This window comes from Pinus tabuliformis, chromosome 6 (assembly GCF_031772625.1).
Source record: "Pinus tabuliformis cultivar Carrire ecotype Pingquan chromosome 6, CPIR1, whole genome shotgun sequence".
Classification (NCBI taxonomy): Eukaryota; Viridiplantae; Streptophyta; class Pinopsida; order Pinales; family Pinaceae; genus Pinus; species Pinus tabuliformis.
In genome coordinates this window covers 419,661,155-419,805,333 of record NC_142292.1, presented here as the reverse complement: position 1 = coordinate 419,805,333, position 144,179 = coordinate 419,661,155, and the positions used below count along the sequence as shown (strand labels likewise).

Genomic DNA, 144,179 nt, shown 5'->3' with positions numbered 1-144,179 from the left:
CTATCTTGGATTCTGCCACATCCTAGACTCACCAAGAATCTCACCCATGCTCAAGTCCATGGAAACTCCATCCCATTTACAACATGTCATGATGCTTAATGCCGAACCATTCCTGTACCATCTGCCACACCTACTCAACCTATTTTAAGGACTCACTGCCATGAGCAGCTAACAATGAGCCCCATCTTCTATGTCATCTCAGAAGATGTAGAGGGCGTAGAGCCTGAAGGCTCACCCTAAGTAATAGGCTCAATCCATCTGTTATGATTGTCTATCTCCATCCTCTGTAGATATGCAACCCGATCCTCCTCTCGGATATTCGGTCTCACATAAACCTCCTTGTCATCATCATCATCCTCCACTTCTTCTAGTCTTCTTGACAAATCCAAGATACTATCGAATAGTGTCTTGATAACCAATGACTGCTCGGTAAGCTTTGCCTCAACAATAGACAACCACTTACTCATGTCTTCCATGCGCTTCTCATCCTCCATTTGCATCACTGCTAGTTTACAATCAATCTTTGTCACACAAATGGGTACATCTTCCCTTCCATCGTAAATGTACAGCTTCTTCAAATGAGGGACGATCATAGCATCATATTGTTTCAAGAATTCCATCCCCAGCACAGCCTCATAGTCATAAATCCGCACTATAGTGAAGTCGACTTTCTCGGTCCACTCACCTAGTATTGTGTTCACTCTTTCAGCTACACCAAGTACCGAATCAGAAGGAGAATTCATCGTCTTCATTTGTGCCTTCAATAGTACAAATTTCAGCCCAATTCTTCTTGCAACATCTTCACTCATGAAGTTATGAGTAGCTCCACTATCTAACATAGTGAGTACCTCCATGCCTCCAATCTTCATCCGAACATACTCCAAGATTTTCCTTTCAGGATCCCTCTGAGAGACCACTTTTGTAGCAGCAACAGCACCAAGAATCTGCATCATCCCCATAGAAGGTTCTTCTTTCTTTGCATTAGATTGTGCAATAGCAGCCACTTTCAGTCTAGAAGGACAATTCTTCACCATATGTGGTTCAGCACAAATCCAACACTTCAATGGCTTCTTCATCTTCTCATCTGACTTCGAAGCTTCATCTTTCTTTTTCTATTTCGGCTTATCAGACTTCTTCTTCCTCTCATCAAAAGTCTCATCATAATGCTCCACCAACCTGTCCACAACAGCAAAAGCTTCTTCAAGTTTTTTAACCTTCTGCCTCTTCACTTCATTTCATGCCTAAGGTTTCAATCCAATAATGAAGTTGAACACCTTGTCCCTCTCCACCATGTCAGGAAGTTCCAAAACCACACTTGCAAACTCCCGCTAATATGTCTGTAGGTTCCTTGTTTGCTTAATTAATTTAATCTTCATCCTTGCTTCCCACGTTTCATCCTAAGGATTGAAATGAACCTGCAAAGCTTTCTTCATATCATCCCAAGAAGTAATGTCATCAGCACTGCCATTGGCAATCTGATTCATCTATCTTCTCCACCACATCTTAGCATCTTTTGTCAGGAATTGACCAGCCACATTCACCTTTGTCTTATCATCGGATAGACCCAAGCGTTCCAAGTATTGCTCCATATCCCGAAGAAATTACCAAGAGTCTTCGCGCTTCTTGTACCATCATAAGATTTCGGTTCCTTGACTTTCACATGGGACACTCCTCCACCTAAGTTATGTCTGACGGCCTTCTTCAACACTGCGATCTCATCATTTGCACCATCAAGAGATTTCCGCAAGTTCACGATCTCTGCTGGACCCTTGTCCCTTGCTTCTCCAATCTCCTTGACTTCATTTTCAAGTTGTGTACACTTAAGCTCAGTGTACTCATGCCGAGTTCGGAGTTCATCAAACTCTTCCCTCAACTACACATGATCCTATAGGTCCTTCATGACTAGATCCATCTTTGTAGTCCAGTAAGATTCCAATGCCTCCACTCTCTCTAGTAGATTTTCAATAAATGCCTCGGTCGCATTGTGGCCAGATTCACTCGATCCCACACGAGATTCACCTACCATTTCTGATTCCTTCTTCCTTCTTTGTGATAGATTATTGACCATCCAACAGCTTCACCAAGTTGCCTGCAACCTGAACTAGCCCTTGTTCCACTTGTATGTGAAATATCTTCCTTCACCTCCAAGTACCTGCTTCATTGTCACCAACTTCCAAGTGTATATGCACTTGCTTCACCATCAACCAGGATATCAGCTCTAATACCACCTGTCATGAAGTGACAGTGGGATCATCTTCTTCTGCAAATCCCCTTTGCACTTCACCAGCTCTAATACCACCTGTCATACCCCCAGGCCTACGGTAGTCTTCCAACCATACTTGGCGAGGTGCGGCACCACCGAACACTTTCTTTTCACCAATACTTATGTTCATGGACTATGCCTAACCACTTGTCCTACTTAGTTTGTGTTTCTCAACCAAGTAATTATTATGTTTCCTTTATACCAATGAACACCCATACACATTCATTATCATCAGCAATTATACATGAAGAACACAATTGCACAGTATAAAGGTAGGGCAACTCCCTGAACAATGAGTTTGCCCGAATATATTATATTAATCAACTTTCAACTTTTACAAAGCTTTACAAGTATACTTGGGAAACACCAAGTTTCATACTTAGCCAAATTTACAACTTGTCACACCTTCGTGTGCCAACCAAAGTTCCTTACCCAAGTTGGGCCGGCGGACCCTCACACGAGCTGCCAACCACACTTCTCAATCGAACCTTGTTTCTTCGTGCACGACGAGCGGGCAACCTACCCGAGTCACCCGGGACACCCTCATTTACTCCTTCGCACAACGGGTGGGCAACTCACCCAAGTCCCGTTCACCACCACGTTATACTTCGCACACCGGGCAGGCGACTCACCTGAGTCTCCACCGGTGCCTTCACCCAAATGGTTGGCGCTCCTACCCGCACCCTCGCCTTTCCTTCCAAGTCCGCGTGCTTACCTTGTGGAGCTACCCAAGGTTGGGCGCATTAGAACTGTGCCTTTCTCTTGTTGTGGCTTTACTCCTCTTCGCACGTCGCACTTCCTCTAAAGACTTGCTCGAATTGTTGATGTCCAAATGCTTCATGCCTTTGTTGTATTTGTATGGATGGTTGGGTGAGTTGAGCTACCCAAGCCAACTTGTCCACCATGTAAGGAATGCCCCTAGGTATCGCAAACTTGCCATCTTCGCATGTCAACCTTTGCTAAAGTCGTAGGTTGGCCCGTGGGTTGAGCCAACACTCCCCACGCCATATAAACTCTTCGCTCCATCCTCTAATGTGCATTTTAACCTGTCCTTTGCACATTGTGGTCATGATCTGCTCGTACTTCGTTTGTCCAACTCGCTCATTTGCCAACATGCCGTCGCACTTCACACCAGTAGTTATGCCAAGAACCGTAGGTCCTTACACCGTGGGCCGGGGATAACATTTCCACCAAATTGAACATTCCCACCTCCCATTATTCTATATTATCCACCGAATCGAACATTTCCACCTCCCATTATTCCGTAGGTACGTTTATATAAGATTCATTAAGTTTTTTGAATCTAAAATAGACACACGTCTCTCTAAATAGATTTTAAGTGGTTTTGATATATATATATATATATATATATATATATATATATATATATATATATATATATATATATATATATATATATATATATAGATAGACACACACACACATGTTTTTTTGGGAGTATTATGGTGGGATTGTCGCAAATGTTTTTAGGTAGGACAAAAAACATTGAGGTGTCTCAATCTCTCGAGTGTTTTTGGGTAAGATCAATTCGGCAGAGGTGCTATTTTCTTCGTTTCAATTCATACTTCCTACTAGCAAAAATTTGCATATAAAGGTTTAAAAATATTGTTGAAGAGGTTATGGAGAATTACAAAGAATAAAAGATCTCATAGTAAATTCATAATTATTTTTATATGTATGTGAAGTTATTTTTAGAGATATATGTATTTTTCTTCCTCATTTTGTGGTATCTTGAATTTAAATGAAGTTTAGCGAAAAATATTGATTCATGAAATTCATCTAGGAGATCATCGAGATGGGGAATTTGTTTTTGATTATCAAAGTATTGACAACCCTAAAATCATGACAATTGCTCTAAGTATGTTCTTTTGTCAACACCATGGCTATTGTCAATGGGTAAGGGCTTATATTAGGACATATGGCCCCTACTTCCAATAGTTCCTCAAAGATCATTTTTATTTTATTATTTTATGAAAAAAGATGTCGATAAGGATACATTTGGTGGTTTACATCCCAGAATCAAGGGAATTCCATGATGATTCTCTCCTTGAAAAGGGGTTAAATCCTCTGGTATCTCAAACACCTAGTGATGTTTTCAAGGGCCAACAATGAATCTAGGTAGATTTCTTCTGTTGGATTATGGTATTAAATTGACTAATAATAAATTAATACTCAATAAATTTTCTTGAAAATAATACACATGCTTGAAAATAATAAATTTTCTTTCTTCTTTTGCTTGATACATAAGATATACAAATTGACAAGAGTACAATGAAAATTATGAAGACTGAAACAAGTTACATTTTCCAACACTTCGTTTTAACTAGGGAGGTATTAATATTTGTACAATCAATACGAGTATATTCTCAAACTGAAAAGTTCTCATAAAAGTTAGATTGGTAAGCCATCTTTAAGCATCAACATTGTCAACATAGTAAGACCTTAACATGAAAATCTCATACTTATACAAGAGCATAATATTGGGAGGATTTATGTGAGATACCACACTACTTCTTCAAGGTACATACCCCATCCAAATGTTCACTAGATATGTCCTTTTAGGACTATTCCTATCATGGATCCCCATTTCTCAAAGAATATTGGTCCTCTTCGACCACTCTTGTCTTGAATACCTCTCCAATCCTTAAAGAGCATCGATCCACTTCTTGTCTTGGATTTTCTATCCTCAAGGAAATCACAAATGCTTATCCAATCCTTCATTCATCATTTTCTCTCCATGGCCTTCACTTCGACGTACTACTGTTAGTCCTTGCCTAGTGCATAACACATGAATAAGAGAATACACATGTGATGTTTATCATCACTCCCTATCAACCAGAGAGGAGATCCCTTTTCCTACTTGATTTAGGAAATAGATCCTTCCTCCTTCAAAAATATTAAGGAGACTTCATACTCCCTCTAAATCATAGAGGCGATTCTTTCACTTCCTTTTAATTGGGAAGTCATAATCACAAGATCTCTAGCCTATTTCCTTAAGTGTATCAACTACCAGTTCTTCATGGATATAGTTGCATGGTTCCTTCTTTCTTTTGTATCTCATCATATTGAGGTTTCTTTTTTCCTGGATGTTGTAGAGCCATCTTCTTGTGACAATATTCAAGCCATCAATCGTTCATATCACTTTCCTCAATTCATCATCAATGAAGGCATTATATTGAGCCTTACCAAACTTCAAGGTAGTGATAGCTCTCTATAATCATGAAAGTGATCTTTGTTGAATTAGGAGCATGAGAATCAAGTTATCTTCTTACACTAATACCTTTCAATTCCAAAATGATGATGTAAACATATTTAGTTCACAATCCTTTAAGGACTATTAGAAACAATCACTCAATCCATATATTCTTTGAATCAAGTTTTAACACTAACAATTGAACTTTCCTCAACTATCATTATGTACTTTTGTAACATCCTTCCAAGTAGCCATACAATATGTCAATCAAATAACCAAAATATTATATATGCATGCTCTCCGAAAACCCTCTTCTAAGCTGGCATTGGGAGAGATGTTTTTTCATGGTTTCTCCGCTTCCCACGGCAGCTTTTTTCGCACCTCCAGATATATGGTGTGAAATCATCACTCATTTACCTATTTCTCTGATGATGGAGTTGACCATCTCTGTGGCATCAATTGTACGAGTTCATATAATTACCTTATCATGATGGCTCCTTTCATCAAAGTATTTTCTTATCTATACCCTTTAATATCAACATCCTTTAGCATGATTCTCCACATTGTACAAGAATCCTTCTCCATGCATCTATTTTAATTAGGGTGCCCATCGATCAAGCTAATTTGTTGATAGTTAACTCTCTTTCTTTCTTCCAAATACTATACTTGATATTGATCAACATTTTTATATTTATGCCATACAATATTATGAGAGAATATTTATCTCCATCCATTCCAAAGCATGTCAAATTTCTCTTTTTGAGCATCATGCATCCACATGGAAGACTTATCGTGTACACTTCTATATCCAACTCTTTCTACAAGATTCTTGTAGATTTGAACCTTACATTAGAGAAGTGTTACTTAAAATATGCATACCTATTCTTCCATATAATCATATAGCCATCCTTTCTTGAGCGGACTTGCTTCTTAAACCTATCAAAGGTAGGTTCATTTTCTGAGTAGTAGAAACTTCATTATGCCCTTCACATTGCAACTTGAACATCTGCATTCCTTCATCATTCAGATGTATTGTTTGCATACTAGATGGAATATATATTAGTCATGTCATAATTATTTTTCCAAGAACCTTCCAGAATTATAGTTCTTATAGGATCTTGATGATCCCTCTTTACAAAATAACTATCTCTAACAATATGTTAGAAAATTCTTAGATGAACTATAATATCCAATATGGTACAATCTTCTCATTCTTTGATTGCTATATGACTTTTCAAAGCAACTTGATTATGTAGATTTTAATTATACTATCATATACTTCTAACTATGATGCCATGCTTTTACAAAACCAAGACTCTTCTAGAGAATGCAATATTGCATGCTACTCTAATTTCTACTTAAGAAAAGAAAGAAAAATTCCATAAAAAACTTGGTAGGGATGGAGCTTCCTTCAATACTAGACATCCTTGGGATCTTCTCCTTTCAATTTATTCTCAGTTTCTCCCTTTTCTTAAGCTATGTGAGCTTCACTTATTTCCTTTCTTTCGTTGTTCATCATCTTCAGACAATCCCTCTTAAAGTGACCATACTCATTGCATCCAAAGCATGGATTTTGGACATATTTGAGTTTCTTTGAACTTTCTAAACTTCGCTTTCTTCATATTCCTTAACCTTGCAATAAAGGATTGATATTTTTCATTTCATTCAGTGTCATCCTTTACCTTGATCCTAGATTCTTCCAAGATAAATTGAGCCCATTACTAATCAAAAGGTGTAGTACCTTCTTTGAGTAGATACTAGTTGCGAAATTGCTCCAATCAACTTGCAAAGAATTTAATACATGAATATCTATTTCAGAGTCAGAAACAGTTTCCCCGAGAACCTGTATCTAGTCTCCTATTTGTGAGATCTTCATAAGATACGTGGGCATGTTTTCATCCTTTGAATTCCTTATTATATATAATTGATTCCTCAAGGAAATTTTTGACCTGATGTACTTATAAAGTTCAACTTGACCAACTTATCATATGTATCCTTGGATGTCTTCAAATCAACAACAAAGGGAGCAAGATGATCTTTTATCGATTCAACAATGATGTTTTGTGCCCTCACTTCTCCCTTGTATTTTTATAACTCTTGAGTCTTCTATCTGTTGGGTACAACTACTTCACCAAGGAAATATTCCATGACTTCATTTTCCATGAGTGCTAAGTCAATCTTGTTCTTCCATGTTAGGAAGTTTACTGATCCAATGATCATTTTGCTCTCCTTACAAACTATAGCTATATTATGTGTATATTGAGACATAGAAAACAATACGATACTTACTCGTCAACCAATAGTTCTCGTTCTTGATGATGTCTCCAACTATTACAAAGTAAAAACAATTACAATAAAACATAAATAAGAAGATATTATTAACTCACCTATGACCCTAATAAAATAATAATAATAATAATTCAAATAACTATATCATAATCAAAACACATAGAATAAGGGATAATTAACATAATTAGAATAGGGCATCTTATCCTAAACAAAAATTAAAAATTAAAATAAAACATAAGAGAATAATTAATGAAAACAAATAGAATAAGAAAAATGGATTAGCCATAATAAATATAATTAATAAATGAATTGAAATAATATAATTATAACAATTAAAATTAATAATTACTTAAAATAAATATAATTAAAATAAGTAGTTAATTAAAATTATAATAATTAAAACTAAAATAATTAAAATAAAAAATTAATTAAAATAATTATATAATTATAAAATTAATTAAAATAAATATAATTAAAATCAATTAAATTTACAAAACATAAGTGAATAATTAAATTAATTCTATCACAATTTTAAAACAAATAGAACAATTAAGAATAATTTAATAAATCCTAATATCCATCGGCTAAGCATCTCTTACATCTCTATATATATTTGGAAAAATCAGACCAGTCTTTCAATAATCTTTCACATCCTAAAGATGAACAACTGTTGTTGGTTCGAAATGTCGATAAAAAAGAAACCTAATGCGATGTATCCGGAAGATAATCTACATAATCATGAGACTTGCAGAAACCTGAAAGACAAAAAAGGTCTCCAACTATCTTGATGTTTTGAAGACCTACAAGGAAACTTCAAAAAATTCCCTAGAATGATAACTTCTAGGATGCCTTGCACAATGATGTCTTTGAACAACCTCAAAGAGTGAATGATGATCCCAAGACTCTTTGTTGCTTCCTTCTTCTTCATAATGATTAAGTACACTAGAGAGATTTCGATGAAAATTTGTTCTTCCTTCCTTTAATGAGAGCTTGATGATGAGGTCTTATTTAGTGAAAGTTTCATGCAGTAATCTTCCTTCTAGGTCAATAGGTTTTCTTCTTCTTTCCTTGTCTCCTTTTGAAAATCATTCCCCTTAACAAGAAAACCCTTCAAGGTTATCTTGGAGTTTCCTTCTCTTGTGCACCTTATCTATGAAACCATGTTGGGGAATGCAGTAGAGCAACTATTAATTCAAATTTTCCTTATCCTTAATAGTTTCTTGTAAAATTTAGTTATATTATTATGTTTCTTTATTAGATTTTTTCATCAAACAATTATCAAGAGGAAAAAAATAAAGGCAATGGACACAAGATATAGGATCCAAGCTAAGGAAAATCCCCTCCAAGGAGAAAACCTAGAAAGAATATCTTATCCTCTTATATAATCTTCTTCAAATGGGAACACCAAGAGCTAAACCTCAAGACCATGACACCCTCCAAGAACCAAGTCAACCCTCCAAAGAAAACATCCCAAGAAGTTAAAAGTCAACAAGAGTTAACCTTATTCAAGTCTGATCCAAATTTATATTTTAGCTTGTGATTCCAAGACTTTGGACCTATAGTGACTTTTGAATTTTGGCTTGCAACTTTAATCCTCCTATGATAGATATGAAGCCTCAATCCTCTCACACATGTGACTAGAAGATGCCAAAACTTTGTCTCTCTCTCTTTTATGTTAGGGTTTTCTCCTTTCTTTCTTCCTTCCCCACTCTTATTGTATTTCCTCTTCTTGCTTGAATGTGAATTACAAAAGTGTGTGTCATAGGAGGTCAAGTTCATCTTATATAGAGCCTTCTTATGAGGTCGAATTAGCCCTCTCTAGGTCGACTTATCCTTGACTATGGCTGACTTGTTCTTGGAGGCATATTTGTCTTTTGAGACTCAAAATAAATTATTTTACATGATACATCTTACTTGGATGGGTCTTATATACATGAAATTGAATCTCTTGACTCATGACAATAAATATGATGACATGAAAAAACCTAGAAGCCTGAAGAACATGCTTTAGCTAGAATACCAATCAAACAAAGAATGAAACCCATGCTTGAAAACAATAATTTTTCTTTTGACTTAGTTATCGGAGAACCCACAGTAAAAACTATTTTTGTCAACATTTCAAATCCCAACAGGGAAAACTACCTCCACGCTAATTCTCACCATCACCTAGCTCAGAAGTTTGGTGTTCTAAACACCCTGGCTATGAGAGCCCTTTGAATTTTTGACTCTGAGCATCTGGATGAAGAGAAAAAGCATTTAATGTCGACTCTTAAAGGTATAGGGTACAAAGGAAAAGGAATTAAAATAGCTATAGAAAGAGCTAAAATAAGGGTGTTATCTCAGGAACCTAAAGCTCAAGACCAACCTCAGTGTGGTAGGGTTTTTCTACCTTATATTCAAGGAGTGATAGATAAGATTGAAAAAATCATGAGAAAGAAAAACATAATCACACATTTCTCAGCACCTGGAACTATTAGGCAAGGTATGAGGTCCGTCAAAGATAACATTGATATACATCAACTTAAAGGAATCTATAAAATAGATTGTTCTTGTGGGAAAAGTTACATTGGTGAAACAGGTCGCTGCTTGCAAACAAGACTCAAGGAACATGGAGCTGATATTAAGAATGAAAGATCTCGTACTTCGGCCCTGGCAGAGCATTCCTAAAAAACTAAGCACGATAGTTGTTTGGAAAATGCCTCAATTGTCGCAAGAGAAGAACAACATCATATGCGAAAGATTAGAGAAGATCTTGAAATTATCAAACATCCACCTCATCTCAATAGGGACAATGGTGTTGAGATTAGTGGAAGTTGGCTTCCCTTAATTAGAGAAATTAAGATCACCAATACCTCTCAGATATAGCGCTCATTGGGTAGATTTCTCCCTCTCCTCTTCCATTAGGTAGTAATACTAATATCATTGTTGCTCTTAATAATAATTTTCAAAAACTATTAAGTATGATAATATTAATAATAATTATTATTTAATTATAACATTTACAATAACAATTAAGATAATAACTATTACTATTATCATCCATTATTATTATGAATTGTTATTATTAATTATTAATTAAAAATATATTAATAATTAATAATAAGTATTATTAAATAATAACTAGTATTTAATGAATAATAATTAGTAATGAGTATTTAATTATAATATTTACAATAATAATTACGATAATAACTATTATTATTATGAATCATTATTATTGATTATTAATTAAGATCTATTAATTAATTTAACTATTACTATTAATTATTATTAATAACAGTAACTATTATTAATCATCGTTAACCATTAACTATTATTAATTATTAGTAACCATTAACTATTAATTATTATTAACTATTATTAATTATTAATAACTATTGACTATTATTAATTAAGATCTACTAATAATTCATCTAACTAACTATGAATTAATATAGATTAAATAATTTTAACAACAATAGAAATTATCTAATCATTGATTTTTAATCAATAATTATAATGATTAGTATAATTCATTATAATAATTATAATAATAATTATGATTATTATTATTAAACAATTATTATTTATAAATAAGTAGGATCTATTATTAATAGCTATTAACTATTATTATTAATTATTAATTCAGATCTATTAATAATTCTTCTAACCAAATATGAATTAATATAGATTAAATATTTTAAAGAACAATAAAAATTATCTAATCATTGATATTTAATCAAATTATTATAATGATTATAATAATTTATTATAATAATAATTATGATTATTATTATTAAATAATAATTATTATTATTTAAATAACTAAGATCTATCAATTATTTAAACTATTAATAAAAATTTATAATAATAATTACTATTTTAAATTATTAATATTAACTATTAAGATTAATATTATTAATCATTATTAAGATATAGTTATATTAATATTAAGGTTAAGATTAAGGATTAAGTATTTATTTAATATTCCATTAATAATTGAATTTAATAAAAAATTTAAATACTTTAAATTTACTCATTATTCAAAAATTACTAAAAATTACAATAAAAACTTAGAAAAGATAATAATTAATATTATTAATCAAGCTGACCTTCATATCATCCTTAAATCAACTTACCTCATAACTATTTAAATATCACAGTTGAGCTCTTCTACTATCAATAATCAAGAAGTCCTGGTGATGGATCCCTGTTGGGATTTGAAACATTGACAAAAATGGTTTTTATTGTGGGTTCTCCAATAACTAAGTCAAAAGATATAAACCACAGATGTCTAAAATCTAGAATAATTTTTCTTTCCTATTTTGCTTGACACATAAGATATTAATATTGACATGAGTACAATGACAATTATGAAGACCGAAACTGGTTACATTTTCCAACAGTTTCAAGGATTCTAAAGTTGAAATAACCAAATGTATGTATGGAAATTAGAGAGTCATCATGAGGAAATGGAGGTTTGATATCTATCTAAGTTTGATTTTTGGTGTCTTAAACATATAACTCTTGTGTCTCTTTGGTAAATATGTCTTTGGTTAGTGTCAAAATGGTCATATCAATTTGGAATAATTTATGTACTTTACAACTATGATTTAGAGCATATTTTTCATCACATTATAGAAGATTCGATGTCTTTGATGGTCTACCATTTTTTTTGCAGGAAAAATTTTAACTTTTAAGGAAGAGTAGGATTTGAGCTTGGGGGATTTCCTTTGGGAGGATGAATGAGGAGAATAAATGTTGATTCTTTTAATTTTTTCCTTAGTCACCATCTCAACTTCTAGGGCCCTCTCAATTTCTTACACTAGTTGAGCATCATTGTTGTAATGACCTTTAAAGTCCTCTTGCACATAAGTTGTGTTGAAGGTTCAGTCATGGTACAATCATTTGATCACCTTCCATAGATAGAATCATTGTAATTATCTAGCTGTCAGTATCTCTCTCTCTCTCTCTCTCTCTCTCTCTCTCTCTCTCTCTATATATATATATATATATATATATATATATATATGGAAAAGTTAATAAACATTCCTATCCACATACGTGTGAATAAAATATTTTCAATGCATTGTTGTTAGTTGCAAATAATGTAAAGGAATGTATGTTATTCTTGAAAAAAAATACGCTATATGTCTTTTATTTTTGCTGAGAAATTAAATGCATTGGTCACTTAGGTTGTACATGGATAATATGAATCAATATGTATTTTACATGGTTAATATGAAAGTGTAAATACACTAGTATATGTGTGATCAATGTAAAAGCTTATAAACCTAATTTTGTATTAATCAGAGGATTGGAGACAACACATATGAGTCAAAACAAATATGTTATAACACATATAATTCAACAAGTGAGATTGGAATAACCCTAGATACGCTCACAAGCATGACAATCATTGTGCAGTTAAGGATCCTCCAAGCACCGATAGATATTTACAGGATTAGTAGCACATGGTGGAGGATGTTTTCTTTCACATCTTGTTAATTCTAGAAAAATTCAGAGGAAAAGGGAAAATGATAAGCAAGGAGAGAGAGGGAGGACAACTGGTACAAAATCTATTGGCCTACAAAACATAGTGATAGGTCCAAGGGGTGATAGGGGCACACCTTTGGTTGACCCAGATGGGTTGGGACCTAACACTAGGAGTAGAAGTTGAATATTAGAAAACGAGGGAGACAAGATGAGGAGGACACATAGAGAACTAGAATCTGAAGCGTATAGTGAAAGAAGAGGCAATATAGGAATTCAAAGGTCAATTTGGAAAGGTATTTATTGCAAGGAGGGGAGCACAATGAGAATCGTGAGGATCTGTACCACGAGGATAGAAGGTAAAGGTTTTTGTAGTATAGGTAAGTCCTTGTATTGTACCCTTAGCACCTAGGATTTCAATGTCTTTGCATCTAATGTGCATCCATATTTTTAGGGCATGGTCCAATGGTGAAAATTAATCTTCTAGAAATCAAACATAACTCAAACTCCTTTCTTTTGACTACCATTCTACTATATCTCATACATCTACAAAAAAATAGGTTGTGGGGTGACCTTTTATTAATATCGTCAACTTGATTAACCCCTTACCATTTAAGGGGGGCAAGGATGTTGCAATTTTGTCCTCCTGATACAAAAAATGGTTACGCATGGCCATTTCTTAGTTTTCTTTAAAACTAGAAGGCAAGAGACTTACTTTCATGACTATCGCTTAACCAACTTCCAACATGTGTATTGTGAATTCTTAGAGAAAGCTTTCATGCTTCATAACACTATACAATAAACTTGAACCCTTGGCTTCTAGGAAAAAAAGGAAAATAAGAGACTGCCTATCTCTCTAGTGTTCTTGGATTTACTGAAGGTGGAGGATTGTGCATCTGGAATCCCTCATCGAAGAATGGATGGCAGCCTCTGGTTTGCGTAAACTAACCTTAACTCACATTCACTTTAGTACACTATGGATTCCAAACTTATGGTGGATTTTTCTATCTTAGGATGGAGCAATACCTCTGGAATCCTTGAGTCATGTGAGGGTGGATATTTGTATCTATGCAATTGCTCAACGTTGCTGGGTGGAGGAATACTACCTCTAAAATCCTTGAATAAGCTTGGATTTTCTTAAACTACTAGGGTGGAAGTGTGAAGAACCTTTGGATTCCCTAGTATCTGGTGGAGTAGTCAATGAGATAGATGCCACATTCTAGGGGGTGATAACTACATCATTAGTAGTATGTCAATGTTTTGGAGGAGAATCTAGAACCCGATCCCAATGCCCAATATAAGACATACCTTGTTTAGTTTTTTATTAACCATGTGTACAAGTATACAAAGCTGCCACTAATTACATAAATGAACTAGTGGATGTCCAATATGTAGTTTCATGCCCTATATGGCCATTTTCAAGTTCATTGAGGGTGGATATTTTATCTATAGAGTCCCTTGATGGTCGATGGGTGGATATTTTATTTGGAAATCTTCTCGGGGTGGAGATAAATCTATGGAATCCCTAAAATAGGAAAGGATAGATATTTTCTCTTGAATCTCTCTCAGGGTGGAGATCAATCTTTGGAATACAGTTCTGAAATAAGGAAGGGTGGAGACCTTCTCTAGAAAAATCTGATTGACGAATGCATAAAATTGGATTGCCTTTGGAACCTAGTACAAGTGACATTTGAAATTCCATATGCATGGTGGAGGTAGAACATACGTCTGGAACTCCGTGGGTAGACTTAATAAGCTAGGGGGTGATAGTTGTATTGTTAACAGTCTACTGGTGGTTGTGAGGGGAATGATTGACCTTATCATAGTGACCATTCAGTAGCATTACTACCTTTGGATTCCCAAATATGTCTGGACTATCCAATTTCATATGCATGGTTTCCAAATTACAACACTAGGTATGTTTTCTCTATGCACACATGCCTAAGATTAGTGTTGTCTGTAGGGTTGTGGAATAATGAGTGTGATGCTAGAATCATGTATGAGGATTCAGAATGGAACATTGATGTTAAATAACTATATACCATAAGGAACCTTCCCAGTCAAATAGTGTATAAATCACCTTGCTACTATGCAAACCCTATGAGGGTATCATTACTCCTTGAGTTTTATTTCACATTATAGTGGTTAGTGTCATGATGGAAATTGATATTGTTTGTTCATGAAATTTTTTTATCATGCAATAAAATGAGTAGGTTGACTATGGTAATTCATTCTAGGTATTCCCTTGTTTAAGCTTTGTGCATATATACAACTGACTGTGGCATATTGTAAATTATACTCCTAGTGTTTCATTGCATGATCTTTGTGGAAGTTCCTAGAGTTTGCATGATATTTTCATTAAGGATTGTGCAAATGTTAGTGGTTTTGCTGCCACCAACAGCTATTTGTCCCAGTCTTTCGTACCTTCATTAAGGGTTGTGCAACTACTTGTTGATTGTTGTCATCAATACTCCTTTTTCCTAATTACGTATACCCTATTAAGGACTATGCATCTACCTGAGGGTAGAGAAGCTCATACTAAATTAATGATATCAATAACACTTCACTTTCTTACATGGATAGAAAGAGAAACTTGAGAATGTGTGTAAATTTTTTAGCTACATAATGTATTTCATATTGCATAGTCATAGGTTATTAATAACGTATGTATGATTAGCTAAATTTGACCACGTGTTGTGCCACCATGACATTTTGGATAAATATTTTTGTGTTATTGTTACAAACTAGTCGTATGTAAAGTCAATGTGCATTCATTTTGTATTCATGAATGGGCATGATGAAACATGACATAGAAGGTGCAACCCTTGTTTTATTGTTGGGAAGGGAACATTTACACTTTAGCATGATGTTCTAAGCCCTATGAAACCGTGTTTTGGAATAGGGTTACCAACCATCCTCACTAGTATATATTAGAAGTGTTTGTATAATGTGCAATGCAACTTCCATGAGCTATCTAACTAATTAAAAATAGATTGTTGTAGCATCTTTGTTAAATTCTATTATCATATGCTCTTAATTACATCCAAGTGTTGTTGTTTGCCTATTAGTGTGATGTATTATAGTTACATATTGATGAATGAATCTGAATATGAATAATCCCTCTGAAACTCTATGTTTGGGTATATAGATTCTAGACCTTATTACAATTAGAGGTATATCTGGCCCAACAAAGTATTATGAAACATATAAGCTATTATTTTCAGCAGTCATTATAGAGCCTACCTATAAAGATAATAGAATCTTGTGAATTTCAAATCTAGTTGCATGACATTGTGTATATATTTCATAAGAATGAGATCCCTTGAATGGGAAGGAGGTCGTTACAGTGGAATTGTTGCCGGACAGGATCCAAATGTTGGTGAAGGAAATCTAGGTCAATAGTTTTGGAATTATTCACTTGCTCAATATGTTTTACTCACCACTTACAACAAAGCTACATTTTTTCCTTACATCTACGATTTTCCTTCTTTCTAGTAGGGTTACAAACCCAATAGGTCGTGTTCCTTATGGTAGGAAAGCACACATGCAACAACCCATGCAACCTATTGATTTAGATGGTGCATATGCTAATTATTCCATTATATGGATTCAAATGCCAAGCATGTCACCACCTACCACCTAATAGGCCTGATTATTGCTCACCAATATGATCATATGGGGATTAATAACCTTAGTAAATCTGTGAATTTTGGAGATTTCCTTCTAGCAATTCATATTGTTGGGGCTTGTTAGAATGATTTTTTTGGTGTATCTAGATAATTTAGAGGTGTGGGTTTCGATTAATACCAAATGTACATTAGAATTCCATGTTCTTGATGCAGGTTTTATTTTTAAGAAATGACAAAATTCACTTTGACATTGTCATTACTTGGCTAATCATAATGACTGATTTTGTCTGTATTAATTAAATACATATGTCCAAAAATATAACTCGAAGGGATTCCCTATATATATATATATATATATATATATATATAGATAGATAGATATATATATATATAATTAATTATAACACCTCCTTATTCTATATGTGTGTATATATATATACACACATATATAATAAGGAGGTGTTATAATTCATATTAGAGCTCTTAGGTTCAACAATTCAACCTAATGGGATCTATTGCGAAAGGAATGAACAACTAAATATGTACACCTAGAATCAAGAGAGTGACCATATTTTGCCAACTCCCAGAGATGTAGGAACGTGAAATACAATTAGGTGAATGATCATCGTGGTCTATGATGAGCCTCATCATTGGGTAACTATGTGGACCATAATTCACCTCCTAGCTTAGTCAATCAACTCTTCTCACAATTTATTACATGTTTTGATTATCTTTTTTTTAATGAGATGAGTCAAAGTGAGATATTATGCCTAGTTGACTAATCTGCATTGAATGTAGGTTTGTGAGAGAAAATTAGGGAATTTTGGCAATATTAAAGGCTGAAACTCGAATGGGACAAGGAAGAGAGATTGTAGGAGGTAAATCCTCCTCATTTACTCCTCCCTGATTTGAATATTCCTCCATCAATCACACTAGTTTGGTGTACAAGCAGCCAAGTCATGAAGATGGAAAGGCAGCTAAGCAAGAGATAGTCAAAGAGTTAGTTCATCTCGAGTTTGGGAGCCGAGCCTCCCAAGATTTAATGAAATCTTTGGAGACTTCAGTTGTATAAATAAATAGGCCTAGAGCCTCATTAGTATTCAAATTTTTGTTATAAAAACACTAGTTATTTTTTAGCTCCAGACTTGTGGAAGACATTGCTATGTAATTTTCTGTTTTGATAATGAGAATGAGCTTCTTCTTGATCCAGTACTGAGTTAACTCAAAGGGCTGAAGCTCTTGGGTTAGGTCTGAACCCTAGAAACAAAGCCTCCTCTTCTTCTATATGTATGCTTAGATTATTTTTATAGGTTCATGGTTAAATTGTCCTTAGAAGTTTTTCATTGCAAGTAGTGTACATTTGATTAGTTCGTTTATTAGTTTGCTTCCATTTGTGCTTTACTTCAGTAGTAGATTAGAAGTGATAAGAGGAGCATTAGAAAAGCTTTCAGCAGGTGTCTTGGCCTCACCTCTTCCTTTAGGGATTGTGATTTGAGGAAAGGACCCCTATGCAGCCCCAAAAAGACAAAATTCTACTTTCTCATAGCATTTAGAGTTTACTATACTTCAAGAATCATTTGATCAATTTTCAAGTGTAGGATTTAATTATCATTTCTTCCATATTCAGTCTTACAATAGATCTCATCAATGATTTCATCTTATTCTACAAATTTTCCTCATGCATGAAGTAGACAACTAGCACATTAAACTCTGTTTTTCTAACTTACTGAAATTCTTCTTGTTTACATGATTTTTGGGCAAATATCATTGTTTGATGCAGTGCAGGTGTTTCAAAAGAAAATATATATCTCATAGTCAGCAACCTCCTCTCAACTTCATCCATCCATGATCATTCCTTGCTTTCACTAAGACCCTCACCAATTTCATCATTTTCCATGGAAACTCCTCCAAGCATGTTGAGCAAATCCAACCATCTCCAAACCTTGGTTTTGAGTTCTGAGTGATCCTAGGAATTTTCTCATTCCATTCCACCCACCAAACACCTTCCCTAAGCCTTCCATCACCTTCAAAACCCATCATTTTTCTCTCAGCTGTATCCTGTAGAAATACAAGGAATCCTGTAGGTGTTTAAGACATCCTCTAGGTTTTCCTGTAGTACCATGTTTTGAGGATGAATCGAGGGAAAACCTTTAGAAAGCCACACAGGGTCACCTAAGGGTCTCTCAAACCTTCCAACCATCCACCAGCATCCCTAAGCCACCTACCACATCACCGAAAGAGATTAACCTTCACACTTGTTTTTCCATAAAAAGAACAAAAAGAAAAAACAGATTTGTTGTAGCCATTTACATGCATAGTAGTAGAATGTTGATGCTTTGAATTTACATGCTTAAGATAGTTGAATTGCATACATGTTAATGTCAATCTAGCATTCTTTCTTAAACATAGTCTCTTAGCAGTTAGGTTGGAAATTGTGTGTTTTAGCATTGGATTCCAGTCTTTTTCCTTACTGCAGTAGACAAGCTTTCTCTTAGAGTAGATTTCTCTTTCCATCATCAGTAATCAAGCTTCTTCTAGGTCCATAGGATTCTTGCTTGAAAAGCACTAGTGGTCTCTCGCCAGTTGAACAGTGAAAAAGGCATAACCATCACTTTTACTTGTGTATACAACACTGTCACCTCCAAGTATGTATGAACCCTGAGTTGATAAAGTAACATTGGTAGCCCCAGGAGTTGCAACATTCTTACTGCAATACTAGTGCTCATTGCTTTTTGGCATCATTGTAGGGGAGGTGTCTGAGTAATATGTGATTATTGCTTTCTTTCTTCCATTTCTCATTTCTGATATTCTGCTAGTAGTTACATTTCTACAAGAGTAATTTGGTTGCTTTCTTTTCCATTATGCATTATTTGCTTTCCTTTCATTCTCCAAGTAAGATTTCATTCAATTAGTTAGTTTTCATTGAGTTAATTAATTTTCATACAGTCTACAATTTCAATTCTGCAATCACTTTCAAAGTTTGAAAAAAAACTCAAAACAAAACAAAAATATTTTTTTTGATGCCTCATAGGAATATGGATAACTTAGGGAAATTTTTGCCAAATACCCCCACTGCTTCAAACAGCCAACCTTCCCTCTTCTTTGGTGGCTGTAAATTGGAGGAACCCTTAGGTGAGCAACTTGAAATAGTTGAAGAACCTACAGGGGAAGAAGAAGAAGAAGAACCCATTCCTACTGATACAATGGCTAAAAACAAAAATGACAAAGGAAATAGAGAAAGAGTTGAGGGTGTCTTCTCCATCAGGGAAACCAATGGGGATACTAAGATGAAGAATATAAGCCCTTCTGCTTCCTCATCTCGACGACTTGACCTCAAAAGACTCAGACACTTTACTATTTGAATTTGTTCTCATATGCCAAATCTATGACTACACCAATGACGAGAAGAAGTTGAAACCATTGCCATCCACTCTCAAGTTTGCAGCTTTGTGCTGGTTCATGGGTTTACCTAGGGATAGCATCACCACTTGGGCTCAGATGCAGTAAGACTCCAACAACAAGTATCAAGACTATTGTAGGTCTAAAGACACTAAAGAGGAAAATTTCAGGATGACCTTAGGGCACGATGAATCCCTAGAAGATTATAAAGAAAGATTCCAGCTTAGCTACAAAACGGCCACATGCACACTTGACCCTAAGTCACTAAATCTAGTCCTTCTTAGAGGAGTAAGGGAAGATCTTCTAGATACCCCGAACTTGTTAGTAGGAGGGGACATCTACTAGCTACCCTATGAGGATATGAAGACTGTCTTTAGAAACCATTCTAGGGCAGCTAGGAAAAAGGGTAGGGGTAATCAACCAATGGTCAGTCCATCCTCTTCCAATTCATCCATCAAGGGTGAAATTGGAAACATGATGGAGGATTTCAAGAGTGAGATGCTGCAAACCCTTTCCCTACAGATGGGCATTATGCACATCAAGAGAAAACAGGAGGAAGCAGAGACAACCTTAGCCATTTTCTGCCCTAGATGCACTAGGAGGCGCCCTAGGAATGAATGTCCATTGAATTCTATTGAAATCTTCTTAGCTAGTGAAGAAAACTACTCCACATACAAGTGCCCTTCTCTCCTTGGACTAAAAGTTGTATATCAAGGAAATGAATGGGTAACTCAACAACTAGGCTACATAAACCAAAGGAGACCTCATGGGCCTAGGCCATACTAGTAGGTCATGAAAGGATCATCCCATGCATATTACAACCCCAACCAGACCACATCTATACCTTCTTGGCCCCCCCTGCTCATCCTTCCTAGTCTACACCTCCTCCTTGGTCCTTTGCACATCAATATCATTCCTAGCCAGCCAGCGAGTCATTTCAATCATATGCTTCACCACCACCACAGTGGAATGCACCGCCCCAACGGTGGAGGCCCCCATACAACAATGCTCCAACTTTATTTCCTTCACCACTTGCTCAACCACAACTTTTACACCCTACTCCACCTAAACAACACTAGATGCCTACCCAGCCAAATCCAAACCTGAACAACAGACAGGCACAAGAAGTATATAGTGGAGAGACATCATATCTTGCTTATGTTGTGGAGATTCAAGAAATCAACCTAAGGTTTGGGAGGGCACTCCCGGACAACTAACCTCTACCTCCACCTAGGGAGGTTGAGGAAGAAAGAGAAGAAAGCATGCCTAAAGTAAATCCACCACCATTTCCTAAGAGATTAATACAACCACTCCAGCCTACCGTAGAAGAGACTAAACTTCTGGGAGAATTGAAAAATCTATGTGTCAAAATTCCACTTCTCCAAGCTATAAAAGATGTGCCTATTTACAACAATTTGATCAAGGATAAGTTCTTCAAGCATCTAGGGAGGCGAAGATGAGATTCCCCTACCATTAATCTCATTGAACAACTATCCGACTTAATGTTGGGGCAGGTAATCCGTCCAAATTATTTGGACCCTGGAATCCCTGTAGTATATGTGCACACCAATGGCACCATTTTCCCACACACTTTGATTGATCTTGGGGCTACCATTAATGTGATGAACAAGGACACCATGCTCAAGCTCAACCTCTAGGGTTCATTGAGAAAGACCAAAATGATCCTGCAACTTGCAGACAACTCCATAATGACCTCAAAGGGGATTGTGGAGGATGTGATGGTCTCCATTGACTCTTGGGAATACCCTGTAGATTTCCTAGTTCTCTAGCTTAAGGTCAAGCTTACTGGTTACCCTCTCATCCTTGGGAGACCCTGGATAGCCACTCTCGAAGCCTGCATTAGCTGCAAGGCTGGGAATATGACTATCAAGAATGGGCATATGTCCAAGTAGTTGGTCCTATATCCTCCTACCCAGCCATCTCTAGAACATGACTTACCCTTATGACTAGAAGAGGAGGAAGAATATGAAGTTTATTCTTCCCAACTCTATACCTTAGAAACAACCATGAGAAGGGGACAACCGGATGAAGATGATTTGATTGAACACATACTCAAAAGTACAACTGCCAATACATTGTCCTTAGAAGAAATAGTAAAGGAAATCCAAAACAACCATTAGGTTTATCTATGCTTAGCCGATTCCAGCCCCATTCGTGTCAAAACCATAGAGTTTGGTCCTGAGAGAACTTTGAAAATCAACCCATCTCTTTCTGTTCACCAAGAAGAAAAGTTGTGCAACATGCTCAAGGAACATCTAGATACCTTTGCTTGGAGTTACAAAGAAATGAAGGGATTGCACCCCTCGATGTGTACTCACAACATTTATATCAAAGAAGGTTGCAAACTAGTCTGGAAACCCCAAAGGAGGATGAATCCAACTCTCAAAGATATAGTCAAAGAAGAACTACAAAAGCTGCTAGATGGAGGATTCATTTACCCTATCTCAAACAGTGAGTGGGTCTCTCCTCTAGTTTTGGTTCCAAAGAAAAATTGTAAGTGGAAGATTTGTGTCGATTACAGAGAATTAAACAAAGCCACAAAGAAGGACCATTTCCCTCTACCTTTCATCGACCAAGTGATAGATGCAGGGAATTTTTTTTTCCCTTTCCTAGATGGATTCAATGGGTACAATCAAATATAGGTCAACCCGGAAGATGAGGATAAAACCACATTCACTTGTCCTTGGGGTACTCTTTCCTATAGGGTCCTTCCTTTTGGCCTATGCAGTGATCTTGCCACTTTCCATATAGCAGTCCTGAGTATCTTTGTCGAGTTAGTCCATGATGCAATAGAGATTTATATGGATGATTTTACATGTTATGGATGTGATTTCTAGGAGGATTTTTCCAACTTAGGTAAGGTGTTGAAAAAATGAATTGAAATGAATCTTTCCCTTAGTCCTGAAAAATGTGAGTTCTTCATGATTGAAGGGACGGTGCTAGGTCATTCAATATCCCAATGAGGACTGCAGGTGGACCCAAACGAAATAGCTATCATCCAAAGGGTCCCACCTCCGCAAAAGCAGAGAGATGTCAAAAGTTTCTTAGGGTTAGTTGGATAATATCGAAGGTTTATAAAAGACTTCAGCAAGTTATCTTCTCCTTTATTTGGGTTGTTGGCCAAAGACTCTGATTTTGTATGGTTAAAAAGTTGTCAAGAGGCCCTGGACACCTTGAAGGAGAATTTAACCACTGCACCAATTCACCGAGGCCAAAATTGGTCCCCTCCTTTTAATATACATCCTGATGACTCACACAACCATAGGAGTAGCTCTATGCCAAATAGATAATTATTTGCCTTATGCTATTTACTTTATCAATAAGAATCTATCAAAGGCCGAACTGAACTACACAATAACCAAAAAGGAACTCCTAGTTTTTGTGCATTCATTAAAGAAATTTAGGAATTACATTATAGGTTATCAAACATTTTTACATACTGACCATGCTACAATCATGTATTTAATGAATAAACCTGATGTGAATGCCTGAATTGTTAGATGGTTACTTTTATTACAGGAGTTTGATATAACTATTGTTTATAAGCTTCGCAAGGAAAATGTTGTTGTGGATTTTTTGTCGAGATTAACTTTACCTGCAAGTGAGGAAGGAATGGTTGATGATCAGCTATCATATGAACACTTATTTTCCATTTCAATTCTCTCTCCATGGTCTACTGACATAACAAACTATTTGGTATCTACACAGTTCCCACCGAATTTTTCCTCCAAAGAGAAAAGCAAGATTGTGAGGAAGAGCGCCCCATTCACTTGGATTGGGGGAAACCTCTTCAAACATGGCACTGAGAAGATGTGTCAGGGAGGAGGAAGTCTTTGACATCCTTCTAACCTGTCATGATGGGCCTTGTGGAGGTCACTTTGCATCAAAGAGGACAACATTCAAGGTGTTACAAGTTGGTTATTATTGGACCACTCTTCATTAGGATGTGAAAAGATATACTACTCAGTGTGATCGGTGCCAAAGGATGGGAAAGCCTACTCCAAGGGATGAAATTCCTCTGCAACCTAAATTGACTTTCGAGCCATTTGACAAGTGGGGCATGGAGTTCATTGGTCCTATTGACCCTCCTTCCAAGAAAAGTGACTATCTGACTAAGTGGGCTGAAACCAAGGAAATCAAGGCTGCAACAAAGGAGAAGGTGGTTGTGCTCTTAAGGGAGAATTTATTCTACAAGTTTGGGTACCCTAGAGAACTGGTCAGTAATCAAGGCATCCATTTTACCTCCAACATGATTGAAGACTTGTTAAGCTAGAACAAAATTAAGCATAGAACCTCCACTCCCTATCACCCACAAGCTAATGTGCAAGTGGAGTTGACCACCAGAATGTTGGACATCATTCTAACCAAAATAGTGAGCAGTAGTAGAAAACATTGGGCAGATAGACTAGCTGAGGCCACCTGGGCCTATAATTCCACCTGGAAGACCACCACTAGATTCACACCCTATGATCTGGTATATGGGAAGAAGGCCCTGCTTCCCATTGAATTTGAGTATATTACAATGCGGATGGCGGACCAACCAGATCTGGATCTCAGCAGTGTACAAAAAGAGAGATTTCTCTAGTTGAATGGCTTATATGAGTTTAGAATGCCAACCCTCCTACACACAGAGGTAACTAAAATTTAGAGGAGGATCTGGCATGATAAGAACATCAAGGATAAGAAATTTCAAGAAGGTGATTTGGCTTTGTTATATGATTCCATATATAAATAATTTAAGGGAAAGCTAACGACTAGATGGTTAGGGCCTTTTGTTACAAATAAATGTCATAATAATGGTTCAGTGAAGATCAGAACGATATATGCAGAGGCCATTCCTTTACTTGTTGATGGGCATAGATTGAAAGTTTACAAAATGCCATTGTCAAAGCAAGAGTTCATAGATGGTATCAACAAAATAGTGATGGTGGTGGAGCAAGTCTCAGCTCCTGCCTCATCAAATCACTGAGAAAAGAAAAAAGAAAATAGGGAGACTCAGGTGAAAACCTCCATGAGGTGCCTGAGTCCCACTATTGGGTTGAAAACCTCTTGAGGCGGCCCAATGGCATTAAAACAAGGAAAAAGATAAATAAAAAGATCTCTGAGTGAAAACCTCTCTTGAGGTGCCCAAGGAAAGCATCTAGGATGAAAACCTCTTGGAGGCAGACTACTTGTTTTAAAAAAAATATATATATATATATCTATATATATATATATATATATATAAAAGAGAGAAAAGAAAAATATGAAAATATTGTTTGCAGGTCAGCAGAAGGATGATCAAAGTAGCAATGGAGAATCAAAAGGGACATATTCAACTCATATTTTTATTTCTCCATTCATTATCCTTCACCATTCCATATTCCTTTCATTTTTCACCCATTTGACTTAGTTTGCAAGGGTTCTATGTTTTATACAGGATTCCCTGTAAACCTATAGGATCCCATGAAAAGCTACAGGATGATCGTGTAGGAATTATAGTGGCTTGGGAATCCTAAAGGAAGCAACCCTAGGGAAATTAAATGACTTTTCCTTGTCAAAAAAATAAATTCCTACATCACCATCTCATTACCATACCACTATCCACCTTGATCACCCCTGCATTCATCATTAAAAAAATCAGTTTTCATTTTTTTTTTACATTTTTCAAGAAAAAAACATAGGGAAATAATATGCGACAAAGAGCAAGGGGAACAACACCTGAAGGTTATTTTTCATTATTCTCACACACCTATACCTCCTATCTATTCATGTTCATCATCCTCAGGTCCTAATAATGGAATATGATTAAAAAATTTTAGGGAGAAGAATCTATAAGACATCCTGTAGCAGCCTATCCCACCAAACAGAAATCATAGGTTGCAACAAGTTTCAAGCATGGAGATCCAAGGGTAGAAAAAGCTCATCCTGAGCAACAACAACATCATCATCCTCAACACCAGGTACATTCACATCAAGAAAATCATCAAAGGACAATATATAAAAAAAGAGAGGGACAAATCACATGCAGCCAACATACATCAAACACCTCATTTCTTCAACAAACTACAGCAAGGTATTGTTACCATAGGTAAGTATATCACTTCACTCTCTCATTTTCAAAATGTAATCAAAAGATATAAATATTGTGAATGAGTTGGTTTATAAGTGAAAGGTGGTCGGTTAACTTGGCTACCACCGTTTAGTCAACAAGGACAAAACAATTAGTCTTCACACACGTGGCAACAGTCAAGTCAAAGAAAAGGGGGATGAGGTCTAAAGCAGTTAAGACTATAGATGCCTGAAGTGGGATTTGATTAGGAGGTGAGGAGAATGATGATGTGGTGGTGGGGACCAATGATCTAAAAATAGAAATCTGTACCTCGGCTGCCAGCACCACCTCACTCAACTTGACCATAAGAGGAAATAAACACTGATCCCCATGCATACATGCATTCATCTTCTTGAGGCTCACTCTAGCAAAGTCACTCTCAGCCCTCAAGCAACCTACAAGAGAGGGAAACTTCATTTTTTCCTGCGCAGCTCCTCCTGCAGGATCCTACAGGAAATCCTACAGGATCCCACAAGAATCTTATAGGATATAGTTAGGCAGTCTATAGGATTGGCAGTGAGAAATTTTAGAGGAGGAAACACAGGGTTTGGCTACATCAAGCATTGTAAGGAGGTAGGCTCTACATTTCCTCCCATTTTTCCAAGTGAAAGGAACAAAAAAAATTCTAGCTTGATTGAAATTGAGAGTTGTATAAGAGAATTGTATCCACAGAAATTTTAGTCCCATTTCTTCCATTAAAATTTTGTATCGTACATCTCTGCTCCTCCATTCACCAGACAAAATGGCAGGGGGTTTTAATAGAAGGGAGCCCATCAACACTGTGAGGATTCACCAACACCCTCCCGTGCTAGAAATATTCACAAGGCATAATTGGATGGGGTACTTTGAGAAATTGAGAGGGTATGATGATGAGGTAGCCAGAGATTTTTCTCTCTCCCTCATTCCACTGACCAGGAAACATGCCACTATTGTGGTGAGAGGAATCTCCATAGAGATTGCCATTGAAATCATAAGAAGAATTACCACACTTCCCTTAGGAGTGCCTTGGAGAATGTAAGAGAAGGAAAATATCCAAACTGCAAAGAAGAAATTCTTTCTAGAGGGAGAGGAGGCCATGGGAGGCAAGAATGGAGTGAGAAGAGCAAGCCTACCATACCCCTAGAATGAAATAAGATATCACCTTATAAAAAACATATCATGTGAAGGTAGGTATAGTGTGGTATATGGATACCACTTTACGCTTCTTGAAGAATTGATGTTTGGATCAAATACACCTCACCACAGACTCAGCATAACCTATTTCCTTCTTCAATCCCTGATAGATATGAGCATAAAAGTGAAGGAAGGAAACTACCAATAGTTGGCCCATCATGGGTTAATTAGACTCATCATAGAAGATTCCTTCCACAACCTTAGAATTCCGATCACATGGGAAACTTTCAAAGACATACAGATAGAAGAGGATATAAAAGACCTCACATATGACAAAAGCCCTACTAGCAGTGAAAGGGATGAAGAGGAAACTGAAACATATGAGGATCTAGAGAGGCATGAAGAGGAAATAGATGAGGAAGATGAGGAAGAGAATGAGAAGGAAAGTGGTGAAGAAACGAGTAATATTCCAAGGAGGAAACTAATGAACAAGGTGAAGAAGAGGTGAAAGACAAAGATGAAAGGGGGAATGGAAAAGAGGAGGCAAAAGACAAGGAGGGGTCACCCAGGGTGTCTCCAGAGCCCACTGAGAGAGAGGAGGTAGCTTCCCTCACTGCCTTTAGCACCCCTATAAAAAAAAAAGGTAAAAGATAGAGACAAACCCCATTTTACTTTATAACAATAAAAAGTACAAGGATAAGGCTGGGAAAACCTCAAACTCCCACCAAGGTTCCCATTGTTATTGAAGACTCACCTAAACAACAGGAAAAGATGGCTCCTCTTATTACAACTCAAGGAGAAGGAAACTCAGCACAAACCTCCCCTAAGTCTCCTATCACTTATGAGAGGAGGCTTGTAACTAGATCTGTCTCATCCAATGGAAAAGGCATCCTACAGGTTACATAGACGGACCTACAGGAAGCAAAGGAAATCCTACAGGAAGCTCTGCTAAACCAACAAGAAACTCAAAAATTAGATAAGGAAGGGAGTATGAAGCAAGAACCAAATAAAGAGGACCAAGAGCTAAGTGAACCTAGTCCTCAACCTAACCTTGACTCCTACTACAGATTTATTGAAGGGGGCAAGGTCATTCAACAAAAATTTTCCATCCCATTATTCTTTGATCTTGAGAATGAAAGAGGCAGAACACATAGATGGATGCAGATTGCCAAGTCCAAGGGAGTAGAGAACATAGGTCACATGGAGGAAAAGCTCAAAGAGTTGGGCAAAGAGCTAAGCAGCATGAGGTACAGAGAGGCCATAATGAAAACTCAATTAGAGGCCAAAAATGCATTTTTGAAAGGACAACTGCAAGAAAAAGAGAATCAATTGGCAACCATGGCCAGTCTATCTTTGGAAGCAATCCAGTGTAGGATGCCAGCTAAGTCCTATGCATCATACCTTAGGGAATAGTGGCTGCAGTTCCAAATCAAGACCCTAGCACAGACATGCACCATTCCATTCCAAGATTATAGATAGTTTATAGATCTTTGTGATCAAAGCACATTGGAGGATAGGGCTAATATTTATGAGTTCTACTTTCATAACATAGCCTTGACATATCTGAATGTATGGGACCCTAATGCAAAACTAAGGGATTTACAGTTGATTTCCTTGGCATCAAGGATGAACCATGAGGAAGCAAGGGCTATAGAAATGAATAAGATATTGGCAAGGGAACAAATAGAGCCTCTCATGATAAGAGCTGAGCAAACAAATCCAATGGCTATCATCAGCACACATAATTTAATTGAAAATGATCCTCAACTTGCACCTAGGTATCTTGCTACCCAATAGCAAGCAATTACACATTTTGAGGATATGTTCAAGTTGTTAGGGGATGACAACATGCAAGCTTGCCAAAGGAGATGGAATACTCTACCATACAATTTTAAAATCAGAGAGTACCATTCTCCTCAAAGAATGAGAGAGGCACTAAATAGGACACCCATGTACAAGAAAATCATCAAAAGGCTCAAAGTCAATTGGATTGGCTTGAGACTCAGTCCACCACTTCTCTTGGGGTTGTTATAAGGGAGGAAGGAAGAGGAAGAAAGAAAGTAGTGGGAGGAGATAGAAAGGAAGGAATGATTTTATGCACAGGAAGAAGAGACCTATTTTGGAGAATTTGGTATCTATGGATAAATACTAATTCCCTAGATAAGTAGCCATATCTAGAACAACAATTTAAAGCACTTTAGCCTTTTCCTATAAGAAATAGATAAGACAAATGGGATGAGAAGACCTACTTGTAGTTTTTCTTTCCTCTTGTCTCCTTTGTATCAGTCCCGTCGCTCCTTCCTGTACTTAACATGCTTGAGAAGTACCTGTAAACATCAACAAAAGACAAAGAACCAATCAAAGAAAAAGATATATTGATTACAAGTAAATGGAATCAGATATATTTAGACATATAAGCATCATGTAACAAGATAAGCATATCGAAAAAGGTTCAAATACTTTATTGAATAGAAGGAATAATTACAACCATGAAGTCTAATTCGAAGTCACTCCTCCAACATTGATCCCATCCACATCACATAAAAAGTATGACACTCTGAAAGCATAACAATACTTGTCTCAAAGTCAATTCTCATAGCAACATTAGCTCCTTACAATTCATCAAAGTCCAGCCCCTGATCACTTATATGAATGCTCAATTTATAGGAATATGGAGGAGTTTATGTCATCAATGGGGGTATTGAATGGCCTTCCATACTTAGAATTAGTTCCATGGAGGAAGGGTTGAGAGGATAGGATGCATATTAACTCATTCCTCATCCATTTTCGAGCTCATAGGAGTTGATAAGTGAGGGAAACTTCTAGAAGACTCCAAGAGATAAGATTATTCTCCAAACCCTATGGAAATTTCACTCAATCTCGCCCAGCGCAGGTCAAAGAGGGCCTAAGTGCTCTGTAGAGCACCCTAGAATGGACTTAACTACTCTGCATCACATCCTTACATGGGCCTACCTACGTTGGTCCCTTTAGAGATTATTTCAGGATGTCTTCAAGTCATGAAATTGTCTGGGAAGGAGGGATTCAAAAGGTTGACTTGTTTAGGGCATGTAGCAACTGAAATTACGTTTTGATGAGCCCTAAACCACTGATCTGGATGATGGGAGTGATATGCCCAAATGTATCTGTAACAAGACCACAATAGAAGCATGGGATGTCAGGGAGGCCACCAGGGCTATGAAATATATGGATATTGATCGAGTTACTCAGAGGATGAACAACACTTTTAGTAGGGGGGTGATGGTGAGCCTCATCATTGGGTAACTATATGGACCATAATTCACCTTCTAACTTAGTCAAATAAAATATTCTCACAATTTATTACATGTTTTGATTATATTTTGTTTAATGAGAAGAGTCAAATTGAGATATTATGCCTAATGGACTAATGTGCATTGAATGCAGGTTTGTGAAAGAAAATCAGGGAATTTTAGCAAGATTAAAGGCTGAAACTTGAATGGTACAAGGAAGAGAGATTGTAGGAGGAAAATAATCCTCATTTACTCCTCCCTCATTTGAATATTCCTCCATCAATCACACTATCTCAGAGTACAAGCAGACAAGTCATGAAGATCGAAAGGAAATCGAGCAAGTGATAGTCAAAGAATTAGTTCATCTCGAGTTTGGAAGCGAAGCCTCCCTAGATTTAAGGAATTCATTGGAGACTTCAGTTTTATAAATAAAGAGGCCTAGAGCCTCATTAGGATTCAAATTTTTGCTATAAAAACACTAGTTATTTTTGAGCTCCAGACTTGTGGAAGACATTGCTATGTAATTTTATGTTTTGATAATGGGAATGAGATTTTTCTTTATCTAGTACTGACTTAACTCAGAGGGCTAAAGCTCTTGGGTTAGGGCCCAAACCTAGTATTACAGGCTCCTCTTCTTGTATATGCATTCTTAGATTAATTTCATAGGTTCATGGTTAAATTGTACTTAGAAGTATTTCATTGCCAGTAGTGTAGATTTGATTAGTTTGTTTATTAGTTTGCTTTCATTTGTGCTTTACTTCAGTAGTAGGTTAGAAGGGATAAAAGGAGAATCATAAAATCTATTAGTAAGTGTCTTGGCCTCACCTCTTCCTTTAGGGATCATGATTTGAGGAAAAGACCCCTATACAGCCCCAAAAGGACAGAATTGTACTTTCTCATAGAATTTAGAGTTTACTATACTTGAACCATCATTTGATCAGCTTGAAAGTGTAGGATTTAATTATCATTTCTTCCATCTTCAGTCTTACAGTAGATCTCATCAATGATTTCATATCATTCTGCAGATTTTTCTCATGCATGAAGTAGACAGCTAGCTCATTAACCACTGTTTTTCTAGCTTATTGAAATTCTTCTTGTTTACATGATTTTTGGGCAAATATCATTGTTTGATGTAGTGAAGGTGTTTCAAAAGAAAAGGGAGATCTCATAGTTAGCAACCTCCTCTCAACTTCATCCATCGATGATCATTCCTTTCTTCCACTAATATCCTCACCAATTTCATCATTTTCCATGGAAACTCCTCCAAGCATGTTGAGCAAATCCAACCATCTCCCAACTTTGCTTTTGTGCTCTGAGTGATCCTAGGAATTTCCTCATTCCATTCCACCCACCAAACACCTTCCCTAAGCCTTACATCACCTTCAACACCCATCATTTTTCTCTCAGCTATATCCTATAGAAATACAAGGAATTCGGTAGGTTTTCCTGTAGCGGCCTGTTCTGAGGTCGAATTGAGGCAAAACCTCTAGAAAGCCACACTAGGTCACCTAAGGGTCTCCCAAACCTTCCAACCATCCATCAACATCCCTAAGCCACCTACCACATCTCCAAAAGAGATTATCTTTCACACTTGTTTTTCCATAAAAAGAACAAAAAGAAAAAAACAAATTTGTTGTAGCCATTTACATGCAAAGTAGTAGAATGTTGATTCTTTGAATTTACATGCTTAAGATAGTTGAATTTCATACATGTTAATGTTAGTCTAACATTCTTTCTAAAACATAGTCTCTTAGAAGTTAGGTAGGAAATGGTGTGTTTTAGCATTGGATTCCAGTATTTTTCCTTACTATAGTAGACAATATTTCTCTTAGAGTAGATTTCTCTTTCCGTCATCAGTGATCAAGCTTCTTCTGAATCCATAGAATTCTGGCTTGAAAAACCCTAGTTGTCTCTCGCCAAGTGAACAGTGACAATAGGTAGAACCATCACTTTTACTTGTGTATACAACACTGTCACCTCCAAGTTTGTACGAACCCCGGGTTGATAAAGTAAATTTGGTAGCCTCAGGAGTTGCAACATTCTTGCTACAATACTGGTGCTCATCAGTCTAAGTCACCAACAAATTACAAATTACATAAGGTGCAAGAGATAAGTGTGTATAGGATTTTTCCAAGTTACAGGCAGTACATGAGCATGACATCCTTAGCCCTACATTGACATGAATAATGAATTTCATATATGTTCCATTTGATTTGATTTGATGCTAGTGATGTACGAGGTATGATGTGTGACGTGGTTGCTCCTACAACTGATAATATTTATTGGTATTATGCTTTTCTAATGCCTATATGATGTTGTGCACCATGATGTGTGTGTAATGAAATCCATGTGCGGAACTAGTCACTCAGCCCTATATGTGAAACATTGCCAAGATTTTATGGCATACTTTCTTTATGTCTTTTGATATTCATGAAGAGAAATATATTCATTGATGTTAAATAAAGAAATATTTCTCAAGGGAAGTCATATAAACAGAAAAATAACTTATGTAGGAAAGGTATGGAACTAAAGACTCTGAAAAGGAAATATAGTAGTAAGAGTAAAACCCTAAGAACACCTAAACACATTTGTCCATATGACTGTGTGAGTTTATGTATCATCAATAAAATAGGACAAAAATTAGAAAGTGGCAAGTCAAGAAGACAAGAGATGAGAGAGACACATATACCACCCCTTTGGTACAAAGTAATTCACAATTCCTTTAAGTACGAGTTACAAAATTCTAACATGCATGCTTGAATGCAATACATGCCTCATTTATCTTCTTGGATGCCAAACCAAATGGTGTATTGGAAGCCCAAACTTTGTATTTCAGGGGATCCATTTCATTGCCTTTGGATAGTGAGGTTAATCATTATAACTTCCCCTCGATGGTGGCATGCAATTCCAATACCAAAATACATCTTATTCCAGTTTTGAAAAGTCCTTGAGGAATAGATCCAATGCACTATCAAAATATTTCTTATGTAAATAGTAGTCCCAGGTTTCAACATTGGGCCTTAGGGTGAGGATAATTAACATGTTAAAATAATCTTACATGTGTGGGGGTTTTCTCAAGAAAGAGTTGATGTATTGGAAACATTGAGACTAGAAAAAACCAAATTCAACTCCAACATTTTTAAAGGTCATAAGAGATATAGCTTCAAGAGGAAGGTGGGAAAGGTTATTAGAAGGGGCCTTTTCCTTCAAGAGCTTTCCATGTAGAACCATTCTAATTGGAAGGACCTTTACTTGATCTTGATATTCTGATTAATGAAGTTCATCTTTGGTTTGTAACCATAATTAAGGATGAGGGTGACAACAAGATAACATCTGGTGTAGTGGGAAGTATATTTGTGAATCCTAATATTAATATAGCACTCCATGGAATGTTTTGAAATTCTTGTATTGCATCAATTTGTTCTATTTCTAAAAATGATTCTAGAATAGAATCAGGGGCACATGCTCTCATATCGAATCAAACATATTATTGGCAAGCGCTAGAACACAATACTACTACAAGGCTTGTGTGAAAAATATAATGCAAAATTCTAGCATGTGTCTAGGTGGAAGGATTTCCATAACCAATGCACTATGTCAGGGAAACGCTTAGGCTTGAGAACAAGAATAAGTCTCCAAATTGGTATCTCCAACTAGAATTAATGCTTCGACTGGATCTTATCTGAAAGATGGATGTATTTTTCTTGGAAGAACCTCCAATTGGGTTTGAAATTAAAATAAAATGTGTAGAGATATTTTTAGTTTCCAAGTCATATTTCAATTCCATTGTATTTGTAATGCAAAATTGGTTAGTTTTTGACAAACATTTGATAGGAGAAGTTAATAGATGCTTTGAATCTAGGCTAAATTACTAGATTGGAAGGTATTGTAATATTGTGCTTCATGACTTTGCTAAAGGATAATTTTTTCCATCATGTTTTGAACATTTTGCTTCTGCAACAATTCAAACACAATTTTGGAACATGAATAATATCTAGAATTCCATTCTATGAATAGGTACAATTAGACACAGTGGTTTCTCAATATTATCACAAGGAAACCTATCTTGCAAAGAGGGTATGCCTAATCATTGTTGGGAGGACTTCAAAAAGTAAGTAATATTCAAATATCATCTCGAGAATATTCTTCAATATTTTAGGCTAAGTAACAAAGTCAATATTAAAGCAAAGCCAAGGCAAAATTATCAAATCTGTTAGGAAGGAAATTCATGTATAGCTAATGCATGAAGAATTATAGCTTAATTAATGCACCTTGATGAGCATATTAGTGAACGAGATGATAATATTTATCTTGGGGATTGATTTAATAAACCCATATTCCATTCTTAAAATTATAATAGTAAAAAAAACAACAACATGTTTTAGACTAAAGCAATGCTTTACGAGAAATATTCAGAGTGAACATAACCTTATGATTGTTGACATTGTTCATTTAATGTATGATAAATTCTCAAGTGAGAAGAATATTTTGGCTAAAGGTGGCTAGAAAACCATATTAGATGTTGATTTTGGAACTTATCCACTTGTCACTTCTAATCCATTTTTGGGTTGAATATGTACTAGACTTGGTATTTCTCCAAGAAACACGAGTGATATGATTGGTGTTAATAAAGCATACACAACAGGTTTTTGTTTAGGTCCTTACCCAAAAAACATCTTAGATGAAACTGATGAATATCTTAGAACAAATAGACATGAATATGGCACCACTACTAGCTGACCTCATCATTATGGTTCTCTAGACTTGGTTGCCCTTAAATATTCTTATCAAATTAATGGCTTCTCAATACTTATTTTGACAAATCTTGATATACCTTCTGGGCTATCTTGAATTAGCATTCGGGTATCATAAGAAGGTCCTGATGGGAATATTTTTTTTCCATTGTTCCCTATGGACCTTGAATCTCTACAAAAGGTAACAGTAGTTTATGAGGATCTACCAAATGAAAGGCCAATATAGAATGCAACAAGATGATGGAGCTTAGTGGAAAGGAGTCACCTTCACTAAGTGGGCTCGCAAGCTATTTTTGGCGCAAAGTCTATTTTTAGACATATGGATCATGGTCTATGAGTTGCAGGATGTTGTTTATGGATGATTAGTCATGTTGGGAAAAATAGATGGACTTCTATTTTTGGTTCACAGCGGAGTGATCAGAGTCTATTTTTAGACTACCAGGCAAAAAAATAGAAACAGTCAAATATTATTATCCCTTAGTAATATTTGGACTCTAAACATTATCTTATTCTCTTTTAGCACTTCAGTTCGAGCTACGGATGTGGCACATGCTACTGACAGAAGGAATAACGTGGTTTCTTATGTGTTAGTTGAGCTATTGCATGGAGGATTTCAGTTATAACTCATGCATGTGAGTTCTATGGAGTTGGATGTGGAGTTGATGGAGTTGTGTTCAGTTTGACTTGGTTGAACTAGTTGTATTTAGTCTAACTAAAGAAAACACTAGTGATGAGTTGTGTGAATTGATTGTTAATTAATTCACTAATTATTAACTCATAAAGCAACTAAATAATACATCAGTTAACTCAATGCATGGACAGTTCAACAGAGACATGTGTTAGAGGTAAGTGAAAGGGTGAGTTGTGACTATCAGTTGTGCATGAGATTTGCACATGCATGGGATTGAGTTATGCCAATGAGGACTGCACAGTGTGGGCCAATATCAAGGCAATTTTAGCTTGTGCTCACGCGATTCTCATGCAAGATTGCGCAGTGGAGGCAGGCAAAGCAGCGGAGGAGATTTGAACTTGTGACTTGTTCGGATCTGAGCTAGTTTGTGTGTAACAAGTGGAGATAGTACTGAGTACTTGTGAGGAGTATTATACTATGTATTGTTACATGTTCTCAATCATTATAATATACAGATAGTGTGGGGTTTTCAGCTGTATGCTTTCCCTGGGTTACATAATGTGTTAATGTGCACATGCAATTGATGTTTCGTTGTTTTTAATACTGCAAAATTGATGATCAATGTAGAGGAGGTTATGTATTATGCATGTATTCCACAATAGTGTATAATCAGGATAATCTCTGTGAATAAGTACTTAATTATTCAAAATTTCTACATGGTATCAGAGCTGTTTGATTTGTAGAAAAAGTTCTACAGGATATCAAAGCAGGATTGATCATCAGATCTATTATTCAAAAAGTGTTTACATTTTATTTCTTCAGGCAGAGTCTATAATCGGACCAGGTAGCTTTTGGATTCATCCTTCTTTTGGAAGGTGATATATCTGGTGAATGCCCATACAGTCGATCTCTGTACAAGAAATACTTTGTTCTCACGAATTTTAGATCAGAAGCGGTTGAGTTTTGAGCTGGTGGAATGGCGCTCAAGGATAAACTCAGAAACATCTAACTGTGAGAATGGAGACAGTATGCCTAGGTATCTCATGAAGTTCACCCAGTGCCGGGATGAGCTGGGAAGTGTGGGGGTGACTGTTGATGATGAGGACTTGGTGAGATTGGCTCTCCTTGGTCTTCCAAAGAGTTGGCATTCCCATCAGGACTCTGTCAATGGTCGGGAGAAATTGCCATGATGGGAGAGACTTTGGTCGGATCTTGTACAAGAGGAGATTAGATGGAGCACCAGAGGCAGTTCTTCATCCATGCATGATGAGGATAATTGTGCCTTAGCGAGTAAGGTGAAGAAGGGGAAGGAGAAGTGTTCTCTTTCCGAATCCAGTTCTTCCAATAATGGGAAGAAGGTTGACAAGTCGAAGGTGAGATGCTCTTTTTGTCATGAGTTGGGCCATTATGTTACTAATTGCCCAAAGAAGAAATCCAAGAAGGGATCTGGGGAAGGATATGAAGGTGAGGAACTTGCTTCACAGTTTGAGTTGGATTTCACACTCTTCACATGCATGGTTTCATCCATGGTGGTAAGTGGTTGGTTTCTTAACAGTGGAGCTTCTTTCCACATGACCGGTGATAAGAGTTTGTTCAGTACTTTGGAGGAGAAAGATCTCCAGATACTCATAGTGATGGGTAATGATGAGAAGTATAGTGTCTCAGGTGTAGGCACGGTTATTTTTCAGAGGGAGCATGGAGCTCGCCTTACCTTGACCGATGTCAAGTATGTACCAGGACTGAAGAGAAACTTGGTGTCGATCACGATGCTGGAAGACAGAGGCTATAATCTAGTCTTCAGTAAGGGAAATGTTTTCCTTAGACACATCATCACTAGACAGGTGAAGCAGATTGGTTCACAGGTCAAGAACCTGTATGCTCTTGAGGTTCAAGATGCATGAAAAGCCTTGAGCAGAGAGGCAACTGATGGAGACTTGGTGGTTGAGAGGGAGCGTATATTACCTCTCAACATGCAGAGCCAGAAGAAGTCTCAAACGATTATGGAGGAGCCATGATTGGTGCAGTAGCTTCAGGAGGTTGTGGAGCAACCACAACAAGGGAAGCTGAGAGGAGATCGAGTAGAGACATCTACTCATGCAGAGACCTCCAGTAGGGGGAAACTTCGAGCTAGGTGGGCTGAGGGATCGCATGCAGCCATACCTCCAGGTAGGAGGTGGGGTGATGTGGATTGATCGTCCCAAGGAGGAGGGGCAGGATCCTTGAGGTACCCAACATCTTAGATGAGACCTTGCTATGGGAGCCCTGATATGGAGTAGCAGGAACTGACTGATTGGGTAGAGATAGATGCGGATGGAGCGGTAGAGAGAGTGACAGTGCAGGGAATCCCAGGACAACGCATAGCTAGCAGGCTGCAGCAATGCGAGAGGCACAAGTGTTTTGCACAATGCTAGGTGGCACAGAGAGGTGTGCAATGGTGCGAGATGCATGGAGATGTTGCAGTAGCGCAGATTTCAGAGAAGGAGCACTTGTCAGTAGCAGGTAGAGCTTCAGCATCAGAGTATGTTCCTAGCCCAATAGAGTGGTCAGTTGGGAGTGTTTTTATTCCAAGTGTTGTTGGAGCAAGTGGACCGGGCAAATGTGTTGCATGTAGAACACCATAGAGTTGCAGGATAGGGGTTGCAGATAATCCATATGTTGTTGAGAGGGAGTGTTGAGAATGCAACAAGATGATGGAGCTTAGTGGAAAGGAGTCACCTTCACTAAGTGGGCCCGCAGGCTATTTTTGGTGCAAAGTCTATTTTTAGTCATATGGATCATGGTCTATGAGTTGCAGGATGTTGTTTATGTATGATTGGTCATGTTGGGAAAAATAGATGGACTTCTATTTTTGGTTCACAGCAGAGTGATCAAAGTTTATTTTTAGACTGCCAGGCAAGAAAATAGAAACAATCAAATATTATTAGCCCTTAGTAATATTTGGACTCTAAACATTATCTTATTCTCTTGTAGCACTTCAGTTCGAGCTACGGATGTGGCACATGCAGCTGACAGAAGGAATCACGTGGTTTATTATGTGTTATTTGAGCTATTGCATGGAGGACTTCAGTTAGAACTCATGCATGTGAGTTCTGTGGAGTTGGATGTGGAGTTGATGGAGTTGTGTTCAGTTTGACTTGGTTGAACTAGTTGTATTTAGTCTAACTAAAGAATACACTAGTGATGAGTTGTGTGAATTGATTGTTAATTAATTCACTAATTATTAAATCATAAAGCAACTAAAGAATACATCAGTTAACTCAGTGCATGGACAGTTCAACAGAGACAGGTGTTAGAGGTAAGTGAAAGGGTGAGTTGTGACTATCAGTTGTGCATGAGATTTGCACATGCATGGGATTGAGTTATGCCAATGAGGACTGCTTAGTGTGGGCCAATATCAAGGAAATTGTAGCTTGTGCTCACGTGATTCTCATGCAGGATTACGCAATGGAGGCAGGCAAAGCAGCGGAGGAGATTTGAACTTGTGACTTATTCGGATCTGAGCTAGTTTGTGTGTAACAGGTGGAGATAGTACTGAGTACTTGTGAGGAGTATTGTACTGTGTATTGTTACATGTTCTCAATCATTATAATATACAGATAGTGTGGCGTTTTCAGCTGTATGTTTTCCTCGGGTTACATATTGTGTTAATGTGTGCATGTAATTGATGTTTCATTGTTTTTAATACTGCAAAATTGATGACCAACGTAGAGGAGGTTATGTACTATGCATGTATTCCGCAATAGTATATAATCAGAATAATATTATTCAAAATTTCTACACAAAATATCTTCAGTGTTAATAAATCAAGACTTACCATTTGTTTCTTTCCTATAAGTAGAGAGGGTTAATAGTTCACTTGGTATACAAATATTTGATTATATTGGTGTTGGGATAGGTCATGATGCTTTAATAGTGAAGTAATAGGATCAACTATTTTTCTTTAGTATTAGGAGACAACAAGCCAGGTGTTACGTAGTGTCTACTTTCTGCTTGGAAATCTGTCGATGTTGTTGTAGGTGCAAAAAAAAAAGCTATACATAGAGACCATAGGAACCCTCTAGGGAAGGGGATGGTCCATTTTTGTGTGTGTTAGTTTTATTTGATGTCTCAGTCACTATTTTCTCTTATCTGTAATAATAAAATTCTGTATCTCCATATTCTTCAATAGATTGGCACAATTTTTGAAGGGAAAATTCAGCTGTAGCATATGTTATGGGAAATGTGAAGATGTTGTTTTGAGGCTTCTTTTAGATATTTGCTATGAAACATTAAATGGTATTCATTCTAGCATTTAATGATGGTGGTTACACTATTTTCTGGGCACAATTATGATAACTTCCTAATGAGTGATTAAGGCACATTAATGAGGGTTTCCAAAGATATGAAAAGCACAAAGGGGACATATTTGTCATCTTTTTGGGCATATTTTATGGTTTTGTTAGGACACACTCCATTAGAAATGTCTATTTTATTCTTATAATCCTACAGAGAGGTCATTCTCACATGGTAGTTACAACTACCCACCTTTGATGCCACTTTCAGACTTGCATTTTGACAGTTTTTGTTCAGCAATTAAACTCCTATTGGTGATACTTAGTTTTGAGTTACACTCACCTTGGATGTGCACCCTAGTGGATGAAATATGAATTTATACTATTTCTATCTCACATAACACTATTTTGTTTTAGGTCATTTACATCTTTAATAAATCCTTGCTCACCTTATACGAGCAGATAAGGTGTAGACAATATTTTTCATATCAGGTTACTTGGGAAAGGCAAAGGCATGCATAACATAACCAACTACAAATATAATGCATGAATCCAACAACATATACAAGTATGGAAAGGAAAAAAGTAGAATAAATACAAATAGTTACAAATACTAATACTACAGATAGCATTTGATTGAATAAATGAAAACAATTGGGGTGAAAATTTATTTGGAGCCAATCCTGCTTCAACAAGTAAAATTATGATTTACATAATAGTTAACTAGAAATAATTTTCATAACAAAATAACTATATAAATTTGTGTAATTACAATTGCTAAGGAAATTGATAAAGCAGTTATGACAACAAAGAAACCAAAGCAGGGTCTGTTAAATATGTTGCATAATATGAAAGTTATTCCATACTGACATCTGATTTTAATATTAGTCCAGAACCAATAACATCTTGGAAGCCAAGACGTTCAACTGCAATACTTCCAAAAGTAAGTCCTAGTAAGGGCTTTATCACAAATTTACCAATCTATCCCAAGGCTATAACATCCTGGAGTAGAGGGAGCTTACTCTTAGGAACATATCAATAGGGAAAGTCAAAGTGCAATGGAAATAGTTCAGACCCAAAGAAGCTATATGAGAAACGATTGAGAAAATGCAGGAGCCTATCCATATTTACTGTTAAATAAAGAAATTGTGATGACATTATAAATATTCATAAAAACATATGTGTTATAAACAATACGATGAATGCATTACATGTTTTTTTTTATTACATATAGTCATAGAACACCGAGGATGGTTTTCCCCTAAATGGGGAGAGGTTGTAATGACCCTAGTCCTCTTGCACATAAGTTGTGTTGAAGGTTCAGTCATGGTACAAACATTTGATCACTTTGCATAAATAGAATCATTGTAATTATCCAGCTATCAGTTTGTGTGTGTATACATGCCTATCCACATATGTGTGAATGAAATATTTTGAATGCATAGTTGTTAATTGAAAATAATGTAAAGGCATGCATATAATTCTTGGAAAAAAAACACACTATATGCCTTTTATTTTTCTTGAGGAATTAAATGCATTGGTCACTTAGGATTTATGTGGCTAATATGAATGCAATTTTATTTTACATGGTTAATATGAAAGTGTAAATACATTCATATATGTGTGATCATTGTAAAATCTTATAAGCCTAATGTATCAATCATAAGATTGGAGATAGTGAATATGATTCAATATCGATTTGTTATAGTGCATATAATTCAACAAGTGAGACTGGAATAAGCCCAACTGTGCTCGTAGGCATGAGCATAATTGTGCAGTTAAGGATCCTTTAAGCACCATCAAATATTTATAAGATTAGTAGCACATGGTGGAGGAGATTTTGCTTCACGTATTAGTGATTCAAGAATGAGTTGGGAGGAAAGGGAAAATGGAAAGCAAAGGAGAGAGAGGGAGGCCAAATGCAAGAAAATATATTGGCCTACAAAACCCATCAACAGTGATAGTTCCAAGGAGGGAGAGGGGGACACCTCTGATTGGCCCAAAGGGGCTAGACCCTAACTACCAAGAGCAGAATTTGAATATAAGAAAAGGAGGGATAGGGGATGAGGACAACACATGAAGAACCAAAAGTAGATGCATACAATGAGAGCAAAGGGAAGATACGCGTTCAAAGGATAATTGAGAAAGGTATATATTGCAAGAAGGGAAGCATACCGAGAATCAAGGGGGATCTGCACCATGAGTAGAACATGTCAATGTTGTTGTATCAGATGTAAGTCTATGTATTTTACCCTTAGCGCTTAGGATTTGAATGCCTTTTCATTCAATGTGTGTCCAAATTTTTAGGGTATGGTCCAATGGTGAAAATGAATGTTTTGGAAATCAAACATGATTGAGACTACTATCTTTTCACTACCATTCTACTATCTCTCATACATCTATGAAAAAATAAGTGGTGGAGTGACCTTTAATTAATACCATGGACTTGATCGACCCCTTACCATTCAGCAGGGAAAGGACGTTGAAATTGTGTCCTCTCGATACACATAATGGTTAGGTATAGCCATTTATCATGTTTCTTTACACCTAGAAGGTAGAAACCCCACTTCCATGATTTTGGCTTAACCAACTTCCAGCAGGTGTAGAGTGAATTCTAGGAGAAACCTTTCACACTTCACAAATTTTACAATAAACTTGAACCCTTGGATTCTAGGGAAACAGGAAGGAAAATAAGATCCTACCTAGCTCTCTAGTGTTATTGTATTGGTTGAGGGTGGAGGATTATGCCTATGGAATCCCTCATCGAAGAATGGGTGGGAGCCTTTGGTTGTCCTAAATTCACATTAACTCAACTTCATTTCAGTAAACTCTAGATTCCCAGCTAAGGGTGGAGTCTTCTATCTAAAGGTGGAGGAATACCTCTAGAATCCCCACATTACCCAAGGGTGGATATTTTTATCTCTACAATCCCGCAAGGTGTTTAGGTTGACAGGGACTACCTCTGAAATCCCTAAATAAGCCTGGATGTTCTTAACCCACAAGGGTGAATTTGTGGAGAACCTCTACACTCCCTAGTATCTGGTGGATTGGTCATTGGGACAATGATAGTTGCATCATTACCAACTTCTTAGTGGTTGGGAGGAAAATATAGAACCTGATCCCAATGCCCACACAAAGAAATACCTTGTTGAGAGTTTTATTAACCATCTTACAATGATACAAAGCTGCCACTAATTACATAAATGAACTAGCGAATGTCCAATCTGCAGTGCGTTGCCATGTATGCCCATGTTCAAGTTCACCGAGGGTGGATACTTTATCTATGGAATCCCTTGATGGATGATGGGTGGATATTTTCCTTGGAATCCCTCTCAGGATGGAGATCAATCTCTGGAATACCTGAAATATGAATGGGTAGATATTTTCTCTGGAATCCCTCTTAGGGTGGAGAATAATATTTGGAATCCTTGGAATAAGGAAGGGCATAGACCTTCTTTGTAAAACCTTCATTGGTGAATGGGTGAAAGTGGATTGCGTCTGGAACCGGTAAAAACCACATTTGAAATTCCATATGCAGGGTGGAGGTGGAATAGACCTCTGGAACCTCTGGTTTGGTCATTGGGACACACTTAATAAGCTACGGGGTGGTAGCTACATTGTTACATGGGGGATTCATTGGGGGAAATACCATACCACGTGGGTTCATATTGGGGGATATATATTGAGGAAACAATGACATAATATATTCAACATATATTAGGGGTAAAGGGTTTTTATATTGTTAGGTATAAAAATGAAGCTCAAAGTTAATGAAAAAATATAAAAGGGTGTAAAAAATATTAATTAAAAAATGGATATCTACAATATCCATTTTTAGTATTAGTAGGGGGTTAAATAATGTGATTTTAAAAGGTATTTTCCTATATGCAGTCAAATTACGGGCATTTTTTAATATGCTAAGGGTGCATGTGATATGCCAAAGATTCATTGGTTGAAGCCCCCGTGTATTTTTAGCAGTATGTCAATGGTTGGGAGGAGAATGGATGACCTTATCCTAGTGACCATTCAATAGCATTAATATCATTGGAGTCCCAAATATTTTTGGATTGTCCACCTTCCTGTGCATCATTTCCAAATTATAACACTAGGTATGTTTTCCTTGTACACACAGACCTGATATTAGTGTTGTCTACAGGGTTGCGTAATAATGTGTGTGATGTTGAAATCATGTATGAGGATTCAGAATGGAATAGTGGTTTTAAATAAATATATACCGTAAGGCACCTACCGAGTCAAATATCATATATATCTCCTTGTTCTTATGTAAAACGTATGAGGGCCTCATGCCACCTTAAGTTTTATTTAGCATTCTAATAGTTAGTGTCATGGTGGAACTTGATATTGTTGGTTCATGCAACAAACTTAGCAGAAATAAAATGACCAGGTTGACTATGGTTTTGGTATTCCCTTGTTTAAGCTTTGTCCATATATACAATTGACTACGACATATTGTAAATTTTTCTTTTGTTGTTTCCTTGCATGAGCTCTGCGGAAGTTCCTTGAATTTGCATGATATTTTCATTAAGAATTATGCAATTGTTAGTGGCTCTATTTCCACCAACAACTATTTGTCCTAATATTACATGCCTTCATTAAGGGTTGTGAAACTACTAGTTGCTTTTTGTCACTAATACTCATTCTTCTCCTAATTATGTATACCCTCTTAAGGATTGAGCATCTACCTAAGGGTAGAGAAGCTCATACCGAATTAGTTAATGGAATAACACTTAACTTCTTACATGGATAGCAAGAGAAACATGAGACTACATGTAAATTTTGTACCTACATAATGTATTGCCATCTTGCAAAGTCATAACATATTAACTTAACTAATGTATGATTAACTAGATTTGAGCACGTGTTGCATGGGGCCTTCACTATGGAAGCAATACCATACAACGTGCATTCATATTGGGGGATATATATTGAGGAAAAAATGACATAATATATTGGGGGATATATAAGGGGTAAAGGGTTTTTATACTGGAAAGTATAAAAAATGGAGTTCAAAGTTGATGAAAAAATACAAAGGGGTATAAAAAATGTTAATGAAAAAAGGATACCTACAATATCTAGTGAAACGAGGGGTTTTTAAATTGGGAAGGTGTATTGGATTCATATTGGTAGGGGGTTAAATAATGTAATTTTTAGAGGTATTTTCCAATATGTAATCAAATTAGGGGTATTGTTTAGTATTCCATGAAAACACATGATATGTCAGAGGTTTATTGAGTGAAGCCCCCATGACGTGTTGTCCCACCATGATATTTTGGATAAATATTTATTTGTTACTATTACAAGCTGGTTGTATGTAAATTCAATGTGCAGTCATTTTGTATTCATGAGAAGGCATTATGAAACATCACTTAGAAGGTGAAACCCTTGTTTTCTTACTTGGCAAGAATCATTTCCCCAATAGCGTGATGTTTTGAGGCCTATGAAACTATTTTTTGGAATGGGGTCACCAACCATGCCCACTAGTATCTATTAGAAGTATTTGTATAATGTGCATTGCAACTTCCATGAGCCACCTCATTGATTAAAAAAAAAATGTTGTAGCATCTTCGTTAAATTGTATTATCCTATGCTCTTAAATTATATTATCATATGCTCTTTATTAATGTGTGTTGGAATTCTATTATCCTACGTTCTATATTAATTAAATACATCTCTCTAAAAATATAACTGAAAGGGATTCCCTTAAAATATAACAAGGAGGAATTACAATTGTTAGGTTATAAATATTTTTATTTATACACTTAAGTAGTTACCAATTGATCCAACTTTACGTAGGAACAAAATGAAATATAGATCTCAGTAGAAACATAGAGCTACAATGAAAATTGAACCTCAATTTATTAATAATAAAATACTAGAAATTGTTTACATGCAGAATGGAAATGAAGTAGCTCGGACGATGGTAGCTTATCTCTGAGAAGCGATGTCGTGGATACATGCGTATGAAATGTGTTACAATGTAGCTCAAATACCTTTTTATTATTTAGAAACAAGGGAAAAACCCAGAGATCTAAAACCTTAACCCTAGGAGATGAAGCGCCAAAATTTGTGTGCCCCATTGGGTTTAGTTTGTACACCAACTTCCCGAGGTCGTAACTTTGACATACGATCTCCAATTGATGTGCACGATACCTCGTTAGAAATATCTATTCAATGAATAAAAATTTTGACTACAAACCCCTCTTAAAGGCTATTGGTTTGCTCTTCTTCCAATAAAACATCATCTAGGACATCAAAACAGCTCCAAGAAGTCCAGGGCCCAAAAAACTGCCAAAAATAGTAAATTTTCCTACGATTAAGGAAACTGAAAGAAGCAGTGTTGGAGATCCAAGTGGATTAGGTGGGTTGCCACCACTATCCACCTGAATAAGTTCTCCCCCCTTAAGAAGCAATGGTCCCCATTGCGTTGAGTGCCTCCATGAGATGGGGAAATTTTTGCTGAACTTAGTCCCTGGTGAGCCACTTGCTTTGGTGTAAGAGTTGGCCAGCTTTGACAACTAAGTATAGTTGGTTCCTTTGTTTATGAGTGTTCTTCATTTGTGTGTCCATGGTTGAGATCTATTGGTGTCAACTGCTCAGTAATGTCAGATGTCTCCAGCAATGGTGGAAAGTATGGTGGAAGGCAGTCCACATTGAATACAGGGTGTAAGCCAGGGAATGTGAGGATACTGAGCTTGAAATAATTGTCTCCCGAAATGTTGGTGATGGTGTAAGGCCCATATCAGAGTGGTTGAAGCTTATGATGGTCTCCGATGAGGTGCTCTTTCTACAATTATAACTAAACTTTATCACCCACCTGAAACATTTGGGGCAGTCGATGTTGATCATGCCATTGTTTGTACTTGGCATTGGATATCTCCAATATTTTGTGAACATGTTGGAAGATGTGTTGAATGCAGTCAATAAACTTGGTGGCTTTATCAACTTCAGACTAAACATGGGAAAATTCTTCCTGTGTAGTTCCAAAAGGAAGTGAAACATTGCAGGGACATAATGGTTGAAATATTAGGCCCACTTCAATGGGTTGTGGCCAGTAAATCTATGGACAGCTCTGTTATAGCTATGTTGAACATGGGTAAGACTCTCATCCCATGTCTGTGGATTCTTAGAGTTGTGCATGCGGTAGTATGTGCATAATCATCCTATTGATGGCCTTTGTATGGACATGAGTCTAAGGGTGGAATGCAGTCGACTTGGTGAGCTTGGTGTCCAACAATGACCAAAGGCTCAACTAAAATGTGCTTAGTAACAGGTTATCCTAATATGATATAATGGTCTGTGGGATCCCAAAATGTACCCACACTCATTCAAAGAAGAGTTTGACAGTGACCTCTACTGTGATACTCGTCTTGTAGGAAACCAATATGGACATCTTAGAAAATTTGTCAATAGCCACAAAGACACAGTCATAACCATGCTTGGTAGAAGGAAGGCCATAGATATAATCCATGGAGATGGATTCCCATAAATGACTAAAAGTAGGTAGAGGAGTATACAATCCTTACTTCTTAATAGTTGACTTGGCGATGTTATAGGTAGTGCAGGATATGACGTATTTTTCAAGATCATGTCATAGATTTGGCCAACAAAAATACTTTTGTAGTATGACTAGAATTTTCTCCACAACAAAGTGTGTCACAGCTTGTCTATAGTGCGCCTCCTAAATTAGCCTGGCACACTCACTTGAAGGAACACAAAGGTGACCCATGTAGTATAATAATGCATCGTGGAGGTGGAAGTCTGGATCATTTCTATATAGTTGTGGCCATCCAGAGGTCTCGTGGCCACAATAGTTGAGGAGAGTGGTCAATGCTATGACTGGTGGCTGACTAAGGCAATCTACAACATTATTGGTGTTATCCTTCTTGTATTTAATATTTAAATGGAATTGTTGCTGATATGTGGACCACTTCTAATGGTGATCATTCTGCAACTTCCCACAGGGGTTTGTATAAACTACAAGGGTCAATGATCTGTGTGGATTATTATCTCCTTGCTTAGAATGTAATATTTCCATTGTCAGAAAGTTTTCATGATGGTATACATCTCCTTATCATAGGTGGGGTACTTCCGAATTGTGTTAGAAAATGTCTCTCTATAATAGGCCACAGGATGCCCTTGTTGGGTGAGAATTGCACAAATAGCATAGTTAGAGGCATCTGTCTTAATTTCAATTGGTTGTTGCAGGTCTGGGAATGTGAGTACCGGTTCAGAAAAAAGGCGGTTATTTAGGTCAATAAATGCCTTATGTTGGGACTTAGACTAGGAAAAATTTTCTTTTGCTCCACCCTTGGTAGCTTGACTCAAAGGTTAAGTGATATGAGATAATCCTAACGCAAACCTCTGATAAAAATTGGTAAGGACCAAAAAGCTATGAAGCTCTGTTAGAGTGCTCGGGGCTGGCCAATCTTAAATGACTTGGATCTTAGACAGATCCACATGCATGCCTTGTGTGTCATTTATGTAGCCCAGACATTGGACTTGGCTCATGCCAATGGTGCGTTTCTCCAAGTTGGCACGTAGCTTGTGTTACCATAGGGTTTGAAGGGCCTGTCAAATGTGTTGCAAGTTCTCTTCTCAACTCTTGTTGAAGATGAGGATGTCACCTCTATATACAACTACGAATGAGATGGTAAAGGGCCACAATATGTCATCCATAAATCTCATAAATGTTGCAAGGGAATTTGTTAACCCAAAAGGCATGACCAACCACTCAAAAAGGCCCTCCTTGGATTTGAAGGTGGTCTCCCATATATCCATGGGTTCTATTAGAACCTGGTGATAACCAAACTTTAAATCAATATTCTTGAAATACTTCGCCCCTTTGAGTTGGTCAATAAGGTCATCAATCTGTGGGATTGGATATCTATTCCTGATAGTGATTTTATTTTGTGCTCGATAATCAATCCAGAGTCTTCAAGTTCTATCCTTCTTTTGTACAAGTACAATCAAGCTCCCACAAGGTGAGGAACTTCGTCAGATGTTCCCTTTGTGCAACAACTTCAAGATCTGTTGCTTTATTTATAGCATTATGAAGGTACACCTATGGGTGAGGATAATATGTCCTTGTATTGTTCCATGAACTTATCCACCTACATCTGTTGAGCGGTGCAACCCTTCATAGGGGCCATGGATGTGGCCACGAGCTTCCACTTAATTTGAGAATGAATAAAAAAAAAACAAATTTCCTAGTTTGGGAGATGATCTTATTGCATTTCTTAGTAGAGATCAAAGAGATGGTGTTAAGTGGGGCTACCTCTGATATCCTATAAAACTTACTACCCAAAGTAATAATAATAGTGCAAGGCTTCAGATATTACCCATCATGAAACTTATACAGATATGATTAGCCTAATAATACATCACAAACTTCAAGAGCAAAAACATCATAGAATACCTCATTCGTGAAGGGTTTTATGTTGTAGGGAAGATGCATGGGGGCTTCACTGGGGGAGAAATACCATACCCCGTGGGTTCATATTGGGGGATATATATTGAGGAAAAGTTGACTTAATATATTCGGGGATATATAGGGGGTAAACGGTTTTTATGTTGGAAAGTATAAAAATGGAGCTCAAAGTTAATGAAAAAATATAAAGGGGTATAAGAAACATTAATGAAAATATGGATACCTACAATATCTTGTGAATGTAGAGTTTTTTTAAATTGCGAGGGTGTATTGGGTTCATATTGGTAGGGGGTTAAATATTATTATTTTTAGAGGTATTTTGCAATATGTAGTCAAATTAGGGGTATTTTTTAGTACACCATGAACACACGATATGTCAGAGGTTCATTGAGTGAAGCCCTTGTGGGAATATGACACTGCTTGCTGATGCAAATATGTCATCATTGGTGAAGCCACCTAATGGTGTATGTCTACGGGTGTGGTGTGGTTGGTAGTCCTAGTTTCTTAATTACCTCTATTTAGATGAGGTTCTCTTGGTACCTCCATCGACAATGAACTGTAGTAAAGACCCCTTCACCTACATCTATGAGTGGAAGAGACACTCCCCTTCCTCTGGATCTTCAGGCTTAATCTCCTGGATCTTAGTGGTGGCAACGATGGCGCTAAGCTCTGCATCAATTATATTCTTTCATTTATCATCCCCCTTTGTTAGGTCTAACGAAGAGTCAAAACATGTATCTGAATCTAAAGCCTCAGCTTGGCCACCAGTGACTTCTTAGCTTGACACTCACTTATGTTGTGAGTAGGGCTCTTATGGAACTCACACCACTTTCTTGTGTCCTTCTTTGTATTTTTGGTGTTTTTATTTTATTTTGGCTTCGGTGGGTTGTCCTGGATCACCCTGCATTGGCTCCGTCCTTTTTTTTTATAGTTTGGGGGTGCCTTCCCCCTACCTCGAATTCACAAATCCAAATTATGGATTATTTTGTTTAATTTTCTTCTCGATATTAATAGTGTATCGATAGGCAGAACTAAGGGAAGATATGTCTAGAAACTCCATCCCATCCTTGATGTATTTTTGTAGACAGTCGCGGTACATGACTACCAGATTCTACTCAAAATCCTTGATATTGAACTTCTTACAAAGGGTGTGAGAAATATTTGTGAAGACTAACACATCTTGATCCCTTCCTTGGTGCAGTGTGGTCCATTTTATGTACTTATCTTCATATGTGCTGACAGGATAATACTATTCCTTGATGGCATCTCAGAAATAATTCCAAGTGGGTGTGGCTAAAAACAATGAGGGTTTCCTCTTGTCCCTCTACTCACAGTAGGTTTCCCACCAATCCTTGACATGGGGGGTAGTGTTGAAGAGTGCAAAAGTAATATTTTCCCTATTGGAAAAATCATGAACTGAAAAATATCCCTCCAATAGACGTAACTATTTATCTATGACATTTGTATCTATCTGGCCTTCAAATATGGGAATGTAAAAGTTGACTTGTACCTTAAAGGGAGTGGTGCCTCCACGGTAGTTTTTGGATGAATATGCATCACTTGTGGGCATCTGTCGAAGGATCTAAACAAAGTTGTCCATCATCGCATTCCTTTTTCACTCAAGGGATTCTTCAAGAAATATTTTGAAAGGATCCTTTGATCCCTCAACTTTCTTTTCTTCCACCATGGGAGGTCGTCACGGTAGGTGAGGTAGGTCTTACAAAGGTTCAACTATTTCAAGCCCTAACTCCTTATACCTCGACCTCATTGGGGGCACCCACAAAAAAAGAAAAAGAAAGAGACAACCACTCTGATACCACCAATACATATTTATACATGAACTAAATGAAAAACATATCTAAAAAAAAAACACAAAGCTACAATAAAACATAAATTTAATTCATTAATAACAAAATACTAAAATCTGCTCACATGTAGAATGGAAATAAACTAGCTCGAGAATTGGTAGCTTATCTCTGAGAAAAGATGTGGTGGCTGCATGCCTCTGAACTATGATACAATAAGGATTGTAGGCCTTTCTATTATTGAGAAAAAAAGGAAAATCCCAAACATCCAAAAACCTAACCTTAGGACATGAACCGCCAAAAGTTTGTGGGCCTCGTTGGGGTTAGTTGGTACATCAACTTCCCGGTGTTGTACCTTTGGCATATGATCTTCATTTGATGCATATGATACCTCGTTAGAAATATCTATCCGGGGACAACAATTTTTTACTACAAATCTCTAATGTAGGCTATAAGTTTTCCATTTTTCCCAAAAACGTCATTTAGGGCCTCAAAACAACTCTAGAAGTTCATGACCCAAAAAAAATGCCAAAAATAGTAAATTATGGTACAATTAAGGAAATTGAAAGAAATAATGCTCAGTGTCTAAGTGTAATAGGCAGGTGGCCACAAATATCCACCTAAATCAACAATTGTGAAAATAGAGTTCCAAGAATTTATGAATAAAATCCTTCAAGATATTCATAATTATTCTTGTGAAGTAAGATGGTGCATTAACTAGACCAAAAAGAAAGAGTAGGCAGGCATAAGTTCCCCATTTCATTAAAAAATCAGCCAAGGATTGTCCTTTTCTTATATGAACAATTTATTATGTACTAAATAACCATTAGGAAAGAAAAAACTTCCCTTCTTGTGATTCCCTCTAGGATTTATTCAATGAAATGTGATGGGAAGGGATGTTTTATCATTACTTAATTCGACTTTTTTATATGTTCTCAGCTTGTCATTTTTCTTATTTGAGACCCGGGTTCTATCTTATATTAGGCATATTTCAAACACATCCAACATTTTCTAGATTTTACTTATACCTTTGGTTTACTCTTGGGTTAATACAGCATGGTCTCTATTGCACTATCTTAACACCACATACGAATTCATTTCTTAACTCGTTGAATTATTTAATATGCCTTTCAAATCATTAGAGCTAAACAAAATGCATTATAAATTTCCCAAAAGAGAGTGATAATCTGCCACGACCCTGTTGCAGAAAGCGACCCAAATGAGCGCTATGGCCGCCAACAATAACCCCTCCAACACCAATATCTACCCGAAGGATGATCAATCCGAGCGTGTTGACGCCCGGGAAAAGCTCCGTCATCGCTCTCATAAAGCGATTCTACGACCCGCCCATCGGATAGGTGCTCGTCGACAGCAAAGATATACGAAAATACAACCTCAAATCGCTACGGTGCCACGTCAGACTCATGCAGCAGGAGCCCGTTCTGTTCGCCACCACCATCTACGAAAACATTTTTGTACAACCGCGAGGGCGCTTCGAGGAATCCTTGTTGTCTGCCACGCGGAAGTCCTGCAACGTTTCTGGATCTCCATTGATTCTCTCAGAAGTCCTGCAACATTTCTGGATCTCCATTGATTCTCTCAGAAGTGCTGCAACGTTTCTGGATCTCCATCGATTCTCTCCGTTGTCGTCAAAAGAAGTAAGACGAAGAAATCGCTCACGGTGTCTTTGTCGCAGGTCATAATCGATGCAAGGAAAATAAAACCATGGTAAATTGAAACTAGCGCTCAAGCAAAAATGCAATAATCTATTCCAACTCCGGCATCTACACAAAACAATTTCAAGATTTACACAGGCATCAACACAGTGGCAGGAACCGTATGCCGACACCATCGATTCTTCTCCAAGCGCGTAGCCGCATAAAACTAGACATACTGCTATTTAACTGGCCAGCCACAGATATGTCAGCCCTCATAGCGTAGCTATGGTCTGCAGCTCCAAAATGACTTTAATAATCCAATGGACATCAAAAAAAACTTAATGGACAAACACACTCATTATTTCTCTTGGCGGTGGAGGGGTAAGGCAGCGGTCTTTACGGGTTCTCATTCTAAGATAAAATTTGATAGTTTTAGCTCTCATACCCAGATAAAATTTGATAATATAAAATTATTTATGGATCAATTAGATATTACATATATACCAATTATTTATGGATCAATTATGATATTACATATATACAAGAAGTGGTGTGTCAAGATAAGAGATTATCTTGAACACAAAATCAATTGGTTGTGAAAATATTTCAATCACACGATCAAACTAAAGACATATAGAGATAACCACTCCTATAAAATAAAAATAGACTTCCTTATATAAAAAATCACAACTAAAACAAATAAGAATTACATTTTCCCACTTACCCATTTCTTTATTTACATTTTCCCACTTACCCATTTCTTTATTTCCGATCCTCACTCACCCTAATCAATCATCCCGATCCTAACATTGCATCTCATTAAAAAAAAAGAATAAATTGGACAAAGTTTTGGTCAAAAAAAACAGTAAGATGAAAGCCCATCTAAGGCACTGGCCTCGCTGCTGATTTACACAGCTCTAGTGCTTTCAACATCATTCTTTCAAGTTTACATTGTTCAAAGCTGATGCCTGGACTGACCAAGCTTGAAGTCAGGAAAGAGAGAATAAGCGAAGAGAAAATTTTCCTTCGATAAACGCACGATTACCTGCTAAGCTACCAGCGATAGATGAGAAGATGACGACCAGTGGCAGGAGCAGCAATCACATTACACGACGTGGAGATCCACATCAATAGCCCCTGATGTCTTGCATAAAAGTTAACAATACTGATTCAGGAAGTAATTTAAAGAAATAAATTAATATGAAAATAGAAATTACCTTCGCTGTGAAGTCATAGACAGAGGAAGGAAGTTTTGATGAGCCCCCAATGATGGCTTAAAAGTATTATAAGTATATTTTTGATTTGATTCAAGAATAAACCAGGAGAAACTGCCTAGCCGTAGTCCCTGCCCATATGCAATGTCAGTTAGCAATATAAAAATATAAATTTATAGTTGAATAAGATATAAACATGTTTTTTTACCCTATAATATAATCATAATATAATTATCAAAACACTTTTGGAAGCTGAAGTGTTTTGCCTTCCCTAAGGTTTAATAATTCAGTGCTTCCATTGCGTCGAGGTTTAATAATTCACTGCTTCTTTTTCTCTCTTAATTGAAGGAACATTGTTAATGTGAACATATTTCACACTAATTAATTTATAATGACGCTCCCTACGTCTTGTAAGAACTAAGTTTTAGCTCGATTATTTTATATATCAATATATCAATTTTCTTGTGTTGTATTTGCTTTTATTCTTTTCATTTATTTCATTAAAAGTATTAATACCTTTCAATCATGGGAAGAATTTAGATATCTACGCTAGGTGAATACATTGGTAAGAAAATACAACCTTGCATGGTTTACATGTGTTCATGCTATCAATCACTTCAGCTATGGCAATTTGTAAAGAGCCTCTTTCTTTGGTCTTGTGATTATTGACATAAACCAGAAAAAAAGTGCTTGAAAATGTCTTAAATTATTTAATGATAGATGCTTTTATTGATTGCTGGGCAAATTGGCAGTTGAAAAGTCCTTTTCCTTTTCAACCTTGGGCTTTGTCATCCACCATGGATGTTGCTCATGGCCTTTTTACTTGTTATAAAAAGCTGACTCTGAAAATACATTTTATTTATATAGTTCTCCAAATTTATATAAAGCACGGCTAACTTTGAGGTTCTGGCATATAAATCTAAAACTTAATTTATCATTCCAAAGTGGTTGGAAAGGGCCCTTTGAGGTAGTGCCAAAGCTTTAACGTGATATTTCAAAGCTGTTTGTAAGTTTCAGAATATATCTTTTGCAGAGGCTACATTTTCACTTTTCCTAACAAACTAAATGCAAGCTCTTTAAACTTGCTATTCTTTGAATGCATCGCTATTCTATTGTCACTCTGAATCTCTTTGTGCATGTTTCAAACAAACAGCCCTAAAACATAGTCTTAGAGAGTCTGCAGTACTAAATCCAAACATTGATTTTTTCACCGCTATAGCGAAGCTCTGCTTGAGTCTGCAGTACTAAATCCAAATATTGATTTTTTCACCGCTATAGCGAAGCTCTGCTTAATATGCCATACAGTGGAATGCCGGGTAGCTTCCACAAAAATCTTCGTAACTTTTAACTACTTCAAAATATAATAATTTTAACTTTCAAACCATTAAATTATCTCAAAATAAATAAATGCGCATAGAAATTCAAGAACCATATCAAAACTGGTTTAAACAAGTCAATGGTATAATGTTTCGTTCATAGCTTGCGGTTTGCTTTGTTTTAGCTTTTTGTAAAACTACTAATGCTTTGCTATTACTCTGGGAAAAATAAGCCTAACAGGGTTAATTATAATACACAAATTCCATGTTGATTAATCGCAAAATTTAGATTGTTAGTCGTAGTGGGATTTCTCATCTCCAACCCTATTTTCATTGACGACATAGCGAATGAACCGTTAATATCAGTGTACTTGAGAGGCTATGACTATCAGACCGGGTGGTTACATCGGAAAAACCAATGACTATTTTAGTTTATTTAGAATTAATAAAGTGAGATTAATTAAATGGAAGGATTTATGTGATGGAATATTAGAAAAATTAATAAGAAAGCAATCACTGAAAAGGCTGGATAATCAAATGGGATAATTAAAGCAATGACTAAAGAGATATCGACTTAAAATGCAGGAGAAGCCAAAGCCATGCCTAAAACTCTAGTTCAGGGAGAGTTTTGGAGAGATTGAATTATTTGGAAGTCTCCTCTTCTTTCTTTGGTAGAGTGAGCTCGTCCAGCGAAAAGAAGTTTCACAAGAACCAAGTAGAGTCTGACAGGATATATATGGTCAATAAAAATATAGTTATCAAGTTGAATTCAAATTCGGATTTGAATTTGATAGCAGGAAAAGTTCAAAAATATATATGTTAAATATTTAAATATATATTTTTTTTATTGTAACAATAATGTTTTATCAATTTTTTCCATTTATTTTGAAATTTAAATCATTTTTAATATTTTTAATCAATATAAACAATTTTAAAATTAGAATTTATTTATCAAAACTATAACCACATTTATTTTAGCTCCAAAAGCTCTCTTCTTTTAAAAAAAAATACATGAAAAATCATATTGTTGCAGGAGAAACTAGAGTAGAAGCGCTTCCTCAGTGATATGGATACCATTATTGGTTGACCATGGTCTGCTTTCTTTCTGTCTGTGCCAACTTCCATGGAAAACAGAGGATGCGAGAGCAACGTTGAAGTGCCACTGTTAGAATTTTGAATGAGAGGGTGAGAATGCATTACACAATGCAAGGGTGTTGTTTATTCAGGAAATTTTAAGGTAATTTTTTTTTTCCAAGAAATTTAATTCCAAGAGCTTTTAAATAATTTTTATTTAGTGAAATGGATTTCGCAAAATTGATTATTGTAATTAAAATTTCCAAAAAAATTTAACATTTGTAACCCCAAACTATGGTATTACAATTTGCATTCTAATTCCTTATGGACGTCGGCTGTGGAAGCGAGGTCACCTTGAAAACCACAACGAAGTCTGAGTTGCTTACCGTAGGATGTGGCTATCGGAATAAGCAATCAACGGTGATCTGCAAGGATCCAACCCACAAAAAGCGATAGCCGGCAAAGGTGCAAATAACGTTCCTTCCCTTGACTATCATTAATAATGAAAAACTGATAACATTTCTTATTTGCACCACAGAAAAAGATTCATAAAACGATGATGTGTAGAAAGTTGTCTTACTCTCTAAAAAAAATCTGAAAAATTATTTATTTCTGATTTAATTTTTATTTAGACGGATAATAATTTTATGTCATTCTATGATGAAAAAACCTCGTTTGAGCAATGTCCACTCATAATCTATTAAAATAAAAATAATTTTGCCACCGGCCATCATCTCATTCGGGGATCAGCTTCCGCATTGGTTGTTTACTCTCCATTTGTTATCCCTAACTATACGGCCATTAACAAGTGGAGAGTCATCAATCACGTATCCCCATTATATTTTCTGCTGTTGTTTCTCTAAATTAGTTAGCACCTGTTATACATACATCCATAGTATAACAGAGAGGTCACCCAGATTCAGAACAATACATACATCCATGGCTGCTGCGAGGCTTCTTTTGACAATCTCAGCCCTTCTTTCACTTACAGCTCTGCAAGTTGTTTACGGTACGTACAATTCATTTCATTTTACGATGTTCGTAGAGATTCTGTAATGCCTTCGTTGGTTACCAAATTATAGTAAGTGTTAATGGAGTTAACAATCTTTTAATTTATAGAGTACGCCTTACTCTTGGATTGATCCTTCATCAGGTGAGATTGTATGCGAGAAGCTGCCGGCAGAGATTTGCGCGTTTTCTGTGTCGTCTTCTGGAGCACGTTGTGTGCTTCAGAAGTCCATCTTGATGGATGGCAATGTACAATATGAATGCCAGGTGAGTTTATATCACTATCCATTGATAATTGATTATTCACATTTATAAATTCTATGTGAAGTACTGCATACATTTCTATTTTCTGCTCTCTGTTCCTCTTAATTGATTGGGCAATGGATGATGTGCAGACATCAGACGTTATGGCGGAGAGTCTGAATGAATTGATAGAAACGGAAGAATGCATGAAGGCTTGTGGGGTTGAGAGGATGACTGTGGGGATGTCTCCCGAATCTTTAGCAGAGGGTGTGTTTACAAAGAAGTTATGCTGTCCGCGCTGCTACATCAACTGCCTCAACATCATCGACTTCTACTTCAATGTTGCAGCAGGGAAAGGTATTCATCTTTATAGCAGACGTAAAATGGTATACTCCCTGGATATACTACATGATACATACCTGCAACGGTACATATATTCCTTACGTTGAATTTATTTATATACACTTTGAGCAGGTGTCTACTTGCCCCGCCTCTGCGAGGATCACAGAAGCCGAGACCGACGGATGACAACCGTAAGTGGGCGTATAACATTTCCACCGATAATTTCACCTCCCATTATTCCATAGGTACGTTTATATAAGATTCATTAAATTTTTTGAATCTAAAATAGACGCACGTCTCTCTGGATTGAGCAATAAAATAGATTTTAAGTGGTTTTGAATATATATATATATATACACGTGTCTTTTTGGGAGTATTATGGTGGGATTGTCGCAAATGTTTTTAGGTAGGACCAAAAACATTGAGGTGTCTCAATCTCTCGACTGTTTTTGGGTAAGATCAATCTGGTAGAGGTGCTATTTTCTTGGTTTCAATTCATACTTCCTACTAGCACAAATTTGCATATGAAGGTTTAAAAATATTGTTCAAGAGGTTATGGAAGGTGATGGAGAATTACAAAGAATCATAGTAAACTCATAATTATTTTTATGTGTATGTGAAGTTATTTTAGAGCTGTATGTATTTTTCTTCTTCATTTTGTGGTATCTTGAATTTAGGTCAAGTTTAGCGAAAAAAATTCATTCATGAAATTCATCTAGAAGATCATTGAGATGGGGAATTTGTTTTTTATAATCAAAGTATTGACAACCCTAAAATCAGGACAATTGCTCTAAGTATCTTCTTTTGTTAACACCATGGTTATTTTCGATGGGTAAGGGCTTATGTTAGCACATATGGCCCCTACCTCCAATAGTTCCTCAAAGACCATTTTTATTTTTATTATTTTAAGAAAAAAGATGTCGATAAGGATACATTTGGTGGTTTACTTCCCAAAATCAAGGGAATTCCATGATGATGCTCTCCTTGAAAAGGGGGTATTATCCTTTGGTATCTCAAACACCTGGTGATGTTTTCAAGGGCCAACAATGAATCTAGGTAGATTTCTTATGTTGGGTTATGGTATTAAATTGAATAATAATTCTAGAGTGGCCCTTCTTTAATAAATTATCCACATGGTGAAAGCTAACTATTTTAGGGAAGCCTACCTAAATCCCTCAAAGGGTCTTTAGATGTGCCCTTTATTGAAACTCATCTATGAGTTCTTTGAAATCTATTCTGACTAGTCCCAATGTGCATATCAATTCTACCCCTAATACCATATCGCATCATCCGTATCGATGGAAAATATATGGCTTTTGAGCTTATAGTCTCCGATTTGGAGTTTGATATTTTTACATGTTCCTCCACATTTCATCATACCTCAATTGAAGATCATGATTTGAAATTTATGCATTAGGTCTCTATTGAATGAAATTATGAGTACTACCACTATCAACTAGGTCTAAAACTTTTCGATGCTTGGTGTGTCCTGAGAATTTCTGTTGGGGAATGTAGTAGGGAAACTATTAATTCAATTCTCCTTATCCTTAATAATTTCTTGTGAACTTTATCTATCTTCTTATGTTTCTTTATTATATTTTTTCATCAAACAATTATCAAGAACAAAAACAGTAAAGACAATGGACACTTGGCTCCAAGCCAGGGAAAAACTCCTCCAAGGGGAAAACCCAAAAATAATCTCTTCTCTTCTTATAGAATCTACTTCAAATGAGAAAACCACGACCCAAATCTCAAGACCAAGACCCCCTCCAAGAACTAAGTTAGCCCTCCAAATAAACCCTTTCAAAAAGTCAAAATTCCACTCAAGTCAACAAGAGTTAGACTTCACGTCTGCTCCAAATTCAATTTCGGCTTGCAATTTCAAGACTTCGGACCTGCAGTGACTTAAGAATTTTGGCCTACAACTCTCAGTCTCCTGCAACAGATCTAAAACCCTAATCCTCTCGCATGTGTGACCAGAAAATGCCAAAATTTCGTCTTTCTCTTCTTTGCTAGGGTTTGCTCCTTGCTTTCTTCCTTCCTTGCTCTTCTTCTCTTGCATCTTCTCGCTTGAATGCAAATTTCAGAATTGTGTGTTAAAGGAGTTCAATTTCATCTTATATATAGCCGTCTTATGAGGTCAAATTAGACCTCTCTAGCTCGACTTGTCCTCAACTAGGGTCGACTTGTTCTTGAGGCATATTTGTCTTTCTAGACTCAAAATAAATCCTTTTACGTGATACATCTTTCCTAGATGGGTCTTATATACATGACACTGACTCTCTTGATTCATGACAACAAATATTATGACATGAAAAACCTTAAAAGCATGAAAAGCATTCTTTACCTAGAAGACTAGTCAATCAAAGCATGAAACCCATGCTTGAAAATAATAAATTTTCTTTATTCTTTTGCTTGATACACAAGATATACAGATTGACAAGAGTACAATGAAAATTATGAAGATCGAAACTAGTTACATTTTCCAACACTTTGTTTTAACTAGGGAGGTATTCATATTTGTACAATCGATACAAGGATATTCTCAAACTGAAAAGTTCTCATAAGAATCAGATTAGTAAGCCATCTTTAAGCATCAACATTGTCAGCATAGTAAGACCTTAACGTGAAAATCGCATACTTATACAAGAGCATAATGTTGGGAGGATTTATGTGAGATACCACACTACCTCTTCAAAGTACATACCCCATCCAGATGTTCACTAGATATGTCCTTTTAGGACTATTCCTATCAGGGATCCCCATTTCTCAAAGAATATTGGTCCTCTTCGACCACTCTTGTCTTGGATACCTATCTAATACTCAAAGAGCGTTGATCCACTTCTTATCTTGGATTTTATATCCTCAAGGAAATCACATATGCTTATCCAATCCTTGATTCACCATTTTCTCTCCATGGCCTTCACTTAGATGTACGACTGTTAGTCCTTGCCTAGTGCATGACACATGAATAAGAGAATACACATGTGATTTTTATCATCACTCCCTCTCAACTAGAGAGGAGATCCATTTTCCCACTTGATTTAGGAAATAGATCCTTGCTCCTTCAAAAATATTAAGGAGACTTCATACTCCCTCTAAATAATAGAGGTGATTCTTTCACTTCCTTTTAATTGGGAAGTCATAATCATAAGCTCTCTAGCTTGTTTCCATAAGTGTATCAACTACCAGTTCTTCATGGATATAGCTGCATGGCTCCTTCTTTACTTTGTATCTCATCATATTGAGGTTTCTTTCTTCCTGGATGTTGTAGAGAGATCTTCTCCCTTCAATCTTGTGACAATATTCAAGCCATAAATCTTTCATATCACTTTCCTAAAGTCATCATCAATGAAGGCATTATATTGAGCCTTATCAAACTTCAAGGTAGTGATAGCTCCCTATAAACATGAAAGTGATCTTTGTTGAAGTATGAACATGAGAATCAAGTTATCTTCTTACACTGATACCTTTCAATTCCATAATGATGATATAAACATATTTAGTTCACAATCCTTTAAGGATTATCGAAAACAATCACTCAATCCATATATTCTTTGAATCAAGTTTTAACACTAACAATTGAACTTTCCTCAACTGTCATTATGTACTTTTCGAACATCCTTCCAGGTAGCCAAACAATATCTAAATCAAATAACCAAAATATTATATATCATAATTACCTTATCATGATGGCCCTTTCATCAAAGTATTTTCTTATTTGTACCCTTTAAGATCAACATCCTTTAGCATGATTCTCCACATTGTACAAGAATCCTTCTCCATGCATCTATTTTAATTAGGGTGCCCATCGATCAAGCTAATTTGTTGATAGTTAACTCTCTTTCTTTCTTCCCAAGACTATACTTGATATTGATCAACATTCTTATATTTATGCCATGCAATATTATGAGAGAATATTTATCTCCATCCATTCCAAAGCATGTCAAATTTCTTCTTTTGAGCATCATGCATCCACATGGAAGACTTACTAAGTACTCTTTTATATCCAACTCTTTCTATATGATTCTTGTAGATACGAACCTTAGATTAGAGAATAGTTACTTAAAATATGCATACCTTTGCTTCCATATAATCATCTAGCCATCCTTTATTGAGTGTACTTGCTTCTTAAACCTATCAAAGATAGGTTCCTTTTCCGAGCAGTAGAAAGACTTTCATTATGCCCTTCACATTGCAACTTGACCATCTGCATTCCTTCATCATTCAGATGTATTGTTTGCATAATAGATGGAATATATATTAGTCATGTCATAATTATTTTTCCAAGAACCTTCCAAAATCATAGTTCTTATAGGATATTGATGATCCCTCTTTACAAAATGACTATCTCTAACAATATGTTAGAAAATTCGTAGATGAACTATAATATCCAATATGGTCCAATCTTCTCATTCTTTGATCGCTAGATGACTTTTGAAAGAAACTTGATTATGTAGATTCTAATTCTACTATCATATACTTCTAACTATGATGCCATGCTTTTACAAAACCAAGACTCTTCTAGAGAATGCAATATTTCATGCTACTCTAATTTCTATTTAAGAAAAGAAAGAAAAATTTCATAAAGAACTTGGTAGGGATGGAGCTTCCTTCAATAGTAGAAATCCTTGGGATCTTATCCTTTCAATTTATTCTCAGGTTCTCCCTTTTCTTAAGCTATGTGAGCTTCACTTATTTCCTTTCTTTCGTTTTTCATCATGTTCAGATAATCCCTCTTAAAGTGTCCATACTCATTGCATCCAAAGCATGGATTTTGGACATATATGAATTTCTTTGAACTTTCTAAACTTACCTTTCTTCATCTTCTTTAACCTTGCAATAAAGGCTTGATATTTTTCATTTCATTCAGTGTCATCCTTTGCCTTGATCCTAGATTCTTCCAAGATAAATTGAGCCCATTACTCATCAAAAGGTGTAGTACCTTCTTCGAGTAGATACTGTTGTGAAATTGCTCCAATCAATTGGCAAAGAATTTAATACATGAATATATATTTTAGAGTTAGAAACAGTTTCCCCGAGCACTTGCATCTGGTCTCTTATTTGTGATATCTTCCTAAGATAAGTGGTCATGTTTTCATCCTTTGAATTCCTTATTATATATAATTTATTCGTCAAGGAAATTTTTGACCTAATGTACTTATAAAGTTCAACTTTACCAACTTATCATACATATCCTTGGATGTCTTCAAATCAACAACAAAGGGGGCAAGATGATCTTTTATCGATTCAACAATGATGTTTTGTTCCCTCACTTCTCCCTTCTTGTATTTTTATAACTTTTGAATCTTCTATTTGTTTGGTACAACTACTTCACCAAGGACATATTCCATGACTTCATTTTCCATGAGTGCCAAGTCAATCTTGTTCTTCCATGCTAGGAATTTTACTGATCCAATGATCTTGTTGCTCTCCTTGAAAACTATAGCTATATTATATGTAGATTGAAACATAGAAAACAATACGATACTTACTTGTCAACCAATAGTTCTCTGTCTTGATGATGTCTCCAACTATCTTAATGTTTTGAAGACCTACAAGGAGACTTCAAAAAATTCCCTAAAATGATAACTTCTAGGATGCCCTGAACAATGATGTCTTTGAACAACCTCAAAGAGTGAATGATGATCCAAAGACTCTTTGTTGCTTCCTTCTTCTTCAGAACTTTCGATGAAATTTTTTTCTTCCTTCCTTTAATGAGAGCTTGATGATGAGGTCTTATTTAGTGAAATCCTCATGTAGTAATCTTCCTTCTAGGTCAATAGGTTTTCTTCTTCTTTCCTTGTGTACTTTTGAAAATGATTCCCCTTAACAAGAAAACCCTTCAATATTATCTTGGATTTTCCTTCTCTTGTGCACCTTAGCTATGAAACCATGTTGGAGAATGCAGTAGAGAAACTATTAATTCAAATTTTCCTTATCCTTAATAGTTGCTTGTGAATTTAGTTATCTTATTATGTTTATTTATTAGATTTTTTCATCAAAAAATTACCAAGAAAAAAGAAAATAAAGACAATGGACACAAGATAGGATCCAATCCAAGGAAAATCCCCTCCAAGGAGAAAACCTAGAAAGAATATCTTCTCCTCTTATATAATCTTATTCAAATGAGAAAACCAAGAGCTAAACCTCAATACCAAGGCATCCTTCAAGAACCAAGTCAACCCTCCAAAGAAACCCTCTAAAGAAGTTAAAAGTCCACTCAAGACAACAAGAGTTAACCTTGTTCAAGTATGATCCAAATTTAGATTTCAGTCTGTGATTCCAAGACTTTGGACCTAAAGTGACTTTTGAATTTTGGACTGCAACTTTCATCCTCCTGTGACAGATATCAAGCCTTAATCCTCTCACACATGTGACTAGAAATGCCAAAATTTTGTCTCTCTCTTTTATGCTAGGGTTTTCTCCTTTCTTTCTTCCTTGCTCGCTCTTCTTGTATCTCCTCTTCTTGCTTGAATGTGAATTACAAAAGTTTGTGTCATAGGAGGTTGAGTTCATCTTATATAGAGCCTTTTTATGAGGTTGAATTAGCCCTCTCTAGGTCGACTTATCCTTGATTATGGCTGACTTGTGCTTGGAGGAATATTTGTCTTTTGAGACTCAAAATAAATTATTTTACATGATACATCTTATCCGGATGGGTCTTATATACACGAAATTGAATCTCTTGACTCATGACAATAAATATTATGACATGAAAAACCCTAGAAGCATGAAGAACATGCTTTAGCTAGAACACCAATCAAACGAAGAATGAAACCCATGCTTGAAAATAATAAATTTTCATTCTTATTTTGCTTGACACATAAGATATTAATATTGACATGAGTACACTGACAATTATGAAGACCAAAACTAGTTACATTTTCCAATGGTTTCAAGGTTTCTGAAGTTGAAATAACCAAATGTATGTATGGAAATTAGAGAGCCATCATGAGGAAATGGAGGTTCGATATCTATCTAAGTTTGATTTTTGGTGTCTTAAACATATAACTCTTTTGTCTCTTTGGTAAATATGTCTTTGGTTAGTGTCAAAATGGACATATCAAATTGGAATAATTTATGTACTTTACACCTATGACCTAGAGCATATTTTTCATCACATACGTGTGAATAAAATATTTTGAATGCATTGTTGTTAGTTGCAAATAATGTAAAGGAATGTATATTATTCTTGAAAAAAACATGCTATATGTCTTTAATTTTTGTTGAGAAATTAAATGTATTGGTCACTTAGGTTTTACATGGCTAATATGAATGAATTTTTATTTTACATGGTTAATATGAAAGGGTAATACACTAGTATATGTGTGATCAATGTAAAGGGTTATAAGCCTAATTTTGTATTAATCAGAGGATTGGAGATAACACATATGAGTCAAAAAAAATTTGTTATAGCGCAAATAATTAAACAAGTGAGACTAGAATAAGCCCAGATATGCTCACAAGCATGATAGTGATTGTGCAGTTAAGGATCCTCCAAGCACTGATAGATATTTACAAGATTAGTAGCACATGATGGAGGATGTTTCTTTCACATCTTATCCATTCTAGAATGAGTAGGGGGAAAAGGGAAAATGGCAAGCAAGGAGAGAGAGGGAGGTAAAATGGTAGAAAATCTATTGGCCTACAAAACATAGTGACAGGGCCAAGTGGTGATAGGGGGACACCATTGGTTGACTCAGATGGTTTGGGACCTAACTACTAGGAGTAGAAATTGAATATTAAAAAAAGATGGAGACAGGATGAAGAGGACACATAGAGAACTAGAAGCCGAATCTTACAGTGAAAGAAGAGGCGAGATAGGAATTCAAAGGTCAATTTGGAAAGGTATCTATTGCAAGGAGGGAAGCACAATGAGAATCATGAGGATCTGTACCATGAGGATAGAAGGTCAAGGTTGTTGTATTATAGTTAAGTCCTTGTACTGTACCCTTAGCACCTAGGCTATCAATGTCTTTGCATCTACTGTGCATCCATATTTTTAGGGCATGGTCCAAAGGTGAAAATGAATCTTCTATAAATCAAACATAATTGAGACTCCTTTCTTGTCACTGCCATTCTACTATATCTCATACATCTACAAAAAAATAGGTGGTGGGGTGATCTTTTAATAATATCGTGGACTTGATTAACCACTTACCATTTAAGGGGGGCAAGGATGTTGCAATTTTTTCCTCCTGATACAAAAAATGGTTACGCATAGCCATTTGTTAGTCTTATTTACACCTAGAAGCAAAGAGCCTTACTACCATGACTATCACTTAACCAAATTCCAACACGTGTATTGTGAATTCTTAGAGAAAGATTTCATGCTTCACAACACTATATAATAAACTTGAACCCTTGGATTCTAGTGAAAAAAAGGAAAATAAGAGATTGCCTAGCTCTTTGGTGTTCTTGTATTTATTGAAGGTGGAGGATTGTGCCTCTAGAATCCCTCATCAAAGAATGGGTGGGAGCCTCTAGTTTTCATAAACTCACCTTAACTCACCTTCATTTTAGTATACTATGGATTCCAAACTTATGGTGGAGCTTTCTATTTTAGGATGGAGCAATACCTCTGGAATCCCTGAGTCATGTGAGGGTGGATATTGGTATCTCTGCAATCCCTCAAGGTTGTTGGGTGGAGGAAGACAACCTCTGAAATCCTTGAATAAGCTTGGATGTTCTTAAGCTAGTAGGGTGGAAGTGTGAAGAACCTTTAGATTCCCTAGTATCTAGTGGACTAGTCATTGAGATAGACGTCACATTCTAGGGGTGATAACTACATCATTAGTAGTTTGTCAATGGTTTGGAGGAGAATCTAGAACCAGATACCAATACCAAATATGAGACATACCTTGTTGAGTTCTTTATTGACCATGTGTACAAGGATACGCCACTAATTACAAAAATGAACTAGTGGATGTCCAATATGTAGTTTCTTGTTGTATATGGCCATTTTTGAGTTCACTAAGTGTGGATACTTTATCTATGCAGTCCCTTGTTGGTTGATGGGTGGATATTCTATTTGGAATTCCTCTTGGGGTGGAGATCAATCTATGGAATCCATGAAATAGGAAAGGATAGATATTTTTTCTTGAATCCCTCTCACGGTGGAGATCAATCTCTGGAATCCCTCTCAGGGTGGAGATCAATCTCTAGAATCCCTGAAATAAGGAAGGATCGAGACCATCTCTAGAAAAACCTCATTGACGAATGCATAAAATTGGATTTCCTTTGGAACCTAGTACAAGCGACATTTGAAATTCCATATGCAGGGTGGAGGTAGAACATACATCTGGAAAGTTTAGTGGATAGACTTAATAAGCTAGGGGGTGACAGTTGAACTGTTAAGAATCTACTGGTGGTTGGGAGGGTAATGACTGACCTTATTAGAGTGACCATTCAATAGCCTTACTACCTTTGGATTCCCAAATATGTCTAGACTATCCACTTTCCTATGCATGGTCTCCAAATTACAACACTAGGTATGTTTTCTCTAAGCACACACGCCTAAGATTAGTGTTGTCTGCAGGGTTCTAGAATAATGAGTGTGATGCTAGAATCATGTATAAGGATTCAAAATGGAACATTGATGTTAAATAAATATATACCATATGGAACTTTCCCATTCAAATAGCGTATAAATCTCCTTGCTATTATGCAAACCCTATGAGGGTCTCATTACTGCTTAAGTTTTATTTAACATTATAGTGGTTAGTGTCATGATGGAAATTGATATTGTTTGTTCATGAAACAAACTTAGCATGCAATAAAACAAGTAGGTTGACTATGGTAATTCATTCTAGGTATTCCCTTGTTTAAGATTTGTGCATATATACAACTGACTGTGGCATATTGTAAATTCTACTCCTAGTGTTTCATTGCATGGTCTTTGTGGAATCTCCTAGAATTTGCATGATATTTTCATTAAGGATTGTACAAATGTTAGTGGTTTTGCTGCCACCAACAGTTATTTGTCTCAGTTTTGCATACCTTCATTAAGGGTTGTGTAACTACTAGTTGATTGTTGTCATCAATACTCATTTTTCCTAATTATGTATACTCTCTTAAGGACTATGCATCTACCTGAGGGTGGAGAAGCTCATACTAAATTAGTGATATCAATAACACTTAACTTTCTTACATGGATAGAAATAGAAACTTGAGAATGTGTGTAAATTTTGTATCTACATAATGTATTTCCATATTGCATAGTCATAGGTTATTAATAACATATGTATGATTAACTAAATTCGAGCACGTGTTGTCCCACCATGATATTTTGGATATAAAAAAATGTGTTACTGTTACAAACTAGTGGTACGTAAATTCAATGTGCATTCATTTTTTATTCATGAATGGGCATGATGAAACGTGACTTAGAAGGTGAAACCCTTGTTTTATTGTTGGGAAGGGATAATTTACACAATAGCATGATGTTCTGAGCCCTATGAAACAGTGTTTTGGAATAGGGTCACCAACCATGCTCACTAGTATCTATTAGAAGTGTTTGTATAATGTGCATTGCAACTTCCATGAGCTACCTCACTAATTAAAAATAGATTTTTGTAGCATCTTCGTTAAATTCTATTATCATATGCTCTTAATTACATCCAAGTGTTGTTGTTTGTCTATTAGTGTGATGTATTGTAGTTACATATTGATGAATGAATATGAATATGCATAATCCATCTGCAACTCTATGTTTGGGTATATAGATTATAGACCTTGTTACAATTAGAGGGATAACTGGCACAACAAAGTATTATGAAGGAAGAGATTCACATGAGGTGCAATGTACATGACAACATGAAACATATAAGCTATTATATTCAACAGTCATTACAAAGCCTACCTATAAAGATAATAGAATATTGTGAATTTCAAATCTAGTTGTATTTACATTTTGTATATATTTCATAAGAATGATATCCCTTGAATGGGAAGGAAGTTGTTATGGTAGAATTGTTCGGGGACAGGATCCAAATGTTGGTGAAGGAAATCTAGGTCAATAGTTTTGGAATTATTCACTTGCTCAATATGTTTTACTCACCACTACAACAAAGCTACATTTTTTCCTTACATCTAGGATTTTCCTTCTTTTTAGTAGGGTTGCAAACCCAATAGGTGGTGTTCCTTATGTTAGGCAAGCATACATGCAACAATCCATGAAACCTATTGATTTAGGTGGTGCATATGCTCATTATTCCATTATAGGGATTCAAATGCCAAGCATGTCACCACCTACCACCTAATAGGCTTGAGTATTGCTCACCAATATGATAATATGGGGACTAATAACATTATTAAACCCGTGAATTTTGGAGATTTCCTTCCAGCAAGTAATATTGTTGGGGCTTGTTAAAATGAACTTTCTGGTGTATCTAGATAATTTAGAGGTGTAGATTTCAATTAATACCAAATGTACATTAGAATTTCATGTTCTTGATGCAAGTTTTGTTTATAAGAAATGAAAAAATTCACTTAGACATTGTCATTACTTGGCTAATCATGATGACTGATTTTCTCTGTATTAATTAAATACATATCTCAAAAAATATAACTTGAAGGGATTCCCTAAATAATATATTAATATATATATATATATATATATATATATATATATATATATATATATATATATATATACATATATATATATATATACATATATATATATACATATATATATATATATATACATATATATATATATATATATATATATATATATATATATATATATATATATATATATATATATATATATATATATATATATATATATATATATATATAGATATATATATCTATATATGTATATCAGGAGGTGTTATAATTCATATCGTAGCTCTCAGGTTCAACAATTTAACCTAATGGGCTCTATTGCGAAAGGAATGAACAACTAAATCTATACGCCTAGAATCAAGAGAGTGACCATATTTTGCCAACTCTCGAAGATGTAGGAACCTGAAATACAATTAGGTGAATGATCATCATGGTTTGTGATGAGCCTCATCATTAGGTAACTCTATGGACCATAATTCACCTCCTAGCTTAGTCAAATCAACTCTTCTCACAATTTATTACATGTTTTGATTATATTTTGTTTAATGAGATGAGTCAAAGTGAGATATTATGCCTTGTGGACTAATGTGCATTGAATTCAGGTTTGTGAGAGAAAATCAGGGAATTTTGGCAAGATTAGAGGTTGAAAATCGAATGGGACAAGGAAGAGAGGTTGTAGCAGGTAAATCCTCCTCATTTATTCCTCTCTCATTCAAATACTCCTCCATCAATCACACTACCTCACAGTACAAGCAACTAAGCCATGAAGATCAAAAGGCAGTCGAGAAAGTGATAGTCAAAGAGTTAGTTCATCTCGAGAAAATTCAATTGTATAAATAAAGATGCATAAAGCCTCATTAGGATTCAAATTTTTGCTGTAAAAACACTAGTTATTTTTGAGCTCCAGACTTGTGGAAGACATTGCTATGTAATTTTTTGTTTTGATAATGAGAATGAGCTTCTTATTGATCTAGTACTAAGTTAAATCACAGGGCTAAAAATCTTGGGTCAGGGCCCAACCCTAGCAGCAAAGTCTCCTCTTCTTGTATATGTATGCTTAGATTAATTTCATAGATTCATGGTTAAATTGTCCTTAGAAGTATTTCATTGCAAGTAGTGTAGATTTGATTAGTTCGTTTATTTGTTTGCTTCCATTTGTGCTTTACTTCAGTAGTAGTTTAGAAGGGATAAAAGGAGCATTAGAAAAGCTATGACTAGGTGTCTTGGCCTCACCTCTTCCTTCAAGGATCATGATTTGAGGAAAGGACCCCTGTGCAGCCCTAAAAAGATAGAATTCTACTTTCTCATAGAATTTAGAGTTTACTGTACTTGAACCATGATTTGATCAGTTTGAAAGTGTAGGATTTAATTATCAGTTCTTCCATCTTCAGTATTATAGTAGATCTCATCAATGATTTCATCTTATTCTGTAAATTTTCCTCATGCATGAAGTAGAAAGCTAGCTCATTAAACCCTGTTTTTCTAGATTATTGAAATTCTTCTTGTTTACATGATTTTTGGGAAAATATCATTTTTTGATGCAGTGCAGGTGTTTTAGAAGCAAAGAGAGATATCATACTCAACAACCTCCTCCCAAATTCATCCATCCATGATCATTCATTGCTTTCACTAAGACCCTCACCAATTTCATCAGTTTCCATGGAAACTCCTCCAAGCTTGTTGAGAAAATCCAACCATTTCCCAACCTTGGTTTTGAGTTCTGAGTGATCCTAGAAATTTTCTCACTCCATTCCACTCACCAAAAACCTTCCCTAAGCCTTCCATCACCTTCAACACCCATCGTTTTTCTCTTGGCTGTATCTTGTAGAAATACAGGGAATCCTGTAGGTTTTCCTGTAGTGGCCTGTTTTGAGGCCGAATTGAGGGAAAACCTCTAGAAAGCCACACAAGGTAACCTAAGGGTCTCCCAAACCTTCCAACCATCCACCAACATCCCTATGCCACCTGCCACATCACCAAAAGAGATTAGGTTTCACACTTGTTTTTCCATAAAAAGAACAAAATGAAAAAAAAAGTTTTGTTGTAGCCATTTACATGCAGAGTAGTAGAATGTTGATGATTTGAATTTAAATGCTTAAGATAGTTGAATTCAATACATGTTAATGTTAATCTAGCATTCTTTCTGAAACATAGTCTCTTAGCAGTTAGGTAGGAAATGGTGTGTTTTAGCATTGGATTCCAGTCTTTTTCCTTACTACAGTAGACAAGCTTTCTCTTAGAGTATATTTCTCTTTCCATCATCAGTAATCAAGCTTCTTATGAATCCATATATGTCTAGCTTGAAAAACACTAGTGGTCTGTCACCAGCTGAACAGTGACAAAAGGAAAAACCATCACTTTTACTCGTGTATACATCACTGTCACCTCCAAGTTTGTACAAACCCCGGTTGATAAAATAAAGTTGGTATCCTTAGGAGTTCCAACATTCTTACTGCAATAATAGTGCTCATCACTTTTTGGCGTCGTTGCCGGGGAGGTGTCTGAGTAATATGTGATTATTGCTTTCTTTCTTCCATTTGTTGTTTCTGATATTCTGCTCATAGTTTCATTTCTGCAAGAGTAATTTAGTTTCTTTCTTTTCCATTTTGCATCCTTTTCTTTCCTTTCCATTCTGTAAGTAAGATTTCATTCAATTAGATAGTTTTTATTCAATCAGTTAATTTTCATTCATTCTGCAATTTCAATTCTGTAATCACTTTCAAATTTTGAAAAAAAAAACTCAAAAGAAAACGAAAATATTTTTTTTCATGCCTCGTAGGAATAGGGATAACTTAGGGAAAGTTTTGCCAAATACCCCCACTACTTCAAACAACCAACATTCCCTTTTCTTTGGTGGCTGTGAATTGGAGGAACCCTTAGGTGAGTAACCCAAAATATTTGAAGAACCTATAGGGGAAGAAGAAGAAGAAGAACCCATTCCTACTGATCCAATGGCTAAAAACAAAAATGATAGATGAAATAAAGAAAGAGTTGAGGGTGTCTTCCCCATCAGGGAAACCAATGGGGATACTAAGATGAAGAATATAAGCCCCTCTTCCCTTCCTCATTTCCATGGCCTGACCTCAGAAGACCCAAACACTTTCCTATTTGAATCTGTTGTCATATGTCGAACCTATGACTACACCAATGATGAACAGAAGTTGAAACTATTCCCATCCAATCTCAAGGATGGAGCTTTGCGCTGGTGCATGGGTTTACCTAGGGATAGCATCACCACTTGGGCTCAGATGCATCAAGCCTTCAACAACAAGTATCGATACTATTGTAGGTCTAAAGAAACTAAAGAGGAAATTTTTAGGATGAGCTTAGGGCATGATGAATCCCTAGAAGATTATGAAGAAAGATTTCAGCTTAGCTACAAAATGGCCAGGTGCACACTTGACCTTGAGTCACTGAAGCTAGTCCTGCTTAGAGGAGTAAGGGAAGATATTCTAGATACCCTAAACTTGTTAGCAGGAGGGGACATCTAACAGCTACCTTATGAGGATATCAAGACTATCTTTAGAAACCATTCTAGGGAAGCTAGGAAAAAGGGTAGGGGTAGTCAACCTATGGTCAGTCCATCCTCTTCCAATTCATCCATCAAGGGTGAAATTGGAAACATGCTAGAGGATTTCAAGAGTGAGATGTTGCAAAACTGTGACCTACAGATGGAAACTATGCACATTAAGAGAAAATAGGAGGAAGTAGAGAGGCTCTTAGCCATTTTCTACCCTAGATGCATCGGAAGGAACCCTGGGAATGAATATCCATTGAATTCTATTAAAATCTGCTCAGTCTGTGAAGAAAACCACTCCACAGACAAGTGCCCTTCTCTCCCTAGACTAAAAGTTGTATATCAAGGAACTGAAGGGGTAACTGAACAACTCTGCTAGATAAACCAAAGGAGACCTCATGGGCTGTTATAGACATATTTGGGCACTGCAACCCCAATCACATATGTCCATAAACCAAGGGCTTCTAAGTCCCTAAAAGTGTTGTTTCATACCCTAAAGGAGTAAGGTTAGCTGATTACATCATCTCCCAGAAGTTTTCCATGAAAAGCCACTCAGAACTGGTCAAAGAAGGACCATACAGACTGCCCAGTGCAAAGGGTGCGATGCATCTCACCTGCCACATGAAGAAAGTGCGATGCATACTGGAAAGCCCTTCTGTAGGGTGCGATGAGCGAGAGCAGACAAATGGCACAAGCATTTTGCTAGGTGGAGATCCTGAGAATCTTCTAGAAGCTGCTCATTTGACACTTGCCTCCCTAAATTTGCCCAAGGATGAGTAGGAGATCATGAAATCTCCAAATGGAACCAAGAACTATCAGAGAGATGACATTAATCAAAATCCTAGAAGCTGACTCACCCCCCTGCAAATATCTATAAATGGATCCCTCATCCCAGAGATCCAAGGGTTGGAATTTGGTAATTTGCAAAGAGGTGTTGCTGGTTTCTCTTTGAAGACATTGTTGAGTGATCTTGCTTTGTGTGAGGTGAAGAGGGCTTTCAAGCTGGGAGGATGGCGCTGGGTCAGACCAAGTGGTTGTAATCGTCTCTTCTACTACTTTTACTAATAAAGATATTTGAGTTTTCCTCCATATTCTTGTGTATCTCTGAATATTATGTTGATATATGCATTTGTATGGTCAATATATATATGATCCTATATTGTTTATAGCGAAATATCTCTATGCTTTGATGGTATTATGCTGCTATGAATCTACGGGTGCTCTTTGAAGCGGGACAAGTAAGGAAGCAGTGGCGAGATTCTGTCAAAGGGGAAAGGAAACAAGCAAGGAGCCAAGTGGAAGACTGAGGTTGGTACTCTCTGCTTCTTTCTCATCTCTCTCTCGTAAAGGAAAAATAAGTGACTTTAATCTGTTTGTTTCTAAGATAGCTACCCGTCTTAGTGGGACTAGCAGCTCTGAATAGACACTAGATTTCCCGATAACAAAATGGCGACTCCGCTAGGGAGTGATTAGTTTGATTGCTTGTGTTTATTTGTTTGATTCATAAACCACAGACGGAGCCTGAAGTTAAGCTAGCTAGCCTTCGAACTGCATTTTCTATGCAAGTGCAAAGTAGATCAATGCTTCTTCAGTCAATCTCTGGGTTTGTTTATGAATTGAACAATTGACTTGCAAACATCCTATGTGCCCTAGAGGTAGCTTGAGTAACCTCATTAGATCAGCCCCTATACTTTGTAGTTACTGACCATCATTTGCTTGGCCTAAATCCTTGAACTAGGCTGCAAAATGTGACCAAAAGCCAAGTTAAAGTCTCGTCCCTGGACCATTGCACATTCTCTTCTTGGCAATCTGGATGCATCGCACCTCCCATGTGCAGTAGGTGGGATGCATCCCTATTTCCCTATGTTACAGGTGCGATGATCAGACAAGACTAGTTCTACCTCCAGATTTTGGTTTTTCTTCACTCTCTTCAGCTTTATTTAGGAGTTTTTCTATCTGTGATCAGTAGACCACTGTTGAAACCCCCTCTCTTTGCATCATCCAACCTCCATTGTGCAAAGATTTGTGAATGTTTTTATGTATTTTTTTCCATTCACAGTTCTCATTTACAAAATGGTAGCTTAATCGAACTATCGTCTTTGGATTTGAAAGTGTCGCAAGTGTCATTTTCAGTCAAGGAAAGAATCCTTCTCTTTTTGATAGTCGATTACACTGTTACTCTTGTATTTGATCTGAATTAATAGTACTTCAAGTGTTGAAAGCATTTTTCACTTCAAAATCACAAAGAGTCATCTTGTCTCCCTTTCATTTTTTTTAAAAGAAAATCGTTAGTACTATCGCTTTGAAAGAAGATATAAATCAGATTTGTGATTAGAATTCTTTTGTCATTAACACATTAAGAAAGTGAAAAACAAATACATGCATGTGAATTTGCATTTAGACTGCTTGTTGATTGTGATTTAGGACAATGCATCTAGTGTGTGCTCTCTGCACTATGTTGAAAGAATCACATTTCTGTTTCCTTAGTAGCTAGGATTTTCATTGTAAAAAGGAGATTAAACAACTGTTTATCATCTTAGATTTCATTTTAGGAATTGTATATCTACATCATGCGGTGAACTTGAAAGGCAAATTTCTTAAGAAAGATCAACTGTAAAATAAATTAAATGAACATAAAAACGCTTTGGAACCTAATGCACAACATCTAGAAGTCTAGGCTAGAGACGTATTCTGGCGTCGTAAAGCCTTGTAACTATCGCTTTCATCGTAGGTTGGGTGATTCCTCCTCTTTGAGACGACAAGTGCCAGTACGGACTTGTGCTCCCACGTACCATCGAGTATATATTAGGAGACCACAATAGGCTATATCCTTTATCCTTAGGAAGCCGTGTCTGTTGCCCTATCGATCGCAATGCACTAAACACAACATTCGGGAAGATTGACTGCCGTACCATAAAAAGTATTTTGTAGTTTTGCGATTGGTTTGGTAATCCCTTTGTCTAGATTTCCAGAGTAGTCACTTTTGTTCCTTTTTAGACTCCTTAAAGGAAAAGGTCCATCTGAGCACTTGTCACTTCAGGCTCATTAAAAATTGAAGGCGACTAGAGTCATCTTTAGCTTTTTCTCGACTCTTAAAAATTGAAAAATCAAGTTGTGTCAAAGCGTCTAAAAATTTATTTTAATCAGAATAACGTCACTGTTCCCTCTTTGGTCTTAGGTTGAGAAAATGGAGTCCACCAACCAAGGATTTCCCCTTGGGGGAAGTCCTAGTCCTTTCTCCTCTTGGGGAGATGTTGGTGCACCTCATATGGCCACATTGTCCCTTCCAGGACTGACAATTGGCCTGCCGTTATGGCTTTTCTCGACCTTTGTTGTTCAAAGCACCGTGATTCCTAAACAATCAAATTAGCAACTAGATGATACCAGAGTTCCCCCCCAACCTTCTACTTCGTTTGTCTCTCCCTCTCCTTCCTCTTCGCTTGGTGAAGATACTAAAACTAAAAACCAAGTAAATAAGAAGGAGAAGAAGGGGAAGGAGAAGAAGAAGAAGGAGCCAACGGCAAAAAGGGGCAACTGTGCACTCTCTAGCGAAAATCCACACACTGCACCATCCAAACCTAAATCTCCATGTGTCATCTGCAAAGGAGACCACTATCATTGAGATTTTCCTTGCATCCCACGGATCCTAAGGGACTGGTCTCCCTGCTTGCACAATCTGGTGTCGTCAACCTCTGACGATCATGTTGAAAGTACACCGTCAACTAGTGAAAGCGATGTCACCAGACGGAAAGGAAAATCTGAATTTCCCTGCAGACTGTGTGAAGGCAATCATGCCATCCACCATTGTCCCTTCCTGGATGAAGCTAAAATAGTCTTGGATAATCGTCCTGCATCACCGCAACGACTCCCTCCTGGATACAAGAAACTCTTGCCGAATCCATTGCTAGTTGAAAATCTGACTAACCCACCTTTGGTGTCGGTCGAAGCACCTATCATTGAAGATAAACCCTCTGAGTCCACATTAGACCAAATTCAATAGGTTGAGACGGCAGTTGACCCCATCTTGGCTTCAGAAGATTTACCTTTAGATGATACAGTCACCAAAGAGAATGTGTTAAAATTGGCAACCAAGGCAAAACTTCATGTGGATCATCTTATTCATGGTTTATAATATTTTTATTAGATTCCTCTCATCGAGAGGTGTAGGATTGATATAAAGATCATCCGATTCCGATAAGTATTCATGGAGATATGAATTTATTTTGATTATGGAATTATTATCAAGCCGACCTACAACTCATGTAGGCTCAGAAGCCCAATAGTCGCATCTATTCACCCACCAACATTGTGTATAAATATAAGAGGACTTTTCCTCATTTTGACTCACTCATCTCATCACATCTCTCTCTCTCTACTGCGCAGATATGAGTCTCTTCTCTACTGCGCTGAAATGGGTCTCTCTCTCTCACACATGTGAAGCCGGAAGCTGTTGAATTTGAAGCTGCAACTGCAGAAGTAAAGATTGACTTGCGTGGCCTAGAATATCTCCTCTTTTGAACTACACTGTAGGTTCATCTGAACCTCCTTTGAAAGCTGCAACTTTTGGTGGTGGAATGAAGTCAATCCGACGAACGGTTTACAAGATATCGACTGCCCTAGTTTGAAGCCGGAAACTGCTGAAACTGAAGCTGCAACTGCAGAAGTAAAGATTGAATTGCGTGGCCTAGAAGATCTCCTCATTTGAACTGCGCTGTAGGTTCATATGAACCTCCTCTGGAAGCCAAAACTTTTGGTGGTGGAATGAAGTCAATCCGACTGTCGGTTTGTGAGATATGGTCTGCCCTAGTTTGATAATGAAGCCGCTAATGCTGATGCTACTGATCTAGGGTTTGCTACTGCTGATATGAATCAGATTTATTGTACTATTTCTCTCTGCTGAATTATTGAAGATAAAAGAAGATTTGATCAAAGGGTTTCCCCACACATTGTGGGGTTTGTCCCTGGCTAGCCGCCACATCTTGTGTCTCTTGTCTTGGCTGGTTTTCTGTCGATCGTTTAATGTTCTATCTACACTTTACTTTATGTACATGTGATTACTAATCAGTGGAATATAATAAGAAAAAGAAGTAAACTATTATAAGCATAGAACATACCATAACTTAACATGGTATCAGAGCTGAGGTGAAGACAAAGCCCGAGCAAAAGCAAGAGCAATCATTGAAGAGAAGATTGGCAAGGCTATCCTAAAAGAATTATGGGGTCCTCAACACTCTTTCCTGCCGAAGACAAGCTCCGTGAGAAAGCTGACTAGCATGGATGGAAGATGTCTATCGATCTAGCACTTGAAGATCAAGGAGTGCTGGACCATGTAAGAGGCAATATTGTTGAGCCTTCATCAAATGCATCTGTTGCTGCCTGGAACAAATGGAAAAATGGAGAAGTCAAAACAAAGAAGATCATCCAGGACTCTATCGACAAGCGCTTGGTGGCCTACATCTCTGATCTAGACACCTCCAAGGAAATCTACGACAGACTAGATTACCATCTGAATGGTATGTGTTCAGGACTACCCTTCTGAACAATAATGTAATTCCTAGTTTCGAGGAATTAATGGATAGATGCATTCAAGAACAAACAAGGGTAGAAGTGCAAGAAATGCCCATGCCTAAAGGTCCTCCTGCTACTTTTTCTTCTCATTCAAAGAGAAGAAAGGACTCACACCGGGACGATGATCAAAATCCCTCTGATGGCAAATAAAAGGAATGACAAATTCAACAACAAAGGTAAGAGGAGAGCTAGAGATCGAGGAAGAGGACAACCATCCAGGGAGGCTAGAAAGTCCAGGATGTATTAAATGCACCTGACCTCAAAAGGAACCTAGTGTCCATCTTGGCAATGGAAGACAGAGGCTACAAGGTAACCTTCAGCAATGGCAAGGTGTGTATATGGAAAAATAATGATAAAGATTCCTTTACTCTTGGGTTTAGTGTTGATTCATTATATCAGGTCGATGGAAGTCCGCTAGGTGTCATGTCTTGTGACACAACTCTTTAGTCCGAACTTTGGCATCGGAGGTTTTCCCACCTCCATTACAAAGCTCTACCCGATGTAAGACAGATGGTAACAGGGATGCCCGAATTCCAAGTAGAGAAAGAAGGTGTATGTCTGGGATGTGCCGAAGGAAAGCTCAAAAGGGGACCATTCCCCTCAAGCCAAAGCAAGACCTCCGATATATTACAGTTGGTTCACTCAGGCATACCTGAGGTTGGCATTAAGAGGGAGACTACTACACCACATACTCCTGAGCAGAATGGTGTGGTGGGAAGGAAAAACTGCACGATGATGGAAGCTTTCCGGGCCATGCTACATGATCAAAGACTTCTGAAGTTTCTATGGGCTGAAACTACAATCACCGCTGTATATGTACAAAATCGATGCCCTCATCAAGCATCGGGTTCCAAGACTCTTGAAGAAAAGTTCACCGTAAGGTGAACAATCTTCTGACTTTGAGGAGCTCTCAAGAAGTCGACACCAGAGAACTGAAAGGAAAGGATGATGAATCAATGCCTGATGTAGAAGAACCCATGGATCTGATTGATTCTCATCCACATGAGCCTTCCTCTTCTAGGAAGAGGCCTTCATGGCTTAGGGGGATACTTGATGATTCTAAAGGACATGCTGCACCCTGAGGAACCTTCCGTCAAATTAAGAAACTTAACAAGTATCAGGGATACCTGACCATCATGAGCATGATCATACAAAATGAGCCTTCATCATTCTCAGATGTCGTCAAGCATTAACTATGGAAAGGTGCTATGACCATAGAATATGAGTCTATTATGGAGAATGATGTCTAGAAAGTAGTTCCTAGACCCTGGACAAGACAATTGTTACTTCAAAATGGCTTTACAAGATAAAGCATGCAGAAAATGGAAGTATGGAAAAGTATAAGGTTCATTTTGTTGCTCGTGGTTTATCCCAGAAGGAAGGTATAAACTATGATATTTGCACCTGTTGCCAGATATATGACCATCCGCTTGATCATAACCCTTGTGACTTCACAAGGATGGAACCTACATCAAATGGATGTCAAGACTGCGTTCTTGCACGGTTTGATCAAAGAAGAGGTCTACGTGGAGCAACCCGAAGGATTTGAGATTTATGATTGAAAATCTCATGTATGCAGGTTGAAGAAGGCTCTCTATGGGCTGAAGCAAGCACCCCGAGCATGGTATGAGAGGATCGATAGCTACATGATGAAGTTGGGATTCACTAGGAGTGAAGCCGATCCTAACCTTTACTTTAAGGTTGAAGATGAAAAGCCTATCATACTGGTGTTGCATGTGGATGACCTCTTTCTAACAGGTGCAAACCCTCTCATTCACAAATGTAAGAGGGAGATGGCTTCTGAATTTGAAATGAAGGACCAAGGACTTGAAGTGTGGCAGAAGCCAAGGGAAATTTTCCTATCTCAAGGAAAATATGTGGTAAAGATATTGGAAAGATTTGGTATGATGGACTGCAAGCCTGTGACTACCTCGAGGATCTTAACTTTTAAAAGTTATATGGTAGTGATGTCGGACCAGATTTGGGAAATGCCTCTGAGTTTCATAAACTCATTTGCATTGATGTTCTTAGTGAACCTCCATCCGAACATATGTTTTGTAGTTAGAATTGTGAGCTAATATTTGGTTGAGCCTCACTAGATTGATGCCAAGAATCTTCTGAGATATCTTCGTGGCACAATGGGTTAAGATACACTGTCGAAGATGTGAGACTACTTGGATATACTGATGCTGATTGGGCAGGCAGTGTGGTGGACCGTAAGAGCACTTCCGAGTGCTATTTCACCTTGGGATCTGCTTCGATATCCTGGATGAGCAGGAAGTAGAAGTCAGTGACTTTGAGCACCGCTGAAGCAGGATATACTGTTGCTAGCATGACCTCGTGTGAGGCAGTCTGGTTGCGAAAGCTCTTCAGTGAGCTGTTTGGATTTACATTGGATACCATTATGATTCTCTATAACAACCAGAGGTGGGATTCGATTATTGAGGAATCCCATATTCGTCGATTGCTCCAGCAAATAGACATCATGTGGGATATGGTAAGTTGATGAGCAAGGAGGCTCCATCACATTAAGATGATGTACAGGTTGATACACCTTGTCAAAGCCCCGAGGAAAGATCTAATTTGTGATTTTCCCAAACGACTTGGAGTCATCAAGAAACCCTTGTATAAGGGTCCTGCATGTTGCATACATTGAGCTCTGGGAGCTCTGAGGGCTTGTGGTTGTGGTTCTTACTGGAGCAACATACGACCACAGGGTGACTCACCCTCCCCTGGTGGTGCGCAATGGAACAAGATGATTCGCTCTCTTGTGGAACAAGATGATTCGCTCTCTTGTGGAACAAGATGATTCGCTCTCTTGTGGGACAAGATGATTCGCTCTCTTGTGGGACAAGATGATTTGCTCTCTTGTGGGACAGGATGATTCGCTCTCCTGTGGGACAGGATGATTCGCTCTCCTGTGTAGCAAGATGATTAGTTCTCCTGTGAGGCCTGGATTGATGTGTTCTCCATGGCGATTGTAGCAGGATTGATGTGTTCTCTTGTGAGGCCTGGATTGATGTGTTCTCCATGGCGGCCTAGATTGATGTGTTCTCCATGGCGATTGTAGCAGGATTGATGTGTTCTCCTGTGAGGACAGGATTGATTAGTTCTCCTGTCGAGGCATCCTACCCATGCAGTCTGGGACTCATGGGAGGTACCTCTCATCTGATCAATGAGCAGGGAAATGAAGTTAGGGACCATAGTAGTACCGATGGATGCATCATTGTAACTACCATACTCCCTACGCTAGGATGACCTCCATTGATCTGGGATCAATGATACTGGTCTGGTACCAGTGGTAGGAGTTGTACCATACTATGACGCTGACTTCGGGTCGGTTGAGACTGGTCTGGGATCAGTGGTACATACTCTGAGACTGACTTTGAGTCAGTGGAGGATGATATTGGTCTGGGACCATTGGAGTTGTACTCACTATGACGCTGACTTTGGGTTGGTTGAGACTGGTCTGGGACCAGTGGTACATACTCTGAGACTGACTTTGAGTCAGTATGATACATCCTCGATCATTTCTTCTTCTTCATAATTCAGACAAAAGCAGAGTAGAATAGAACAATGCAAGAGCAGAGCAGAATAGAACAAAACAGTACAGATCAGTGCAGGGCAGAACAAGACAAAGCAGGACAGGAAAAATAGAGCAAAGTAGGGCAAGGGTCAGGCTGTACAAGGCAGTACATTTGATGGATGAATAGTAACGACCGATAGACAGATTGCAGATGAAGTTCTCCATGGTTGAGAGGGAGTGTTAAAATTGGCAACCAAGGCAAAACTTTATGTGGATCATCTTATTCATGGCTGATAATATTTTTATTAGATTCCTCTCGTCGAGAGGTGTAGGATTGATATAAATATCATCCGATTCCGATAAGTATTCATGGAGATATGAATTTATTTTGATTATGGAATTATTATCAAGACGACCTACAACTCATGTAGGCTCAGAAGCCCAACAATCACATCTATTCACCCACGAATGTTGTGTATAAATATAAGAGGACTTTTCCTCATTTGGACTCACTCATCTCATCACATCTCTCTCTCTCTACTGCGCAGATATGAGTCTCTTCTCTACTGCGCTGAAATGGGTCTCTCTCTCTCTCACATGTGAAGCCAGAAGCTGTTGAATTTGAAGCTGCAACTGCAGAAGTAAAGATTGAGTTGTGTGGCCTAGAAGATCTCCTATTTGGAACTGCGCTGTAGGTTCATCTGAACCTCCTTTGAAAGCCACAACTTTTGGTGGTGGAATGAAGTCAATCCGATGAACAGTTTACAAGATATCGACTGCCCTAGTTTGAAGCTGGAAACTGCTGAAACTGAAGCTGCAACTGCAGAAGTAAAGATTGAATTGCGTGGCCTAGAAGATCTACTCATCTGAACTGTGCTATAGGTTCATCTGAACCTCCTCTGGAAGTCGAAACTTTTGGTGGTGGAATGAAGTCAATCCGACTGTCGGTTTGTGAGATATGGTCTGCCCTAGTTTGATAATGAAGCCGCTAATGCTGATGCTACTGATCTAGGGTTTGCTACTACTGATATGAATCAGATTTATTGTACTATTTCTCTCTGCTGAATTATTGAAGATAAAAGAAGATTTGATCAAAGGGTTTCCCCACACATTGTGGGGTTTGTCCCTGGCTAGCCACCACATCTTGTGTCTCTTGTCTTGGCTTGTTTTTTGTCGATCGTTTAATGTTCTATCTGCACTTTACTTTATGTACATGTGATTGCTAATCGGTGGAATATAATAAGAAAAAGAAGTAAAATGTTATAAGCATAGAACATACCATAACTTAACAGAATGAGAATGACATCGTTCAAATTCTTTTTGTAAACACAGACTCTGATGAACATGGGGGCAATCTACCCATTCCTTTACCACAAGAAGGAAATTCATCAGAGTTGTATCTGGCAGTTTATTCAGTCCCACCTTCAAGCAACCTCGTCATTTCCTTTGATTGGAATCTTCTAGGCAAACCCCGTTTACCATCTAATGTACCATTCCGAATCATAGTGCAAACTTACAAAATGGTCATGGTTGGTACCATCATAGGTGAAGGGGCTTCTATGAGTATCTTTTCCTCAACTACTTGGAAAGTGCTTGGTTTGCCATCGCTTTTTCCTGAGATGCAGAATCTAACAGGCTTCGATAAAGGAACTAGTCGACCATTAGGGATCCTTCCAAGTTTGCTTATAACTTTGAGAAGGAAAACCATTTATCTGAATGTAATGGTAGTCCAAGGACCTTTAGATTACAATCTACTCCTTGGGCGTGACTACATTTATAACATGGGAGCCATTGTCTCCTCACTCTTTCGAGTAATGTGTTTTCCGCATGAAGGCAGAGTGGTCCAGCTCGTAGACCAGCTTTCATTCCCTGGTTCACACATAGCTAATAGTCAAATGCCATCCCTAACAGGTCTTTTTGTGCAAGGAATGTCTCATCAATCTCCAGTCTGTCCACCTGATGAGCGCGAGTGATTCGGTGGTCGTGACTGAAACCCAGGGGGCATGCACCCTGGTCTACTTCAACAGGAAAACTTCAGGTATAGGGTAGGATTCCACAGAGGATATATGACTGGTCTGACACACTCGTCCGTTTAGGAAAATGGGATTAGACCGGAATAAGATACCTCTGTTAGAAGGTAGGCCTTTCTCGATAGAACAAATGTTTTGTCTACAAATTGAAGGGTAACTTGGAAAAGGTATGCCTTTCTCGATAGAACAAATGTTTTGTCTGCAAATTGAGGGGTAACCTAGGAAACTCTACTTTGTTATACCTGGGGGCATGCAAACCTTTTTGCGTGAAAGTGAAAAACAACCATTTATTTTCTTAGTTTGTAAGTTCTTAACCCTTTAAACTCGTAGGATTGGTTGTTCCTAGCTTACACAATAAGAGGAGTTGGAGCATAATTTTGAATGGTGTAAGCTCCCTAAAAAATGAACCTATCGATGAGACATCCTTATTATACGACTGGCACGAGCAGTTTTACACGAAGTTCAAGCTCATTAAAAATTAAACCTAGCAATGAGCATATGTTCCGCTAGAGTTTAAGCTCATTAAAAAATGAACCCACCTCCAGTAAATAACCATTATGAATGATTATCATCGGCTTTTGAGCCTTGGTCATGTTCTTACCATCACCTACACTCTATTTTAGCTGATCATTCGCCTCCATTTGATTGTTTACCCTTTTTGAGGAACAACTACGATGAGTGATCCTATTAGCTACCTTCTTTACACTGCTATGATTGGAAAGTTCCAAACCTTACCTGTAACCAGCTGCTGTCTGAAAACATCACTCGTTCCTAAAAAAATGAGTCTCCTTTAAGCTCTTTTCATCTGACTCATAAAATATGAAAGGATTGCCGAGAAATTGGCCTCTCCAGCTCATTAAAGTGATTGGAAGTGCTATCCCTCCTCTAGATTTTAATCTTTTTGGACCTGAGGGATTATTACACAAAAAGATCAAGTGTTTGTCTTGTTCGGCTTGTTAAAACTATCAAAAAGTCATCCCTTTCGCATTGTTTTATACTTTTTCAGACTTAAGGGATTATATTACAAAAAAGCAATATTGGAGTTTTCTTTCCATCTCTTTTCAGACTCTCTAAAATTGAAAAGGACTGACTTATCCTCGCCGTTAAACTCGTTAAAACAATAGCGACAAACATGTCCATTCAGACAAGAGCGAGTTTCACTGTTGCTAGGCTCGTTAAAACATAGCGACGGGTTTGCCCGAAGGGCAAATTATAGAACAAGCATATGTTATCCTCCCCAAGCTTGAAAAAAATAAAGAGGTACTGGTCAGAAATGACTGGGAAAATTGGGAAGAAAACTTGAAGAAACTTTACTGGTAGCAAGTCGCTCTTGAACATGACACTTTCACTCCATCACCATGATTGAGTTGGGTTGGGTTATTCTGTTCACTGGTCATACCACCATTGGTCCATCGTACCATCCACTTTTTGGGTTAACGCTACCAATCCATTTCAATGTCGCCGATATGTTCAAGAGAAGTCACTCAGAGAATTCACCTACCCAGCTTGTGTCTCATCCGCTACAATACCTTCATGCTTCATTCTTTCATGACCGCCACCTTGAACCTTGTATCATCAAATCGTTTTCACCTCTACAAAATAATTTGCTCCGTTCCGTGTCATATATGTGGGATCCATTAATGCCCTCTTACGACGGGTCACTTCTTGTCGACATCAGCTCATTATCCAAGAAGCTAACCTAGGGACAACCCTTCTAGTACTTTGAAGCTTTCATGCCTCAATGGAAAGTTTCTCACTTCCAGTGACAAGTTTACACTAATGGCCTTCGACCGAAAGATTTTATGTGGTGTTCGACATCAACTCATGTATTCGCACCACGTGAATTGCACTGCAATACCTTGAGGATCATCATCATTATCGATGATTCCCCTCATGCCTATTAACAGCTTACATCATTGGTTGGTAATCAGGCAATGTCCTTCCATGTTCGACATCAGAACATCTTTTCACATGGATCGACTTGTACTTTGGGCTAATATTGAATGAGTTCTGAAGACCCCCGATCTAGTTTCATCCATCTGGGCTGCGATATATTCAGGAAAATAAAGACATCAAATGTACATCATTGCTGCACAGATAATCATCCAAACTAAGGGATGATGGCTCTACTAGAATCATCATTCTACACACAGATGGTTCTCTGTCCTATGTACATGAAAATGAATTTATCAAGTTGAGCATGGGAATGACCGACTCAGTTAGATCTTGAAAATATTATGAAGATAATGTATTGTATTGTATCTTATTACAGGTCACCTTCCAGTGCGAAAAACCTCAGATCCTCATTATAAAGCATTTCACCCGACATCAAAAGATTTACGACCTCATGCTTTAGGGGGCAACTGTTATAGACATATTCGGGAACTGCAACCCCAATCACATATGTCCATAAACCAAGGGATTCTAAGTCCCTAAAAGTGTTGTTTCATACCCTAAAGGAGCAAGGTCAGCTGATTACATCATCTCCCAGAAGTTTTCCATGAAAAACCACTCAGAACTAGTCAAAGCAGGACCATACAGACTGCCCAGCGCAAAGGGTGTGATGCATCTCACCTACCACATGAAAAAAGTGCGATGCATACTGGAAAACCCTTCTGTAGGGTGCGATGAGTGAGAGCAGACAAATGGCACAAGCAGTTTGCTAGGTGGAGACCCTGAGAATCTTCTAGAAGCTGCTCATTTGACACTTGCCTCCCTGAATTCGCCCAAGGATGAGTAGGAGATCATGAAATCTCCAAATGGAACCAAGAACTATTAGAGAGATGAAACTAATCAAAATCCCAGAAGCTGACTCACCCCCTGCAAATATCTATAAATGGATCGCTCATCCCAGAGATCCAAGGGTTGGAATTTGGTAATTTGCAAAGAGGTGTTGTTGGTTTCTCTTTGAAGATATTGTTGGGTGATCTTGCTTTGTGTGAGGTGAAGAGGGATTTCAAGCTGGGAGGATGGCATTGGGTCAGACCAAGTGGTTGTAGTCCTCTCTTCTACTACTTTTACTAATAAAGCTATTTGATTTTTCCTCCATATTCTTGTGTATTTCTGAATATTATGTTGATATATGAATTTGTATGGTCAATATATATCTGATCCTATAATGTTTATAGCGAAATATCTCTAAGCTTTGATGGTATTATGCTGCTGTGAATCTACAGGTGCTCTTTGAAGCGGGACAAGTAAGGAAGCAGTGGGGAGATTCTGTCAAAGGGGAAAGGAAACAAGCAAGGAGCCAAGTGTAAGACTGAGGTTGGTACTTTCTGCTTCTTTCTCATCTCTCTCTCGTAAAGGAGAAACAAGTGACTTTAATCTATTTGTTTCTAAGATAGCTACCCATCTTAGTGGGACTAGCAGCTCTGAATAGACACTATATTTCCTGATAACATGGGCCTAGGCCATACCAGCAGGGCATGCAAGGGTCATCCCATGCATATTACAACCCCAACCAGACCACATCCATACCTACTTGGGGGGGCCCTGCTCATCCTTCCTGGTCTACACCTCCTCGGTCCTTTGCACCTTAGTATCATTCACAACGATCCAACCAATCATTTCAATCATATGCTCAGCCACCACCTCAGTGGAATGCATCACCATAGGGGTGGAGGCCCCCACACAATAATGCTCCAACTTATTGCCTTTACCACCTGCTCAACCACTTTTTTTACACCCTCCTCCACCTAAACAACCCTAGATGCCGACCCAGCCAAATTTGAACCTAAACAACAGACATGCACAACAAGTATATAGTGGATAGACATCCTATCCTGCTTATGTTGTGGAGATTTAGGAAATCAACCTGAGGTCTGGGAGGGTACTACTGGACAACCAACCTCTACCTCCACCTAGGGAGTTTGAGGAAGAAAGAGAGGAAACCATGCCTAAAGTAAATCCACCACCCTTTCCTGAGAGATTAACTTAACCACTCTATCCTACCCCAGAAGACACTGAACTTCTGGGAGAATTGAAAAATCTATGTTTCAAAATTCCACTTCTCCAAGCTACAAAAGCTTTGCCTATTCACAACAAGTTGATCAAGGAGAAGTTCTTTAAGCATCCAGGGAGGTGAAGAAGAGATGCCCCTACCATTAATTTCATTGGATAGCTATCCGACTTAATGTTGGGGCAAGTAATCTATCCAAAGTATTTGGACCCTAGAAGCCCTGTAGTAGATGTGCACATCAATGGCACCATTGTCCCACACACTTTGATTTATCTTGGGGCTACCATTAATGTGATGACCAAGGACACCATGCTCAAGCTCAACCTCCAGGGTTCATTAAGAAAGACCACAACGGTCCTGCAACTTGCAAACTGCTCCACAGTGACCCCTGAGGGGATTGTGGAGGATGTGATAGTCTCCATTGACTCTTGGGAATATGCTACATATTTCCTAGTTCTCCAGCCTAAGGCCAAGCTTACTGGTTACCCTCTCATCCTTGGGAGACCCTGGCTAGCCAATGCCAATGCCTACATTAGTTGCAGGGCTAGGAATATGACTATCAAGAATGGGCATATGTCCAAGTAGTTGGTCCTATATCCTCCTGCCCAACCATCTCTAGAACATGACTTACCTTTATGTCTAGAAGAGGAGGAAGAAGATGAATTTTATTCCACCCAACTCTATACCTTAGAAACAACCATGGCAGTGGGACAACCGGATGAAGATGATTTTATTGAACACATACTCTAAAGTCCAACTCCCAATACATTGTCCTTAGAAGAAGTAGTAAAGAAAATCCATACCAACCATCAGTTTGATCTGTGATTAGCCAATTCCACCCCCATCTATGTCAAAACCATAGAATTTGGCCTTGAGAGAACTTTGAAAATAAACCCATCTCTTTTTGTTCACCAAGAAGAAAAGTTGTGCAACATGCTCAAGGAACATTTGGATGCCTTTGCTTGGAGTTCCAAAGAAATGAAGGGAGTACACCCCTCGGTGTGTGCTCACCACATTTATATAAAAGAAGTTTGCAAACCAATCTGGCAACCCCAAAGGAGGATGAATCCAGCTCTAAAAGATATAGTCAAAGAAAAACTACAAAAACTGCTAGATACAGGATTCATTTACCCTATCTCAGACAGTGAGTGGGTCTCTCCTTTGGTGTTGGTTCCAAAGAAAAATTATAAGTGGAGGATTTGTGTCGATTACAGAGAATTAAACAAAGCCACAAAGATGGACCATTTCCCTCTACCTTTCATTGACCAAGTGCCAGATGGCCTAGCAGGGAAAACGTTTTTCTCTTTCCTAGAGGGATTCAGTGGGTACAATCAAATCCATATCAGTCTAGAAGACCAGGATAAAACCACCTTCACTTTTCCTTGGGGTACTTTTGCCTATAGGGTGCTTCCTTTTGGCCTATGCAATGCTCCTGCCACTTTCCAAAGAGCAGTCCTGAGTATCTTTGCCGAGTTAGTCCATGATGCAGTAGAGATTTATATGGATGATTTTACACGTTATGGATGTGATTTCCAGGAGGCTCTATCCAACTTAGGTAAGGTGTTGAACAAATGCATTCAAATGAACCTATCCCTTAGTCCCAAAAAATGTGAGTTCTTGATGACTAAAGGGATGGTGCTAGGTCATTCAATATCCCAACAAGGGTTGCAGGTGGACCCAATCAAAATAGCTATCATCCAAATGGTCCCACCTCCGCAAAACCAGCGAGATTTCAGAAGTTTCCTAGGGATATATGGATACTATCGAAGGTTTATAAAAGACTTCAACAAGTTAGCTTCTCCTTTATTTGGGTTGTTGGCCAAAGACTTTGAGTTTGTATGGCCAAAAAGCTGTCAAGAGGCCCTGGACACCCTGAAGTTCAAGTTAACCATTGCACTGATTCTCTGAGGCCCAAATTGGGCCCTTCCTTTTCATATACATGCTAATGCCTCACACAAATCCATAGGAGCATCTCTAGGCCAGATAGATAAAAAATTGCCTTATGCTATTTACTTTATCAGTAAGAATCTGTCAAAGGCCAAACTGAACTACACAGTAACCGAGAAGGAACTCCTCATTATTGTGCATTCATTGAACAAATCTAGGCATTACATTATAGGTTATCAAACATTTGTACATACTGACCATGTTGCAATCAAATATTTAATGAATAAACCTGATGTGAATGCCCGAATTATTAGACTGTTACTTTTATTATAGCAGTTTGATCTAACTATTGTTGATAAGACTATCAATGAAAATGTTGTTGCATATTTTTTTTCCATATTAATTTTTCCTATAGGTGAGGAAGGAATGGTTGATGATCAGTTAGCAGATGAACACTTATTCACCATTTCAGTTCTCTCTCCATGGTTTTCTGACATAGCAAAATATTTGGTATCTGCACATTTCCAACTGAATTTGTCCTCCAAAGAGAAAAGCAAGATTGTGAGGAAGAGCGCCCCATTCACTTGGATTGGGGGCAACCTCTTCAAACTAGGCCTAGATCAAATTCTGAGAAGATGTGTCAGGGAGGAGGAAGTCTTTGACGTCGTTCTGACCTTTCATGATGGGCCTTGTGGAGGTCACTTCGCAGTAAAGAGGACATCATTCAAGGTGTTACAAGCTAGTTATTATTGGCCCACTCTTCATTAGGATGTGAAAAGATATAGTAGTCAGTGTGATCAGTGTCGAAGGATGGGAAAGCCTACTCCAAGGGATGAAATTCCTCTGCAACCTCGAGTGACTTTTGAGCCATTTGACAAGTGGGTCATGGATTTCATTGGGCCTATTGACCCTCCTTCCAAGCAAAAGTAGTATATCATTGTGTGCACTGACTATCCGACTAAGTGGGTTGAAACCAAGGCAATAAAGGAAACAACAGAGGATAAGGTGTCTGAGTTCTTAAGGGAGAATGTATTCTACAAGTTTGGGTACCCTAGGATCAAGGCAGCCAATTTACCTCCAACATGATTGAATACTTGTTAATTCGGCACAAGATTAAGCATAGAACATCCACTCCCTATCACCCACAAGCTAATGGGAAAGTGGAAGTGACCAACAGAGCGCTAGAGGGCAATCTAACCAAAGTAGTTAGTAGCAACATAGAATATTGGGCAGATAGACTAGTTGAGGCCACTTGGGCCTATAATACCACCTGGAAAATCACCAATGGATTCACACCCTATGAGCTAGTCTATCGGAAGAAGGCCCTGTTTTCCATTGAATTTGAGTATAATACATTGAGTATGGCAGCCCAACTAGATCTAGATCTCAGTAGTGCACAAAAAGAGAGATTGCTCCAGTTGAATAGTTTAGGTGAGTTCAGAATGCAGGCCCTCCTATACACAGAGGTAACTCAAATTCAAAGGAAGATCTAGCATGATAAGCACATCAAGGATAAGCAATTTCAAGAAGGTGATTGGGATTTGTTATATGATTTCAGATATAAAGACTTTAAGGGCAAGTTAAGTACTAGATGATTAGGGCCTTATGTTATAGAGGGATGTCATGATAATGGTTCAATGCAGATCAGAACCATAGATGCAGAGGCAATTCCTTTACTTGTTAATGGGCACATATTGAAAGCTTACAAGAGGCCATTGTCGAGGCAAGAGTTCATAGATGCTATCAACAAAACAATGATGGTGGTGGAGCAAGTCTCAGCTCATGCCTCATGAAGTCAATGATAAAAGAAAAAAGAAAATAAGGAGACTCAGGTGAAAATCTCTATGAGGCACCTGAGTCCCACTGTTGGGTTGAAAACCTCTTGAGGCAGCCCAATGGTGTCAAAACAAAAGGAAGAGAAATAAAAAGATCTCTAGGTGAAAACCTCTGTTGAGTTGCCCAAGGCAAGCAGCAAGGATGAAAACCTCTTGGAGGTAGACCAATTGTTTTAAAAATATATATATAAAAAAGAGAGAAAAGAAAAATATGAAAATGTTGTTTGCAGGTTAGCAGAAGGACGATCAGAGCAACAATGGATAATCAAAAGGGACCTATTCGGCTCATATTTTTATTTCTCCATTCATTATCCTTCACCATTCCACCATTTCTTTCATTTTTTCACCCATTTGACTTAGTTTGCAAGGGTTCCGTGTTTTCTACAGTATTCCCTATAAACCTACAAGATCCCCTAAAAACCTACAGGATGATCCTATAGGAATTACAGTGATTTGGGAATACTAAAGGAAGCAACCCTAGGGCAAGGAAATGACCTACCCATGTCAAAAAAATAAATTCCTACATCACCATCTCATTACCATACCACTCTCCACCTTGATCACCCTTACATTCATCATTAAAAAAATCAGTTTTCATTTTTTTTTACAGTTTTCAAGAAAAAAACACAGGGAAAAAAGATGAGATAGAGAGAAATGGGAACAACACCTGAAGGTTATTTTTCATTATTCTTACACCCCTAGACCTCCTCTCTATCCATGTTCATCATCCTCAGGTCCCAGCAGTGGAATATGATTAAATTTTTTGAGGGAGAAGCAGTACAGGACATCCTATAGCAGCCTATCCCACCAAACAAAAATCATAGGTTGCAACAAGTTTCAAGCATTGAGATCTGAGGGTAGAAGAAGCTCCTCCTAAGCAGCAACGACATCATCATCCTCAACACTAGGTACCTGCACATCAATAAAATCATCAAATGACAATATATAAAAAAAAGAGGGAGAAATCACATGCAACCAACATAAAGAAAACAACTCATTTCTTCAACAAACTGCAGCAAGGTATTGTTACCACAGGTAAGTATCTCACTTCACTCTCTTATTTACATAATGTAATCAAAAGATGTAAATATTGTGAGAGAGTTGGTTGATAAGTGAAAGGTGGCCAGTTAACTTGGCCACCTTCGTTTAGTCAACGAGGACAAAACAGTTAGTCCTCACACACATGGCAGCAGTCAAGTCAAAGAAAAGGAGGATGAGGTCGAAAGTATTTAAGACTATGGATGCCCGAAGTGGGAGTTGATTACAAGGTGAGGGGAATGATGATGTGGTAGTGGGGACCAACGGTCCAAAAATAGAAATTCGTACCTCAGCTACTAGCACACCACCTCACTCAACTCGACCATAAGAGGAAATAAACATTGATCCCCATGCATACATGCATTCATATTCTTGAGGCTCACTCTAGCAAAGTCGCTCTCATCCCTCAAGTAACCTATAGGGGAGGGAAACTTCATTTTTCTCCTACGCAGGTCCTCCTATAGGATCCTACAGGATCCCACAGGAATCCTAAGGACATAGTCAGGCGGTCCATAGGATTGGCAGTGAGCAATTTCAGAGGAGGAAACACAAGGTTTGGCTACATCAAGCATTGTAAGGAGGTAGGCTCTACATTTCCTCCCATTTTTCCAATTGAAAGCAACAAAAAATATTCTAGTTTGATTGAAATTGGTAGTTGTATAAGAGAATTGTATCCATAGAAATTTCAGTCCCATTTCCTCCTTCATTAAAATTTTGTATCATACATATTTGCTCCTCCATTCACCAGACAAAATGATAGGGGGGTTTAATAGAAGGGAGTCCATGAACACTGTGAGGATTCACCAACACCCTCCTGTGCTATAAATATTCACAAGGCATATTTGGATGGGGTACTTTGAGAAATTGGGAGGGTATGATGATGAGGTAGCCAGAGATTTTGTTCTCTCCCTCATTCCACTGACCAGGACCCATTCCATTGTTGTGGTGAGAGGCCTCTCCATAGAGCTCACCCATAAAATCATAATCATACTTACCAAACTTCCCTTAGGAGTGCCTTGGAGAAAGGAAGACAAGGGAAATAGACAAACTACAAAGAAGAAATTCTTTCTAGAGGGAGAGGAGGCCATGGAAGACAAGAATGGAGTGAGAAGAGCAAGCCTACCATACCCCTGGAATGAAATAAGCTACCACCTTATAAAATACATATCATGTGAAGGTAGGTATAGTGTGGTATATGGATACCACTTTAGGCTTCTTGAATAATTGAGGTTTGGAGCAGATACACCTCCTCACTATAGACTCAGCATACCCTACTTCCTTCTTCAATACCTGATAGATATGAGCATAAAAATGAAGGAAGGAAACTACCAATAGCTGGCCCATCATGGGTTAATTAGACTCATCATAGAAGTTGCCCTCCACAACCTTAGAATTTCTATCACATGGGAAAATTACAGAGACATACAGACAGAGGAGAATATAAAAGCCCTCACATATGACAAAAGCCCCACTTCCAGTGAAAGGGATGAAGAGGAAACTAAAACATATGAGTATCTAGAGAGGGTTGAAGAGGAAATAGATGAGGAACAAGAGGAATATAAAGAGAAGGAAAGTGGTGAAGAAACAAAGGAAGATCCCAAGGAGGAAACGGATGAACAAGGCGAAGAAGAGGATAAAGACAAAGATGAAAAGGGGAATGGAAAAGAGGAGGCAGAAGACAAGGAGAAGTCACCCAGGGTGTATCCAGAGCCCACTGAAAGAGAGGTGAAACTTCCCTCACTTCCCTTAGAACCCTTATCAAACAAAAAGGAAAAAGATAGAGACAAACCCCATTATACTTTAGAACAAGAAAGAGTACAAGGATAAGGGAGGGAAAACCTCAAACTCCCACCAAGGTTCCCATTATTGTTGAAGACTCACCTAAATAGTAGGAAAAGATGGCTCCTATTATTAGAACTCAAGGAGAAGGATCCTCGGCACAAATCTCCCCTAAGTCTCCTGTCACTTATGAGAGGAGGCCTGTAACTAGATCTGCCTCATCCAAGGGGAAAGACATCCTACAGGATACATAGAAAGACCTACAGGAAGCAGAGGAAATCCTACAGGAAACTCTGATAAACCTATGGGAAACTCAAAAACTAGATAAGGAAGGGAGTATGCAGCAAGAACCAAAGAAAGAGGACCTAGGCTAAGGGAACCTAGTCCTCAACCTAACCTTGACTCCTACTACAGATTTATTGAAGGGGGCAGGGTCATTCCACAAAAATTTGCCATCCCATTATTCTTTGAGCTTGAGAAAGAAAGAGTTAGAACACATAGATGGATGTAGATTGCCAAGTCCAAGGGATTAGAGGACATAGGTAACATGGAGGAAAAGCTCAAAGAGATGGGCAGAGAACTAAGTAGCCTGAGGGATAGAGAGGCCATAATGAAAAATCAATTGGAGGCCGAAAATGCATGGTTGAAAGGACAACTTCCAGAAAAAGAGAATCAATTGGCAACCCTAGACAGTCTATCTTTGGAAGCAATCCAGTGCAGGATGCCAACTAAGTCCTATGCATTATACCTTAGGGAACAATGGTTGTAGCTCCAAATCAAGACCCTAGCACAGAGAGGCACCATGCCATTCCAGGATTATAGACAGTTCATTGATCTTTGTGATCAAAGCACATTAGATGATAAGGCTAAGATGTCTGAGTTTTACTTGCATAACATGGCCTTGAAAGATCTGAATATATGGGACCCTAATGCAAAACTAGGGGATTTACAGTCAATGGCCTTGGTATCATGGATGAACCATGAGGAAGCAAGGGCTGCATAAATGAAGAAGATATTGGAAAGGGAACAAACAAAGCCTCTCATGATAAGAGATGAGCAATCAAATCCAATGGCTATCATCAACACACATAATTTAATTGCAAATGATCCTCAACTTGCACCCAAGTATCTTTCTGCCCAAGAGCAAGAAATTACACATTTTGAGGATATGTTCAGGCTGTTAGGGGTTGACAGCATGCAAGCTTGATAAAGGAAATGGAATACTCTACCATACCATTTTAAAATCAGAGAGTACCATTCTCCTCAAAGAATGATAGAAGCACTGAATAGGACACCAATGTACAAGCAAACCATCCAAAGGCTCAAAGTCAATTGGATTGACTTGAGACTCAGTCCACCACTACTCTTGGGGATGTTAGAAAGAAGGAAGGAAGAGGAAGAAAGAAAGAAGTGGGAGGAGATAGAAAGGAAGGCAGGATTTTATGCACAAGAAGAAGATACCACAACAAAAGCATGGGATGTCAGGGAGGCCACCAGGGCTACGAAATATATGGATATTGATTGAGTTTCTCAGAGGATGAGTAAAACTTTCAGTAGGGGGTGATGATGAGCCTCATCATTGGGTAACTATATGGACCATAATTCATCTCCTAGCTTAGTCAAATCAACTCTTCTCACAATTTATTACATGTTTTGATTATATTTTTTTTAATGAGATGAGTCAAAGTGAGATATTATGCCTAGTGGACTAATGTGCATTGAATGCAGGTTTGTGAGAGACAATTAGGGAATTTTGGCAAGATTAAAGGCTGAAACTCGAATGGGAGAAGGAAGAGAGATTGTAGGAGGTAAATCCTCCTCATTTACTCCTCCTTGATTCGAATATTCCTCCATCAATCACACTAGCTCAGATTACAAGCAACCAAGTCATGAAGATCAAAAGGCAGTTGAGCAAGTGATAGTCAAAGGGTTAGTTCATCTCAAGTTTGGGAGCCGAGCCTCCCTAGATTTAAGGAAGTCATTGGAGACTTCAATTGTATAAATAAAGAGGCCTAGAGCCTCATTAGGATTCAAATTTTTGCTGTAAAAACACTAGTTATTTTTGAGCTCCAGACTTGTGGAAGACATTGCTATGTAATTTTATATTTTGATAATGAAAATGAGATTCTTCTTGATCCAGTATTGAGTTAACTCAGAGCGCTGAAGCCCTTGGGTTAGGGCCCAACCCTAGAAGCAAAGGCTCCTCTTCATGTATCTGTATTCTTAGATTAATTTCATAGATTCATGGTTAAATTGTCCTTAGAATTATTTCATTGCAAGTAGTGTAGATTTGATTAGTCCATTTATTAGTTTGCTTCCATTTGTGCCTTACTTTAGTAGTAGGTTAGAAGGGATAAAAGGAGCATAAAAGAAGTTTCTAGTAGGTGTCTTGGCCTCACCTCTTCCTTAAAGGATCATGATTTTGAGGAAAGAACCCCTATGCAGCCCAAAAAAGACATAATTCTACTTTCTCATAGAATTTAGAGTTTACTGTACTTGAACCATCATTTGATCAGTTTGAAAGTGTAGGATTTAATTATCATTTCTTCCATCTTCATTTTTTCAGTAGATATCATCAATGATTTCATCTTATTCTGCAAATTTTCCTCATGCATGAAGTTGACAGCTAGCTCATTAAACTATGTTTTTCTAGATTATTGAAATTCTTCGTGTTGCCATGATTTTTGGGAAAATATCATTGTTTGATGCAGTGCAGGTGTTTTAGAAGAAAAGAGTGATCTCATAGTCAGCGACCTCCTCCCAACTTCATCCATCCATGATCATTTATTTCTTTCACTAAGACCCTCACCAATTTCATCATTTTCCATGGAAACTCCACCAAGAATGTTGAGCAAATCCAACCATCTCCCAACCTTGGTTTTGAGTTCTAAATGATCCTAGGAATTTTATCACTCCATTCCACCTACCAACCACCTTCCCTAAGCATTCCATCACCTTCAGCACCCATCATTTTTCTCTCAGATGTTTCTTGTAGAAATACAGGGAATCCTGTAGGTTTTTAGGACATCCTGCAGGTTTTGCTGTAGTGGCTTGTTTTGAGGCTGGATTGAGGGAAAACCTCTTGAAAGCCACACAAGGTCACCTAAGGGTCTCCCAAACCTTCCAACCATCCACCAACATCCCTAAGAAACCTACCACATCACCAAAAGAGATTAGTTTTCACACTTGTTTATCCATAAAAAGAACAAAAATAAAAAAACAGATTTGTTGTAGCCATTTACATGCGCAATATTAGAATGTTGATGCTTTTAATTTACATGCTTAAGATAGTTAAATTTCATACATGTTAATGTTAATCTAGCATTTTTTCTGAAACATAGTCTCTTAGCTATTAGGTAGGAAATGGCGTGTTTTAGCATTGGATTCCAATCTTTTTCCTTATTGCAGTAGACAAGCTTTCTCTTAGAGTATGTTTCTCTTTCCATCATCAGTAATCAAGCTTATTATGAATCCCTAGAATTCTAGCTTGAAAAACCCTAGTGGTCTCTCGTGAGCTGAATAGTGATAAAAGGTAGAACCATCACTTTTATTTGTGTATACAACAATGTCACCTCCAAGTTTGTATGAACCCCAGGTTGATAAAGTAAAGTTGGTAGCCTTAGGAGTTGTAGCATTCTTGCTCCAATACTGGTGCTCATCAGTCTAAATCACCAACAAATTACAAATTGAATAAGGTGTAAGAAATATAAAGTGTGTACAGGATTTTTCCAAGTTGCACGCAGTACGTGTGCATGACATCCTTAGCCCTACATTTACATGAATAATTAATTTTATATATGTTCCATTTGATTTGAATTGATGCTAGTGGTGTACGAGGTATGATGTGTGACGTGGTTTATCCTACAATTGAGAATAGTTATTGGTATTATGCTTTTGTAATACCTATATGATGTTGTGTACAATGATGTGTGTGTAATGAAATCCATGTGAGGAACTAGTCACTCAGCCCTGTATGTGAAACATTGCCAAGATTTTATGGCTTACTTTCTTTATGTCTTTTGATCTTCATGAAGAGAAATCTATTCATTCATGTTAAATAAAGAAATATTTCTCAAGGGAAGTGATATAAACTGAAAAATAACTTATGTAGGAAAGATATGGAACTAAAGACTTTGAAAAGGAAATATAGTACTAAGAGTAAACCATAATAACACCTAAACACATTTGTCTATATGACTTTGTGAGTTTATGTATCATCAATAAAATAGGACAAAAATCAGAAAGTGGCAAGTAAGGAAGACACAAGATGAGAGAGACACATATACCACCCCTTTGGTGCAAAGAAATTCACAATTCCTTTAAGTACGAGTTAGAAAATTCTACCATGCATGCTTGAATGCAATACATGCCTCATTTGTCTTCTTGGTTGCAAAACCAACTAGTGCATTGGAAGCCTGAACTTTGTATTTCATGGGATCCATACCATTTCCTTTGGATATTGAGGTTAATCATTATATCTTGCCCTCGATGGTAGCATACAATGCCAATACCGAAATACATCTTATTCCAGTTTTGAAAAGTCCTTGAGGAATAGATCCAATGCACTATCAAAATATTTCTTATGTAAATAGTAGTCCAGGTTTCAACACCGGGCCTTAGGGTGAGGATAATTAATGTGTTAAAATAATATTACATGCGTGGGGGTTTTCTCAAGAAAGAGTTGATGTATTGGAAACAATGAGACTAGAAAAATTCAAATTCAACTCCAAAATTTTTAAAGGTCATAAGAGATATAGCTCCAAGAGGAAGGTGGGAAATGTTATAATGGCCATTTTCCTTCAAGATCTTTCCATGTAGAACCATTCTACTTGGAAGGACCTTTAATTGATCTTGATATTCTGATTAACGAAGTTCATATTTGGTTTGTAACCGTAATTAAGGATGAGGGTGACAACAAGATAACATCTGGTGCAGTGGGAAGTATATTTGTGAATCCTAATATTAATATAGCACTCCATGGAAGGTTTTGCAATTCTTCTATTGCATCAATTTGTTCTATTTCTAAAAACGATTCTAGAATAGAATCAGGGGCACATGCTCTCATAATGAATCAATCATATTCTTGGCAAGTGTTATGAAACCAACTCAAAAAAGATAGAAAAGATAGATAAACAGCTTAGAAATAAGCCTCTTCAAGGGGGAAACCTCCTTTACATTACATAAATGAACAATTCTTGGATGATACAAATGACAAGACCTCCTTTCTATATATAGGAGTCTAAGGGGTTATAATATAATCAGAGCCGACATAACAATAATAATTTAAGGGCACAATAATAACAATAGTGGGCTTCTATGGGTCACAATAATAACAATATGGGGACTACATGGGCACAAAAATATAATAAGGGGGTTGTACTAATAACAATAAGGGATTACACTAGTAGTATAGGGACCTAACATGCCCCTCACCTTCAAAAAGTGTTGTCCTCAACACTTGAGTAGTTCTTGATGCTTCTGTATAAAATTATTGTCCTCCCATGTGGAATCTTCAGCAGGTAAGTTCTTCCACTTGATGAGATACTCTGAAATTGATCGATTTCATAGCTCTCAGGTTCTTGTTTCTGTGACTACTCTAGGCTCCAATATGATTTTTCCTTCTTTGTCAAGTTCTGGAAATATTGTTTGAACTGGGATCTTCTGCAACTTTTGAATGACTGGCCACACTTCTTCATCCTTCATCCATTCATCCCTTGCTTCGTTTATCCAATATGGTTGGATAATAGAAATAGCACAAAAAATTGTTCCACATCCTCATCATTTCTTGAGAGTGCATCTGCAACAACATTTTTCTTCCCTTTTTTGTAGATGATTTGAAAGTCATAACCCAACATATTTGTGACCCATTTTTTCTATTCCTCTAAAGATAATCTTTGTTCTAAAAAGTATTTAAGACTATCATGATCCATTTTTACCTTGAAGTGTCTTCCCATTACGTAAGGTCGCCATTTCTTAAGTGCATGTAGTATTTCCAACATTTCCTTCTCGTAAATAGATTGCTTGAGATGTAGCTGTAAAAATACCCAATCTCCTACATCAAAAATTCTTTCACTGCGATGTTGATCTGCCCGTTGTTTCATTTGATTCTGCACCAAAGTGGTGTTATCCTTTAAAAGTTGGAGAACTTTTTGTTGATGCTCAATGTGATCTTTCACTGCTTGAATCTTTTTCTTCTTGAAGTGTCCTTCTATCTTGAGAGTTTGAGGAGTCATAATTTCTTCCAATGCATTACAAGATATGGTTGGATTCATTTATTGATGCTCGATGTGATCTTTCACTTCTTGAACCTTTTTCTTCTTGATATGTCATTCTATCTTGATAGTTTGAGGAGTCGTAATTCCGGTCAATGCATTACAAGATATGGCGGATTCATTTCTTATTTCTCGATGTGATCTTTCACTTCTTGAACATTTTTCTTCTTGATATGTCCTTCTATATTGCGAGTTTGAGGAGTGGTAATTCTTGCCAATGCTTTACAAGATATGGTTGGATTCATTTCTTCTTTCCCTGGGGTTGGTTCCTGGTGTATATCCTCTTATTTTAATGTTTCTTTATCCTTTTCTTCCTCCTCTTAATCTATGTAAAATAATTTCTTCTCAGCACACTTATGACCTTTAGTGTATTTGCTATCACAATTGTAACAAAGCCCTTTTTCTCTTTTTTCTTCCAATTATTGTCGTGTAAACCTTGTAGGTTGTGGAAGGCTAGGGGAAAAACCACTTCCATAATTATAGTTGTGAGTGGTGGGATTCCTTGTTTCCATAGTTTCACTTTCAATTTTTCTTGCCAACTTGAATGCCTTCTCCAATGAATTAGGTTCCCAAAGATGAACCTCATGTTGAATGTTATCCTTTAAAGTCCCTATGAAGACATCAAATCTTTGCTTCTCTGGAATATCATTTACCCTTATATTCAATTTTTGAAATTCCTCAATGTGCTCTGCCATTGAACCCTTTTGTTCGAGATTTATCAATTGGCTAAAGAAGGTGTTATTCCTTGTATCCTCATAATGTGCTATCATTTCTTCCATCGAAATTGACCAAGTGACAAGTGTTTTGCGAGAACAAAGCCCTATATACCATAACAATTGATTTGGTTCTAAATATAAAGATGCAATATGTACCTTTTGTAATAGTTGAACCTCATGTAGATCAAAATATTGCTCCATCTGTAGTATCCAATTTACAGGATCCTTGCCATCAAACTTCCTCATATTGCATTTTCTTGATTTTAGGAGCTTGATCTTGAAACATTTGTAACTCAGTAATTTTAGATCTCAAAGTTCTGAAATTGCATCTTGGAGTAGCCTTCTGAGTCCTCTTTCTAACCCCACAAGTCTGATTAGAATTTGATTATCCAAAAAAGAGTTATGCCCAATCTCCTAAGATGAACTAATTATATAATGTTTCAGTAGAGTGAAATTGTATTATGTGCCACGTGTCACTGTTTCGACCTTCATATCTGAAAAATATACACAAAAAACAGCAGTCTGTCCTGTTTCTGTAACGTCTTATGAAATTTCAATTTGTTTCTCAGAGAAAAAGTTATGACAATTTTCCTAAGGTCACCTATTTAGAATGTAATTCGGATGTCTGTAAAACCCTAACTTCCTTAGATTATATCTCCAAATATAGAAAAAAAAAGATCTAAGATTCGGACCCAAGCTTCACCAAGATGTAGGCTCAAATGGGTTTTAATTTTAGAGTTCGAACCTTTGTGGAAAAAATATTATAGCGAAAATTCCACGATGACATTTTTGAGATAAAATTATGGAGCTTTCAAAAACCCTAACTTACTCAGATCATATCTCCGAAAATATAGTGAGACAATATCTAAAATTCAGACCTAAGGTTCAGACCGATCTCATCTCAAATGGTTTTTTTTTTAACTTCTGAAACTTCGTAGCGAAAAAGTTATAGCGAAAATTCCACGATGACCTTTCTGGAGCAGCGAAACCCTAGAATCCAAAGCTCTGATACCAAATGTTATGAAACCAACTCAAAAAAGATAGAAAATATAGATAAACACCTTAGAAATAAGCCTCTTCGATGGGGCAACCTCCTTTACATTACACAAATGAACAATTCTTGGATGATACAAATGACAAGACCTCCTTTCTATATATAGGAGTTTAAGGGGTCATAATATAATCAGAGCAAACATAACAATAATAATGTAAGGGCACAATAATAACAATAGTGGGCTTCTATGGGGTGCAATAATAACAATATGGGGACTACATGGGCACAAAAATATAATAATGGGGTTGTACTAATAACAATAAGGGGTTACACTAGTAGTATAGGGACCTAACAACAAGCGCTAGAACAAAATACTACTGCAAGGCTTGTGAAAAAAATATAATGCAAAATTCTAGCATGTGTCCAGGTGGAAGGATTTCCATAACCAATGCACTATGTTAGGGAAACACTTAGGCTTGAGAACAAGAATAAGTCTCCAAATTGGTATCTACAACCAGAATCAATGCTTCAACTAGATCTTATCCCAAAGATGAATGCATTTTTCTTGGAAGAACCTCCAATTGGGTTTGAAATTAAAATAAAATGTGTAGAGATATTTTTAGTTTCCAAGTTAGATTTCAATTCCATTGTATTTGTAATGCAAAATTGGTTAGTTTTCGACAAACATTTGATAGGAGAAGTTAATAGGTGCTTTGAATCTAGGCTAAATTACTAGATTGGAAGGTATTGTAATATTGTGCTTCATTAATTCGTTAAAGGATAATTTTTTCCATCATGTTTCCAACATTTTGCTTATGCAACAATTTAAACACAATTTTGGAACATGAATAATCTGTAGAATGCCATTCTTTCAACATGTACAATTAGACACAGTGGTTTCTCAACATTATCAAAAGGAAACCTATCTTGCAAAGAGGGTGTGCCTAATCATTGTTGGGAGGACTACAAAAAGTTAATAATATTCAAATATCATCTCGAGAATATTCTTCAATATTTTAGGCTAAGTAACAAAGTGAATATTAAGGCAAAGTCAAGGAAAAATGATCAACTCTTTTAGGAAGGACATTCATGTATAGCTAATGCATGAAGACTTATAGCTTAATTAATGCACCTTGATGAGAATATTAGTGAAGGAGATGATAATATTTATCTTGGGGATTGATTTAGTAAACCCCATATGCCATTCTTAAAATTATAATAGTAAAAAAAAAAACAACATGTTTTAGACTAAAGCAGTGCTTTACAAGAAATATTCAAAGTGAACATAATCTTATGATTGTTGACATTGTTCATTTTATGTATGATATATTCTAAAGTTGGAATAATATTTTGGCTAAAGGTGGCTAGAAAACCATATTAGATGTTGATTTTGGAACTTATCCATTTGTCAATTCTAATCCATTTTTTGGTGGAATATGTACTAGACTTGGTATTTCTCCAAGAAATACAGACAATATGATTGGTGTTGATAAAGCATACACAATAAGTTTTGGTTTAGGTCCTTACCCAAAAGAAGTCTTAGATGAAACTGATGAATATCCTAGAACAAATAGACATGAATATGGCACCACTACTGGTTGACCTCATCATTGTGGTCAGCTAGACCTAGCTGCCCTTAAATATTCTTATCAAATTAATGGCTTCTAAACACTTATTTTGACAAATCTTGATATACCTTCTGGGCTATCTCAAATTAGCATTCAGGTATCATACAAAGGGCCTGATTGGAATAATTTTTTTCCATTTTACCCTATGGACCTTGACTCTCTACTAAAGGCAAAATTAGTTTATGAGGATCTACCTAAATGGAAGGCCAATATATCTTTAGTCTTAATAAATCAAGACTTACCATTTGTTTCTTTCCTATAAGTATAGAGGATTAATAGTTCACTTGGGATACAAATATTTGATTATATTGGTGTTGGGATAGGTCATGATGCTTTAATAGTGAAGTAATAGGATCAACTATTTTTCTTTAGTATTAGGAGACAACAAGCCAAGTGTTACATAGTGTCTACTTTCTGCTTGGAAATCTGTCGATGTTGTCGTAGGTGAAAAGAATAGAGCTATACATAGAGACCATAGGAACCCTCTGGGGAAGGGGATGGTCCATTTTGTGTTAATTAGTTTTATTTGATGCCTCAGTCACTGCTTTCTTTTATATGTAACAATAAAATTATGTATTTCCATATTCTTCAATAGATTGGAACAATTTTTGAAGCTAAAATCCAACTGTAACATATGTTATGGGAAATGTGAAGATGTTGCTTTGAGGCTTCTTTTATATATATTTTGGGCAACATTAGAGGGTATTCATTCTAGCATTTAATGATGGTGGCTACACTATTTTCTAGGCAAAATTATGATAACTTCCTAATGAGTAATTAAGGCACATTAATGAGGGTTTCCAAAGATATGAAAATCATGAAGGGAACATATTTGTCATCTCCTTGGGCTTATTTTATGGTTTTTTTAGGACACACTCCATTAGATATGCCTATTTTATTCTTAAAATCCTACAGAGAGGTCATTATCACATGGGAGTTACAACCACCCACATTTGCTGCCACTTTTAGACTTGCATTTTGACAATTTTTGTTCAGCAATTAAACTCCTATTGGTGATACTTAGTTTTGAGTTACACTCACCTTGGATGGGCACCCCAGTGGATGAAATATGCATTTTTACTATTTCTATCTCCCATAACACTATTTTATTTCAGGTCATTTACATCTTTAATAAATCCTTGCTCACCTTATAAGAGCAGATGAGGTGTAGACAATATTTTTCATATCAGGTTACTTGGGAAAGGCAAAGGCATGCATAACATAACCAACTACAAATATAATGCATGAATCCAACAACATATACAAGTATGTAAAGGAAAAAAGTAGGATAAATACAAATAGTTACAAATACAAATACTACGGATAGCATTTGATTGAATAATGAAAAAAAAATTGGGGTAAAAATTTATTTGGAACCAATCCTACTTCAATAAGTACAATTACGATTTACATAATACTTAACTGGAAATAATTTTCGTAATAAAATAACTATACAAATTGGTGTAATTACAATTGCTAAGGAAATTGATAAACCAGTCATGACAACAAAGAAACCAGAGGAGGGTCTGTTAAATATGTTGCATAATCTGAAAGTTGTTCCATACTGACATGTGATTTTAATATTAGTCCAGAACCAATAACATCTTGGAGGCCAAGAAGTTCCACTGCAATACTACCAAAAGTAAGGCCTAGTAGGGGCTTTATCACAAATTGACCAATCTAGCCAAGGCTATAACATCCTAGAGCAGAGGGATCTTACTCTTAGGAACATATAAATAGGGAAAGTCAAAGTGCAATGGAAACACTTTAGACCCAAAGAAGCTATATGAGAAATGATTGAGAAAATGCAGGAGCCTATCCATATTTATTTGTTAAATAAATAAAATGTGATGACATTATAAATATTCATAAAAATATAAGTGTTATAAACAATACGATGAATGCATTACATGCTTTGTTTTATTACATATAGTCACAGAACACCAAGGATGGTGTTCCCCTCAATTGGGAGAGGTTGTAATGACCCTAGTCCTCTTGCACATAAGTTGTGATGAAGGTTTAGTCATGCTACAATCATTTGAGCACCTTGCATAAATAGAATCATTGTAATTATCCAGCTATCATTGTGTGTGTGTGTGTGTGTGTGTGTGTGTACATGCCTATCCAGATATGTGTGAATGAAATATTTTGAATGCATAGTTGTTAATTGCAAATAATGTAAAGGCATGCATATGATTCTTGAAAGAAAAACACACTATATGCCTTTTATTTTTCTTGAGGAATTAAATGCATTGGTCACTTAGGCTTTATGTGGCTAATATGAATGCAATTGTGTTTTACATGGTTAATATGAAAGTGTAAATACATTCATATATGTGTGATCATTGTAAAATATTATAAGCCTAATGTATCAATCATAGGATTGGAGATAGTGAATATAATTCAAGATCGATTTTTTATATTGCATATAATTCAACAAGTGAGACTAGAATAAGCCCAACTATGCTTGTAGGCATGAGGGTAATTGTGCAGTTAAGGATCCTTTAAGCACCATCAAATATTTATAATATTAGTAGCACATGGTGGAGGAGATTTTGCTTCACATATTACTGATTCAAGAACGAGCTGGGAGGAAAGGGAAAATGGAAAGCAAGGAGAGAGAGGGAGGCCAAATGGAAGAAAATATATTGGCCTACAAAACCCATCAACGATGACAGTGCCAAGGAGGGAGAGGGGGACACCTCTGGCTGGCCCAAAGGGGCTAGACCCTAACTACCAAGAGTAGAATTTGAATATAAGAAAAGGAGGGATAGGGGATGAGGAGGACACATGAAGAACCAAAAGTAGATGCATACAATGAGAGTAGAGGAAAGATACGCATTCAAAGGATGATTTAGAAAGGTATATATAGCAAGAGGGGAAGCATACCAAGAATCAAGGGGGATCTACACCATGAGGAGAACATGTCAATGTTGTTGTATCAGATGTAAGTATGTGTATTGTACCCTTAACGCTTAGGATTTGAATGTCTTTGCACTGAATGTGTGTCCAAATTTTTAGGGTATGGTCCAATGGTGAAAATGAATGTTTTGGAAATCAAACATGATTGAGACTACTTTATTTTCACTACCATACTACTATCTCTCATACATCTATGAAGAAATAGGTGGTGGAGTGACCTTTAATTAATACCATGGACTTGATTGACCCCTTACCATTCACGGGGGAAATGATGTTGAAATTGTGTCCTCTCAACACATAATGGTTCGGTATAGCCATTTCTCATGTTTCTTTAGACCTAGAAGGTAGAAACCTTGCTTACATGATTTTGGCTTAACCAACTTCCAACAAGTGTATAGTGAATTCTTGGAGAAACCTTTCATGCTTCACAACATTTTTACAATAGACTTGAACCCTTGGATCCTAGGGAAACAAGAAGGAATATAAGAGCCTACCTATCTCTCTAGTGTTCTTGTATTGGCTGAGGGTGGAGGATTATGCTTATGAAAACCCTCATCAAAGAATGGGTGGGAGCCTTTAGTTGCCCTAAACTCACATTAACTCACCTTCATTTTAGTAAAATCTAGATTCCCAGCTAAGGGTGAAGTTTTCGATCTCAGGGTGGAGGAATACCTCTAGAATCCACACATTACTCGAGGGAGGATATTTTTATCTCTACAATCTATCAAGTTTTTGGGTTGATGGGGACTACCTTTGAAATCCCTAAATACTCTTGGATGTTCTTAACCCATAAGGGTGAAGTTGTGGAGAACCTCTACACTCCCTAGTATCTAGTGGATTGGTAATTGGGAAAGATTTCACATGCTAGGGGGTGATAGTTGCATCATTACCAACTTCTTAATGGTTGGGAGGAAAATCTAGAACCCGATCCCAATGCCCACTCAAAGAAATACATTGTTGAGAGTTTTATTAACCATCTTACGAGGATACAAAGCTGCCACTAATTACATAAATGAACTAGTGGATGTCCAATCTGTAGTGTCTTTCCATGTATGCCCATGTTCGATTTCACTGAGGGTGGATACTTTATCTCTAGAATCCCTTGATGGATGATGGGTAGATATTTTCTTTGGAATCCCTCTCAGGGTGGAGATCAATATCTGGAATACCTGAAATATGAATTGGTAGACATTTTCTCTAGAATCCCTTTTAGGGTGGAGAATAATATTTGGAATCCTTGGAATAAGGAAGGGTAGAGACCTTCTCTGGAAAACCCTCATTGGTGAATGGGTGAAAGTGGATTGTCTCTGGAACCTAGTAAAAACCACATTTGAAACTCCATATGCAGGTTGGAGGCAGAATAGACCTCTCAAACCTCTGGTTTGGTCATTAGGACAAACTTAATAAGCTAGGGAGTGGAAGCTACATTGTTACATGGGGGATTAAATGGGGGAAATACCATACCACGTGGGTTCATATTGGGGGATATATATTGAGGAGACAATAACATAATATATTCAACATATATTAGGGGATAAAAGGTTTTTATATTGTCAAGTATAAAAAATTGAGCTCAAAGTTAATGAAAAAATATAAAGGGGTGTAAAAAATATTAATGAAAAAATGGATACCTACAATATCCATTTTTAGTATTGGTAGGAGGTTAAATAATGTTATTTTTATAGGTATTTTCCTATATGTAGTCAAATTAGGGGTACTTTTTAATATGCCAAGGACACACGTGATATGCCAGAGATTCATTTTGAAGCCCCACTGCATTTTTAGCAGTATGTCAATGGTTGGGAGGAGAATGAATGACCTTATCCTAGTGACCATTCAGTAGCCTTAATACCATTGGAGTCCCAAATATTTCTAGATTGTCCACCTGCTTATGCATGGTTTCCAAATTGTAACACTAGGTATGTTTTCCTTGTACACATAGGCCTGAGATTAGTGTTTTCTACAGGGTTGCGTAATAATGTGTGTGATGCTGAAATCATGTATGAGGATTCAGAATGGGACACTGATGTTAAATAAATATATACCATAAGGCACCTACCGAGTCAAATATCATACAGATCTCCTTGCTATTATGTAAACTTTATGAGGGCCTCATGCCACCTTAAGTTTGATTTAGCATTATAATAGTTAGTGTCATGGTGGAACTTGATATTACTGGTTCATGCAACAAACTTAGCATGAGATAAAATGACCAGGTTGACTATGGTTTGGGTATTCCCTTGTTTAAGATTTGTGCATATATACAACTGACTATGGCATATTGTAAATTTTTCTTTTGTTGTTTCCCAGCATGAGCTCTGCGGAAGTTCCTTGAATTTGCATGATATTTTCATTAAGGATTATGCAACTGTTAGTGGCTCTATTTCCACCAACAACTATTTGTCCCAATCTTGCATACCTTCATTAAGGGTTGTGCAACTACTAGTTGCTTTTTGTCACTAAGTCTAATTCTTTTCCTAATTATGTATACCCTCTTCGGGATTGAGCATCTATATAAGGGTAGAGAAGCTCATATCGAATTAGTTAATGGAATAACACTTAACTTTCTTACATGGATAGCAAGAGAAACTTGAGACTACATGCAAATTTTGTAGCTACGTAATGTATTTCCATCTTGCAAAGTCATAACATATTAACATAACTAATGTATGATTAACTAAATTTGAGCACGTGTTGCATGGGGCCTTTACTAGGGGAGCAATACCATACAACATGCAATCATATTGGGGGATATATATTGAGGAAAAAATGACATAATATATTGGGGGTAAGGGTTTTTATATTGGAAAGTATAAAAAATGGAGCTCAAAGTTAATGAAAAAATACAAAGGGGTATAAAAAATGTTAATGAAAAAACAAATACCTACAATATCTAGTGAAATGAGGGGTTTTTTAAATTCGGAAGGTGTATTGGGTTCATATTGGTAGGGAGTTAAATAATGTAATTTTTAGAGGTATTTCCCAATATGTAGTCAAATTAGGGGTATTGTTTAGTATTCCATGAAAACACGTGATATTTCAGAGGTTTATTGAGTGAAGCCCCCATGATATTTTTGATAAATATTTATTTGTTACTGTTACAAACTGGTGGTATGTAAATTCAGTGCGTAGTCATTTTGTATTCATGACAAGGCATGATGAAACATGACTTAGAAGGTGGAACCCTTGTTTTATTACTTGGCAGGGATAATTTTCCCAATAGCGTGATTTTCTAAGGCCTATGAAACTGTTTTTGGAATGGGGTCACCAACCATAACCACTAGTATCTATTAGAAGTATTTGTATAACGTGCATTGCAACTTCCATGAGCCACCTCATTGATTAAAACAAAATGTTGTAGCATCTTCGTTAAATTGTATTATCCTATGCTCTTAATTTATATTATCGTATTCCATTCATTGATGTGTGTTGGAATTCTATTATCCCGTGCTCTATATTAATTAAAGACATCTCTCCAGAAATATAACTCGAAGGGATTCCCTAAAAATATAACAAGAAGGCATTATAATTGTTAGGTTATAAATATTTTTATTTATACACTTAAGTAGTTACCAATTGATCAAAATTTATGCAGGAACAAAATGAAATATAGATCTCAATAGAAACACAGAGCTACAATGAAAATTGAACTTCAATTCATTAATAACAAAATACTAGAAATTGTTTACATGTAGAATGGAAATGAAGTATCTCGGACGATGGTATCTTATCTCTGAGAAGAGATGTGGTGGCTACATGCCTATGAAATTTGTTACAATGAAGCTCAAATACCTTTTTATTATTGATAAACAAGGGAAAAACCCAAACATCCAAAACCCTAACCCTAGGAGATGAAGCGCCAAAATTTTGTGGGCCCCATTGGGTTTAGTTCGTACACCAACTTCCCAGGATCATAACTTTGACATACGATCTCCATTTGATGTGTACGATACCTCGTTATAAATATATATTCAAGGAATGCATATTTTGACTACAAACCCCTCTTAAAGGCTATTGGTTTTCTCTTCTTCCAAAAAAACATCGTCTAGGACCTCAAAACGGCTTCAAGAAGTCCAACGCCCGAAAAATTGCCAAAAATAGTAAATTTTCCTACGAGGGAAACTAAAAGAAACATTGTTGGATTTCCAAGTGGATTAGGTGGGTGGCCACCAATATCCACCTAGATAAGTCCTCCCCCCTTAAGAAGCAATGGTCCCCATTGCGTTGAGTGCCTCCATGAGATGGGGAAATTTTTGTTGAACTTAGTCCCTGGTAAGCTACTTGCTCTTGTGTAAGAGTTGGCCAGATTTGACAACTCAATACGGTTGGATCCTTTGTTTGTGAGTGTTCTTCATTTGTGTGTCCATGATTTGATCAGTTGTGTCTTATTCAATGTATTCTGGGTTGATCTCTGTTGGCGTCAACTGCTCAATAATGTCAGATGTCTCCAGCAATGGTGGAAAGTATGGTCGAAGGTAGTCCACATTGAATATGAGGTGCAAGCCAAGGAATGTGAGGATACTGAGCTTGAAAGCATTGTATCCTATAAATTTGATGATGGTGTAAGGCCCATATCAGAGTGGCTGAAGCTTACGATGGGCTCCAGCGAGGCTCTCTTTCTACAATTGTAACTAAACTCTATCACCCACCTAAAACATATGGGGCACTCGATGTTGATCATGCCATTGTTTGTATTTTGCATTAGATATCTCCAAGATTTTGTGAACTTGCTGGAAGATGTGTTGAACGCAGTCAATAAACCTGGTGGCTTTATCAACTTTAGACTAAACATGGAAAAATTCTTCCTGTGTAGTTCCAAAAGGTAGTGCAACATTGGGGGGACATAACGGTTGAAATCTTAGGCCCACTTCATAGGGTTGCGGCTAGTCAAGCTATGGAGAACTCTGTTATAGCTATGTTGAACATAGGCAAGACTCTCATCCCATGTCTGTGGATTCTTAGAGTTGTGCATGCGGTAGTATGTGCACAATCATCCTGTGAATCTAGGGGTGGAATGCAGTCGACTTGGTGAGCTTGATGTCCAACAATGACCAAAGGCTCAACTAAAATGTGCTTAGGAACAAGTTATCCTGATATGATACAATGGTCTAAGGGATCCCAAAATGTACCCACACTCATTCGAAAAAGAGTTTGACAGTGACCTCTATTGTGATACTCTTCTTGCAGGAAACCAATATGGACATCTTAGAAAACTTTTCAATGGCCACAAAGACACAGTCATTGCCATGCTTGGTAGAAGGAAGGCCATAGATATAATCCATGGAGATGGATTCCCATAACTGACTAAGAGCAGGTAGAGGAGTATACAAGCCTTGCTTCTTAATAGTTGACTTGATGATGGCATAGGTAGTGCAGGATATGATGTATTTTCCAAGATCATGTCAGAGATTTGGCCAACGAAAATACTTTTGTAGTATCACTAGAATTTTCTCCACACCAAAGTGTCCTGCAACTTGACTATAGTGGACCTCCTAAATTAGCCTAGCACACTCACTTGAAGGAACAAAAAGGTGACCCATGTAGCATAATAATGCATCGTGGAGGTGGAAGTTTGGAACTTTCCTACCATCCACTAACATCTGGTATGTGGTGGCGAACTCTGGATCATTTTTATATAGTTGTGGCAGGTCTCGTGGCCATAAGAGTTGAGGAGAGTGGTCAATGCTATGATTGGTGGCTGACTGAGGAAATCTGCAACATGATTGGTGTTATCCTTATTGTATTTAATATTCAAATGGAATTGTTGCAGATATGTGGACCACTTCTAATGGTGATCATTCTGCAACTTCCCACAGGAGTTTGTATAAACTTCAAGGGTCAATGATATGTGTGGATTACTATCACCTTCCCCATAATGTAATGTTTCCATTGTCAGAAAGTTTTCATGATTGTATACATCTCCTTATCATAGGTGGGGTACTTCCAAATTGTGTTAGAAAATGTCTCACTATAATAGGCCATAGGATGCCCTTGCTGGATGATAATTGCAACAAATAGCATAGTTAGAGGCATCTGTCTCAATTTCAAATGGTTGTTGTAGGTCTGGGAATGTGAGTACTGGTGCAGAACAAAGGTGGTTATTTAGGTCAATAAATGCCTTATGTTGGGACTCAGACCAGGAAAACTTTACTTTTTCTCCACCCTTGGTAGCTTGACTCAAAGGTCAAGTCATATGAGATAATCCCAACACGAACATCCAATAAAAATTGGTAAGGACCAAAAAGCTACGAAGCTTTGTTAGAGTGCTCGAGACTGGCCAATCTTGAATGACTTGGATCTTAGACAGATCCACATGCATTCCTTGTGCATCATTGATGTAACCCAGATATTGGACCTGGCTCATGCCAGTGGTGCCTTTCTCCAAGTTGGCACATAGCTTATGCTACCGTAGGGTTTGAAGGACCTGTCGAATGTGTTGCAAGTTCTCTTCTCGACTCTTGTTGAAGATGAGGATGTCGTCTATATATACAACCATGAATGAGATGGTAAAGGGCCACAATATGTCATCCATCAATCTCATAAATGTTGCAGGGGAGTTTGTTAATCCAAAAGGCATGACCAACCACTCAAAAAGGCCTGCCTTGGATTTGAGGGTGGTCTCCCATACATCCATGGGTTCTATTGGAACCTGGTGATAGCCAAATTTTAAATCGATCTTCCTGAAATACTTGGCCCCTTTGAGTTGGTAAATAAGGTCATCAATCTATGGGATTGGATACCTATTCCTGATAGTGATTTTATTTTGTGCTTGATAATTAATGCAGAGTCTTCAGGTTCCATCCTTCTTTTATACAAGTACAATCGGGCTCCCACAAGGTGAGGAACTTGGTCGGATGTTCCCTTTTCGCAACGACTTCAAGATCTATTGCTTTATCTCTTCATTTTCTAGAATATAATGATAGTATATCAACCCATTGGGTAGAGGTGCTATGGGAGTCAAATCAATCAAATGTTTGACCTAACATTGCGAAGGTACACCTATGGGTGAGGAGAATATGTCCTTGTATTGTTCCATGACCTTATCCACCTATATCTGTTGAGTGGTGGAACCCTTCATAGGGTCTGTGGATGTGGCCATGATCTCCCCCTTAATTTGAGAATGAATAAAAAAGAAAATGAATTTCCTAGTTTGGGAGATGATCTTACTGCATTTCTTAGTAGAGATCAAAGAGATTGTGGTAAGTGGGGCTACCTCTGATATCCTATATAACTTACTACCCAAAGTAATAATAACAGTGCAAGGCTTCAACTATTACCCATCATGACACTTATACAGATATGATTATCCTAATAATACATCACAAACTTTAAGAGGAGAAACATCACATAATACCTCATCCATGAAGGGTTTGATGTTGTAGGGAAGATGCATGGGGGCTTCACTAGTGGAGAAATACCATACCATGTGGGTTCATATTAGGGGATATATAGGGGGTAAAAGGTTTTTATGTTGGAAGGTATAAAAATGGACCTCAAAGTTAATGAAAATATATAAAGGGCTATAAAAAATATTAATGAAAATATGGATACCTACAATATCTAGTGAATATAGGGGTTTTTTAATTTGCGAGGGTGTATTGGGTACATATCAGTAGGGGGTTAAATAATATTATTTTTATAGGTATTTTCCAATATGTAGTCAAATTAGGGGTATTGTTTAGTATACCATGAACACACACGATATGTCAGAGGTTCATTAAGTGAAGCCCTTGTAGGAAGATGACACTCCTTGCTGACGCGAATATGTCGTCTTTGGTGGAGCCACCCAATGGTGTATGTCTATGGGCATGTTGTGGTTGGTAGTCCTAGCTTCTTAACAACCTCTGTTGAGATGAGGTTCTTTTGGTACCGCCATCGACAATGAACTATAGTAGAGACCCCTTCACCCACATCTGTGAGTGGAAGAGACACTCCCTTTCCTATAGATCTCCAAGCTCAAACTTCTGGATCTTAGTGGTGGCAATGATGGTTCTAAGCTCTGCATCAATTATATTCTTCTCTTTATCATCCCCCTTTGTTAGGTTCTAACACAAAGTTAGAACATGTATCTGAATCTAAAGCCTCATCTTGGCCACCGGTGACTTCTTAGCTAGACACTCACTTATGTTTTGAGTAGGTCTCTTATGGAACTCACACCCCTTTCTTGTGTCCTTATTTGTCTTTTTGGTGTTGTTCTTTGCTTTCGGCTTCAGTGGGTTGTCCTGGGTCACCCCGCATTGGCTCTGTCCTTTGTTTTCTAGTTTGGGGGTGCCTTTCCCCTACCTCGAATTCACAAATCCAAATTATGGATTCTTTTGTTTAAATTTATGCTCGATATTAATAGTGTATCGATAGGTGGCACTAAGAGAATATATGTCTAGAAACTCCATCTCATCCTCAATGTATTTGTGTAGACAGTCGTTGTACATGAGTACTAGATTCTTCTCAGAATCCTTGATACTGAACTTCTTGCAAAGGGTATGAGAAATATTTGTGAACAGTAACACATCTTGATCCCTTCCTTGGTGCAATGTGGTCCATTTTAGGTACTTATCTTCATATTTCCTGACAGGATAATACTATTCCTTGATGGCATCTCATAAATAATTCTGTTAGAGTTAGTCTTGTCAGTCCTCCGTCAGAGATGAAAAATCTTTCTGCATTTCATTTTGAGGTGTCTCGCTCCATTCACTCAGCTGCATTATGCTAGGGGCATGCCATAATCTGATGGAAGGGCCTTATCATTCATTCCCCTCATGTCTTGTACCTGCTGGCTCAGGTCTTTTCATCAATGTGTATTAATGTCCATGACAGTCAATGTTTGATATTTTAGTGGACGAGAGTCATTTCGGTCATTAAGTCTAGGGATTAGTCATTAGTTCTTCAAACAATGTCCAATAAAGCCAGCAAGGCCAAAGGGAGGCTCTTATAAAGTTGTAATTCAAAGATTTTCATCGTCATATCGATAGATTACGACTGTTCTTCAAAACTTTATTTTGAAGAAAAGTCAATAGTTTGTCATTTGTAATAATTTTCAAAAGTTTCTCAGTGGATTTCTCCAAGCACAGCCCTGGTCTCCTTAGCCAAATTCCATGTCGGCTACCCCTGCAAAAAATTGCCAAAAATTTCATCATTTTAGTCAAAGAAATCAAAAGGAAGTGTGAAAAGCAAAGTTGTATTAATTGTGAAAAAGTGCTAAAGTGAAAACATTACAAAATGGGTTTTGGAGGAAGAAAAAATCAAATCCAACTCTTGCAACATATTTCTCCAAGTTATATAAATAATTTGTGACAAGTTACATTCATGAAATCTTATAGAAAAGTCAAATTTGGATGTTGAAGAACAAACCACAGTTGAAAGGCCGTGACTGTGTCAAAGGATTGGAGCGCGGTGCACAGGTGGAGGATCGCGGCGCACATAGAGTGCGCGGCACACTGGGGATTTCCTCCTAGTGTTAATTTGAACGGGTGCGATGCATATAGAGGGTGCGGCGCACTGGGTATGCTGCGCGGTGCATATACACAAAAGCTCGATTTTGCTCAGAATTTGCAACCAATCGCCTTCAATCCCTTGAATTTGCCAGGTGGGGTCAATCTCTCAGTGTTTCATCCATTTTTATGTTAGTATGATGATAGTTTATGGCGGCTTATGGTTGCACCAAAAACTCTTAAACCATACCACTTAAAATCACCAAAGCAAATGCTGTTAGGGTTACAAACTCATTGTGTTGGTGCCAAGGTTCTTCCTCCATTTCATTTTTCCTTCTTGCCCTCATTCCCTTCTTCCCTATTCCACTTTTTCCATTTCTCGCTATCCTAAAATGCTACTAAAATCCTATTCCCTATCCCCTCCACACATTTGTCAAAGGTAAAACCCCAAACCATACCCCATATAAATTTTCCTAACACCCCAAACCCTACCCCATATAAAGTCTCCTAAACTCCCTACTCCCTAAATAAAATTCCTCCTCATAGTCCCTAATCCCTTCATATTATTCCCCTTCCTAACAGTCCCTTGTTGCATTTTCCCCTTGGTGACAGATTTCAACACATCAAGCACAGTTCATACACAACAGTCATCTTGTCTTCAAGGTATTTTGTATAGCAGTCATGGCATCTGAGCATTCATTGGACTATGAGGTGGAAACCCAAAGTGACTCCCCCTTGGAAGAACAGGCACCCCAGAGGCCTCATAAAAGTGGCAGACATGTTAGAGAAGAACCAACCACCCTTACATAATTGCAGGCCTGCCCTCTTGCTATGTCCTGTTTTCAGCATCAGTCATGCTATGAGTTTTGTCAAAAGGTGGCTAGTGTCCAATTTCATCATGAGTTGGCTCGTCTTTTTGTGCTACACTTGCACGGATATCAAGCTATCTTGGTTGGTGTCACCTTCACACTTACACCAGAATCTGTCTCATTAGCAACCAGTATACCGAACATTGGTGAACCATGGCATAAGAAACAGAAGATTGACCGACAGCATTATGAGCCATACATCAAAACCAGTTTCTTAAGGTAGCTCAAGAGAGTGTTCCTATTCTAATATCTGAAGGATGAATATGCTCCACTAATGAGGTTGATCATGAAATATTTCAGCTGTGAGGGGCGATTCTCTCGTCTTTATGCTTATCACATCAGGTTGCTCATGCATTTCACCAGGGTATGGATGATGAACATTCCATATTTCATTTGCCGGAACATAGAGAGGATGACCACCTTTATACAACACAAAACACCTCAACATCAACTTAACAATGTTTATCATTCTGCTCTTATTAAGATTTTGGTGGTTCATCAGCTTGGATTGCAGGGCATCACTTGGGATGATTTCATCTCACGTGATTTCTTCACAGCTTCACGGGGAGTATCAGAGGTTAAGCATGAGGGTGAACCTTCTCATCGGTATGAGCGCCATGAGACTGCTAGTGTTCCGACTTTCATCACATATCAAAGGGGTGCTAGACATTTGTTTGCAGCAGCAAAGCAAGTGTTATCTCCACCCGGGGTGGAAGGGGCCTCACTTCTAACATCAGCACTACAGGTACAAAACAGAGGTAAGGAGCCCATGCAGGATGAGGGGCCTTCAGGTGAGCCATCAGGTGAATGAGAGACCGACTTCATTCTCCTTCATGATGATGATACAGATACGGGTCCACAAAGCGCCAAACTTAGAGAGATAATCCAAGAGCAGCAATCAGAGATCGAAGCCTTATCCCTTTACTTGGAGAGGGCTAAGTGGAACATGAAATATTTGGAGCAGAGGAACAAATAGCTTGAGGATCAGCAAGTGGTCATGGAGCTACAAAACATTCGCGAGAATCGCCAAGCTACGGAAAGGAGAAGAGTTGAGCTCACGTCATTGGAGCAAGAGATTAATGAGGACCAGGAGGCCAATCTCGAGAGAGTTAACATGCACTTAGAGAGGCTTCTGGACAAGGCCAAAAAGTACCATGCATTGCTGAGACACATGGATTTCCACTACATGGCGCAAAACAAAGTCTGCAAGGCCCAAATCAAGAATTTGAAGGCAAAATTGTGGAAGGCAATCAAGAAGCAAAAGAGGCAAAGGGAGCTCGATCGACTTCAGATATTGGCCAAAGCCTCTTTAGCCCAGCATAACACTTGATAAGGAAGCTCAAGCCCAAATTTCAAGAAATTTGGGGCATTTTTGGTATTTTTGGAAATTTTTGTGCAAAAAACATGGTTTTTCTCCCTGTGCACCGCGCCACGTGGCGTGCGCTTACAATAGGAAGCTCCAACTGACAAAAGGTTTGAATTTTTGGATTTTCCATGGAAAATCATGATTTTTGGTGCATGGCCAAGAATTTTGGGCCAATTTTGAGTCCTAAGGAGGTCAAAAACACCCAAAAAATGACCTCTCTACCCCTATTTTGACACACAGATAGCAGTCTTGGGAGATTGTAGTTTTGGAGGGGCAAATGGGCACCAAATTCAGAAATTTTACTTGGGTTGGAGAGTAGACAGGCAGGGCTTTCCAGCAAGCACATTTGGGCTCAATTTGGACTTCAGAAGGTGCCTCAAAACCAGATCCAAAGTAGCGCGACACATACAATTTTTGGCGCGGCGCACAGAGACCCAAAGGCCAAAATCACTCCTGCTTCGTGAAATTTCGATTCGTAATTTTCTCCAAGTGGTCCTGCTCATTTACAATACATTTTTCCCGGCATCAAAGGAAAAGTTTAAAAAACATTTTTGGCTTCTATCCAAGTGGCACCACCCACAAAATCTACGCTCATATTTGCTTTTTTCTAATTGGTCCTCATAGAAAATTAAATGTAACCACTGATGGTTGGCTCTTCACTTCCTGGGTTGATAAACCTTCTCATGGAAAAGCTTATTTATTGTATTGAGAGTCATTTTGTAAAGGGTTGGAATTTATGGGAAACTGTGGGAGATAAACCCAGTCACTCGTTGTACATTTTGACAGAGAATTAATGAAAGATTGCAGCTCTGGTTCATGAGATTCCTGTGGCGTGAGTTTAGCAAATGTATCTTCTTTATGTTTCATATGTATTTCGTTATGTTTCATATTTTCATTCATATTCGTTTCTAGTGAAAGCTTTCTAAGTAAGAAAAGGTAGAATTCAGTGCACTGCTCTGCCTTGGGATAGTTTTCACGTTCTATGTTTTCTTCTGTAGAAAAGGATTCATGTAATTATGCCCTTTTCACACTCTTAAACAATCTCTCCACTTCATATTATTTCGAATCTAATTGCTAGACTTTCCGCCTGTCTTGCCTCACAAAATAATTTGCGTCTTTGAGTTAAATTCTCTCTGCTCATGCTGTTCCTTGGTCCCACACATCCCAAAAGCTCAGTCATTCATCAAATTACCTCTATCACATTTATTTACCTAGCCTAAGATCAATATTCATTTTCATGTCATCTCAGACCCTATCGTTTATTTTCCTGAGTGTGACCTGGAGAAAGCCCTCTCCTGTTCTGGTAGGGCTAGCTACTAGACTGAGCATGGTTTGTGGTTACCCTGAATTTTTCCCTCCTTCAGCCTAAGGCAGATTTAGGTGATAAAAAATTCCAAGTGGGTGTGGTTGAAAATAATGAGGGTTCCCTCTTGTCCCTCTACTCATAGTAGGTTTCCCACCAATCCTTGACATGGGGGGTAGCTTTGAGGGGTGCAAAAGTAATATTTTCCCTATTGGAAAAATCATGAACTGAAAATTATCCCTCCAATATATTTAACTATTTATCTATGACATTTGTATCAATTTGGCCTTCAAATATGGGAATGTAAAATTTGACTTGTACCTTAAAGGGAGTGGTGCCTCCACGGTAGTTGTTGGATGAATATGCATTGCTTGTGGGCATCTTCCGAAGGATCTAGACAAAGTTTTCCATCATCACATTCCTTCTTCACTCAAGGGATTCTTCGAGAAATATTTTGAAAGGCTCCCTTGATCCCTCAACTTTATTTTCTTCCGCCATGGGAGCTCGTCGGAGTAGGTGAGGTAGGTCTTACAAAGGTTCAACCATTTCAAGACCTAACTCCTTATACCTCAACCTCATTGGGGGCTTGCATAGAAAAAGAAAAAGAAAGAGACGACCACTCTTATACCACTAATACATATTTATACATGAAGGAAATGAAATACATATTAAAAAAAACACAGAGCTAAAATAAAAACATAAATTTAATTCATTAATAACAAAATACTAAAATTTGCTTACATGCAGAATGGAAATAAACTAGCTCGAGAAATGGCAGCTTATCTCTGAGAATAGATGTGGTGTCTACATGCCTCTGATCTATGATACAATAAGGATTGTAGGCCTTTTTATTACTGAGAAACAAGGGAAAAACCCAAACATCCAAAAACCTAACCTTAGGACATGAAGCGCCAAACATTTGTGGGCCTCGTTGGGGTTAGTTGGTACATCAACTTCTCGGGGTTGTACCTTTGCCATATGATCTTCATTTGACACATACAATACCTCGTTAGAAATATCTATCCCAGGAAAATAATTTTCGACTACAAAACCCTAATGTAGGCTATAAGTTTTCCATTTTTCCCAAAAACATCATTTAGGGCCTCGAAACAACTCTAGAAGTTCAAGACCCAAAAAAACGCAAAAAATAGTAAATTAGGCTACAATTAGGAAAATTGAAAGAAATAATGCTTAGTGTCTAAGTGTAATAGGCAGGTGGCCACAAATATCCACCTAGATCAACAATTGCGAAAGTAGAGTTCCAAAAATTTATGAATAAAAGCCTTGAATATATTCATAATTATTCTTGTGAAATACATTGGGGCATTCACTAGACCAAGAGGAAAGAGTAGGCAGGGATAATTTTCCCATTTCATTAAAAAATCAGCAAAATGATTACCCTTTTCTTATATGAACAATTTATTATATACTAAATAACCATTAGGAAAGAAAAAACTTCCCTTCTTGTGATTCCCTCTAGGATTTATTCAATGAAATGTGATGGGAAGGGATGTTTTATCATTACCTAATTCGACTTTTATATATGTTCTCAGCTTGTCATTTTTCTTATTTATAATAATGAATGGTGAGACCCAGGTTCTATCTTATATTAGGAATATTTCAACCACATCCAACATTTTGTAGATTTTACTTATACCTTTGGTTTACTCTTGGGTTAATACAACATGGCCTCTATTGCACTATCTTAACACTGCATATGATTTCATTTCTTAACTCGTTGAATTATTTAGTATGCCTTTCAAATAATTAGAGCTAAACAAAATGCATTATAAATTTACCAAAAGAGAGTGATAAGTTTTAGCATTGTGTTGTCATCCCAATAATCAATAATCTCCAAGAACTTCCAATCATTCCCTTATTTTCCAATGTCAATCATCTTCAATAGCCCACCCATGCCTTCTATAAATTGATTTTTGGTTGTCTCCAATATTTGTCCATCCCAAACTTATTTATTAATTTAGCTATTTGAGATAGATTCCTAATCCAATGTTGTGATATTCAATGCCATTTTCTCACTATCCATTGATGTACATTTCTAGGAAAAATGTTGTATTTTTTACACAAACTTATAAAAATGTGGCATTATCATGGACATGTCCTTTGTTTAAACCAATTATGAATTTCCTCCAAATCTCATTCCAATCCTTTTCTTCGTACTTAATTTACTTATGGAAACACCATTTGTATTTAAGACCATTGATGGAAGTATATGAATTACTACATCTTTAGGTGTCCCAAGGTATTCCATCTAATAGAATAGTTATTAGAGAAATTTCAAGGTAAAATATGGACATCAAAACAAATTTTTGTTATAAACATAAACTTAAAAATAACCAATAGGATTCAAGATCATAATGTCAACCATAATGGTAAATATTTTTGTATGGGAAAAAATAAAACCACTTTAATCATATTTTTACTTATCTCCTTATATTGTATGCACTATAAATACTTTTATAGACATAAATAAACAAGAAATACTTGAAAAGAACTTGTTTTTGCTTATTTCACTATGCATACTTTTGATAGACCATAATTGGATAAATAAAAAATACATGAAAAAATGTGTTTCTTTCTTTCAAACAATGTGTTTATATTTATTCCACACTACATACTTTTTATAAACCCATAATGAAATAGATTTGGAAATACATCAAAAAAATTCATGTTTTCTTGAAAGAAACACATTTTTTCATATATTTCTAGTTTAACGCATCGAGGGTCAATCAAAAGTATTCAAAGTGGGTACTTGTTTGATGTATAATTTAGTTCTACATCCAAAATATGTCTACACTTGAAATTTAAATAATTGTATAAAAAGATAATTCAAAATATTGATAAGAAAATTAGATTAGATTTAATTTCCTTTGAAAATTAATCTCTTATTTTATTATTATAAGTATTATTTTATTATTTTATTACAAAGAAACATTTTAGACTTCAAAATTTATTTAATGATAACTTTGTTTAATGTTGCAGTCTTACCATTTTGTAATAGCTGCAATAATTTTCACCTTGTCCTATTGAATTATCTTAAGAATAATGCCTTGATTTTACCACGGGCTCTTCACTCAATGAACCTTTGACATATCACATGCGTTCATGGAATATTAAACAATACCATTAATTTGACTACATATTGGAAAATCCCTCTAAAAATCACATTATTTAACACCCTACCAATACGAAACCAATACACCTTCCCAATTTAAAAAACCACTAATTTCACTAGATATTGTAGGTATCCATTTTTTCAATAACATTTTTTGTACCCCTTTATATTTTTTCATTAACTTTGAGCTCCATTTTTTATACCTGTCAAAATAAAAATCCTTTACTCCCTATATATCCCGCAATATATTATCTCATTTTTGCCTCAATATATATCCCACAATATGAACACACGTGGTATCTTATTGCTCACCCAATGAAGCCCCCATGGATTTTACCAAGTTAGTTCTAATTTAGGTATGGACTGCATCATCTATCATCAACATATTGTCATCTCTTTTGTTAGTGGAATCCCTTGATATTATATTATTTGCAAAGAAATATTGAACTTTTTTCGGTTGGCTTAATATTCATTGTGTCTTCCCTATCTCTAAGTTGCATGATTGACCAAGTACTTTGAACTTAAATTGGAAAAGTATTTTTTTCATTCCCTACATAGATTTCAACATTCTTATGTGACTAAGCATGAAATACTTGTCCGAAATATTTTGCTAATGATTATTCTATATGAAATACTCCTTGGTCATCTAGGCTCTAGTGGATTTACTTACTATTCCACTCTTATATATGACCTCCTTTAGTGCTCAATTATGATAGTTTGTATATGTGAATTATGCCCATTTTTTCTTAGACCACATATTTATTTATCTCTAAAAGAATATTTATTTTTCTCCACCCTTATTTTGTGATGATTCCATGTTATTAAATAAAATTACACCATTGATGAAGTATATGATATGTGTCACTCAAAATATTCAGAAGTAAAAACTTGGCATAAACAATGATGCCCTAATAGAGAGTTTAGATCACCACCACTTGACCAATTGGTAAAAATGTAGTATGGTTTGTGTTCTGAACCGTGACGAAATATCTTATCATTATCTCCCACCTTTTCCAATATCTTGTGAAAATTCTTGATTTTCTTACCAAGACCCTATAGTTTCTGATGCATTGGAGAACAAAACTTGGACAAAATAGCTATCAAAATTCAATACTTATATAGTCAATACACTTAGGAACTTTGTTATCTCAAAAATGCTCATTACAATTGCATTTATATCTGGGGATGAGAGGATTTCAACACTACCCACAGGGCTTTGGATTGACAGTGAATGGGTGCACGGTTAAGGCACTCCTTGCGATAGGTCACTGGTTCAAATCCCCCATGGGTGCTTACCTACCAAAAAAAAAAAAAAGAGAGAGGATTTCAACACTTAAAGAGATAACTTCTATCTTGCAAATTTAGAGGAAGTTTTGACTAATTTTATTGAAACTGGGAGTCTATTTCAACTACACAATACGAATGCAAATATGTCTTGTTACATCTATTTCAAAAATACACATAATAGAATTTCTAAAATTATTATAAAAGTAATTCCCTATTTGGAAACTTAAATAAAATAATCTTTTAATGTTCCTACATCAAATTCATAGGGGAGGAAAATATACAATCATGAACTTTTCTTTTGGAGTTCTTTAATATCGTTATCATATTTGGAACCTTCTATTGTTTCCATCCAAGTGGCTCCTTCAATTGGTTGATTCTTCCACTTGAATAAGTATTAAAAATAATCCTTGATCCTAGTCCTTTTATCCACCCTCTTGTTTAATATTGAATCAATTTTCTTTGTTGGTGTTGGAGTTAGCTGTTTCTTCCATTCAAATGTCTAAATTTCATTACTGATAGGTACATCTGATGAAACATTTATTAACTCCTTAAAGGGTTACAAATATGAAACATTAAATACTGGATAAACTCCAATTCTTTTGCGTAGTTCTATTTCATAAGAACTTGAGGAGAATTTTCTCATGACATTGCATGGCCCAATATTTTCGAGTTTCGATTTATTATACTCCCCTTTAGGAAATATCTATTTTCAAAGTTGTTCCTTAACAAAATCCCCTACTTCAAAATGTAGTTTTTTCTTTTTTTTGAGTCTCCCCTTTGTTTGTACTTGCTACTACTTTCTTGTAATTGTTTCCTAACTATAAGTCCTACCTACTAACTACAAAATGTCCACCATCATCACTTCTTAACTCTTGTTTCAAAAGTTTCCCTAACTCATAAATTCCCCTTTGGTGCATTCCATACAAATTTTGAAATGGACTTAATCATGTACTTCATTTAGGTGAGTCACTATGTACAAACTTTACCTGAACAGGTACTTGATCCCACTATTTGGGATGTTCACTTATGAAACTTCTCAAGATATTTTCCTGACTTATATTTACTAACTTTATTTTCTCATTAGGTTAAGGATGGTATGATGAACAATAGTTGAAGTTTGTTCCTAATTTTTCTATGAATTCCTAAAATATTTCCTACAAATTTGGTATCTCTATTAGAAATAATACTTCATGGAAATATAGGCAATCTAACTACTTCTTTGAAGAAAAAGTTTGCAATGTTAGTTGCATCAATTGTCTTTCTATAAGGTATAAAGTGTGTCATCTGAAAATATATCATCAACAACATAGATTGAGTCATTACTTCTTTTAATTTTTGAAAATCCTAGCACAGTCCATACTTATAAAGCCCATGGTCTATTTGGAATTGGAAATTCTTCATATAATCCAACATTCTGATTCCTTCCATATGCATATTCACATATTTTACATCTCTCAACAAATATTTTGATGTTTGTTTGCATACCTAGATAAAACAATAATGCATGTAATCGTGCACAAGTTTTATCTTATCCAAAATTCCCTACTAATCCTCCATTATGCTTTTATTTAAAAAAAATATGTCATTAAAAATTTTGGAATGCATAATTGATTTTCTTTGAATAACAATCCTTCTTGTATCATATAATATAATAATGGGGTTATGCCTCATCTTACTAGGTATTCACAATATGTACAGGCTTCCTTAAATTCTACATCATATTTATATGTCTTTCAAATATTCAAACCCTAAAACATTCACTTGGAACTTATGTAGAAGTAGATTAACTCTACTCAATGCACATGTTACTTTATTTCATTTATCGCTTATATGTTTGATAATAAATGTAATGTTTTGCAAAATATAAATCCATTTAACATACCTCTCATTCAATTTTTTTTGGATATTGATAAACCATAAATCATGATTATTACTATAAAAAAATATTTCTTTAGGCATAGTGTAGTGTCTCCATTTATTTAGTGTTTTAATAATAAAATAAAATTGTTATGCAACCAACTCACAAAACAAAAGAAAAAATAGATCAACGACTTAAAAGTTATCCTCTTCTAGGGGAAAACATCCCTTACATTACTTAAATCAGCAATTCTTGTATGATACAAATGATAAGACCTCCTTGTCATATATCGGAGTCTAAGGGGTCACAATATAATCAGATCCTACATAACAACAATAATGTAATAACAATAGTGGGATTATATGGGGAACATCAATAACAATATAGGTGATACATGGGCACAACAATAACAATAGGGGGCTACACTAACAATAATAATAATGGGAATACACTAGTATTATAGGGACCTAACATGCCCCTCTCCTTCAAAAAAGTGTTTTCATCAATGTTTGAGTAGCTCCAGATGCTTCTGTATAAAATTCTCATCCCCCCATGTGGAATATTTAGCAGGTAACTTCTTCCACTTAATGACATACTCTAAAATCAATCAATTCCATAGTTCTTGAGTTATTGTTTTCGTAACTACTTTAGCCTCAAATATGATTTTCCCTTCTTCATCAAGTTTTGGAAACACTGTTTTAATTGGGAGCTTGTCATCGATAACCTTCTTTAAGCATGAAACATGGAAAACTGGGTGTACTCGGGAAGATGTAGGAAACTCCAATTTGTATGCCATAGTACCAATATTTTTCAACACCTTGTAAGGACTTTAGTACTTGGGTGGTAATTTATTATCCCTCTTAGCTTGCTTGAGGGACATTTATTTGTATGGTTGTAGCTGTAAAAATACCCAGTCGCCTACTTCAAAAATTCTTTCACTGCAATGTTGATCTGCCTATTGTTTCATTTGATTTTGCGCTAGAGTGAGGTAATCCTTTAAGAGTTGGATAACTTGTTTCTAATGCTTGATGTGATCTTCCATTGCTTGAACCTTAGAATTTTTTCTTAAAGATGATGTGATGGATGGTGGATGATATCCATAAAGTGTCATAAATGGGGTCATTTTTGCTACATTATGGAAGGAAGTGTTATAATTCAAATAGAGGTAACCACTTGACCCATTGTGTTTGTTTATCAAATACAAAGAAACGAAGATATCCTTCCAAACATTTTTTCACTATCTTAGTTTACTCGTCAGATTCAGGATGATAAGATGAGAAATGAGCTAATTGAGTACCAAGACAAGAAAATAATTTCGTCCAAAAATTTCCAATGAAAATGGGATCTTTGTCACTTACAATAATCTTTGGGTTTCCATGTATCTTTTGAATTGTTTCATAAATGCAGTACCAACTATACTATCTTTAAAACGATGAGATAATACACAAAAGTGTGCATACATGGTAAGTGTATCAACTACCACCATGATAAAACTCTCTCCTTCAGACTTGGGTAAACCTGTGCTAAAATCCATTGAGACCTCCCCCCAATGCTGACTTGGAATGGATAAAGGTTGTAAAAGACCCGAGGTATTAATTGTCTCAACTTTATTTTGTTGGAAAATCAAACATTTTGTCAGAAACTTCCAAATATCAGATTTAAGGCCATCCAAAAACAACTCCTTATTAACCCTATTGTAATTTTTTAAAAATCACAAGTGCCCTCCTAAGGGGAAGGTGTGCAATTACAAAAGAATATTTTGTTTGAGTTGGGAATTGTTACAAAGATATAAGAAATATTTGTACCATAATGAATCATTTTTTCTGGCTAAATGTATAAGATGTACTAGGACATTGCTGTAACGTTTGAATCAATGTCCACACCTCTCCATCATTCTTCATCTCTTTTAGGTTAAATAATAGAAATGGCACAAAAAAATGCTTCCACATCCTCATCCTTTGTTGAGAGTTTATCTGCAACAACATTTTGCTTCCCTTTTTTGTACGTAATTTCAAAGTCATAACCCAACATCTTTGTGACCCATTTTTATTGCTCTTATAAAGATAATCCTTGTTCCAAAATGTATTTAATACTATCATGATTTTTTTTACTTTTAAGTGTCTTCCCATTAGGTAAGGTTTCCATTTCTTTAGTGTATGTAGTATTGCCAACATTTCCTTCTCATAAATAGATTTGTATAAATACTTTCTTGATTGGACAACTTTCAAAAGCAATGGGTCTTCCTTCTTGAATTACAATATAATAAATTCCATTTCCTAAGGCATCACATTCCACAATAAAGGTTTTTCTGAAGTCTGGCGTAGCTAAGACTAGTGCTTGGCACATTACCTCTTTAAGATGTTCAAAGGCCTTCGTTGCTTTTGGAGTCCAAGAAAATGCATCTTTCTTCATTAATTTTGTTAGAGGCGCTGATATTCTCCCATAATTCTTAATGAACTTTTGATAAGACCATATCAACCTCAGAAATCCTGGAATATGATTTATGGTTGTTGGTATTTTACATTCCTTAATGGATTTAATTTTGTTAGGGTCTACATTAACACCCTTATGAGATACAATATGACCAAAATATTCGACCTCTTGTACTCCAAAGAAACATTTGTAGGTTTCTTCATATAATTGTTTCTCCTCTAATAGTTTGAACACCATGTCAACATGTTGAACATGATCCTTCCAAGACTTGTTGTAGATTAGTATATCATAAAAATATACTAACACAAATTTTCTAAGGAAGGGTTTGAAAATGGAATTCATCAAACCCTGAAATGTGGAAGGTGAATTAGTAACGCCAAAATACATGACCAAAAATTCATAATGACCCTCATGAGTTATGAATTTTATTTTCATATTGCCTTCAATATTCATTCTAATTTGATGATATCTTGAAAGAAGATCCAACTTGGTGAAGTAAATTGCTCCATCTAATTCATCCAATAATTCATCAATGTCAGGAATGGGAAGTTTATATTTAATAGTGATCTTTTTGAGCTCCCTATAGTTCAGACACATACACCATGATCCATCCTTCTTGTGCACCAATACTATTGGAGTAGAGAAAGAACTTTTACTAGGTTTAATTATATCGACCTCTAGCCTTTTTGCAACCATATATTCAATTTCACTCTTTTGGGCATAGGGATATCTATAAGGCCTAATGTTTAAAGGAACACTTCATGGAATCAAATGAATAGCATGATCATGATCATGAATAGGTGGGAGGCCTTTAGGATTCTCAAATACCTTGGAATGAGTGTCCAAGACTTTTTGGAGATCTGGATAAATAGATGATTTTGATGTTTGAACCTATAGTGAACATAATTATGTAATCACACCCCATTGTTCTTTGTTCAGAATCTTTTTCATGACATTAGAGTTTATTATCTTTCTTGTTTTCCTTGTGATACCCCTTAATTCAACTTCATTTCCTTCACAAAAAAAATTCAAGAAAATTTCATGAAAATTAAAAGTTATCGTCCCAAAGATTATAACCATTGGACTCCTAGTACAACATCAACACCACCCATTGGAATGGAAAGAATTGGACCATTCAATACATATTCCCCCATGGTTAGCTTGATATTACGACACTTTCCAGAAAAATTTGTAGTTCCTCCATTTGAAACCATCACTTGGCACTCTAGTGCTGGATATAAGAAGCAATTCAATTCCTTAGATATCTTGCAATGAATAAAATTATGGGTACTACCTGAATCAATCAACATACCTTTTTCTTCTTGATATATACTCCTATCTTGAGGGTTTGAGATGTGTTAATTCCTACCAATTAATTGCAAGATATGGTTGGATTCATTTCTTCTTTCTATGGGTTGGTTCCTGGAGTATATCCTCCTCTTTTGCTATTTCCTGTGCTCTTTCTTCCTCCTCTTCACAATCTATGTAATTTAATTTCTTCTCAGCACACTTATAACCTTTAGTGTATTTGCTATCACAATTGTAAAAAATCCTTTTGGCTCTTTTTCCCCCAATTGTTGTGGTGTCAACATTGTAGGTTGTAGAAGGCTAGGAACTGCAACACTTCCATCTTTATAGTTGTGAGTGGTAGACTTCCTTGTTGCCATAATTTTTCTTACCATCCTAAATGCCTTCTCCAATGAATCAGGTTCCGAAAGGTGAACCTCATGTTGGATGTTATATTTTAAATTCCTTATTAAGACATCAATGTTATTTTCCAATGGAATATGAATTACTCTGATATTCAATTTTTGGAAGTACTCAATGTGCTCCACCATTGAACCCTTTTGTTTGAGATTTATCAATTGACTAAAGAAGGTGTTTCTCTTTGTATAGTCATAATGTGTTATCATTTCCTCTGTAAAATCTGACCAAGTGAAAAGTGGTTTATGAGAAGAAAGCCATCGATACCATACAAACTGATTAGGTTCTAAATATAAAGATGCAATGGATACATTTTTTGTGTGTTGCACATCATGGAGATCAAAATATTTCTCCATATATAGTATCCATGTTATCAGATCCTTCCCATAAAAATGTGTCATATAGATATTTCATATTTGTCTTAAACCAAACATTAGAGTCTCTAAAATCATAATTCATTTTCCTTTTGTCCTCATCATGATTTTCATGGAATACCTTGTCACCATTGGGAAGCCTTTCTTGCAACAACTTTTCAACCCTTCCTTCAACCCTTCCATATTGACATTCATCATTGCTTCCACATCTACTTTTAAACCATCCTTCAAACCTTTTATTTCTTCTTTTAAACCATCCATGTCAATTTTTAAGCCATCCATGTCCCCTTTTAGTTCATCTTTAGTTTCTCTTTGTGAGTGCGAAATTTGTTGCACTTGGTCCCGTAATTTTGATATATCATGTTGCAGTTCTTCCTCTTCATGTGTCAAGGGCTTAATGGGTGTAGAATTATTTTTTTTGGGAGGAATTTGAGAACCATATACTAGTATATATGCTTCAATATGCCTTGGAATCACTTCAATTGATTTTTCAAAGAAAATTTACGCAAATTTAAAAAAAGTACACACATTTTTCTTACTTTTAGGAGCTTGACCTTGAAATGGTTTTAACTCTATAATTACAGCTCTGAAAGGTCTGAAATTTTGTCATGTGATATCCCTCTGGTTCTCCTTTCCAACTACACAAGTAAAACTGAGATTGGATTCCTCAAGGTAAAGTTATGCCTAATCTCCCACAATGACCTGGTTATGCACTAGTTCAATGGAGAAAACGTTTACGGAATTCCACGTGTCATTGTTTCAACATTCGACCCTAAAAATTATACAAACAAAATACATATTATTCTCTTTTAGTCACTTTTTACTAAATTAAAATCTAATGCTCTTAGAGAAAGTTATGACGATTTTCCCTAGATTAGCTATTTGAGACTGAATATTGGAACATGCAAAAAATCCTAATTTATCTCGATCATATCTTAGAAATATAGCGAATCAAGGTCTGAAATTTCTACAGGAAGTTCAGTGAGATTTCTTCTCCATGTGGTTGAAATTTCAACTTTTGAAACTTCACATAAAAAACGTTATAGAAAAAATTCCAATATAACATGTTTGAAGTAATCAAAACCTAGAATCCAAAGCTCTAATACCAAATGTTATGCAACCAACTCACAAAACAGAAGAAAAGATAAATGAATGACTTAAAAATCATCCTCTTTGAGGAGGAAACCTCCTTTACATTGTGTAAATGAACAATCATTGGATGATACAAATGATAAGACCTCCTTGGTATATATAGGAGTCTAAGAGGTCACAATATAATTAGAGCCTACACAACAATAATAATGTAATAAAAAAGGTGGGCTTCTATGGGGCACAATAATAAAAATATGGGGGATACATGGGCATGACAATAAAAATAGGTGGCTACACTAACAATAAAAATAAGGGGGATACACTAGTATTATAGGAACCTAACAAAATCTTGTTATCATATGAGGAATATGTTTGTTTGGCTTCATTGAGAATTCAATAAAATAATCAATTTATAGCTTTCATTCTTGGCTCATAACAACTCTTATTGCAGTTCCACTAGCATCAGTCTCAACTAGAAAAGAGCTTGTTAAAATATGGCAATACTAAGATACGTTTTTTAATGATTTTTTTCATTAACAACTCAAATCTTTTATCATCTAATTCTATCCAATAAAATGGCTATTTACTTTCTCTGATAGTTTTCACAATTGGGGCATAGACACTACTAAAATATCTAATCAATTTTCTATAATAACTTGTGAAACCATGGAATTTTATTACCTCATAAACACTCCCTAGTGTAGGCTAGTTGACTATGGCCTTGATTTTTTCATGAACCATTTTCAAGCCATCCTTCAATACAATAAAACCCAAGTAAACTAATTTTGTCTTCACGAAACTACATTTATTCAAATTAATTAGTAATTCATCTTACTGCAATTTTCTTAGAACCACCCTAAGATGCCTCAAATATTATTTTGATTGACTATAAATTAAGATGCTATCAAGATAAACAATAAGAAATTTGACGATGAATTCTTTCAAGAATTAATTAATCTACCTCATGAAACTACTAGGAGCATTTTTTAGTCCAAAAGGAATCACCAACCATTTATACAACCATTACTGGATTTGAAGGTTGTTTTTCGTTCATGTTCTTCACTAATTTATATTTGATGATATCCTCTTTTCAATTCTATTTTTGAGAAGTATTTAAGATGAATTAAACAATCTCGTAAACAATAAATGTGAGGAAATGGGAATCTATACCTTATTATAGTTTTATTTATAGATATGGAGTCAATGCACATTCTCCATCGTCCATATTTACTTGGAGTTAGTACTATGGGAACAACACATGGACTTAAGATTTCTTTATTGGGGCACTTCTCTAGAAACTCTTGCATCTAATTTTCAATATCCTCATTCTCCTTTAGAGCCATATTATATAAGCTTCTTTAATTGGAAGACTAGTACCCAAAATGATTTCTTTGTCATTGTTTATACTCCTTATTGGAGAAAATTCATTTAGTAAATAATCAACTACAATATCAAGAAACTCATCCAATGAATTTCTAACTTCTTCAAGCAAATCATTCAAATTAGTAGCTGTGAGAATTACCTTGGGCTTATTAACCAGGGAAAATTTTACCTCCTCTTGTTTGATTTATTAAAACCTTCTTTCCATTAAGTAGCAACACCTTAGAATTTCTTTTCATTGATACATTTTGTCTTTCAATGGAAATAGTGTATGCTTTTCTCCATCTTTTTCAATAGTGTAGGTGTTGCTCCTTGCATGATGCATTTCCTTTCTGTCATATTTCCAAGACCTATGTAATAAAACTTGACACACATTGATGGCCATAACATCATAGAGCACCTTATCCTTGTAGCATTTTATTTGAAACAGCACTTCACATTGTTTGTTGACCAATATCTAATATCCCTTTGATGGCTATGATACTATGCAGGGAGTAGGGTGCATTGTTTTCTCTAGTCCTTACTTCTCCACCATTTTAATAGATACCAAATAGTTAGTATCCCAGTATCAATAAAAACTTTACAACATGTACCTTTTGATTTGAAAATATTTCTAAACTATGTTTTTATTTGTGGAAGTTCCTTCACTTCCTTTGTTGGTTTCAACAAGGCACTCTTCATCATTAAATATTCTCCAGTTTCTAGTGCATTCTCATGAATAGATGATTTCACACTTTTTTTACTAAGTTTATAATTGTGTATGCTTCCTTTATTTATAAAGTAATTCTCTTGACATTCACTATATTTGTGGTTGCTTTTGTTGCATGTGTAAAATTTAAAAACAAAATATATTCATCTACCTCTTTGATATGGTATTCTTTCTCTGAATATTGTCTTCTTGATGACTGTTATAGTCGATAGGAACTACTATCTTCATCATTTTGAACTGAAAATCTTACTTGACCACTTGATTGTCATCTTCTTAATGAACCTATTCTTTGACTCCTTCCTCTATAGATTTTTTCCTTGTCAGTTTCTCTTCCACCTTGAGAGCTACTTGGTATGCTTCTTTAATAGTGCTTGGAGACAAAATAGTCGACCCATATTGAATTCAATATCTCAAACCATTAATATATCTCCCTACCATTTTAGTATCTTCTTCTACACGACCAACCATAATTCTTATTTGATAAAATTATTCTTTATATTCTTTCACAAAAATAAATCTTTGCTTGAGATTTTTCATTTCTCTAAAAATCTTTAATTGGTAATCTCTAGGTATGAACTTACCCCTCAGTTTCGACACCATTTAATCCCAATTGGTAATATTTTTCTTTCCTTTACTCTTCTACTCTACTTGCATGTTGTCCCACCATAATGTGACATGCACTTTCATCATGGTCTATGCATGTTTCACCTTCTTCTCATAAGCTACATTCTCATAGTCAAAATATTCATCCATGGAATTAATCCAATCAATAAACTCTTCAAAATTTAAGTTGTCTTTGTACAAATGCACTTCCAATCTTGTTTTGGTGCCCAATCCCACAATTATCTTGATATTTTTTGTCTCATTATAAGTGGGCCCAAGAGTAGTTAATATTCTCTATGGATAAATATATATTGAGTAGAAAATTATGTAATGTTTTATCAAAAGTTGTGATTGTATTTAAACATCAATTTTGATGATTACCTCCTTTAAAGGACAAGTGAATAATTCTCTATTTGCTGTTATCCTAAAGATTTTTTTTGTAATTTATGTATCCCATTTTTTTGTGTTCTAGAATTTTACACTAAATATAGTGTGAAGTTCACACTATAAATAGTAACATTAATTTACACAATAAAAACATTTCTACATCCACAAAAATCTGCTTTTACGTTAGATTGTTTTCTTATTCTACTATGCACGACTGAAATTAAATGTGTTAAAACTTTGAAGTTTCTACTAATAACCAATATAAACCTAAGAATTGAGATAGCAAAAGACACAAATACTTTAAATCTGTGATCAAATGCTATGATTTGGTAGTTTAGCAATTTGAATCATTTTATAATTTTCAGTAGTATTTAGATATACACGATTAACTTCTTATTCACCATCACACCATCTCGTAAGGAAATATGTTTGTTATGGTGCAGGCTACGGTCACTTTGATGGACTTATTCTTCTCTATAAACCTAGAGAGACAGAGAAGATGCCTACTTGGGGTTGCTTACTATTAGTCACCCAGTTATAATCCCATGATAATATGAGTATTTAAAAAAACAATTATATAGAATGTTATAATATTTATTTTCATGGTACATGTTAAATATTTTATGGGAAATTATGGAGATTAAATAATTATTATAGCTTTTGTGTTATGAGTATTTAAAAAAACAATTATATAGAATGTTATAATATTTATTTTCATGGTACATGTTAAATATTTTATGGGAAATTATGGAGATTAAATAATTATTATAGCTTTTGTGTTACAATGTTTAAGGTTAAATTAAGGTATTAAGTATGTACTATTAGTTTTCTTTATTTCATTTTTGCTGGGTTATTTAGACTTGTATTTTAAAAATAAAAGTCATACATAAAAAATATGGATATGCAGTTAGTGTTATATTATTCATATTAAAATGGTGAGATGTTTAAAACAAAAAAAATGTAATTCTTATGCAAAGTTTATTATTTATTTATTTTTTATATAGAATATCACATTATTTTATTAAATATTTGAATTTTAAATCTAAATTTAAAGTGATTTGTTAAATTAATATAATATTATTATTTTGATTAATTAAAATAATTTTATATTATATTATATTAAATTTAAATTACAAAATTAAAATAGTAGTTATGTTAAATTTTAATATAATATTATTATTTTAATTAATTAAAATAATTTTATATTATATTATATTATATTTAAATTACAAAATTAAAATAGTAGTTATGTTAAATTTTATATTTTATTTTTAATTAGATAATTTATATTTTAATATGAGAATTGCTTTGACAAAAGATAGGTAATCAACTATTATATAATTGATATTATTTAGTAAGTAAAGTTGTTAATGTTGAGATGGATGAATAACAATATAATGGATTTTCTTCATAAGAAAAAGGTTTGATTTTTACTAGATAAAATATATTGTTAGATTCCCATGATATTTATAAGTGTTTTTAATTTTTTTTATATGACACCTTTTTTAGTATGTCCATGACTTGCAAGACTAGTTTATGGTCTAAGAAAGGACAAGGGCATCTAAGTTACAAAAAACCCCAACTTGAACCACACCAATCTTTAACATGGAAGTTTTTTAGGTATCACCTCCTTGCAACCTTAAAGTTTCAAACTCGGGTTGCATAGAAAACATGGCCCCTCAAATCAATCACACTAGTGCCACTTAACCCTTTACATGACATTTTTGTGTCAAATCCATCATCATTTAATAATTAAAAGTTGTTCCTTTTTAGCTACAATAGTAACCTTTTCAAACAAAATAAAAATGCCAAAGTACATTTAATGTTCCATTTAAACCAGAGTGAGAGTATATCATTAAATAAAGACTAAGATATAAACTATAAGGAATATAGTGGATTCCATTGTTCATGAATATATTATACGTTATGGCCATTATGGATTAATGAAACAATATAGGGTTGACATTCCATCCCATTGTAGCTCTATTCTTCTCCTTGTAAATATGAGATAGATATGTGTATGAAAGAAATGTTAGTATACTGACAACTTCATCATACAAAGGTTATAATGCAAAATTATTTAGGGAAATTACCTTTCACATCCATTAACTAGATTTAAGTCTCCAAAAAATTGCAATTAGGTTAGACCAAATTCTTGTTCTAGTATCAAGACCATATTTAAATCAATTAATTAACAAAAAAATATAGTTTCTTGACCAATTCCTTCTTTAAAACAAATATTATGATTTGATTATAAGTGTAGTATACCTCTTGAACCTCCCTTGTGAGGGTTCCCTATGATGCCCAATAAAAAAAATCACATGGTATATTGTTTTTCATAGTCACTTTACCTTGTATATGATATATAGATTTTTCCAACGTGTTAGGGCCTAAATCTACCTCAGGCTGAGAAAGGTAGGATCTAGGTTAACATCAAACCACGCTTAACCTGGTAGCTAGCCCTACTAGGTCGGGAGAGGGCTTTCTCCTTGTCAATCTAAGAAAAGATGGCCAATGAAAGCTTGAGATGATAGATGTAATGATTGATTTTAGGCTAGGTATGTGTACAGAGGTGTTTGATTGAATTTGCTGATGTTTGTTAGCTCAAATGTGAAAGGCAGATTTGGGTCCGAGGAATAAGGCTTGGTTTTGCAGAGATCTCTATGGGGCAAGGTAGGCAAGTGATTTGGTACTTCAAATTGAGTGATATGGGGAGCTTTTAGACAGGTGAGGAGCTGAAAAGGGCATGAAAAGCTCAAGGATCCTCTTCAAACAGCTGAAAACATAGATAACTAAACAATCCCTAGGTAGAGCACTACACTTCCAATGTATTCTACCTTTTATCATTGTTTGATTTAGTTAAGATGAAGCAAAGAGGGATAGTGGCATACATAAAACATGTGTAGACTTACAATTACAAAAGAAAACACAATACTAAAACAAGATGCCACATGAATCCCATAAAGTGCTGCAAACCACTAGTCTATTCCTTAGCCAAACTGTTGAAATGAGTATACAATGAAGCTCCAAGCTTTCCCAAAAGTCCAACCATGGTAATGACTGAAAAATTACAAGATATAGGCAACCAACAACTCATCCTAGCCTCTAGGGGTCGAGCTCATAAGTTTAGGTGTTGTTCCAACAAAATCTAAACTGAGAACTAGAAAGTAGGCAGTGGAACAGCTTCCCTCTAAAAACTAGGAAACTGATTCATTCAGTTGCAAACTACCTTTTGATGGATGAATCTACCTCTATGAGTGAAAATTTAGCATAGTTACATCAAAATCCATGATGTCACATTAAATTACATCATGAGTTTTACAATTAGAAGGAAAAAAGTCAAACTGTGAAAAAACTAGGCGAAAAACAAAGTTTTTGACCAAAAATGAGCAAATTTCCTCCAATGCGCCGCACCGATTTCCCTATGTGTAGCTCCTTTTTGCAGCTGATTTTGGAGGCCTTCCTGATGTCCAAATTTGCTCCAAGTGGGTTTTTTGGAAAGGTCTACCTGTCTACTTTCCAGCACAAGTAGAATTTTTGAATTTTTCCTCCATTTGCCCCTCCAAAACTAAGTTCTCCGAAGACTACTTCCTATGTGTCAAAAAAGGGGCAGAAAGGTCATTTTTGAGGTGTTTTTGACCTTTTCAGAAGCCCAAAACCTATCAAAATTTCTTGTCCATTTGTGAGAATGCCTATTTTTTCATGAAAAATCCAAATATGTTGAGTTTTCCTCAAAAGGAGGTCCCCATCAAAAGCGAGCGCCGGGTGGCGTGGCGCATTGGGCAGAAAAGCCTGTTTTTTAAGGCAAAAATTCCAAAATTGCAAAAAGTGTCCCAAATTTTTTGAAATTTGGGCTGAGTGCCCTCCATTAAGTGCTGTGTTGGGCCAAGGAAGCCTCAACGAATATCTAAATTCTATTTTTCTCTTTTTGCTTCCTCGATGCTTTCTTCAACTTGGCCTTCAAGTTCCTGATTCTTACCTTACACACTTTGTTTCTCGCCAAGTAATGATATGCCATGTTCCTCAACATGCTTTTCTCATTATTTTCCTTCTCCAGCATCTTCTCCAAGTGCAAGTTTGTCCTCTCAAGCCAAGATTCACGCTCAGCTTGAATTTCCCTTTCAAGTGTTGTCAACTTGGTTTTCCTTCTCTTGGCAGCTTGTTGGTTTTGCCTTCATGTTTTCGAGCTCCATGGATGAGTGGGACTGATGAGGGGAGGATTTTATGCTAGCTGTAAGGTTTTAGGGAATGAAAGGGTTTAGGGGATGATATTTAGGGTTTGGGATGGCAATTAGGGTTTTGGGGATATTTGACTAGGGTTTGGGATATGTGGAATGGGTTGTTGAAACTGGAAAATAAATGAAGGAATCAAACAGTGAGGGAGTGATGGAGTGGACTTGGCAGCAAAAACACAAATGCAAACCCTAGAAAATTGTTTTTTGACAAAAAATGCAAGGAGGTAGGGTTTTAATGTTTATCCATTAAATCACCATAAGCACCAAGAGGAATTCATTCATTGGTCATGGATGGATGTTAACTTACTTGGGAAATGAAGAATTTAGAAATTTGAGAGTCTTTGGAGGAAGATTTGAATGGATTTCAAGTTTTTTAGCCCAATGCGCCGCGCCATCTCAATGTGTCGCGCCAGTTCATTTTTTACACTACAGAGGGCTGCCCAATGTGCCTCGCCATCTCAATGCATAACGTCTTTTTGCAGGAGACTTTGGAGGCCTTCCTGGTGTCCAAATTGGGTTCGGGATAACTTGTTCGAAAGCGTATTGAGTCTACTTTCCAATCCAACTATAATTTTTCAATTTGGAGTTCATTTTCCCTGTAAAAAATCAAATCTCCCAAGACTGGTCAAAATGTGAAAAATGAGGCTGCCTCAGGGCAGAGTGCTGTTGCAGTCAATGTTTGAAGGTCTTCCTCAACTCCAAATGGATCTCATGATAGCTCATTGGAAAGCTCTTTGTCTCTCGTTATCATTTCACTCATCAAGAGAGTCATTGGGCCAACCAAGCTAGGAGAAAATTTGTTTTTACCAAGGTCACTCGAGAGGTGCATCAACTCTCCTGTGGTAACTATATTTTTGACATTTCTCTACAACCATGACACCTATGTAAAAAATGAAGGAGGGTTTTCGTCCCTGGCATATTTTGGACAAAAACCTCTTTCAGTTTTCCCAAATTCATCTTTTCTAGCTCAAAAACATCATTGAAGTAAAACCTATCCCGATGTGTGGATCAGGGGATTTGTTGAAATGAAGTGAAATGAAGGGGATAAGGGGCTTCTAAATTCTTGAGAAAATTTTGGAAAGTAGGAAGGGATGTTAGGAAGTAGGGGAAAGTGGAATTTCAGAGATTGAGTGAGGGGAAGAGGTCCAAAAGGGAAAAACATAGGCCTAGCCTAGAAAATTGTCAAGTTGTAGCAAGAAACTAGGGTTTGTGCAAAAATGAGGAATTTGAGGGATATCAGTGATGGGAAGTGTTTAATAAGGTACATTAAGGATAGGGTAAGGTGTATGAATATCAGGATACAAGTTTTGCTGATGATTTGACCATCCAAGAGAAATTGCCTTCAAAACCCTAGGAGAGGGAAATGAACCTAACCTAGGCACTACTGAAGCATGAACAAGGTGTAAAATGACCCATTGGAACCTGACATGATGATGAAAACCATCTGAATGATTGTATACTCAGCTGAATGATGACATGGATCGATATTTGGACAACTTTGACAAGAGTAAAAGCAAACCCAAGACCTAATACCTAGTGACCAAATTTTACTTGAAGACTCATTGAAATGACAAAATTTGACCCTGACACCTTAAAATCACTTTGTAGGAGCATGTTTGATCACTGGAGGAAGGATGCAAATACTGACTTTAACATTGGCTCTAATGGGGATGGTAGCTCCTTGGAGGTGCTAAGAACTACAGATCTTTGGGAAGCAAACAGTGCCTTCATCCATTGGGCAATGGAATAAAAAAATCAAGCTAAAATGAATGATAGAAAATTGATGACTTGACGACACAAATTGAATCTCACTCAACTAAAAACTGACTCGATACTTATACACAACCGACAAACTGGAAAATATGCTCAAAATGGAGCTTATTCAATACAACCTACTCTAGTTGTTCCATTCATCACCTGATCAAGTGAAATGAAACAACCAATGCAACCAAGTAAGTATTCGGGCTGCTGTTTGAATTCTACGCAAGTGCTCGCTTATGAACAACAAGAGAGAACTACTGAAAGGCAACTCCCATGAAAACTTGGAAACATATCCGTTGAATAATATGAATTCTCTATCCACCTCCAAAAACACAGCATAAGGATCTTGAAGTTCATGCACACTGGGACTTAGCTTATCTAATGGATTACTTCTCTTCTCCTGATACCATGAATGCAAACTTTGTTTTGAGCTTTGTAACGAGACTCCTACTGAAAATGACAAAGAAACCAACTGCCGGGTCAAGTTTATATCAGTACACGTTTCAGGCTCACATGTAGTCAATGGAGAAGGACTTTGACTACAGACATCATCCAACACATCAGCTATTGGATCATGAAAAACTTGAAAAGCCTGTTGCAACGCATTTTCTATTGTTTTTTATGAGATTGCATGATTTCATATAGGCTGCTCATTTGAAGATAGACTTTGTAGTTTACCCTTCAAAACCTGAAATGATTCAAAACAAAATGGTATGGAATCCTCTTGCATCATTTGATCATATGTGCTAGCTTCCAAATCTTCATCTACAAATTGACAATCAAATGCATTCAGGGGCTACAAATCTGGATATGAGAAGTCTTGAACAAGGTTTTCATTGTCCTCAAGATGATACAGATCAAAACTTGTCGACAATGGATTTTTGATTGCATGAAAGTTTTCTCTGACGAACTGAAACGAAGTAAAACAAAAAGGTAAAGACCCTTCACTTACTTCAAAATTTGCTGCACTTTCCTCGTCATTTCCATATCTAAGATATGATGGTTGAACATTGTATTCGAGCTACTGAAAATGAACTTCCTCCTTCCACAAACTAGCTGTTGATTTGTTTACAAGATTAGCTTCTGTTTGGAGAACATAATCATCGCCATACTGATCAAACTGAGGCAAATCATCAGTATAAAACACATCATCAAGCATACATGTCATATCAACATATCTCTCTTCTCCAAGATGATCTATAAAACAATCATTATCAGATCTATGACAACTGGCATAAGAAAGAAGATGTTTTGGATCAGCAACTTGTTCCTTTTCAATCAGTGAGCCATGGGCTTGAACATTATACTCATTCCTTGTGGTGATCCTTTGCATCATCTCTTCCACTGCACTTACCAAAATGTCAAGTTTTACCTCTAGAGATGTCGATCCCTCTGGATTTATATTTTTCATCTCTTCTTCCTTCAACTTTGCCCTTCGGATCAGCAAATGAGCCTCTACATCTACTGCACTGTTCTATATCTCTTCAAGTGTTGCAAGATTCCTTTCTCTCAGCTGGAACTCCATTTCTGGATCAAATGCACCCGGGTAGTGCAAGAGAGCGGATCCAAGAGGAGGTCTTATATTAACCGGCGTCAAAAAATAAACTTGGTTAAATGTGGCAGAAAATTGTTGTACTGTCTCCCCTGGCAATCTTTTCAGCTAGTTATACTCTTCTATAATCAAGAAAGGGTTTTGTCTAATCATCCACTTGTGGAGGAAAACTTTGATGAACTGCTGGAAATCTGAGATGCTCGCATCAGGCAGGGTTTTGAACCAACTCTTGACTTTGCCTTGGAAAGAAAGAGAAAAAAGCCTAATACTAACATCTTCTTCATCAACTTCAAAGAGGTCAAGAAAGGACTCAAAATTCAATACATGTCTCTCAGCAGTGATGTTGTCATGTTTACCATCAAATCTTGGTAGATATAGGTCATGATTTTTAAGGAAAACATGGGATATAGGAGGTAAAATCAGAGGTTTGTATCGATATGGAATTTTACAAGGTGTAGGAGTATATACAAAAGGTGTAGAATCAGTCTTGATCTCTTGAGGCTCATCAGTTTGAAGACGGTCATCACAAGATTCAGAAAAAGGGTCTTGATCAAGCTCAAAGGCATGCAAATCTTTGGTATTCACAATCTTCAAAGGGAAGGAATCAAATGCAGGCTGAGGATATTTTCTCAAATATAATATACTTTGCAAAGCCTTCTTGACATTCTCGGGAAAAGAGAAGAAATAATTTATGACAAAGAACAAAATTTCTTGGATGAAATTCCAACTTGAATACCTGATCTTTCCATATTGTCCTTTCATGTTTTTGTTGGTCGGGTTCATCCTCTAGTGGAGTCCTTGGATCTGATCTCGAAACTGATTTAGAGTCGCCAGGTGAATGATTTCAGCCTTGCGGTGTCTGATCGTTGTCCACCATCACCAATCAGATCTAAACTTGATTACATTTTACTAAGGAAACCAGATGTTTAGT

General features: G+C 36.6%; 1 protein-coding gene across 2 annotated transcripts; it reads left to right on the top strand.

Annotated features, from left to right (window-relative positions):
* The first annotated feature begins 57,719 nt into the window (after positions 1-57,719).
* LOC149259092 (uncharacterized) lies at positions 57,720-136,327 on the top strand. 2 transcript variants are annotated; one of them, XM_089374874.1, is made up of 5 exons: positions 57,720-57,940; positions 58,085-58,206; positions 58,335-58,539; positions 58,657-58,769; positions 70,704-70,901. In XM_089374874.1, exons 1-4 carry the CDS (start codon positions 57,871-57,873, stop codon positions 58,767-58,769), a joined length of 510 nt encoding a protein of 169 aa, XP_089231000.1. In that variant the 5' UTR covers positions 57,720-57,870; the 3' UTR covers positions 70,704-70,901. The 2 variants fall into 2 exon arrangements, with proteins under 2 accessions (XP_089231000.1, XP_089230991.1); XM_089374865.1 differs by lacking the exon at positions 70,704-70,901 and adding an exon at positions 136,144-136,327 and having other exon boundaries at positions 57,721-57,940.
* Positions 136,328-144,179: the final 7,852 nt, after the last annotated feature.

Bases quoted from the DNA above. Each gene is read 5' to 3' on its own strand.
- LOC149259092 (XM_089374865.1), top strand. From the start codon at position 57,871: ATGGCTGCTGCGAGGCTTCTTTTGACAATCTCAGCCCTTCTTTCACTT. The intron at 58,207-58,334 runs GTGAGTTTATAT...GATGATGTGCAG, and splicing joins ATGTACAATATGAATGCCAG to ACATCAGACGTTATGGCGGA. The intron at 58,540-58,656 runs GTATTCATCTTT...CACTTTGAGCAG, and splicing joins CAATGTTGCAGCAGGGAAAG to GTGTCTACTTGCCCCGCCTC.